The sequence below is a fragment of the Apodemus sylvaticus genome, chromosome 3 (genome assembly GCF_947179515.1).
Source record: "Apodemus sylvaticus chromosome 3, mApoSyl1.1, whole genome shotgun sequence".
In the NCBI taxonomy this organism is placed as follows: Eukaryota; Metazoa; Chordata; class Mammalia; order Rodentia; family Muridae; genus Apodemus; species Apodemus sylvaticus.
This window is the reverse complement of record NC_067474.1, coordinates 135,609,771-135,753,247: the sequence shown is the minus strand read 5'-3', so window position 1 is coordinate 135,753,247 and position 143,477 is coordinate 135,609,771. Positions and strand designations below refer to the sequence as shown.

The window sequence follows — 143,477 nt, the reverse complement described above, 5'->3', positions numbered from 1 at the left end:
ATTTTTTTTACTGTTCCTTTTTTGTTTGTTTTTATTAGATATTTTCTTTATTTCCATTCCGAATGTTATCCCTTTTCTTCATTTCCCCTCTGAAAACCCCCTCTCCCATCCCTTCTCCCCTGCTCACCAACCCGCCCATTCCCACTTCCTTGTCCTGGCATTCCCCTACCCTGGGGCACGGAGCCTCTCCTCTCATTGATGTCCAACAAGACCATCCTCTGCTACACATGCAGAGCCACGGGTCCCTCCATGTGTGTTCTTTGGTTGGTGGTTTAGTCCCTGGGAGCTCTGGGGGTACTTGGTGGTTCATATTGTTGTTCCTCCTATGGCGCTGAAAACCCCTTTAGCTCCTTGGGTCCTTTCTCTAGCTCCTCCATTGGGAACCTTGTGCTCAGTCCAATGGTTGGCTATGAGCCTCCACTTCCGTATTTGTCAGGCTCTGGCAGAGCCTCTTAGGAGACAGCTATATCAGGCTCCTGTCAGCAAGTGCTTGTTGGCATTTACAATAGTGTTTGGGTTTGGAACTGTATATGGGATGGATTCCCAGGTGAGGCAGTCTCTGGATGGCCCTTCCTTCAATCTCTGCTCCACACTTTGTCTCTTTATCTCCTCCCATGGGTATTTTGATCCTACTTCTAAGAAGGACCAAAGTATTCACACTTTGGTCTTCCTTCTTCTTGAGCTTCATGTGGTCTGTGAATTATATCTTGGGTATTCTGAGCTTCTGGGATAATATCCACTTATCAGTGAGTACATACCATGTGTGTTCTTTTGTGCTTGGGTTAACTCACTCAGGATGATATTTTCTAGTTCCACCTATTTGCCTAAGAATTTCATGAATTCATTGCTTTTAATAGCTGAGGAGTATTCCATTGTGTAAATGTACCACAATTTCTGTATCCATTCCTCTGTTGAAGGACATCTGGGCTCTTTCTAACTTCTAGCTATGAACATAGTGGAGGATGTGTCCTTATTACGTGTTGGAGAATCCTCTGGGTATATGCCCAGGGGTAGTATAGCTGGGTCCACAGGTAGTACTATGACCAGTTTTCTGAGGAACCTCCAAACTGATTTCCAGAGTGGTTGTAGCAGCTAACAATCCTACCTGTATCTGTTCTTAGAACACTGTTTCTACCTTGCAGTAATCAGGAAGTGTGAGAACTATCTTCGTTACTATTCATTTAGTGTGAAAAGACAACTATGAGGGGGCTGAAGAAACAGGTCAGTGTTTAAGAGCACTGGTTGGCTGTTCACACTCTTCTGTCACTCCAGTCCTACAGATATGACACTCTTCTAGCCTCCTTGGGTGCTGCAAGCAAATGATGCACTGACACACACCCAGGCAAAACACTCACACACATTTACAACAAAAACCAGAAACATGCAGGAGGGAAGGATTTACATTGGTTTCTGGATGAAGCCTGTAAAGTCAGTCCATCACAGGAGTTGACAAGGCAGTGTGTTGGCCCTGAAGTGGGGGTGGGCGTGTGGAGAGTGGGTTGGCAATTGGTTGTTATATAGTTTTGATTAGGAAACAGCTTGACAGAAACTGGTTGAATGCAACACAACCCCCACAACCTCCAAAACATGACCACCAGCTGAGGACCAAGTATCCCAACCAACACGTGAGCCTATAGGGAACTTTTAATCCTCAAAACATAATTTCTCCTGGGTCCAAGAGATGCCTCAGATGCCACCCAAGCCTGGTATCCAAGTGAGACCCCCCCATAGCCTATGTAAAGTTAGGAGGAGAGAGCCAACTCTACAAGGCCTTCCTCTGCTCAACATATGTGCTGTAGCATGAGGACCCACCTATCATACACACAAATACATTTAATTCAGAAGAGAATTTCTCCTAAGTGCATTCTTTTTAAAAATTATTCAAGATCCTTTGCACTTTCTATTTCTATAAACATCCTCCTGGGGTTTCTTCCTTCCTTCCTTCCTTTCTCTTTCCTTAAGCAGTCTTTAATGAAAATCCTGTATGCAATGCCTCTACTTCTGCATCTTCTCCATCATTTCTTCCCTGTATTTGCCCTTCTCCTGTCCTACTTGTCAGGACTTGGCTTTCCTCTCCAGGATCTTTTTTCGGTCCATGTCCAGTGTTAGCCTGTTGACGCCCACCTTGCTGGGTGGATGCCCACATGCACAGTGTGCCATTAGCCTTCTGATGCTGGACTTGTTCAACATACATGACCTATTTCTTCCTGCACACTTAGGCCACTTTGCCATCTGCTGGCCTTTGTAGTGTCCTCGAACAACTTGAACTTCAGCATCCTTTCAAACGGGCCGGACGTTATACCTGTCTCAGCTCTTTGGGAAGAGGGGAAGACAAGATCTTCCTCCGAATGTAGGACAGTACACTGAAATACCGTCTGAGATTCTTATTTTGGTCAGAAGTCTTGAAGGGATTGGATTTCATTCTGGTGGCTGCAATCTCCCTCCTGGGATTTCTATCCAAAGTACACCAGATCTAGAGACCAAATTCTTTGAGGACAATTGACTTCATTTAAAAAAAAAAGATTTCATTTTGGGGACTGGAGAGATGGCTCAGTGGTTAAAAGCACTTGTTGCTTTTGCAAAGGACCTGGGTTCAATTCCCATCACCCACATACTGGCTCACAACCACCTGTGCTCCAGTTTCAAGGGATCCAGCAGGCATACACAGTGCGCACAAATGACACACATGCCAACAAAACATTCATATATACAAAGTAAATAAATAATTTTTTAAAAGATTCATTTATTTTTATTTTATGTATGGGTGTTTTACCTGCATGTCATTTATGTGCACCATGTGTGTACAATGAGCACAGAGGTCATAGAGGTTATTTGATCCCCTAGGACTGGAGTTACAGATGGTTATGAGCCACCACATGCATGCTGGGAATCAAACTCAAGACCTCTGGTAGAGCAGTAAGTGTTCTTAAGTGCTGAGTCATCTCTCCCTATGTTTTTAAACTCTATTATAAACACTTTGTGACTGTTGTATATGCGTTGTGTGTGTGGGGGCACACAAATGTGCCCTGGTGCATGTAGGGAAGTCAGAGGACTCTTCTTCCACTTTTCCTAGTGTGCTGATTAGGTTCTCATTAGCTTGACACAAACCAGTCCCCCGGGAGGAGGGAACCTCAGCTGAGGAACTGAGTATCTTTTATTGTCTTAATTGACTAGGGTTGCTGGTACAACGTGTACTAGAAGTAGTTGGGGACAGACATTCTTTTATTTCTATTCCTGAACTTAGGGAGAGGCATCTAGTTTATGTATCATGTCTTCTAGTGTGGTAGGTTTGTTTTGCTTTGGTTTTTGTCTTCATTACTGTATTAGTGCTATGAGGGACAGCATTGTCACAGCAACCCATAAAGTAGGTGTGGCTGGAGCAGCTGCTGAGAGCTCCCAGCTGAGAGACACACAGAGATCAAGAGACAGAAGAAACGAAAGTGAGACAGACAGACATACAAGACAGAGGCAGATAGGTGCATATCAGGTGTCTTCCTTTAAATTGTTTTTGAAATATTCTTAAATCGGGTGGTGGTGGTGCACGCCTGTAATCCCAGCACTCTGGGAGGCAGAGGCAGGTGGATTTCTGAGTTCGAGGCCAGCCTGGTCTACAGAGTGGGCTTTTGAAAACTCAATGCTGTGGGCAGTGGTAGTGCACGCCTTTAATCCCAGCACTTGGGAGGCAGAGGCAGGCAGATTTCTGAGTTGGAGGCCAGACTCATGTGTTTGAATGCTTGGCCCATAGAGGGTGGCACTGTTATAAGGTGTGGCCCTGATGGAGGAAGTGTGTCACTGTTAGGGCTTCAAGATCCTTTATTCTCAAGCTATGTCCAGTGTAGCTCACCATTTCCTTGGCCACCTGTGGATCAAGATGTAGAACTCTCAGCTCCCCCAGCACATGTCTGCCTGCACGCTGCCATGATGATAATGGACTAAAGTTGTGAAACTGTAAGCCAACCTCAATGAAATGTTTTCCTTTAGAAGAGTTGCCATGGTCATGGTGTCTCTTTACAGCAATAAAACCCTAAGACAGTCTTTAACACTTCACATTTTTACAAATGTATTCCATGAGTTTAAGGACATTCCTTTGTTCCTAATTTTGAGATTTAAAAATATATATATATCATAAATGAGCTTTGAATTGTTGAATTATTTGTGTGTGTACATGCATATGTAGGCATACTTATGCATGTGTCTGAGTGCACACATGGAGCCCAGAGCTGCATATCAGGTGTCTTCCTTTAAATTGTATTCTTAAGCCGGGCAGTGGTGGCGCACGCCTGTAATCCCAGCACTCTGGGAGGCAGAGGCAGGCAGATTTCTGAGTTCAAGGCCAGCCTGGTCTACAGAGTAAGCTCCAGGACAGCCAGGGCTACACAGAGAAATCCTGTCTCAAAAAAAAAAAAAAAAAAAAAAACCAAAATCCAAAAAAAAAAAAAAAAGAAAAAGAAAAAAGAAAAAAGAAAAAAAATATTAAATTTTATGGGAATGAGTGTTTTGCCTGCATGTTTTATTGTATACTACATGCAAGCAGTGACCACAGAGGCCAGAAGAGGGTGTTAAATAAACCCCTGAAACTGGAGTTGCAGATGGCTGTGAATGGTGGGTGCTGGGAATCAAACCCCTATCCTTTGGAAGAACAGCCTGTGCTCTTAGTCAGGGACTCATCTCTCAATCTCCAGTCACTATATAATTTGGAGATGGGTATCTCAGTGAATCTGGAGCTTACCAATTTGACTAGGCTGACTGGCCAGAGACCCCCGGGGTTCCCGTCTCCTTCCACCAGCTGTGAGGTTACAGTCATACACCACCACACAAAGCTTTATCCGTGGGCGCTGAGGCTTGCAACTGAGCCATCTCTGCAGCCCCAAATTCTCTTTATGTCCCTACTGAAATTATACAGTGTTTTCTTACTTACCCAGATGTAGTGGTTTCAATAGGCTTGGCCCCCCCCATAGACCCACATATTTAAATGCTTAGCCCACAGGGAGTGGCACTATTAGGAAGTGTGGCCTTGTTAGAGGCAGTGTGTCACTGTGGGGATGGCTTTGAGGTTTCCTATGCTTAACCTCCACCCAGTGCAGAATTAGAGTCTCCTTCTGCTGTCTGCAGGTCAAGATGTAGAACTTTCAGCTCCTTCTTCAGCACCAAGTCTGAACACTGCCATGCTTCCCGCCGTGATGAAAACGGACTAAACCTCTCAAACTGTAAGCCAGCCCCAATGAAAGTTTTCCTGTATAAGAGTTGCTGTGGTCATGGTGCCTCTTCACAGCAACAGAAGCCCTAACACACCAGCTGTTCTTCGTTCCTTTGTCTTTTTTTTTCCCCTTCCTTCTGGCTCCTGAACTTTAGTAATGGACCCTGTCTCTACTGGACATTTTTATTAACTGGTTGTTGAATGTTTTACTATTTTCTAACTAGTGTTTATGCATCTTTAATAACAGTCTACCTCCAATGACATCCTACAAGTATAATACTCAAAGCCTGCACAGTGCATTCCACTTTCTTATCCTATTCCTTGTTCTTCTAAATCACAAGTTTTCTGCTCCATAAATGGTATCAGCTTTTTTTTTTCATGTTGAGGATCAAACTCAGGGACTGGCATGCATAGGACACAAGCCTTCCAACCACATCTGTAGCTACACACACAGCCCCTTTAAATGAACGTTATTTCCTTCTTGAGACAGAGTCTCACTATATATCCCCGTAAGACCTAGATTTTCTATGTAAAACAGGCTGACCTCAAACTCAAAGAGATTTACCTGCTTCTGCTTCTCCAATGCTGGGGTTACATGCATGTGCCACTACATCCAGAAAATATATAGTTTAAAATTTTAAGTGTATATGTGTGCCTGTCTATATGTATACTGTGTATATGGGCTGGTGAAGGCCAGAAGAGGGCATCAGAACTCCTGGAATTGGAATTAAAAGCCGTTGTGAGCTGCCCAGTATGCGAGCGGAGAACTGAATGTTGGTCCCCTGGAAGAGCACTAAGTACTCCCAACCAATGAACCGTCATCTCTCAAGCCCCGCTTTACCTTTTTGATGTATGAAGATTATCAAATTTAAAAAGTCTTCTTCTGCTTGCTAGGTTTTTCTTTTAAATTACAAGTAGGATAAAACCTTATGTCTTTTCTGCATTAGGATAAATACATTTTCTTCTTTAATCAATTAATGTAGTAAATTGCAAAGATGAATTTTTGTAATAATAATAAAACATCTTGCGTGCCGTGATAAACACTGCTTAATTATGTCTTATTACGTTTTAGTAATTGTGGGAATTCATAGTTTGTATTTAGAATTTTCTCATCTTTTGGAGGCAGGGGAGGGCCTCTGATCACGCAGAGGCCCCTGATTACTGCAAGCCCCAGCTCCAGAGCTTGACTGCTGCTCACTGTTTCTGTAAGGGTGCCTGGACTTGGCCTTTGCCTTGCCCCTCCTGTCCCCTCTAGTTGGGTGTGCCTTGTAGAGTCTGTGGACCTAAAAAGCAAGAGTCCCTGGGGGAACCACACTAGAAAGCCAACAGGCCAGTGTGATTCCATCATGGCTCAGGAATGCTGCTGTGGCAACCAAGCTCCCCAGGCAGGGTCAGGGTCAGGGTCAGGGTCAGGGTCAGGGTCAGGGGGCTGGCATTGTCAGTGTTCATACCTCTTTCCCACCTCTCAAGCAACCCAGCCAGCATCTCCCTTCCCTTTTTAATTACTCAGAACTCTTCTCTTGGAATGAAGACCATCCTCAGAAAGCCATACATAAGACCAATTTCAAATGGACTTTATTTTTTTTTTCTGCCCAAATACTGTACATGCAGAAGCCATGTGAAGAATTTTCTCCTTGGGGGATGGGCAAGGACATCACATGAGGCAGCCAGTATTCCCTCCCAGCTGTCCACCTGCCACCCAGGAGCCGCGGGTTGGAAAGATGCTGCGGAGAGCGCAAATAGAAAAGGCTAATTGCTTCTTATCTACACAGTGTGCTTGTCAGTCCCTAACGGGCACCCCCCCCCCATCTCTCTCACTTTCTTTGCAGGATGCATTTGGAAATTCTAAAAAAGGGGTTCCTGCCTTCTGTGAGTTCGCATTGCTTTAGGAGCTGCTAGAAGTCTCAGGTCTGCTTTCCCTGAGGAAGCAGCCACTTTGCCTTCTGAGAGAAAGTTTGGGAGAAGAAATTTGGGAAGAAGTGGTTTTATAAAGCCAAATACTTAGAAGGACATTCCCTCTCTCATCCCATCAGAGAGAATTCCTTTAGAAGGCTCGAGTGTCCACTCTTCCTGGATGTCATCTGGAAGCAGAATGACGGATGCCCCAGCCTGTCTGCTGGTGGGGACCTGGACCTACTCAGGAGCCAGCCTAGGTGGTGACATTACGGCACCTTGGAAACTGTCCACCGTAGACAACCCTTGGTTATTTCTTGCCAAGATCAGAGAGAGTGGTAGAAGGAGGGCAAACCACAAAGAGGTGAAGCCACATCTGGGCTTTTCAGGAGCAGCATCTGGGCATGGGCCAAATGAACACCGGCTCCCAGCATGGGGGCCCAGGGGATGAAACTGGCCCCTCACCACCTCACAATTCCAAGCCATACACTTAGAAAGCCTGGAGAACCATGGAACAACCAGCGAGTGCTCTGGTTTTCACAGGTGAGGACACTGAGGCCCAGTAAGATAGCTCATACACGGTCACAGTTTCTGGCAAAAAGAAAAAAAAATAAGAAAAAAAATAGTACAGAACAGCCATCCCTGTCCAGGTCATTGGCTAATGGGGCAGATGCTCAGTTGTCCCTAGAATTCTCAGGCCCAGGGACCCTTCCTGGCATCTATATAGACTTCCTTGCAGGTCCAAGGCCCTGTCCTTACTGGCGAGTGTCCAGCCAGAGCTGGTTTCTCCAAAGCAGCAACACAGGCTTTTCAAGGAGCACTTGCTAGGACAGACAGGGAGGAGATAAGGTCTCTGGCCTCTACGGCTTCTCTTATAGGCACAGCCATGCTGGGCCCACAGAAGCCCATGCTCAGGGTTGGGGGAGGGGAGTTGCTTTGCTACATGGAAAGATTAAGCCCTTTGTCAGAGAACAAGGCCCCTCCCTTGGGCACGCCACCATCTGAGCTGTGTTCGGTCTAGCTGCACCGACAGAGCTGCCCACGGAGGCCCAGTCGCTCTCTTTGGCATTGCTGATGTTGCTCCGAGATGCTCAGGCACTCTCCAAATGACCCTTTCCCAGCCAGGCCAGGCTGACAGGATGGGGCTCCCCTGCTCTCTGATGGTGGTTGATCTCCCGAGCCTCTTCTGAACTCTTCTGACCGGGGCTAGAAGCAGACTGGAGGGAGAAGGCAGGGACGGAGTCTGGATCTCCACCTCCTCTCTGACCCTCCATCAGAAGACGACGAAGGAGAGGGGGTGTGTCCAAAAGAACGTCTGTATGTGTCAGAACATTAGAGACAACAACTGAGGGGTGGGAGAGAGAGGGGGTGGCAGGAGAGCAGGCCTCTTCTTGTCCACTGCCCCGTGGCCCCTACAGAAATGCTGCTGGACAAGCTTCAGGCCACAACATGAAGTACCACATCTCCCCACCCAGTGGAGAGCAACCTCGGGCAAAGGAAGCGACTTCGTAACAGTTTGCACAGTGCTGGAAGCAATCGGAGAAACACAGAAGAGCAGCCCTGCGAGGGCCAAGGACGATGGAGAACGTGAGGTATCAGGAGCTCTGGGTATGCCAGGGTTCCTGGGAACACAGTTGAGGATTGTGCTACATTTCATTTTCAAAGAAATGCCCTGGGAGGGCTCAGGTGTCTTTAAAACAAAAACAAAAACAAAAACAAAAACAAAAACAAAAACAAAAACAAAAACAGAGACTTCTGGTCTCTCCCAGGCTGGCAGTAAAGGACGAGCTGGCATGCTTCCCTGGTTGGGGGTTGAGGCCCTGGGAGAGTTATCTTGACCCCAGTGGTCCAGGCACCGAGTCCCGTGGGCAGAACCATCCAGGCACCACCATCCCTGCCTCTGGAGCCTCCCTCAGCCCTGCCTCCACCCCAGAGCATGCTGCCATTGCCCGGGACCTGCTGAAGAGGTGATGTTCAGAGGCAGGATGAGAGCGCCTTTGGAGCAGGTCCTTCCCCAAAGGATCAAATGTCCCTGTCAAACCAAGACTTGGCCCATTTCCTAGAGAACGCTTCCTGTCAGAGTCCCATCTCTGCTTTCCTTGTAGGAAGGGGATCTGTTAAAAAGTGGGACAGGCTGGACAGGGCAGAAATGCAGAGACATGCTCTGAGTCATTTATCACTGCCCCTGCCCACAGCCCAGCATCAGTGCAGGGCCACTCTGTCCCAGTCACGTCACCGATGGATCTAGCCTGCTTAGAGGAGATGGGATGACCAAATCCCACTCCTGCAACCACTGACACCTGGATCAAGGGGTTATGTGAGGTGGCCTGTTGGTAAGGGAACTCACAAGGACCCAGTTATTTCCTGACCCAATGTCCTTTCCTCAAAGGGCAGATCACTCCCATCCCAGGCAAGAGTCACACTTGGGCACACCTGCTTCTGGGATGGCATCCCAATGGAGCCCCGAATCCAGTGTGCTGAGAAACAGAGCTTTAAACCCAGCCTCCCTGTCACGGGTACACACTAGCCTTACACAACCCACATGGCTGAGCAATCTCTAGAAGAGATTACTCAGTGTTAAAGAGTGAATTCCCCAAAATCAACTGGGGAGGGGATTATCTTCCAGGGAGGTGGACAGCCAAGTCCCCATCTCTTAGGTAGTTTACAGCCTCAGACTGTAGGCAGGTCAGCATGAGGTCCCAGCATATCAGTCCCTCCTCTGGCTAGAGCATCCCTGTGCTGACCCTTCTAAGAGGCTGGGGACACTCTCTGCTGCCACAGCTCCCACTTCTGGGAGTGACTCAACGCCACGTCCACAAAGGTCTGTGTTGTCAGTGGCTCACTGACACTCTTCCACTCCAAAAGGTTTTCACACCTTCCAGTGACTGCTTTAAAGGCGCACACACCTCAAGTAAGACAAAAACAGCCTTTTGCAAGCGAGTTTCCTCCTTGCCCCCCAACCCATTAAGGCTTGGAAGCCAAGAGCACTTTGCCCCATATCTAGCGATACAGGAGGTGCATATACACTCCCCAGCCAGAAAGGCTGGCAAGGGAACTGGCCCCCAGCGCCCCTGCCTGCACAGACACATCCTCAGTCTGCTCAGTATTCTCCTCCTCACCCCAGTTTACATGAGGGGCTTCTTCACTGCCTTCCTTTGAAAGTGAGTGCAGGACTCTTGACCACAGGGAGGCCCTTTAGGCTGGGACAGCTTTGTGCACCCTAGTTTTTGTACAAATGGGATTCACACACAGGCCAAGGTTTCTTCAGCCCTCCCTGCCTAGGCACTTATGCTAGAGGCATGGGCTAGGAGAGAGGCACAAAGAGTCTTTCCCATCCCCTACCTGCCTCCTTCCTCCTACTATACATGGACTAGGTCTGTTTTGCCATCTCCCAGGCAGCCTCCAATTCTACCCTATAGCTAAGGAGGGGAGGAACAGATGCAGCATTCTAGAGCCAGCCTTTAGTAAGCACAACAGCCATCTTGGGATGCGGCCCAGGCACTAGTCCCTCCGACCGGGTTTTCAGTGGGTGGGAGGAGCCCCAGCCAGACAAGGGAAGGGGTAATAAAGCAGAGGCAGCTGGGATGCCTAGTACAGGCCACTGCCTAGAGCAGGGGCCCACTCCTGAAAGTCAGGGAGGTGGAGGGGTGAGTATTGCTGGCACAGAGCTGGTGACTGAGGCACCCTGGAGTACAGAGCCAGGCTGCCCACAGAGCTAGGGAGCTGGAATCCTGGTGTGTCAGAACTCCAGATAGGGTCTGGTGTCTAAGGATGAGCAAAGAAAGCAGAACCCTGAAAGAACAGCTTCATGCAGTGAATTCCAGGCCAGACAGGTTTCCTGACAGTAGCTCAAAACAAATGAACCTTAGCCCTCTTTCCTCCATTAGCAAGTAGCCCCACCCACGGCACCTCTGACCAAGCAGTTCCTTCAGGAATGACCTCAAAGGGGACAGGGCTACCCTTGATGCCTGAGAAGGCCAGCTACTCCTGGGTCCACTGGGAGCTCCTTTGGCATTTTAGAACACTCCAGGGGAAGAGAGACCCCAGTACATCCTCTAGTGTGTCTGGCCAGCTCCTCCCCAGACACCCTCTATCCTGGGGCCCCGGCTAGGGCACGGAGTGAGCATGCTACATGCTGTGGAGTGCATTCAATGGGGTGACCACCAGCATGGCCGTGGTAGGGAGGAGAGATGTAGATTCCTAGACGGAACCAGGTGTGGTCAGCTGCAATGGATGCTACATTCCTCAAAAGAGCAGCAATGCTGGGAGAGGCAAAGAAAAAGACAGGACAGAAAAGCAAGTGGAGACCATAAGACAACAAGGCAGGGACTAAGTGAGGCCCACCAGTGGCCACGTCCCCTACTTCCACCCCTGGAGACTCCATGGGCCAAGGGTCCGTACGATGCTCCTTTGGGTTCTTTCCAGCGAGATACAGAGATGTGGACTTAATAGTCCATATGATCACTAGGACTGATTGTACACAGACAAACGGACAGATATGTGGACACACACACACACAGACGCACGGACACACACTACAGTCTCCACTGCCAGCTGGGACAAGCCCAGTGGCCAACAAGCATGCAGCAGGGTAGGGGATCCAGAAGGACATGGAGAGTATGTACAGGGGGTGGGGGATGGGGCCAGCAGGTTCCCATTCCCCAAGAGCCCCTGGCCTCTTGTCCTCATCGAGGTCCTTAGGAGCACGAGGGGCTGGTGGCACTCTCCAAAGAGGACTGAGACAGGCGCCTGGTGAGGGATCCGAGTGTGGAGTCGGCCACAGAGGATGTGGGGAAGAGTTTGTACCAGCCAGTGACTGCGGCGCTCAGGTCCAGCTCGTCCAGCATGATCTGGGCCATTCCCATGAAGCACTTGTGGTCCATACGGCCGTAGTCTCCCCAGACGATCACCTGGCAGCAGCGGGAGGAAGAGGGAGGCACTGAACCTCCAGGACTGGGCAGTGGGCCCAGGAACCTATCAGCTTCACCAGGGCACAGATGGGAGAGTCAGAATGAAAAATGATGTGGGCATGTACTTTCTGAGTGCCTGGGACATGGCAGGCTATAGCATATGGGGGCCATGCATTGTCTGAACTGTTGTAATAAGTCTCTTTTTCTCCTGCAGCCCAGAAGATCTAATTAACCAATACAATGCCCCACAGTGATCTCGGATTAAATCCTGGATGGATCTGGTTCCACTCCTCTCAACACCCCGGTAGCAGCTCGCTGCACGAGCCCAGGGCCTGGGTCACACTGCAGCCCTGCTGTGGGCCTTAATAAGCCCCTGGCCTGGCCCTGACTGTCTCCATCTGGAACTCAAGGAGGAAGCAATTACGTCAATGATTTTTCAAATTTGTTTTTAAAAACAGGCATCTGATATTGGGCTTCTGCCCCAGAATCCTAGAGTTCTGCACTTTTTTGGTTTGTAACACCATGGGCCCTTACAACAGAACTGTCACAACTCAAGAGGAGCAACTAGCTCCTCTGAGTGGGGCTAGCTGGATGACTGGGAACATCGAGATGGATTCCTGAGGGGGATTATGGGATTCCAGGCTCTTCCTTTGCTTCCCAAGTGCCCTGAAGTGAGCAGATTCCTCCACAGCCCTAACTGACAGTGGACCTGAGTCTCCAAAGCTCAGCCAGAATAACCTTTTCTCTTTCTCAGGTGTCTGTTACAAATGAAAGACAAGCTGGTCATCAGACAAGGCCGGCCAACAGCAGGCCCACTCTCGGTTTTAACTTAGTGAATGGCTGCCCATATGCAAACTCTAAAAATTTTTTTAAATTTGTGCGTGCATACATACACCTGAGTGAAGGTGTCCCCACCCCAGAGGCCAGAGGCACCTCTCCTCCTGGAGCTAGAGTTGGAGGCAGTTGTGAGGCACCCAACATGGATAATAGATGCAGTCTTCTACAAGGGTAGCATATGTTCTTAACCTCCAAGTCATCTCTTCTCCACACACACAGGAATTTGAACTCAGGACCAAGCAAAAAACAACATGTAGGCCTACATGAGCTCAGGTTCATCTACAGAAGGGATGAGGCAACCCTTCCCCCGCATCAGGAAGACCCACCAACAGTGTGTCACGTCAAGGAGCTGGGCTGAGTCACCTGAACGTGGACTCATCTAGTCCCCCAACTGAACAGTCATTTCATCCTTCCGAGACCCTGCCTGCTTATCTGCAAACTGGGGAAGCCATACCTCCCTCCTTAGGAACCTTTCTGAGGAAGACAGGAATCATTCTAGAAAGTACTGAGCCACACCCAGCCCCCAGGGAGGTAGAGAGCACTGGTGGGAAGGTGGATGCAGCCTGGTTTCCTGCCCCGCTCTGAGAAGTGGAGAGCTATTTTGTCATGCTCAGAACCCTATGAACTGGTGGGGGACAAAAGCATGCTGTGAAAAATAAAATAGAGGGGAAAAAGAAAAGGGAGAGAGGAAGTGGGAGAGAAGGAGGGAAAGGGGCTGGCCAGATGCTCAGGAGGGCTTGCCACAGAAGCCGCAGGACCTGGTTCAATCCCTGGAATCCACATCAAGGTGAAAGGAGAGAACGGACTGCACGGTAAATATGTAACCCCCACACGTGTGTACCCCCCCCCCAACGATAAAGAGCATATACATTAATGCACCTGGTCCAATGCTTGACCAGAACTCGAGAGTCTGCCCTGTAAACACTGACCTGCAGAACCTTGCCTTGGGGCCCCTCATCAAAGAGCAGTGCTTGCTGGAACAAGGGATCGCAAGTCTTCTTGGCCAGCTTGGTCTTTTTCTTGGCTACACAAGCCCCGTTCTCCAGCAGGTAAGCCTTGATATAGGTGGCTGAAAATGAAGGAGTGTGGTTGGGAGAGGCGCCGTAGCCTACCCAGTCTCCACCCTGGTGGTCCTGGCAGGGAGTGGGTGGAGCTGCCCAGTGAACCCGGCAGACAAAGAGACGGCCAGACATTGTGTCTCCCTGGCCCGCTCCTGACCCATCTTGCTCTCCAGCCTTCCACTGCTTTAGGTTACTGGTGAGGACTGCCTCGTACGCCATCCCTGCCTCAGCCTTCCTTCCTCAGGTCTCTCAGCTGCTGGGCCTCACCTGGGAGGGATTTGGAGCCTGGTTTGGGCGTCAGGCCCCGAGCTTCAATCACCTCTACCTCTAGCTGGCCGCTCCGGTCCACCATGGCAATGTGCACGTCTCCTGCAAGGAAAAGAAGTGGACGGTCAGGTGAGGTCAGACGGGGCTGGCCGGCAGGACGCAGCAGAAAACATCAATCTGCAGGGGATGCTGTGGTGTTCCCGGGAAGAGAATACCGTAGAGCAAACTGCACGTGTTGAAACGGTTCTCAGGAGGGCACTTCAAAGGGACTGAGGAACGCTGTGATAGTCTGTGGGGAAACGACCTTCAAGAGCACATGCTTGAGTTCTAACTAATGGCTGCCAAACTCTCCCCTGTGCACAGTAGACAAGGGGCTTCTGCTTCTCTACACGGGACAGGCAAGTCTGGGGGACGGGGCATATGAGGCAGCCCCCAGCCAGTCTCTTCAGTGTAAGGCAGACAGCACATCTTTGACCCTGGGCAATGCGAGCTGGGCAGGCCTACACCCCCTGCATGATGAGAGCTCACAACTCACTCCATAAGAAGGAAAGGCCTCCGTCATGCTGACCTCGACTGTGCTCACCGGGGCTGAGCAGAGTTCAGATTATACAGCAGTGTTTGGAACTCCCTTCAGGGAGGTGTTGGATTATAAACCTGATCTGAGTCCCCCTCCCTTCAATTCAATGGGTGGGACTTTGAGTTTCATCAACCGTCATGTTATTATTGTACTTGCATACTTTTGGGGGCAGGAATTCACCACAGTCAGAAATGTGTCCTTCTCACCTGACCTTGGCAAGAAGACCAAAGGGTTCTTTCTCATGCCTAACCAGGAATGTAAACTTGTTTTTCCTGGTCCTCGACACAAGGGGGCACCACACACAAAGTATTCTAGGTTCTAATGGGTTCATTATATGGAAGTGGCTGCCACTTCTCACAGTATAGGGAAGGGCCTGAGATATTGAGCAAAAGCTTGGAATTAAGCAAGTCTGATCCCCAGGGCTGGAAGGGAGTTGAGCCTGACTCCCTGAGAGCCCTCTGGACCCCTCTTTCAAGGAGGAAAGGAGAGGGCTGGAGAGATGGCTCAGCGGTTAAGAGCACTGACTGCTCTTCTGAAGGTTCTGAGTTCAAATCCCAGCAACCACATGGTGGCTCATAACCATCCATAATGAGATCTGACTCCCTCTTCTGGGGTGTCTGAGTATAGCTACAGTGTACTTACATATAATAAATAAATAAATAAATAAATAAATAAATAAATAAATAAATAAATCTTAAAAAAAAAAAAAGGAGGAAAGGAGAGCACCACAGAGAAGCCTGGCATAGAACCCTAGCTCCGAGGGTCAAAGGGCAAGGACCATCAGGATGGGGCTGAGTAGAGACATCTGGATCAGGTAAAGCTCAGGTCAGACTAATGGGAAAGCCTGCCTGGCCAGGACCCGAAAGCACAAGGATGGGGGAAGCTTTGAAAGCTGCTAGAGGACCCAGTGTGGGCTTTGAGCACTTCCTAGCTGCCAGGAAGAGATGAGAAAATTACTAAAGGTCCCTAGGTGCCAGGCGCTGACAGGAGGAACCAGTCCAATTAGCCATGGTTCCTAAGGAGCGCATTAAAATGCTTTACAGAAATTATCTAGCAGGAGTGCGGCAAGAAGGGTGGTGGATTGCAGAACTGAAGCAGGAATTACTGATTCCATCTTCCAGATGAGGAAATGTAGGGAAATCAACATGGGCCAACACTGTGACACTGTTCACACAGCAGGAGTGGGTGACTGCACTAAGGGAGGGGACAGTCTGGAAAAGCTGCTTCTAGAAAAGGTAGCGGTCCTTCCTGGCACCTGAGGAAGAGGAAGACACCTACTGCTGCTTCTGCTGCGGCTGCTGCCTCAGCTCTACCATACACTGGGCCCCTCCCTGCCCCCACGAACCTGCCTTTCTTCAGCAAGACTTACCCATGGGAGGTGTGGCCAGTGTCTGACGCCCCACAATCTGGGCTGGTCCCAGGCCATCCAGAAAGTCACTGAACTGGCTTTCAGCTCCAAGCCGTGTGGGGAAAATAAACCTGCAGAGGGACACAGGGCATGTGAGGTCGCAGGTGGGCTGGGCTGGGGTGGGGCAGATGCAGAGGCCTTCCACCTAGGGTCTGTTTCTCCTCTCTACAGTGCAACTATACTATTCTAAGTGGGAGTGAACATTTGTCATTTCTGCACATTGAAGAAAAAAAATACTTCAGGCTATGCATTTCAGACAGTCCCACTGTGTACTGGCTGACCTAGAATTCACTGTGAAGCCCAGGCTGGCCTCAGCCTCATGACTATCCTCCTGCCTTATCCTCTCAAGTGCTTAGGTGACAAGTAGGTATCACAACGTCTGGCTTGGAAAAAGATACTTTGGTATCATTAAAGATGATGATGAAGATATTTAAGGCATTTGAATCCTTAAGCCTCAGTTTTGTTTGTTGAGACAAGTTCTTGTGCACCCCTCAGCCTCAGATGTAGCCAAGAACGATCTTGACTTCCCAGTTGCCTTCCTGCTGACCTCGGGGATTATAGGCATGTACCGCTATGTTCAGCTTAGGTAGTGCTAGGGACAGACCCCATCTGCATGCGTGCAAGACGGACATGCCACACCAACTGAGCTGCAGCCCAGCCCAAGCCCCAGAGCTCTGAAGTGAGCCTTAGAAGGCAGGGCTTGCTGGATGCACGCGTCCTCACGAAAGCAATGCTAGTGCCAAGGATGAGAGACTCTGGAATGAGTTCCAAGAACTGAGGTTTGTTTTGTTTTTTAAACCAGAAACTTAAAATCCAAGTCAATAAGGTGAGATGGTGTTCAAAACGGGAGTGGAGACCAAAATAACCCAATGACAGGGCTGAGGTGAATGGCAGGTGATTGTGGGTGGTCTAAGACTGGAGAGGAGGGGCCGGAAATAGTAACAAGAAAAACTGACAGTGATTGGAAGCTGGCCAGCTGCCTGCAGTGCACTGAGTGGCCAGCGCCTCCTAGCATTAATCCTTACAACCGGTCCAAGATGGAAGAGTCTGGCCTTGTCCACAACAGAGATGACAGCGCTTACTCTGTCTGGGGAAGGACTGGGGCAGCTGGCACAGGGAAAAGTTCTGGACACTTGAGATAACAAATAGCCAGAGATTTTTGCTTCTATTCTGTTGCTGCTGTCACTGCCTCCTCAGGCCTTGGGGTTCTGGGTATGGCCAACAGGACAGCCTCCTTAGGGGCCACAGTGAACTAGAACATGCCACGAAAGGATCTTCAGAAAAGAATGCCCATTGGACAGTTTGGAGTGGAGGCTCCACTGGTCACTGATAGGCAGGGAACATTAGGATTATGGAGGGCTGGAGAGATGGTTTAGCGGTTAAGAGCTCTTCTGAAGGTCCTGAGTTCAATTCCCAGCAACCACATGGTGGCTCACAACTATCCATAATGAAATCTAATGCTCTCTTCTGGAGTTCTGAAGACAGCTACAGTGTACTTACATATAATAAATAAATCTTTAAAAAAAAAAAAGGATTGTGGGACAGAACCTGTATTTCTCCTACAAGGCTTATCTTCCACCCCTGGGAAGAGGCTTCAAGGCATTCATTAGCCATGATCAACAACAGCCAGTGTCACTCTTTTTGTGGACGGGGGTAGGTACACATGGACTGTGTGTGTGTGTGCGCGCGCGTGCACACACGCGACATAGGTCATCACTGGGTGTCTTTCTCACTTTCCACTTTAGTTTTTTAGATAGACTCTCCCACTGAACCTCGAGTTTGTAGATTTGGAGAGACTGGCTATTAGCAGGTCCCAGGAATCCTTGTCTCTGTCTCCCAATAGTGGGGTTATAAGCATGTGAACAATTATATTCGGCCTTTTTACATGGGTTCTGGGGACCCACACTCAGCTTGTACAGAAAACACTTTACTGACTGAACCACCTCTCCGACCCTCCCATTTTTGGTCTTTGTCCTCCCCTCTCTACCCACTCTTTTTTTTTTTTTTTTTTTTTTTTATTCACACAATGTCTTTCATAGCCCAGGCTGTTTTGGAACTCACTATGTAGTTAAGTCTCTGACCTTACACTCTTGGTCCTGCCTCTACCTCTCAAGTGCTGGGTTTACATGTGTGTACCACCATGCCCAGTCTTTGTGTTACATTCTCATGACAGTGAGACCTCAGAAGAAATGAAGAGATGTAGACTCAGAATCTCAGAACTGAGGTGGTGCTGGTGCACTGTATCCTGGTGGTAGGAGTATACAGTGTGACTGAATAAAGGCTACGGAGTCAAATGGCCATAAACAATGACTTGGGCACCACTTAAGAACTATGACTGTGGTAAAGAGCCGCTGCCATTCGGGGACCTGTTTCTTCTCTTGTACATGGAGACACGGGTGTGCTACACACTCACTAAGGGCGAGGAGTGCAAGTGTTAAACGATCATATCATAGCACATGGCTTCCAAGAGGGAGCCACTAGCCTGGGGTGTCCATCTCACTCTGTACAAGGTCTGACGTACAAATACTAATGGCTGCTTATTTGCAGTGAGAAGGTACGGTTGGCCATCTGTCTCCAAAGGTTCTGCATCTGTGATTCAATAACCACAGACTGAGACTATGGAGGAAAACGTTGTCTGTGCTGCGCACATACAGATTGTTTTTTCTTATTCCTTAAACAGTACAGTCTAGGCTTGGAATTGCGGTGGACACCTATAATTCCAGTCAATGCTCAGGGTGCAGAGGCAAGAGGATTCTGAATTCTGAATTCAAGACCAGCCTGACCTATATAGTGAAGCCTGTCTAACGAGCATCTCTATTGCATTTAAGCTGACACTGAGGATTACAAGTGATCTAGGGAGGATCTAGTATATACTGGAGGATGTGTACAGGTTGTATGCAAACATATCAGTGTATTTAAAGGATTCAAGAAGCTGTGGGTTTTGGATCTGTGGGAGGTCTTGGAGCCAATCCCACAGGGATGCCAAAGGCTGTGTACAGTAGAGAGAGACAATAACTGCATATTAAATAAGCCACAGGATCCTGAGACTGAAAATTATAGGGGCCTGATGAAACAGAAAATCTACAAAGTCCAATTTAGAACAGATCTGTGGAGTGTCTGTCTAAGCAGTGGCTTTCAAATGCTTACTGCAACTCACATGCAAAAAAACAAACAAAAAAACAACAAAACAAAACCAAAAACCAACCAAACAAAAGCCAAGACTGCTAAGACCCCAGGCCATCTCGGACCTACCTGCACCCTGGATAAAGAACTCAGGTTCTCCAGGTGAGCCACCCTGGCTACACAGGCTACACCTGCAGTATCTATTTCTTTCTCTAGTGCTGCTTTTGACCCACTACAGTAATTTTACTTCTTGCCTATGAGTCACAAGGTATGATGTGACAGTCTTTAAAACATGGATCTAGTCCAATTTTTCCCTAATCTCCAGGCAAGGTGATTTATAAAGATTTCACACAAGTAAGCCATGAAAATGGGTTTAGGCTTAGAAGGAATTTAGGGTCACAGTTTCCTTTCTGTCCATTTCCTCTGGATCAGGGTGTAGGGTGGGGGATGGGAAGCAGGAGCCCCAAGTTCCTTGAAATAAAAAAACAAAAAATGTGCCCCAGGGCCTCTGAGGAGACCTGGAACCCAGGGACCTGATATCTAGGAGGGGACAGGGAATCTGGGTGGGGAGGGATGCAGATGTTTCGGCTGGAAAGCAGGTCTGCAGGTGCACGCACGTGCCCTCGGAGCTGGTGCTGTTGGTGCTCCCGTCGGTAGACTCCCGGCTGCCCTGGCGGGTTACACGGCTTCGCATCTCCACAGCAATGCCAGTCTCTGTGCTCCGTCGAACGTTGCTGCGAAGCTTCTTAGTGGCCCCTTCTGGGGTCCCCATCCCAAGGAGAGAGAGAGGAAAAGTCAAAACATTGCCCAGGCTTCTCAAGAGTGCTACCAAAGAGATCCTCTGAACAGAGGTGAGGGGGGTCTGACAAGGCTGGGACACCACTGAGCTGACCCCAAAGCTGCACGGGGACATGCTGTGTGCCCCAAAAGAAATTCAATTGGAAATAAAGAGTCCTGTAGTCTTGGGGCCTTCACCATCCACTAGGCTCCGCCCCTCTACCTTCCTATTCTGTTTTATCCTAAATACCAAAACATAAGAGCTGCTTCTTCCTCTCACTTCTGGGAAGCTTGTCTGTTCCAGGATTTCCAGATTTACTTTCCCTCTTCTAGATATCGTACCAGACCCCAAACCCCTCTCTGCTGCTCCACTAGAAGTCTGGCCATTTGAAACTTGTCTTCTCAAGGTAAGTCTGAAGTGGGGAGCATCACGAATGTCAGGTCAGAGTGGCGTAGCTAGCTTGACCAGGACTGATGTTGGGTTGAGAAGGTCCATAGAAACCTAGAAACCCCCACACCCTGACTCGGTAGCTTCTATTCAGGGGCCCCAGCCCCCTCCTCAGCCTGGCAGGAAACACAGGGCACTTTTCCTCTCTGAGTAGCACACCAGCCTGCCTGGGTTTCCATGGCAACCTCCTTAGTATTGCAGTGTGGTCCCTCTAGACAGCTTTCCTCCTGGGCGGGGGTGGGGTTGGGGTTGGGGGAAGACAGGCTGGGGTTTTGCAGGGACTCCCCTGCTAAAGCTTGATTGCTGAGCAACTTGATGGGGAGGGAAGTGGTCTCAGATAGGGAGGGACGGACCGGAGGGGCCATCTGCTGCCACCAGTTACAGGCCCAAGAACTGTTAGTGCAGTGGTCAGCCAGAGTGCCTAGGGCAGAGCAGCAGTGCCCGGAAGGCAGCCAATGGTGGGCTGTGGAGGGACTGTTCATGTCCTCAGCTTAGGAAAGGGAGGCCTCCATTTCTCCCACTTTGCCCCATTTACCCTTCAGGAAGTCCCCACTGAATGGGAGAAGGCCGAGGGGGCAGATGCTAGCAGACAGGATAGTGAAAGCGAGGCAAAGAGAACAGGGGCCGTGTGCGGAGGAATATGGCTTCTAAACTCAGTGCAGCCTACCTACTCTAGATCGCTAGAATAGTCAACACATCCAGAAATTATTGTCCACACATGTGTAAATACATACACACACACTGACACACCCAGTCATTTTATCTGACATATTTCTGTTACACACGCATAAGACAGACACACAGGAGTGCTGACTATCATATATGTGAATATAACAACCTCATGTGTCTGTATACAGGCCCCCAGGTCTTGCATGGACACAGTGTGCACGTCAGCAGGTTGTATATATGTAATCTTTAATATCTAGACCCAAGTCCATCTACTCACCACACACAACCATGTCCACTTAACCATGCCACGGGACCTACCATGGGACTCTCTCTGTCCCTGACTCCTAAGTGCTGAATCCCCTCTAACTCGGAAAACAGATGGCTGTGGGGGCTGAAAGTCACCCTGCCTCCCCCTCACATCCTCACCCCCTCAACACACGCTCTTTCGGAGCCTGGGAAAGCGCTGACCCATTTGGAAGTGAAATTACCTTCTTAGATAAGACTTGCTTAACCCAGTGTGAGCAGCCACGGGCGGGGGACTCCTGAAGGGTCCGAGCTAAGAACTTCTCTAGGCCCCTCCTTCACTTCATTAATGAGGAGTCTGGGCTCTGATGCCAAAGAGCTGGGGCTAGCCGGGAGGGAGGCCCTCAGCCTGCCCGCCTGCTGACACGCCACCCCCTCTCCTTTCCCAAGGCTTCCTCTCTTGGAAGTATGACTCAGCAGAGATTAAACTCCTGCTTCTGCAGTTCGAGGGGGAAAGGTCTTGCAAACTCGGAGAGAAATCCTCCCACTGGCTCTGGTCCTGTTCAGCCTAGGGCCCTGCTGAACCAGGGAGTTAACTGTGGTGCTTCCCTCTAGAAACCAGGACCAAATGGTTGCAATAATTCAGTGTTCCCTGGTGAAAGCTTCCAGGAGCCATTCTCTCTGTGCCATCACGTACAAAAAGGCAGTAGCCAGCCGCAGCCAGCTGTGGTCTGCAGTTATACTCTGGCATCTTCCAGAAGTCCCAAGTCCCCCAACTCAGACAGCTCAGGAAGGAAGGGCTCTGTCCTTGGTACTGGTCATTTAGAAGGAGGTTGCTTCAGCCCAGCATGACCCAGTGTGGGTCTAGGATCCCAAAACTCCTCACCCTTCATTGCTCTCACAATTCTGAGAACTGACAGAGAGGGCATTGTTAGCTCCACTTTTCTTAAGAGGAAACAGCCCTGACTGAAAAGTGACTTTACAGCAGTTCCACCGAGAGCTGTGGAGCCAGAACTAGCCCTCTAAAGCCCAGGGTGAGATTTCAGAGGTCTGCATTAGAAAAGCAGAGTGGTCGACTAAAAGAGGGCAGACAGGCAGGACCTGAGAGGCTGGTGCTACAGGCTAGACATGACACGACATGAACTTGGGCAAAGGGACAAAGAGGATCAGACAGGGCTACAGCCAGCATAGGCTACTCACGAACTGGGAGGGTGGGGTTCTTGTAAGAGAGGATCCAGAGCCCCAAAGGCTAGGCCTAGGCAAAGATCTCCTCCTAACTCCTCACAGCCGAGTTCAATGGGGAATCAAGCCATTCTATTTGGGGCAACAGGGGTGCCCTTCTGGGATCTTTGCCTAGAGCATCAATCCCTGGGTCACTACCCATGGTGGGGTGACCATGTGCTTGTCTGACTCTCCCACCCAGGAGGGTGTTCTGAGCTGAGGCGCTGGCATACTCAAAGCCTGTATATGCATTCGTGCATGTGCATGAATGTGTGTACACACACACACGGGGGGAGAGAGAGAGAGAGAGAGAGAGAGAGAGAGAGAGAGAGAGAGAGAGAGAGAGAGAGAGAGAGAATAAAAATAAACCTTTAAAGTATCAACACTTTGCTGAGTGTCTCCCACGTGCCAGTCACAAGAGGCTGTGTACCTTGCACATCTATCTTCCTCCCTGGTTCAGCAGGGCCCTAGGCTGAACAGGAGTGAAACTAGTGGGAGAATTTCTCTCTGAGTTTGCAAGATCTTTCCCCCTCGGACTGAATAGCTCCATAAAGCATATATTAACGTCTTCAACAAACAGCAGGCTCAGAGAGGTGAAACAGCTTGCCTGAACTGTCCATCTAGTAAATGATGGGGTGTGGCCACAAAGGCCAGCCTGAGGTCATTCCCCAGGGAAGTGCCTTCTCCTCAGGCTCTGGAAGTCTCATAGATAAGTAAGTCCATCAGACTGGATGACCCCAAGGGCCCTTCCTGCTACGACACTCAGTGATTAGATGATACACAGGGGCCTGCACTTGGAAGCGCAGCTGGCCAATTCCCCTGGCCCCAGACCCTGAGCCCTCAGCTGTGCCCTTACATACCACAAAGACAAGGTATCCAGAGGCTCTGTCATCATTGTCTCTCCCTAAGACAGAAGGTCTTCCTGGCATCTGCTCTCACCCCAGCCTGCGGCTGTCTGAAGCCACAGCAGAGCTCTGCAATGACTCCCAGTGACTCACGCCAGCCCCTCCTTGGCCTTAGAGACTGTCTCTCCCAATCATTTTGCATATGAGACATTTTTGAGCCTGAAGCTAGATTCCTGTGCTTACACCACCAGACACAGACCTCTGGGATCTAATACCTCCATCATCTTCTCATTTTAATCCTCAGCTTAGTTTCATCCCAGCCCCCCATGTTCCAGTCCAGCTCCCTACCTCCCTGCTCCCTATTCTCAAGCCCATACTGCCCAGCCAAAGGCACAAATAACTCCTATACCCCTTCTTATCCAGCCTTTCCCTGAGCAGAAACCACAAGAGATCCTGAGCACTGGAAAAGACCATCCCCTGTGTTCCTGAAGATGGCTTGTAAAAATCTATTTTAAGGCCTGGAAAAGCACCCCCAAATACCAGCCCCAATGGAGCCTCTTGGTGAGCACCCTCCCTGGATGCTCCAACATTCTCCCCTTCCCCACCCCCGTCCAGCTGCCTACTTGAAGGGTTTTGGGGGAAGTTGTTACTCTGAGCAAAATAAACTGGAAGAGATTTAACACAAAGCCAGCTGGTATCTGGACCGGAGCCACAAACTGAGGGGTCTGGGTTGAGAGAGCTGGCTCCTCTGGGATGTGGGGACCACATGTGGCTGTGTGAGACAAGGTGGGTGTCCCCAAGTCTGAACACAACTGGAATTCTACAGCCAGCCGTCTGAGAATGTATGCCGTGTATATGAGGATGTGTCAGCTAAGGCATGTGCGGCTTTGTGAGGCACAGGTACATACATCCAAGTGTCTGTTCAGACAACCATTTTAGAGTTTACTGTGACCATGGACAGTGTAATGAAAGCAACCGGTCCATGCTTTCCTGGCCGTGACAGAGGCGTGCCTGAGCAAAGGAACACTTTGGGTATGTCACTGCACGAGCCATGTACTTGTCTCTGTCTCATGTGACTTTGCAACACCTATGCATGACTATGCAACTGGATTTGTGGGGCTATTTGTCCTTAGGGGACTGAGAAATGACAAATAGGTTCATGAGGCTGTGCGTCTATAGACGCATGGGGCCCCTTAGCACGGATGCTTCCTATAAATGTACATGTTGGTGCGTGGAGGCGACAGCATGTAAAGATCAGGAGCCGGGAAGGACAACTGGGGCTGACTCCAGACTCCACCACCGTGCGCCGTGCAGTCTGGAGTACCTGCCTTTTCCTCTCTGAGCTGTTACTGCCTGCTAGAGAGAACCACAGCAGATCACACCCCGGCCCATCAGCACCCGCAGAGTGTGCACCTCCTCTTAGTCTCTGGAGACTCAACAACAGTACATCATCCCCCGCCCCGTTTCCCCCATTTCTTTGTGCCCACACCCCTCACCAGGCTGGGGGAGCTGTAGTGTGCTTTTGCTCCACTGGGTCAAGCCAACGATAGCCACCATCTTGGCACCCAGGCTGCTGCGCCGTTTCTTGGCTGTGGTGGTCCCGGCCCCACCTCCGGCTTGCTGGGATCCACAGATCTCACCGCTGATGCTGGAGCTCCTTACTACATTCCTGGAGGCCCCAGCCGAGGCTGGACCAGGCTCCCCGTTAAACATGGTCCCCAGGATGACAGGGCTTCAGGCAATTCTGAAGGTGGGTGAGAGAAAAAGGGATTCCACATCAGACCCCTGTGACTCTCCTGCAACCCCACTGCCTCCTAGCTGTGGGAGTCTGGGTCATTAGTTGGCCGCTCTGAGGTGGTAAGGATGAAATGAATGAATCTCCAATTGACTCAATGAGGGCAGAATCACTTGTCTAGTGTATGAGGCCTGGGATGTGACACCCTGCCCGCAGCATTGCCACAGTCAAAACCAAGGCCAGCAACCTGGCTTTGTGCGTACAGTGCTTGCAGAACTCAGTTCTGCCCCTGGAACTTACATGGTCCTAGGGAATCTCAACTTCCAAATGCTGACCTTTAATCTTCCTACACTAACTATGCCACAGGCACACTACCACCCACTTTGAAGAAACGTGTAATTTAGGGCTGGAGAGATGGCTCAGCGGTTAAGAGCACTGACTGCTCTTCCAAAGGCCCTAAGTTCAATTCCCAGCAACCACATGGTGGCTCACAACCATCTGTAATGGGATCCTATGCCCTTTTCTAGTGTGTCTGAAGACAGCAACAGTGTACTCATATGCATAAAATAAACAAATCTTTAAAAAAAGTTTCAGTAAATCCCTCTGCAAAATAATAATAACAATAATAATAATAATATTAAAGCCCTTCTACTCCTCAGGGTAGCCGTAAGGAGTATCTGCAAAATGCAGAGAACAGTGCCATGGCAGGTTGCTCTCCTAACAAGTGACAAGGACGAGAACAAGGACAAAAGTTTATGCAGTCTGAGGAACAGCTTCTCCTTCCGAAAGGTGCTGGCCCAAAAAAGTCTAAAGTGGAGTCAAAAATCACAGTTCCCTATACCACAGAGAGGCCTGGCTGTCAGCATTTACCCCAGCTCCGTTTTGTGCTCTTAAAATACACTTTTACATTTCGCACCGTAAATACAATTTTAAGCCCTGGTATTTTTCATCTCACATCATCTCGTAAGCATTTCCCAATGTCATTAACACTTTGTATAAATGTTTCAATGGCACCGTAATCGTCCCTTGTACAGACGGCACATAATTGACTTAAATATTTCAATGCTGTTTCCTCTTGAATCTGATCCAAATGTCTCTTTCCTCTCTTTTAAATAAAGACTGAAGCCAGGCGTGGTGCTTCACGCCTGTGACTCCGGCGCTGGAGAGGAGGAGGCAGGAGAATCGGGTCATCTGACTCACTACATGAGACCTCGACTCAAGCAAAACAAGCAAAGGCTGAGATGAATGTCTTTCTACGCAGGCTCTGCTGATTGCCTTGGGAATGGACTGACTGGCGGTGATGGATTGTGAACACCCAACCCTCTCCCTGCTGGCAGACAATGGTTTGGGCCAAGTGCTACCCTGCCTGTTGCTTCGGAGACAGAGACTGATTAGTTTAAGGCCTCTGCTTTCTCCTCAGCAAGTCATTTGTTCGGGAGTAGACATCTGACCATTGCTAAAACAATTTACCTTAGGATTGGTAGAGCCCTGCCTCCTCCCAACCTATACCCCTCCCACCTCAGCACAGCCGTGGGCAGAAGCCTGTGCTGCTGAGGACCACAGCACACAGCATATTAGGTCATACCTGGAGCCTGCTGTTCTCTGGTACTCAGCTCAGAAAGAATGTGTTTTCTCTTGTTTAAGCCAGTTTGATCAGTGTTCTCCATTATATCCAAAAGCATTCTGCCTGATATTAGGGCTTTAAAAAAAATTCTTGGACTATATTGCCAAATCCCTTTCCAAAGTATAAAAATTTACTGTCCTCATTAACTGCATTCAACAAATGTTTAATTTCCTAAAATTCCAAGGCCAAGGCTGAGTGCCAGGGATACAGCACTGAGCCAGGCCCACTTGGTCCTGCCCTCCTAAGACCTCCAGTCCAGGAGGAGAGACAGACAGTAAATAACTAATTATACCATTAAATATTTAATGCTGGTTACGATAAGAGCCAGGGAAGAGAGGACAGAGGACTCTGAGAACACTATGGGGGAGGGGTGGCAGGCGTCATGGCTCTGGCTCACACAGAGGTGGGGTCTCTTTGTGTTTGTGTGAGGAAGCCAGAGACTGGCATCCAGTCTCAGCCTCAGTCCTTCTCTACCTTATTTTGTAACACAGGGTCTCTTACTGTACGTGCGTGGGGTTCAGTAATTTGGCTAGACCATCTGGGGAGCTGAACTCAGGCCCTCATATTTGCATAGCAAGTCCTTTACCTACTTAACCATCTATCCAGCCCTAGAAGTGGGGTCTCCAGCTACCACTGGCTCTGTGACGTGGCTGTTAAGTCCAAGGCCACATTAGCTGGCTGTGCTCAGGCACAGTAAGAAAGCCACCTCTTTGTTCTTGAACCATCTCACTTCTATCTTGGCATCCAGTCTTCCTGGGCTGGCTGTGCATCCCAGGGGTCAGGACATTTTGAGAGACTCTGAATTTTCAAAAGGATGTAGAAGAAGAAGGGAAGTGACGCTGGAATGGGGAGGGGGCTCCTGGCTGCTGAAGAAGACTGTCCCCACACCACTGTGACAGTACTGATCCTTCTGTCACATGGCTCCTGCCAGCCCAGCCAGTGAATTATGGCTGAAGATAAGCAGTGAGCCAAGGCCTCCTTCTGCCATCTTTGGGGCTGTGGTGAGTGCTTTCCTCGGTGGTGCTACAGTCTGGGGTTGTATTTCTCTAACCCCCAGCAGCCTTAGAGCTAATGGAAAGTCTCTGTGGCCTGTGGTGATCTCTTCTGTTTAGTTTCCAGTTCTTGTGCCAGTCTGCATGGGTTTGGGGGTATCTGTACAGTCTTCTGGTGGAAGATGGGACAGGGCTTATCTGATGCTGTGACTCTGCCACAGCTTGAGTCTAATTTGCCACTGTAGTTGCTTTGTGAGATGCCATGTTATCTCTTCATGGCAGATGAGAGCGACCAGTTCAGAGAAGCAGAACAGCTTGCCCCACTCTGCTAGGAAGTAGCATGGCTTGGATTAGAACCTGGGTCTCCTGCATTTATAAAGAGGCCTACCTGCCCAGCAGCCCCCGCCCCTCCATCCAGACCTCATCCAAAGGCCAAGGCTCCACCCTGAGTCTCCCGGTTCTTTAAGAAAACTGCAAGGAAAGTATCTACGATGAGAAAGTCCAAGGTCTCCAAGCTGAGTGGTTAAGGGGCAGAAATCCTAGATTATATGTAGAAAAGCAGACACTTCCCTGGTGAGCCTCCAGGACACTTGACGGGTGAGAAGGGACAGAATTCCAGACCGCGCCAACCTGGGAGCTCATGTTTCCTCGTGAATAATAAATGGACTGACAAGCAGACTGACATCCAGGGCTCTACCATAAGGAGCCATGTTCTCGTCTTCGAGCATCTATCTGAAATACGGATGACTACTTAGGTGACTCTATATTGACCCTGACCTCAAGAAGGCAGGAAGAGTCAGACACAAAGTGCTAGGCCTGAGGTCATGGCACAAGTCTTACTACAGAAACCTGGGAGGGCTGGGCATCAGGATGTGGGTCAGAGGCAGCAGATTCCTCTTATACTCTTTCCTGGGTCCTGGTTTCTTCATCTTTGTGTTAAATGGAGGGTGTTCTGGGACAGTCCTGTTGTCGAGGACACTGAGTGAGAGACTGTGCTGCAGGGACGGGGCAGAACTGGGACTTGTGGGGCTGAGAAAGGAACTCAGCTGGAAGAGTGTTTGTCTAGCTGGCACTACTGTAACTCAGCACTTGAGTTGTAGAGACAAGAGGATCAGAAGTTCAAGATCATCAGTAGTTCCATGAGTTCGGACCCAGCCTGGGCTATGTCAGACTCTGCTCACAACAAGCAGCCGTGGGGGAAGATGACAGCAGTAACATGTCTCCAAGTCCCCTCTGCAGAGAGAGAAGCCAGAGACACGGGGGCCAATCACACACAGAGAAAGGTAGTCTTTGCACTGCAACCCCCTGAGTGGTCAAATCACAAGGATTTGGAAGGGAAGGCAGCAGAGCCAGGGTATAAGAGGCCCTAATAGAACCCAGAACATAGCATGTTGCATACTGATGGACACAATGATCGCGCCAAATGAACTACATCCTTTCTATGAAGGTCACAGCTAGCGTTTCCCGGCTTGTGCAGTCAGGCTCTTTCCCTGCCCAGTTCATGACACCTCAAGGTCGTGATCCTCTTGTGGGCTCCTTGAATTGCAGAGACCTCACTTGGCAGTGTTCTGCGCTGATACCCACCCACTACACAGCAGCAGAGGAGCTGGTTCCAATGGGAGATACCTGGGAGGGGCTTAGCGCTTCCGTTTCTGCCCTGGCACCTGAACCTCTACCTGGAATCTCGCTACCCTGGGGACTCCACAGTTCCTGGAGCCGCTCTCAAAGCCCCCTGCAGCCTTGATGATGTGGCTAACAAGCCAAGCAGTTTTCCTTGGCAATCAATGAAGCTCCCAAAAGCTGGAGATGAGCTTACCACTTACTTTCAGAACATGGAGGCTAGGGACCCCAACCCAGGGCGCCTGTACCATCATGCAGGAAAGGACCACAAGCAACTGAGGCTCATCCATCCTCCCCATTATCTGCCTACAGCAGATATCAGGAGTTCACCTTGTTCCCAGAGGCCTGACAGACCTCAGAAGGCCCTCAATGCTCAGGAGAGCAGCCTTGGAGCCCACAGTGGCGTGCCCTCAGTACTCCACCCTTTCAACATCAGGGAGGGAGAACGAAGCCTGGAATCTGGAATGGAAAAGGGATACAACCAAGGCCGTCCTCCAACCCTTCTTCCAAAGTCCAGATTCCCATCACCTGTCAGGAGCTCCCTCCCTCCCTCTCGCTCTCCCTCCTTCCCTCCTTTCCTCCCTCCCTCCCTCTCACATGGAAGGAAAGGAAAACTCACCAAGCTGCAGAGTCTGAGTGTGGTGCTCCCATCACAAGGGGCTGTGCTCTCTTAACAGCCCAGCCCCCCTCCGCCCCCCAGGGAATCAGCACGAAGCCTCAATTCTGCTGAGACACCAATTTTCAGAAAAGGAGGTAAAGGCAATCAGGCAGGCTTCCAGGGGGAAGAAATGTGATGACAGGGTCTGCAAGGAAACAGAATTGGGCACAAAAAAGACAGCAAGTTGAGGCCTCTGTCCCTGGGGAATTAATTCTAGCAGCAGCAGGAAGGGAAATGCAGACGCTGAAGACAGCCATGGGACACTGAGCAAACCCTTCCAACTTTCAGATTGTATTTCCTCTTCTTGTTTTGCTTTTTGTTTGTCTGTTTTGTTTTCAAGGCCTCGAACTCTGCTCCATCTGCCTTAGAGACATGGTCTCAAGCAGCCCAGGTGGCTTCCAGCTCAGTATAGTTGAGGACAGTCTTGAACTCCTGACCTTCCTGCCTCCACACCCTGAGTGTGGGATAGCAGGCAGGTGCCACCACACATTCTCTAACACAGGAAGGACCGGTGCGGGCCAGAGTGCTCAGGAGCCCAGCCCCCCCCCCCAGTCTGCTCTCCGTATATCCCCTGCACCTGTTTGTCCCTTAGACCAGTGGTCCTCAGCCTTCCAAGGCGGCAGCCCTGTAACACAGCTCCTCATGCTGCAGTGACACCACCCAGCCATAAAATTATTGTTGCTACTTCATAACTGTAACGTTGCTACTGTTATGGATCGTAATGTAAATATCTGTGTTTTTTGATGACCTTAGGCGACCCCTGTGAAAGGGCCCAGATCCTCAGCCTGAGAACGACTGCCCCAGCCAGCAGTCAAGGTGGAGGGCACCCCTAATGCTGAGAAAGCTGCCCAGAGTCCCAAGCCCTTCATGTCTTCTAGAAGAATCTGCTGGCTACCTGGACCCACCCAGCTTTTCCAGCGGACTCTGGGTCAGCTGGGCCAACAGGAGCTGATGGAAAAGGACAAAACAAACAAAAAACCAAAAAGCATGTGCTCAGGAGCGAGGCAGTGACAGCCACTCACAAGCAGGGTTAGAGCGTTTGTCTCCAGCCCCCAGCACACGGCTCCTCTTCCCTAGAGTGGGATGACCACGTGCGCTCTGCTCTAGGAGCGTTAGATAAAAGGTTACAAAACAAGATTGGTGTGTGTGTGTGTGTGCGCGTGCGTGTGCAGCCCAGCTGGGCAGTTACCTGCTTGCCGTGAAGGATGGTGCCCGGAACATGGTGAACGTGTTTCCAGAGTTAGTTCCCGCCCCCATGTGCAGCCTGTTTAGAGAGAGGCCCAGGGCGAACCCCACAACCACCTCTCTAGGTGTGTGAGTTTCATACGCACCTCTCAGTTGTGGGGGCAGGTGGCTATGTCGGGATCTATCTAGAGCCTGTGCTCCATGCTAGGTCTGCTGCCTAAGAACCCTGCCTCACACCCTGGTGGAGGGCCTGACTCCAGCCCCTCTGTCCTCTATGTAGGGAGCGGTGGGAGGGTGACAGGGTTGGTGTGTGGTGGGCTAGACAGGCGAGTCCAGAAAGCACAGGCTGCCAGGCTGGGGAGCACACCCCACCCAACCTCCTAATGTGGGCACCTCTGTATTTCCAGACAACACCCCCCCAACACACATACATACAAAGAAGGTGGGGGAGACAGGGAAAGAGATAGGGAGGGAGATAGACAGGAAGGGAGAGAAGGAGAGAGGAAGGAAGAGAGGGAGAGAGAGAGGACACACAATTTCAAATGTGATACATCATACAGACCCACAGAGCTGCTACCCACGTTTTACAGACAGAAACACACGTGTTCACCAAGGCACTCACCCACACAAAGACACACAGAAGCAGACACACAGCTATTCAGAGTCCATGTACACACCTCACATAGTCACAAGCAGTGTCTCCTCCCCTTGGCTCTGCCCAGTCAGAGGAGCAACAGCAAAGGCCCTGGCTTCCAATGGGAGGCAGGAAGGCGAGCGTGTGATAGCCCAAGCCTGGCTCCCTAGGCTGAAGCCCAGACACCAGCTTGGAGCAGGCTCTGCGTGAGCGTGAACACACACACACACACACACACACACACACACACACACACACACACACACACTCACACACACGCATTCCAACCCCCAACCCATTCTCCTGGCCCCATCTCTGCTAGACTGGACAAAGAAGCTCATCGGGGAGGTTTGTGGTAAAGAGATGGGAAGGCTGGCAGGGAGCAGCTGCTGTCACCATGGCTACCAGCTGACCCACTTCTCCTCCACCCAGACTGGCCCACCCAGCCCAGGCAATGCAGTTACAGGCAGCTTTGGGTAAGGTTGGGGCCCCCTCCCATCACACGCAGAAAAGGAACAGCTCTCTGAGGGTGTGATACAGGATGAGTGAGACCCATAGGCCTTTCTATGATGGGAGGCACCAGGCTCCAGACAGTCCCTGAAAGCAGAGCACTGAAAATACCTTCCTGAGAGATCTGTGTTTCCCCCAGCATCTGGGTCTCCTCAGCACCACCCAAGCCAGGGACACATTCTCAGTCACAGCCCTCACAGTAAGGCAGGGGGGAGTGACCACATGCCTGCCTCTGTCCCGGGGCTCAGTGTCCTCGCAGGTCCAGCAGACTTTGGCCAGAGGAGTAGGCATATGGAAAGCAAGGGCCACTGCCTGCTTCCTTCCAGGCTTAGAGCTAACATGTGCCTTCTCCCAGCCAGGGCACTCCAAAGGGCATGGCTCTGTGGACCCCTCAGAACCACAACTTGGAGTAACTCAGGCCTCCAGGATGGTCAGTCACAGAAAGACATGGTTTTCACACAGTGAATCACACCCCTTTGCTTGACCCCAGTCACCCCATATCCCTGCTCTGACTTCAGTCCCTGACTCCACCCCCCCCCATAGGTCCCACTACATCCTGGCTTCTTGTGCTATCCTGTATTAGGACCATACTAACTTCGTTTCATTCTTCACAAGTGCCACTGTGTTCCTCTGTTTACCTGGGACACTCTTCTACATCTTTCCCCTACCATCATGTTCCAAGAACTGCATGCTTGTCTGCCCCTCTGCTCTTACCTACCTGATTCTGACTCCTCCCTCAGTTCCCTCCTGAACGTCATCATTCCTAGAAATCTTCCAGGGCAAAGTCAGTCCCCTCTTGCTGCTCCCAAACTCTGTCCAGTCCTTGAATGTAATGGGTTAAAGTCCTGAGGCCCTGAACCTTGCGTGTAGCCTGGACTGAAAATGTGATCTTTGCAGATGTGATTAAAGTTAGTCTGAAAGGCGGTGGGGTGGGGTTGTCCCTACTCCAGCTTGTATGCCCTGCGGGGAGACAGCACTGAACAGAGCCAAAGGAAGAACATATATAAGTCCAGGCTGGAGTCAACAAGCCAAGGACTGCCAGTAGCCACCAGGAATCGACCTGCCAGACACCTTGATTTCTAATTCCCAACCTCCAGAGCTGTGGGAGAACAGATCCAGGTTGCTCTGAGCTGTCTTATTTGTGCTATTTTGTCTCAGCAGCACTGGGAAGTGAATGTACTGCAGTCTGTAACTTGTTCAGAGCTTGTCTTCTATACCCAGCCTCAGGCTTTGAGCTGCTTAAAAACAGGAACTGTGTTCTTCACCCTAAATCCCCAGTACCTGGCATGGGTCTGGCAACATAGCGGGGCTCTGTAAATATTTATTCAAAGAATGAATGGCAACCAAAAGTACTAAATGAATGCGGATGGTGAGAGGAGCCATGAGTCAGTCTTATTTTCTTCATGTGACATATTGTGTTTTCTAAAGCTACTACTTTAGAAACTGCATTAATGTTATAATAAAGGAAAAAAACAATAAATATTTTCCTTTCCAAAACATATGCTAAAATAACAGACATTTCCACCCATGTGTGTTCTGAGACGGGGACGAGTTCTGCTCCATGCTTGGTGACTGCTTTCTATTGATTAATCGATTCCTCCTTGGGTTGCCAGAGTACTTTCTGCAGAGTTACAGAGCTGGAGCTCAGGGGCCTGGGAGGGTGGAGACTCCAGGTAGGAAGGCTGTGCAGTCTTCTTAGCCATCTCCACTGTCCACTCCTCCACCACGGACTGTGGAACCTAGCCAACATGGCAGCCATCAGCTGATGGTGCTAAACTTGGCATCTGAGATTATCCTCCCATATCCTGGCACTAGGCCAAGCACCAATACAGACAGTATAATCAATGATCACACCAACCAGTGCTTCTCAGACTCAGACGTGGACACAAATCACCTGGGGATCGTGCTGAAATGCAATTCCGGCTCTAGGGCTCACAGGTGGAGCCTGGAATTCTGTATTTTTCACCAGCTTGCTACTGGCCTCTGGACCATGGTCTCAGGACTCATGGACCTGAGATGCCAAGGGAAAACAAGAAAACAAGAAAAAAAGCAAAAGAAAGAGCACTGTAGAACGGGGAGAACCAGAGACAGCATCAGGAAGAAGTATGGAGTAGAGCACAGCAGAGCAGAAGACGGGAGGAATGGGAAGACAGAGGCCACTGTACAGGAAACCGGTGGGAACCACTGGGAAAGGCCACAGAGCAGGCACGTTCAGAGGCCCAAAAGCAGAGCATAGCAGAGGAGAAGGTAAATGCAACGAGGAAGAGGGGCCAGGAATGAGTGCTTACAAGCAGTCAACGAGGGGCCTGACTGCGGAGCTAAGAAGCAAGTCTTTTAATCCCGTAGGAGTGAAATCTAACAAGATTTAAGCACCATGCTTTCCAGAGATCAATCTGGCACTGCGTGAAGAATCAGAAACAAGCCGATCGAGGGAACAGCTGCTCCTACAGGCTGGAAGGACTGCACTGCTGCCCTGCACGGGGGAAGAGGGAAGGGTAGGCAGGAGTGGGGACGGGGTGCGGGAGACACTAGAGGGAGTAAAGGGACACATTTTGGAAAAGGGAGTAAATGGGTCCACGAGGTGGAGACATACGGCACTATCTGCAGAGCCCGAGGTCCCTGAGGACAAAACTGGCCAAACGGGAAAATGGGTCACAAGGAGCCTAAGCCAGCTCTGCAGTCTATGGGTCCAGGAGACTACTGGGCAGGAAGCAGCTCCACTGAGCTCAGGGGACCTACGTGAGTGGGCAGGAACGGGTGTGCTCCCGGAGAGGAAGGGGGGTCAGAAATGGAGTGGGGTGCTCAGAAGAGAGTATAGGAGAGGACAGGGTGAGAGGTGTGACCACAGTGAAAGGTGTGAGGCGATCCACAGAGGGACAATGGGTGCGGTGGCTCAGGCCTGCAGTTCCCACATGTGGGGGCCTGAAGTGTAGGGAATCCCAGGAGTTCAGGGTAGTCTGTGCTGCAGAGTGAGTCCTCGTCTCTCTTTTGCTGTTGTTTGGTTGGTTTTTATTTTTTTATTTTTGTTTTGAGACAGGATTTCTCTGTGTATCCCTGGCTGTCCTGGAACTTGATTTGTGTACCAGGCTGGCCTAGAACTCAGAGATCTGACTGCCTCTGCCTCCAGAATGCTGGGATTAAAGGCATTTTTAAAAAAGGTAAATTCAGAGATGATGCCTTGAGAATTCAGACGGACAATCCCATACCACCTCACTGTAGAAACCACAGAGAGGTCTGCCTCAGAAGCAGAAGCAGCCAAAGGGGACACGAACTGATGAACTGACTGGATGGATAGGATCCTGCTATACAGACAAGGCTGGCCTTGCAACCTTTTGACCCAAACCTCTAGGATTACAGTTGGGTACCACCATATCCGACAGGAAAGGTAGACTTTGAATTGACAGGGAAGGGTCTGATACCCTGGGGAAGGCCTGGGCCACAATAGGATCCCAGGGGCCATGGGGTTCCCAAACACTTGGTCCATCTCAGCCCAGCACTGAAGGGACAATTTCTGTACCTCCAGGCACATGTAATATATGCCTACACGGCCACAGAACTCCCAGACAGACAGAGGTTCAGGGGAACAGGTGTTTGGCTCAGTCTCCAGCAGGTAAGCACATCATTTATTGCTCACCAGGACCCCTGTGAGAATAGACAGGGCTGCTACTAACAGTCTATACACATATAGATATGTGTAAACTAGGACTAACCCAGGGCAAACATCCTGAAAGAAACCTGTCTCAGTAAGACACTCACCTGCTCCCCATGCTTCCCCTTCCTAGATGGGGTGAAAAAACCCACAGGGTGTCCTGGCAGAGATGAGTAAACTCATCGGGAGGCTGAGGGCTGCTAATGGTGTTAGGCTCAAAGCCTTTCACTCACTCCTTAGCTAGCTCGGGCTTGAGCAGAGGCTCAGCAGGGCAGCATCAGCAGCACCAAGGACAGCGGCCAGCACTCACTCCTGCCTGCCCCTCCCCTGGTCAGGGCTGCCTTCCAAGCTGATCAATATTTCATGGAGGGAAGGGGCTCCAGTTACCAGCCCTGCACGGAGCCGGAAGGCGCCGCCGCTGTGCCCACTGCCCACCCTGGGGACCGTCCTCTTATATCCAGCATAGCTTCAGCTGACCTGGTCACAGCAGAAACAGCCTCTCTTCCTTCACCCCCAGGTCTCTTCCAGGCCTGTGAAACAAACACCTTCACCCAGAGCACACACTGTTCAAAGGAGGCCACACACACAAACATTAAGTACAACCACACCCAGCATGCAAGCTACCGGAACAGGGCACTCAGGCATGAAGCACAAGCATTCACGGAGCACAAACATGTGCACAGACACATGTTACTGTGAATCACTGACACACATTACACACATCAGAGATGCAGTGACCACAGTCCTATACACACATTGCACCCATTAGATCTGCACGTGCGCATACACACACACACACACACACACACACACACACACACACACGCACGCACACGCACGCACACACAAACTCAAATTACTCATAAAAACTCCCTTAGAGAAACTGAGACATATCACATGAGGGTCAGTGAACTGCAGACACACATATGTGCAAGAATGCACTCATAGACACACACACACACACACACACACAATGTCTTGATAGTGACCCCTCTCACCATGGATATACAGCACACACCCACACTCTGCCCAGGTTCCCACTTTCCTGGTACCCAGGCAGGTACACAAGCTGTGACTGTGATCAGGCAGGACACAGACAGACCCCTCTCTTGTCCTCCTTCCTTTCTGCAGTCTCTGCTCTGGACTTGAGCCCTGTGGAGAAACCTAGTTTTTGAGTTGTTTTTGGTCGCTGCAGTCCAGCCCTCAGAGACAAACAGGCACGAAGAGGCATGTAGAAGGAGGAGCCGGGAAATGGGGACCCTAGGGCTCCAAGCTCTGGGACACGAAGCTCTGAGGACTGCTTCCCTTGCCTGCAGCTCCCTCGCTGCAGCCCGGGGCCCCAGACTCCCAGGCAGCTCCGAAGTCAGTGCTGTGTATGGAGGCAGGAGGACCGTGATATAAGAGCCCATCCTACCACACTATCCCAAGTCCTGGTCTGGAGTGAGAGTCTCTCCTAACCCCATCCAGACATCTAAACACCAACAGGCCCTTTCAAACGGGGACCACACATAAATTCTCCTGTCTTCAGTAGATCATTGCAAGGGTCTCAAAGCATAACCACCTCTCCAAAACAAACAAACTACAACTCAAAACAAAACCAAGGAACGGCCCAAGCCAGGGCTGGTGAGAAAGCATGAGGGAGAAGTGGGTTTGATCCCCGGCACCACCAAAAAGGAAGGAAGGGAGGAGAGGGAAAAGTCAGAGGAGGGGGAGAAGGAAGAGGAGGAAGAGGAGGAGCGCCTGAGCAAGAGTACGCAGAGGAGAGGCGAGCAGAACGACGCAGCAGGAGAAACCTTCAATATCTGTAGGCAGATGGGAGGGACAACTTCCAAGATTCCGTAGGCAAAAGGTCCACATCTCTGATTCCCTGCCCCCACCACAGATCTGCATTCTCCACACATTAGTGTACCACAATGATGATTTTTGCCAAACCCCGGTCTCCTGTCCATTATTTTCTTTAAATTGACACTTTCAACTTAAATGAATTATTTTAAACAGAAATTCTGTTGCTACTATAAACAGAAAAGTCAATATCACCTTTAATAAATAGGAAGAGACTAGAAACATAAGCAAAGCAAAACAACAGTGTTCTGGGCTGGCGAGACGGCTGGGCAGGTAAAAGTCCCCTGCCTCCAAACCTGAGGGCTGAAGTTCAGTTTCTGGGACCCCCGTGGTGGAAGGAGGAGAACTGACTCCCACAGTTGTCCTCAGATCTCCACTCACACACGGTGGCATGTGTCCACCCACCCACTCACCCACTCACCCACTCACCCACTCAAAAGAAATGAATGTAATTGTACAAACCTGGCAGCTCACACTGTAACCCCAGCACCAGAGAGGTGGGGGCACTATGACACCAGAAGTTTGAGGCCGGCCTGGGTTTCCTATAAATGCCAGGTCAGCCTAGGAGCGTGAGATCGGCTCAGAAAATCAGACCAAATAAGCAAAGCTCTGCTACTACAGTTCAGCTACGTGGAGTCTCCAACCATAGCGCTCAACCCTGTCTGAGATCTCTCTGCCGAGAGAAAGTCGGGAGGGATTGGAGAGTTTTGAGAGACATTCACAACTATACAAACTCATTCTCCTTGGGGGTGACCCTGGGCATGTTAGAGTTGAGATAAAACTAATGTTCTCACCAAGGAAGCTGAGATTATACCACAGCAGATCTGGGAGTCCCTGCACACCATCTTGGGTCCCACTGAGAGTGGCACACTACTGAATGGGAGCCCACCCACCTTGCCTTCCTCCCAAAGGAGCTGAGCACAGCAGACAGCTGGCACCCTGTTGCTGCCACCCATTCTGGAATAACCATTTTATATGAATCGCTCCCCTTGGGGCTGACGAGATAGCTCAGCAGGTAAAGGTCCCTACCGCCAAGCCTGATGACCTGAGTTGGATCCTTAAGACTCACACAGTGGAAGGAGAGAGAATGTCTACACGTTGTCCTTTGACCTCCTCATGTATGTTATGGTGTACACCTGTGTACACATACACACAAATGAATAAATATCAATTTTTAAAAAAGAAGTTGCTCAGGGCTATTTTTTCCTATTTACAATTTCTCACAGCAGGAATTTTAATCTGCATTTTTATGATGAGAAGAGGCCCAGACAGGTTAAGAGACCTGCCCACAGTCATACAGCTTCACGAGTAGGAGCTTTGATTCCCACACAGATGACATCACCCTCACTCTGGGTGATCCTGGGTTGGGCAGTGGGGACGGCAGACGGATGGTTACCGGCATATGCGTATAGGGCCTCCCAACCCCAAAGAGCAAACAGGCAGCAGAGGAAGCAGCCAAGAGTAGGAGTTTTGCCCTGGAGTTATACAGAGGAACATCGCTACGTCATCAACACGACCTGTCCAAACTTCAGCTTCCCTGTCTTCAAAATGGACCAAATAACAGCACAGCTGTATCTTTAAGGCATAACGGAACCAGGAACGGATGGTGCCTGGTATAGAGGAAGTGTCAGGTGGTTTATTACTAAGAAAGCAAGAAGAACAGAATCAACACAGGTCAAGAACAACTAGCAGGTGAGACGGGAGTGAGATGGTTCTTCATGAGGAAAGGAAATTGTTATTATTATCACTGTTATTATATATAATGTATATAACAGTAATTATATCATCATCATCATCACTATTATTATTTTAGACAGGGTTTCTCTGTGTAGCCCCATTTGCCCTGGAACTCACTCTCTAGACCAGGCTGGCTTCAAGCTCAGAGATCTGCCACCTTCTTCTGCCTCCTGAATGCTGGGATTAAAGGTGTATGCCCCCACTGGTGAGTTCAGTCTTAAAGGAGGAGCATGATTTGAGAGGGAAGATAATTCTGGTTGGTGTGGTGGTTCAATACCTGTTGTCCTATCACTTGGAAGGCTGAAACAGGAGGAATGTGAATTTGAAGCCAACTTGGGCTAAAAGGTGAGATGGTGTCTCAAAAGTTCAAATACTAAGGCTGTAGCTTGGTAGATGAGGACTTGTTCAGTGTGTATGAGGCCCTGGAATTAATCCCTAGCACTGGAGGGAGACTGGGATGAAATGCAATTCTGAGTGCCCAGGCCTTGCCCCGCCCCATTCCAGAGTAGAGAAATCCATCATCCCACACCTTGTGTCTGTGCTTGGGCCCTGAACCACATGTGACAAGTTCGTCAGTGCCTGCCCTAGCTACCATTACCCTGGAATGAGTTTCCTCTAAGTCACATTCCAGGCCCCCTCTCGCTAGGTGCTGTCTGCATAGAAGGCTGGCACTCTGCCCACCTGCCTGCCCCACCTTAACACATAGCAGACATCTTCCAAAGCACTTGCCTGGCTAACAGTGACCCCCGCCCCCAACACACACACACACACACTGGAAGAAGGTTCTGACTTTGCCATCCCTCCTAGCAGATTAAAGGTGAGTGATTCAGAGTAGTAACTAACTCCCTCAGAGCCAATCAGATCTTCTCCTGGGAATTTGAACTTAGATCTGCCAAGCCCTAGGTGCTAATTCTAAGTATGGCCAGAATCCAGGGTCACAATACCAGAATCCAGTCAGGGAACAGATAGGCAAAGGCAGCCAGCAGCATGCAGAGAATGAAGATTCAAATTCTCCTGGCCTTCCAGGTCCCGCCTCCCTAGACTTGTGATATCTGTTCCTCCATCCATCACACCCCCCCTACCCCATACCCCACCTCCTGTAACAAATCTTTATTATTGAAGTTGGTTTGCCTGCCTTTTCCTAATTAAGACAGAAGAGAAGCTACTGGAGATATAAGGATGAGCACCCTAAAAACACGCACTGTACCCGAGCTTCAGGCTTATCAGAAGGAGACACTTAGGTGGTCTTGACACTGATGGGGAGGGGGCAGGGTGGGCTAGCCACACTGGATGGGCGAACAATTCTGCACTGGGGGGAGGGGTGGCGGGTGAGCTGTCATAAGCAGAGAGAACAGCATGTGTAGGTACACAGAGGCACAAAACAGACTGGCCTGCTGGAGAAACAGCCAGCTGTTCAAAGCACGCTACGGAAGCAGGAGAGGTGGGGATGGACAGGGAGTCGGGTACAGATCATAAAGAGCTTTGAATACCATGCTAAGAAGCTGAGGCTTTTTCCTGTCGGCTATGGAGAGCTATTGAAGTATTTTAAGTAGCAGGGGGTGACAGGGTCAGTTCTATGTTTTGGAACGATCACTCTGGGGATGTGTGGAGAAAAGATTGAAAAAGGAAGGCCTGGTGGTAGAGAGGCCATTGAGGACGCTGCAGGATGAGGCACTTGCTCTTTGGTACATGCACCAGCCAACTCACTGCGTACCTACTATGTACCAGGGCTGGGTAACACAGGGCTGGGTAACACAGGTTCCAGACCCACTGAATGCTCAGGCGAACAAAGAGGACGAGGAACAAGTATAGGGTGCCACGTGTCATAAAGAAGTACAAGATCCTGGGTCTGAGGCTTAGTCTCTAAGTGCTCATTGTGCAAGCATGAAGACCTGAGTTCGAATCCCAGCACCCATGTAAAAATCCAGGTAAGGCTCTGTGGGGTGTGTGTGTGTGTGTTCAGGATTAGAGGGCAGAAATGGGAGGATCTTGCTGGCCAGACAAGACCATGAGCTTTCAGTTCACTGAGAGATCATATCATGGATATGTGTACTTGCACACTCATGAACATAAACCATACCACACACAGAGAGACATGCACACACAGGAGGAGAAAGAGAAGAAGGAGGAGGAGGCGGCGGTCCTATGGACATGGAGCATCTAGCTTTTAGACTTCTCTGTTGTGGTAACACTTGGGAAGAGTCAGCAGGGCCCCAGGATGGGGTGTGTACCTGGGACAGTGTGTGTGAACCTCCTCCAGTGGAGGTTAAGAAAGAATGGGAGAAGATGATGTAAAAAGGGAGGTAAGAAACAGACTACCCAGGCAGGGCCCTGGAGACTGCGTCAGTAAATCTGGATTTTATTCTAAGAAGTCCTGGAAGTCTTAAGCAGGGAAATGACACAGTCAAACATTTATCTTTAGAAGATCGTGCTGGCTCCATCCACCAAACGACAGCAAGTGGGGCAGTCACGAGAGTGTAAGGAATCCAGGTAGGAGGCTGTCATCGGTGTCTAGGTGACAGATAGTGGTGTTCAGAAGGAGGTATGGTCAGGAAGAGGGGCTGCAGCCCTGACCTGAGAGAGGACCGCTGGAGAGCCAGGCTTGTTAGGCTTGGCTGTGGGCTGTGGGGGCGAAGGCAGGGAGGTGTCCAGGAGAATTTCCAGCATCCAGCTTGAGCAAGTGGGTGGGTGATGGTGACGGTGATAGAGACAAGCCAGGGACCCTGGAAGCAGAGCAGGTGCAGGTGGGTGGAGCTGGGGACCTGGGTTCCATCCTAAGGTGGTGTCTAGGGAGCAGTGAGATCAGGTAGTGAACTCGGAAGGGATGACCAAATTCAGAAGAGTAAGTGAGATGACCTGGGGAAGGCAGGCAAGGGGGCAGGGTGGTGAAAGAGGGACCAGTGTAACTCAGGTGCCATGGCAACAGCAGGACTTGGGGCAGAGAGGCCAGCGATTCCGGGCTGGCGCGGTCAGAATCATGAAGCCAAAAGCTTTCAGACCCCAGAGGCATTTGGCCTTGAAGCTCCCTCTCCCAGCCAAGGAGCATGCCCTGGGCTTAGATAATGTCCAGATGAAAGTGTTCCCTTCCTCCGTATCCCTTTATCCCTCTGGGCAAAGCCACGTTCTCCCTTCCAAGCATGACAGTGCATATCTATAATTCTAGCACCTGAGGAACTGAGACAGGAGAATTGCCCCCAAGTTGAAAGTAGCGGCCAAGCAAGCCAGGACTACCCAGTAAGATCCTATGAAATGAATGAATGAATGAATGAATGCCAAGTTCTTTCAGGCTCAGCTCAGACAGCCCCTTACCTAGGTGGAAACTTCCCAGCCCAGACCTGCTGTCTTGCTACTAGATAGATACCCTGTCTATGAATCTCAGATCTTCCTCTTGGTAAACTGTGAGGCTGTGGTCAAAGAACCTTAGTTCCCTCGTCTACACCATGGAGAGGATCATTATTTTTTTCCTCACTAGTGAAAATAGGTGTATACAGTACTTACAGAGGGACCATAAGGTAAACACCATGTAAGCCTTACTGGCATTAATATCCTTCTGCATTCGGACCACCTCCCATCTATGATGTCCTCTATTCAGGAGCTATGTTCAACTCTGCGTCCTCTCTGGATTGTGAGCTAGGTAATATGAAAAACCTAGTGCTGGATGAGAGCTCAGGTCCCTTGTTCAAAACCACTCTTTCCAAACAGTGGCAGCAGAAAATTAAAAAGAATGAGGTCCTACTAAGCACAGGATTCCTGCCACGCTATCCCTCGTGTGAGGCCTTACAATTTCCAATGAGACTTTCACTTCCCTCTTCCCGTTGTATAGTTGATGACCTTAAGGTTTAGCTGCAGTCTTGCTCTGCTCATGAACTGCTGAGTTAGGATTCAAACACAGAGCAGACAGTTTTCAAAGCTCTACACCTTGCCCTCTGACTCCCTGGAGGCTGGGAAAACCTGGCCCCAAGGGCTGAGCTTCAGGTCAACAAGGCTGAGATGTGGCTTAGCCCACAGAGAGGGATCTGGAGAGACTAGAACCGGTTCCCTCCTGGGAAGAGCCACATAAACAAGGGCTCCCTGGGCACCATCTCTGCTGCTACTCAAGGGAAGAGCTAAGGGAGGGCAAAAGGTCACTCACAAGGAGGCTCACTTGAGCCCATAGGTTGCAAAACACACTCTCTCTGGAAGTCTGACCCTGTCTCCAATCCTTAAAACCCTTTAGGGGTTGCCACTGGCTTCAGGATAACCCTCACACCTCTCTTATCCTGCTAACCCGGGGTTGTGGAGCTTGGCTCTCTCCAAACCTGCCACACACCCCTCCGCTATACCACCAGGCTCTGCCCACACCACAGGAGCTGGAAACACTGTTGCCTCTCGCTCTCATCCTTGCTTCTTTGCCTCCCTTACTTGGCATTCTCCATGATCAGCTAAGAGGTCAGCCTCTCTGGACGCCCTTCTAGAACATTCTCAAAGTAGGGGAGCACCCTACAGTAATGGGGTCTATGATCCCTTGCTTTCAACACATGTCACCTATGTAATCACCTACTCTAGACCATGACTCTGCTAGAGAGTGTGTTCCACAGAGCAAGGAGCTGCCCAAGGAGTCGCTAGAGCTTTGCTGCACCCGTGGTACTGGGTGGACTGATGTGTCATCTGACAAAAGAGGCAAGAGTGTTCACTCCTCCTCTGCCTTCCCTTTCTTGTTTCTCGTGCAGTGACCTTGAGAGGTATCCTGGGTTGTTTTGTTTTGTGTTTCAGACAAGGTCTCATGTAGCCCAGGCTAGCCTTCAACTTGTTATATAGCTCAGTTTAGCCCACTTGCCATCAGCTGGGATTAGAGGGCCACCAGACTCAAGCTTTTTATTCAGCTATCTTTTAAGTGTGCGGAGTCCAAACTTGCAAGGGATGAGAATCATCAGAGAGGGCTCCACCTGCCCAAGACTGGCTGCATATTCTGACATCACACTTAATCCTGGGGCACCTTCTAGGTAGCCGGGCCAGTTAGGATGCAAAGCAGACCTGGTTGAGTTGCAGTTTTTGAAACAAGGTCTCATTCTGTAGCCCTGTCTGGCCTGAACCTTGCTATGTAAACTAATCCTGCAACAACAACCCCACTGCCTCTGCCTTCCCAACCACACGGCATACAGGCATGCACTACCAAGCACAGCGATAATTCTTACTTTCCAAAGCCAGCTGAGGAGTTGAGCTGGAAATCTGTAGTGGTCACAAGTGGAAGACATGAACCTTACTCTGTCCGATGCCCAAGTCCCTTGTCTTCTCTCTGCCACTGACCCCACACCCTTGTGACTCACCACTCAAAACCAATCCATCTCACCCACAGAGCTCCTATCTGGTAACAGACATCTCTATGCACACAGCCCCATCATGAAAAGAGGCCGGTGGCCAAGTCATCCGTACCCACTGTGAGAGAAACACCCCCAGATCAGGCAAACACAAGTGGTGGAGGCACCCCATTATTGGCAGAATATTGCTGTAGGAGAATACTCTGCACCCCAAGTCAGCAGACTGCTAGCAGCAAGAGTCATTGCCATAGTCAGCAAAAGGCTGTGTGAGAGCCACATCCCTACACACCCTGCACACCCTGCGCCTGGGCTCCTGACAAGAGTGGGGGACACAGAAAAGCCTTCCAAAGTAGGGCTCCTAAGGTCAGAGAGCCCTGGGGTGGCTAGTGCCTGGGGGTAAAAGGCTTCAGCTGGGGAGTGGGGCAGACTCAGGTGAGAGTTCTCACATGGCACTAATGAAATCAACCACCAGCCTCCCTCCCCCTCCCCTGAGACCCTCCAGGCTCCAGCTGATGCAATGCCCAGGCCTGATAATTGTTTTCTTCACTCCTTAAAGGGCCAGCTACTACTCTAGCTATGGACAGATATCATCCAGACCCCCCCCATAGCCCCGCCCCCAACCCCAGACTCTGAAACTGCTCAGGGTGAGAAGACAGAGAGATAGAGAGACAGCAGCTTCAAGCCCAGGCTCCGAAGAGTAAAATCCAATCAATGTCCAGCAACTAGGAGTGGCAAGGAGGGAGAGAGAATAGTTAAGATGGCAACACCTATACGGATTACATCCCCTGGAGGAAGGGACTAAGGTCCCTGCTGAGTCCTCAGCTCCTGGCCCCAGCATGCCTGCCCCAGCAAATGCTGGGCACAGAGTTGCTTATAGTTCCGCAGTTACCCACTGAGCTCACGAGGGCTAAGGGATAAGCTGCTCAAACCTACCACCGTATTTATTCCTTCTAAACCGTAGGACTGTTTTGCTGAAAGAGGCTCAGAGAAAGCAAGGGATTCCTTTCACGTCACATAGCCAGAAAGTAGCAGAGCCAGGGTTCGAAGACAAGTTTAATCAGCTCTGGGGCTTTACCCCTTGTAAACAGCCAGTGGCTGCAGAACCTACAGAAGTCCCCGACTACCTGGTTTAAACACAACCTGCATGGACCCCTCCCCAGCAGCCCCCTGCCCAGAGAGTGTTCCATTGGGCCACCCTCTTCACTTTCCTATAGGGACAGTTGGCAGCTGCACGATTGTGAGTATGGACTAATTGGTGGCTGGCAGCAACTGTGGAGATGGATTGTCAATCCCTTGGTGAAAGACCCTCTTTCCACCATTCAGGTCCCAAAGCCCAGAGAGAAGTCATCACCAGCAGAGAACAGGGCAATAGGAAAAGCAGCTGCCTTCCTTCTCTCTCATAGAGATCACCCTTAGAGACAGGGTTGGACACAGCAATTCCCCCAGGCCCAAGCCCTGAAGGTCCCTGATGGCAGTGCCACCTAGGGCGCCTTGTTACTCGGCTTAGCTACGACATTTCCCACCTTAGCCAGGAACCACAAGAGCTATGGACCGACCATTCATTAGCTTCTGAGACACTAGGAGGGGAAACCCACTCCCTGAGGTTGGGTCGTACAGGGGTAATGGGGGCCTGGGATCCAGGCAGCCAGGAAGCCAGCCAAGGGGCCCTGTTCTCCCAAAGGAACAAGATGCCAGAATAGCCCATGAAGGGTCTTGCCAAGCTTTCCTGAAGCCCTGTGTGACCCATCGTGCCCCTGACCACTTTTTCCTAGCTTCCCAGAAGCCCCCTTTTCCCACCCTGAGGCTGCGTGAGCACCACCTCTCCTTTTTACTAAGAAGGGGAGTGTTTCTCTGGGTACAATGGTGTCACGTTGGAAGGAAAAAGTGGCCGCTTCCCAACCAGGGTAGAGGCAGGAGGGAGAAAGGCAGGCTACCTTTCCAGGAGGGATTTTAAGCACTTTGCAAAAATGCCAGCCGAAGCAATGCTGTTGAAGATCAGGGCCCCAGGTGAGCCCTGAGCGTCAGCAAAGTACTCCAGATTCTGGGGTTCCTACCCCATTTTCCAGGTTTCCCCAGGCTCAGCCCCCGCCCCACAGTCATCCCAGGATGTGCGCATCGCGGAGCCCCCCGCCCCCCAGATATGGAATACATCCCTACGTAGCGCTCGGCGCTGGCCGGAACCCCCCTTCCCGGAGTGGTCCCCTGACCGCAGCCCCCTCCCCACGCCCACTCGCAGGCGCGCAAGGCCTGCTGACTTACCCCGAGGTGGGGCCGGGGTCCACGCCTGGAGCGGGGTTCCGCTGGCGGAGTGGCGCCGCAAGGCAAGGCAGGTGCTGCCCCGGGACCCCGCCCCGCGGACCCGGCGGTAGGCGCGGCCCGGCCCCAAGCGGGCGCGGACTCCGAAAGGGTAGGGACGCGGGGCGGGGAGGGGCAGCGACAGAGACTCACGGGGGCATCGCCCGCCACCGGGCCGGACAGCTCTGCTCCGCCCGCCTGCGCTGCTGGCTCCGCAGTCGCCACACAGTTCTCAGTCGCCGCCGGGTGCAAAGCTCGAGCCACGGCTGGCGGGAGGAAGCGGGCCCTGCCAGGGGCGGGGCCTGGGGCTGATGGGAGGGATTAGTGGATGGGGCGGGGCCAGGTGGGCGGGGCCTGATGGTGGGCGGGGCCTCTGGAATCTGGATCGTCTAGGTGTACCCTTGAAGAGTAGGCCTGGAAGAAGTGAAGCTCTAAGAAATGGGTTGGGGGCCGCTCAAGCCCCTAAGATGCTCCGCTGGTCTCCTGCCTGTCCACTCCTCCACGCAATCTGTTCTTTCTCACCCTTGTGTTTGGGGGCACCTCCCAGGTGCCTCCATCTATTCTGAACAAGATCCAGGAATGTCAGATGGTGACAGTAAGGCTAAACAACTTACACAAAGTCCATTTTAAACATGAAAAACAGGAGGAAGCTTTCAGAAGAAAAATGACTTGCTCAGGTGCCTGCTATAAATGACTTGAGAGAGAGAGAGAGAGAGAGAGAGAGAAAGAGAGAGAAGCAGCAGTTCCGAAAGAGCACTGCTTTTGAAGATCAGACTTCAGTTCCCAGCACCCAAGTCAGACAACAGTGACTTCAGCTCCAAGGAATCTGATGCCCTCTTCTGGCTCCTGCAGGCTCCAGCACATGTGTGCACATACACAGACACATACAAAATAAAAATAAGTCCTTTTTGTTTTTTGTTTGTTGCTTTTTTAAGGAATGTCCAATGTACCTTTCGGACTTTGGGCAAGGGACTGGAGTATCAGGCCTGTGAGCTGTGTTAGCTCCTTCCCCACCTGTGGCAGTGCCTTTCAATTTGGGATGGTTTTGTCCTGATTTTTCACAGTATCTTGAGTTACTTGTAGTGTCTACAATCATGAGAAGTTTCCAGTAAGAAAAAAACGTGTAACTGTACTGGTCAGTCCTGATATCAAAGAGTCTTCAGGCCCAGTGTCAATAGGACTGCAACTGAGAATCCTGTATTAGTCATGGCTTTCTAGAGGAACAGAATTTGGAGAAGGAACAGACACATATACACACATACACACACACACACTCACACACACACACTCACACATAAGCATGCGCACACATATGGGAGGGGGATTTATTAAAATGGTTTACAGGCTGTGGTCTGGCTTGTCCAACAATGGCTGTCCATTGGGAAAGTCCAAGAATTCAGTAGATATTTACTCCTCAAGGCTAGATGCCTCAGTTGGTCTTTAATATATGCTGGAATGCCAAAGAAGTGGGTTCAAATGTCAGGGAAGGGATGGGGTTGCTAGTGAGGGTGAGGGCACACACCCAAAGAGAGCAAGCTTCCTTTGCTGCCATCAACAGTCGATCTTCCAACCTCAAATGATCTAGATTAAAAGTGGCTCTTCCCACTTCAAATGATTTAAAGGGGGAAATCCTACGTTGGCACAACACTGGGGTTTTAGTTAATTCCTGGTGTAGTCAAGTTGACAGCCTAGAAGAACCATTATACAGGGCTTGGCATTTGCCTGAATGAACTTCAAGTGGATGTGCCAATTTAAGACCCAGACGTTTAGGGTGCTAGAGAGATACTTTAGTGGTCAAGAGCACTAGATGCTCTTCTAGAGGTCCTGAGTTCAATTCCCACCAACCACATGGTGGCTCATAACCATCTATAAATGAGATCTGATGCCTTCTTCTGACACGCAGGTGTACATGCAGCTCGAGCACTCATACATTAAATGAACAAACAAACCAACCAACCTTTAAAAAATCAAAGAAAATGTAAAAAGACTTGGCAGCCTAAGACTTGAGGACTCCTCTCCTATGGTCCTGCCGTGGTCCAACTTTGCTAGGTTTAAGTGAGCTTGGGCTTGGTCAGCTCTGCTTTCAGGCTGGAAGGATTGTTCGTTTGTTTTTCTGTGTGGTCCTGGCTATCCTGGAAGGAACTCTGTAGACTAGACTGGCCTTAGACTCAAGAGATCTGCTCACCTTTTTTCTCAACTGTTGGGATTAAAGGTGTGCACCACCAGGCCTGGCTACTGCTGGAAGGTTCTTAACTTTACAAAAATTAAATGAGGAGTGGGAAGGTGGAAAGAACCAGGGAAATGACTCAGATTAAAAGGCTTCCCTCTCCGGGCAGTGGTGGCACACGCCTGTAATCCCAGCACTCTGGGAGGCAGAGGCAGGCGGATTTGGATTTCTGAGTTCGAGGCCAGCCTGGTCTACAGAGTGAGTTCCAGGACAGCCAGGGCTACACAGAGAAACCATGTCTGGGGGGGTGGGGCGAGGAGAAGGCTTCCCTCATCCCATTCTCCACATGGTAAACTGAGGCCCAGCGATGTGGAAAGCTGGGTCCTTCAGGTTGTCAACTGAGATGTATGATTTTATTTGTTTATTAATGATAATGTTCTTACCGTCTAATCTAGACCTAGAGCTAGAGCCTGTGTGCTGGGCAGGAGCAGGCAGGAGAATTAGATTAAAGTGGGCACTGTGAGGGTGGAGATATTATCATCTGGAACAGCAACGATGGAGGTGAAGGATGGAGAAGGCAGAGCTGTAAGGGTTAGAATGCCTGAGGGGAGTCTCTCTCCCCTGCTGCCTCTCTCCTCCACACAGCAACCTGTAAGTCAGGCACTGCCTTTGGCATCTCAGTCTCTTTACCTGCTGTTGAAAACCTTGGCCTTCCTTTCTGAAGAAATATACAAATGTACATTTGTGTGTAAGTTCAGGTCCCTCAAAACTGTGTGTATGCTTCCAGAAGACTGAGATGAGTTGGCTCTTAAGTGCAAATACAAGAATTGAGCATGCAGAATTTTAAAGTTAAAATCAAATTATATTGAAAAAAACTTATTATAAAGTCCATGCTGATAACACAATATGGTATCGAAATAGGACCAGACGGACCGGTGAAACAAAACGGAATACGGAAATAGACTCACTGATGATTGTAGTCACACAGAAATTAAGTATTTCATCAACCTCTAGATGAGAGAAACTTGAGGTCTCCAAACACCAAGTAATGCTACGGGGGTGGAGATGCTAATTGCCCAGGCTTAGCAGACATTGTACACAGGTGCTGAGCTAGCACACTGTCCTACAGAAACAAATACAATTAGTGTGTGTTAACACAATGTTTTTAATGTTTAATGGAGAGGGAGATGCTAACTACCCTAATCTGATCATTGCACACTGTTTACATTCACTGAATTATGACTCTCTACCCCATGCATTTGTACAATAACTAAATGAAAGAAACAGGCTCAGCCACACTGGGGCATTCAGGGAAGATGAAGATGGTGCTTCAGATAAATCAGGGGATGGAGGGGACTGGGCATGTTGGGTCATGCCTGTAATCTCAGCACTTGGAAAGCTGAGAGGGAAGGGTCAGGAGTCACGGGGTAGCCTGAGCTACACAGCAGGACCTGTCTCAAGAAAGCAAAGATGGAGACATAGAAAAAATAGGCCATTCATCAAATGGAGAAAAAGAAAGCCATGCCTTACACAAGTAGGGAAATAAACTCCAGGTAGAACACATTTAAATAATTGTAGCATATGACTCACCACATGGACAAGTATTTTGATCATTGGGAGACCGAAACCTTTTTGTAAGCTGAGAAGCCATAACAGAAAACACTGAGACATTCGATTTTCTTGTCTACCAGAGAAATGACCATAATATCACATTTGAAAGACAAGTCATAAACTGGAGGGAATAAATGCCTCCCCTCTGCCCCTCTGGCCACCGTCTCCTCTCCCAAGCCCAGGGGGAGTACACAAGGAGGGCCTGTGAGAGTCCAGACCGAGCACATTGCAGAGACTCTTCCTAAGGCATCCCGGCCAGTGCCCACCTGTTCTAGGACCGGGAAGCCCCGGAAACCCCAACTCTGCCATCTGGGTCCTCAGCAGGTGACAAGGCTGAGCCAGAGTCTGCCCGCAGGCTGCTCACTACTTCCCTCACGTGGCCATTCTGGAAACTGCAATTTCAGTTTCAAACTCCTTCAAGTAAGTTTGTCTGCCTGTATCTGTCTTTTCTTTCTTGAGAAAGGGTCTCATTATGTAGTCCTGGATGTCATGGAACTCATTTCGTAGACCAAGCTGGTAACGAACTCACAGAGGTCTGCCTACTTCTGACTCCTGTGTGCTGGAGAAAAAAAAGTGTAAGCCACCAAGCAAGCTCAGCCTGAGAAGCTTTATTTTTTTAATGTATTTATTTTATGTATATATGAGTACACTGTAGCCATCTTCAGACACACCGGAAGAGGGCATTAAATCCAATTACAGGTGGTTGTGAGTCACCATGTGGTTTCTGGGAATTGAACTCATGACCATCAGAAGAGCAGTCAGTGCTTTTAACCGCTGAGCCATCTCTCCAGCCCCACAGCTTTTCTTTCTTTCTTTCTTTCTTTCTTTCTTTCTTTCTTTCTTTCTTTCTTTCTTTCTTTCTTTCTTTCTTTCTTTCTTTCTTCCTTCCTTCCTTCCTTCCTTCCTTCTTTCTTCCTTCCTTCCTTCCTTTCTTTCTCTCTCTCTCTCTTTCTTTCCTTTTTTTTCTTTATGGTTTTTCGAGATGGGGTTTCTCTGTGTAGCCCTGGCTGTCCTGGAACTCACTCTGTAGACCAGGCTGGCCTCAAACTCAGAAATCTGCCTGCCTCTGCCTCCCAAAGGCTGGGATTAAAGGTGTGTGCCACCATCGCCTGGCCCCAAAGCTTTTTCTTAAAATAAGTTTTTTCCCCTTAAGAGAGTGAACTTCCACATGGTTGCTAAGTTAGTTTATTTGTTCAAGTGAGCGAGTGTGTGTGTGTGTGTGCTATTCATGCTTAAAGTGTTTGGAAGTCAAAGGATAACTTTCAGGAATCAATTCTCTCTCCACTGTGGGTTCATAGAATCCTACTGGAGACCTTTCTCAAAACAAAACAAAAAACAAAGGGGAGAAGAGAGGAGAGAGAGAGAGAGAGAGAGAGAGAGAGAGAGAGAGAGAGAGAGAGAGAGAGGAGCAGTGGTTAAGAGCATTTGTTGATCTTGCAGAGGACCCGGCTTTGATTCCCAGTACCCTCGTGGCACCACATGACTGTTATTCCGTCTCCAAGAGATGGCAGCCTCTTCTGGGGTCACCTTTGCAGGAACCAGGCAGGTATGTGGTACACATACGTAATGCAGGCAAAACATTAATACAGAAAAATAAATTTTAAAAATTAACAAAAATTCAAAAAAGAAACAAAACTACGATCCATGGGAGGGGTGTGTGGGGGTGGGGGGGCGGGGTGTGTGGGGATGGGGGTGGGGGGTAGGGGGGTAGGAGGGTGGGGGGGACCCCTGGGGGATGTCTGCTGTTCTTTCACAGAGCAGCTATTAAGAACCAGGCGCTCCTGGGCATGGAAGACCCAGCTTGGCTCTCCTGAAATTCACAGCCTGGGATAGATGTGGGGAAGAGATAGGAAAAACAAAGGGAGATTACAAACTCATAACTTAGGCACCCTAAAGCAGGCCCGGAAGCCAGGCAGAGAAACACTCCTCTATGCATCCTCCAGCCTCACACTCTTTTCTAGGGCGAACATGAGCTATACCTCCGAAGCCTTGCTGTGTGTCTTGGAGCACACTTCCCCTGCCCGTATTGGGAGCTCAGCTCACCAAGTGGCTCCGCTGACTACAGTGTTCCCCTGTCCCACCTTGTGGCCTGCAGAGCATGTGCTCTGTCTGACTCAGCCCAGATGTCCCCTTCCCCAGAAGAACCCTGCTCTCTTGTCCTCCCTGGCCAAGATGGTTCTCAGTGTGTGCTTCAGGGTGCAGACTGCAAAGCGCAGTGTGAACAGAGCAGCCTTTGGCATCGGAGCCCCACTGCGCTGTTTATTTTCTGGGAACGGTTCTGAGTCTGTTTCCTACAGCATGTGTGAAATGTGCAGCGGGCTTCATAGGGGAGTTGTAAAGATGAATGAGCAAACGTATATAAGCAACAGTGATCGAGACCCAGCGCTGGGTAAGTGCTGTTTATGCTTCGGGCTCTTTTCTGCTGTCATCTTCTCTATGCCCTCAGTTCCCAAGGGCCCAAAAGAGGACAGGGACGAGGAGGAAGCTGTCCATGATGGCACTGAGCACGTGTTAAGACCTGGATGCTGCGTAAATCAGGGAAAGAAATGGTGACTCCATGGGGAAAGTTCCAGGCAGCAGCTCTGCCTTGGGCCTCCAATCATAATCCCAGCAATGGTGTAGTTTCTGTGTGACTCTCGTCCACTCTGGGGATAGCCACCCTCTTCAGCATCATCTTTTGTACCCCAAGAGTCCATTCCAGGACCAAAAGCAGAGCTCCCGGAGAGGCTGGGGAGGGGGGATGCCAGCAGGAGTATGTCACCAACTGCCCGCAAGTGACTCTTTGTCTCACTCACTCTACTTCCATCTCTGGAAGGGATATGAGAGTGAGACCAAAGGATCAGAAAGAGCAGGCAGGAGGAGTCTGCCACCTTAGCCCTCCCAGCCTCTAGACCAGAGCAGGTGGGGCCAGCACCTGAGGCAAGGGGGTACCATTTGCAATATGAACTGCTGACATCGGATGGCCCTGAACAGGCCAACTAGAGTGTCTCTAGGATCAAAGAACAGGAGGAAGTTTCCAGAGGCAGAGGAAATTGAAGTAGAGAGGCCAGAGACAAATGGGTCTTGGGCACTTGAGCCACCTGCAAGCTAAGGTAAGAGGCATAAGTATAGTGTGGAAGCAGGAAGATCATAGGTTCCAGCCCAGTCTGGGCAACATGGCATCCTACCAGGAGCCACAACGAACATTCCATTGAACTGGAAGCTCGGACTTTGGGCTTCTAATGCCCTTAAGCCAACAGGCTAAGAAAGGAAGGGTTAGGAGGGGTGATAGATCTAGATTACCATGGGGAAACTGGATTGCCTCTCCACAATGGAGGTAAGCAGGATTATGTCTGGAGTGTAGGAGATCCTTTAGGGCGTCTCTTAGTACTACCATGTCCTGTGATTAAAGTCAGTGGGAAACTACAACAGTCTACTCCAAGCAGGATGACAAAGGACACAGGCCCATCAGGAATGAAGGTATGGGTCAATCCTCCAGGAAAAGAGCCAAGACCTGCTGAGGTGCTTGCAGAGGGTAGAGGAAGCACAGGATGGGCCGTAGAGGAAAGTAGTTATAAATACCAGCTAAGGCCAAGTAACCAGTTGCAGAAATGAGGATTATAAAGTAATATGAACGTTTCTGTTTTATTTCATTAAAAACACATTTGCCTTTCTTCTAATTTCTTTAACATCAATTGGTATTTAAGTTGAGATACTAAAAGAATGTTCTCAAGGGACATTGCCACATTTTAAATTTACAAATGCATTTGTGATTATACAAGGAATATTATATCATGTTAGGCACATTCATGACCTTGTTATTGTTTCATGTGGGCATGGGATATTATTCGTGTCAAGTGGACAAGGGGTGGATTGTAGTGGCCATTCCTAGTTGTCAACTTGACTATATCTGGAATGAGCTACAATCCAGAATTGGAAGGCTCACCTGTGATCTTGAGACTAGAAGATACAAGTTTCTGACCTGGATCTTGGCATGGAAATCTTGAAACATAGTGGCTATAAATCCCAGGTGACTAAGGCAAGGAAATCTCTAAGTTCAAGGTCATCTGGGACAAAGCAAGTCCCAAATCCAGGTGTGGTAGCACATGCCTTTAATTGGGGCCACACCTTCTACTGGAGACCTACATAAGGACATTGGAAGAGGGAAGATTCTCTCTCCTTTGCCTGCTTGCCTTGTGGGACTGAGCAACTGCTAGATCCTTGGACTTCCATTCACAACTGCTGCTGACCATTGTTGGGGAGTTGGACTACCACAAATTCCCTTACTATATAAAGATTACCCACAAATTCTGTGACTCTGGAGAACCCTGACTAATACAATCTTAAATTTTTAAAAAGAGGAAAAAGAGGAGGATTAAAATAAAAATGAAGCTGGGTGGTGGTGTTGCACGCCTGTAATCCCAGCACTCTGAGAGGTAGAGGCAGGCGGATTTTTGAGTTCGAGGCCAGCCTGGTCTACAGAGTGATTTCCAGGACAGCCAGGGCTGCACAGAGAAACCCTGTCTCGAAAAAACCAAATCCAAAAAACAAACAAAAAAAATCAAAATGAAAGCAGAATCCTGACTGACTTTAGGTAGAGGATGAGGGGGGAATGTTGTCCAGAAATGGAGCTGGAGAGGGAAATGAGACAAGAAGAGAACAGGATCGGAACAGAGTTAGACCTGCAGTCTTCATTAGGGTTTTACTTCTGTGAACAGACACCATGACCAAGGCAACTCTTACAAAGGGCAACATTTAATTGGGGCTGGCTTACAGATTCAGAGGTTCAGTCCATTGTCATCAAGGTAGAGACATGGCAGCATCCAGGCAGCCATGGTGCAGGAGGAGCTGAGAGTTTTGTTTTGTTTTTTTTTAATTTTCGAGACAGGGTTTCTCTGTGTAGCCCTGACTGTCCTGGAACTCACTCTGTAGACCAGGCTGGCTTCGAACTCAGAAATCCACCTGCTTCTGCCTCCCAAGTGCTGGGATTAAAGGCATGCGCCACCACTGCCCGGCTAGAGCTAAGAGGTCCACATCTTCATCTGAAGGCTTCTAGCAGAATACTGACTTCCAGTCAGCTAGGATGAGGGTCTTACAGCCCATACTCACAGTGACACATCTACTTCAACAAAGCCACACCTACTCCAAAAGGGCAATACCTTCTTATAGTGCCACTCCCTGGGCTGAGCTTATATACAAGCCGTCACACCTGCCTCCTGTCAATCAGCTCCACGTCTTGTGAGATACTCCTTGTACATGAGCCCTGTTGATTAGGTTCCTGTATCCTGTAGCTCAATAAGCCTGCTTCCACTGTCTGTCCCTCCTTGGAACTTGGTTGCCTGAACTATCTAAACAGTCCTTTACAGATCTTTGTGGAAAGGCAACAGGGTTTGTTGCTGGCAAATGAGATGGTGATTGGGGAGCCCTGACATCCCAGCTCCCAAAATAGCTTGGTGGCTGGTTAGCGGATCCAGCGCACACCTGGCTTTGAACCTGAGCCCCATTGCTACAATCTGCCTCCCCCTTCCATCATGGCCTTTGTTGGATTACAAAGGAGAGGAAGAGCTCTGAGACTTTCTTGGCAGCATCTTCTGGCTGCTAACCGCCCTGCCTGCCCCCTTAACACCTCCCTGGACCACTTTAGCCTCTCTGACAACTTCAGTGACAGATTTGTTCCAAAGAAAGCACCACCCCAGTTTAAGACAACATCTTCTTTGGTGTTGAGGTTTCCTGCCTCCCAGCTGCTTGGCTCTCGGCATGTGCCTGCCTTCCTCTTTGGCGTGGAACCGTGCTGTTGGTGACAGGGCCGTGCTTCTCTATGGTGCTTTTCAGAGTCTTTTCACGGGCTCCATCTTGTTCGCTGCTCACAGAGACACAGGGAAGAGCAAGAGTAGAAGATGCCACTTACCATCCCCCACCTCTCCTCTCCACTCAGAACTATATTATGGGCTTTAGAGAGTATCTTATGTAGACCAGGATGCCCTTGAATTTTATAAGCAGCTAAGGGTATCACTTTAGAGTTCTTGATTCTTCTGCTTCCATCTCTCAAGGGTTGTGGTTATAGGTGCATGACACTATGCCGGCAAAACAGTTCACTTAAAATATTTTTTGATATCTTTTTGCCATGTGTCCTAGGCTGGCCTCCAGCTTATTATCCTCCTGCCTCATGCTCCGGAGTAGCGGGATTACAGGCGTGCAATGCCATGCTTGACTGTTTAAAATACATATATTGGATTTTCAAGACAGGATTTCTCTGGCTGTCCTGTAACTCACTCTGTAGACTAGGCTGGCCTCCGTCTGTCCCTGCCTCCAGAGTTCTAGGATTAAAAGCTTGTGCCACCCCTGCCTGGCTTAAAAATAAATTTTAATTATCCCTATGCTACTTTTAGAACAGGCATGGTGCCGGGCGGTGGTGACTCACGCCTTTAATCCCAGCACTTGGAAGGCAGAGGCAGGCAGATTTCTGAGTTCGAGGCCAGCCTGGTCTACAGAGTGAGTTCCAGGACAGCCGGAGCTACACCGAGAAACCCTGTCTCAAAAAACAAACAAACAAAAAAAACAAAAACAAAAACAAACAAACAAACAAACAAAAAGAACAGGCATGGTGGCACACTTCTTCAATCCTGACACTTGGGAAGCAGAGATAAGCAGATCTTTGTGAGTCCTAGGCCAACCCAGTCTACACAGCGAGTTCTAGTATAGCCGGAACTACAGAGTAAAACCCTGCCTCAAATAAGCAAACAACAAACTAATGAAAACACTGAAACTCAGTTTCCTTTTTTGTTTTTGGTTTTGGTTTTTTGGATTTAGTTTTTTAGAGACAGGGTTTCTCTGTATAGCCCTGGCTGTCCTGGAACTCACTCTGTAGACCAGGCTGGTCTCGAATTTAGAAATCCTCCTGCCTCTGCCTCCCAGAGTGCTGGGATTACAGGTGTGCGCCACCACCGCCTGGCCGAAACTGAGTTTCTTAATGACTTGCCTCAGCAAGTTAATGGCTCAGTAGCATCTAGATGGTTCCCAGGCAAGAATCACACTTAAAGGTAGTTGTCTTCTCAGGATTTGCCTGACCCCAGCTTGTAAACTGGCGCTGCCACAGCGAGGTACTGCTATGAGAAGTAGCACTCCTGAGGTGCTGATCAGGGTTTGCAGGAGGCATTTGCGATAACCTGCTCCAGAGACTTGACTACCCCACAATGGCTTGGGTAGCACCAAGAGGTTTGTGACCGTTCCTCTGGTGTTGGCAAGGACAACTTCAAATGCTTCAGAAACACTTCCTGTTTTGATTGCTGAGAAGAGGGTGGAAGGTAATGCAGAATTTAGAGAGCACCGATGTGCCCCTCTGTTGGCACCACTAAAAAATAAAAATGAATAAATAAGAAGCAGAGGCAACAGACTTTCACTCCCCTCTCTCCTTAAACTCTACTTTGTGACAAAGACACACTTTCCTGTCTCCTCTGTTTGGGGCTCCCTGTCAGTTGTGTCCAGGGGTCCATCTGGTACGTTTGGAGCCCACTGAAGCTGCCACAGCAGAGTCAAATTATCTCATGAGCTCTCTGTGAGACCGTCCTGGGGTGGAGGTGCAGCTCAGTTGACAGAGTGCTTAGCCGGTGTGTACAAGGCCCTGCTTTGATCTCCACACAGGAAGAAATCTAGCGTGGAGAGACGCATGCCTATAACCCCAGCAGCACTCGGGAGTGGAGGCAGGAGGATCAAGGTCGTTCTTGGGCATATATCAAATCGGAGACCTGCCTAGACTTACAAGAGACCCTGTCTCAAACAAGACGAAAGGAAATGACAGTTCTATCAGTGCAGGAGAGGCGAGGACTCCGAGGGAGCGGCCATGCCCCAGTGCTTGCTGGGGTCTGCTCTCTCTTCTTCCTGGTGCCCTGGCTGATTGCTCCCTGCACCTCTCTGGCAGTTTTACTCAGTTCCAGAACAGCGAGGCCTCACTGCTGAGGAGCCGGCTACTTCTGTCAGCCTTTTCTGAGAACCAAGACAAAACTGTGTCAGTTGGGGTAAAGACAAGGTACCAGAGCAGTGTTTAAATTAGTTAAACTCAAACAAGGAATTTGGCTCAGCAAAATGTTTAGAGAGATTCTAGAAGACCTGGAGGAGGGAAAAGAGTAAGGCGGGACAGACTGAGTAGCAGCAGGAAACTCCTACCGTCCCAAGGCCTAGAGCACTGGTTCTCAACCTCTGGGATTCGACCCCTCTGGGGTTTACATACCAGATATTCACACTGTGATTCATAAAAGTAGCGAAACTGAAGTTATGAAGTAGCAATGAAAATAATTTTATGGTCTGGATCACCACAACATGAGGAACTGTATTAAAGGGTCTCAGCGTTAGGAAGGTTGTCTGCTCTAGGGGATCAGATGAAACGGTATAATGATCTGTGCTTCTAGAACAGGTTGGGTTTTTTTTTTGTTGTTGTTTGTTTGTTTGTTTGTTGCAAGGATGTCACAAACACTACCAGTGATCTCTGGGGCTTCCAGGAACAAACGCACTGGCAAACGTCCACACCACTGACTGTGACAGTGGTCCGCCTCCAACCTTTCCAGAGACTCTGAGGTCTCCACCCTTAAGTGCTAGCTGCTGCCAGAAGCTCCAGCAGGTGCAGAGAGAATAACAGCTTTGCTTTTCCGACTGCCAGGCTGCCAGCCCCTCTCCGGGCACAGAAGTGCCCGCTGGAACTTCCTATTGGTCAACACGACAGGAATCCAGGTGGCAGGAAGAAATCTGGGAGTTGTGTTTTGTTGGGGGTGTGAGGGGCATGTGTGTGTACAGCATCCTTCAGTAAAAGCAGTGTGGGAAGGCTTGTGTGAAGCTGAGAGCAAACAGAGGAATGACTACAAGCACAAATACTATTGAAACGTTCAACTCATTTTGGTACCATTCATAGAGTCTAGAATGTATTGGAAGTGGGGGGTGATGCTGTGAATCAAACCTAGGACTTTGTACATGCTAAATAAGTGTTCTACCTCTGAGCTATACCATTGCTATGTATTATGTATTAGATGATATCTATCTATCTATCTAGCTAGCCATCTCCTTTGTGTTGTTGTTTTGTTGTTTGAAATAGGATCTTAAGTAGCCCAGGCTGGAATTCTCTCCACTGCCGAAGTTATAGGTGTGGCTCACACATGGTTAACCCATCCACTTCTCTCTTCTACCAGCCCCTCAAGTCCTTTAGAGGACCTACGTATTATTAGGAGGCTTGTTCAATCTGGTAGCGCAGGCTTGAACCAATTAGGGCACTCGATACTTCTGGCTGCAATGATTGGCCAGGTGGGCATGTAAACCTAGATGGTCCAATCAGAGTCTGGCAGAAAGACTCTCTTCCTTGCTACTTATAAATGGAAACATGCAACATTTAGAACTGTTGACAGGTGTCTTGAGCCAGAATAGGAAGTGGAAACTAGGAAGGAAGAGTTCCCTGAGGACTTGATGATGACAATGATGGTGGTGGTGGTGGTGGTGATGCTGCTGCTGCTGCTGCTGCTGATGGGGGTGGTGATGGTGATGGTGATGATGGGGGTGGTGGTGATGATGGGGGTGGTGGTGATGATGGGGGTGGTGGTGATGCTGATGGTGGTGATGGTGATGCTGATGCTGATGGGGGTGGTGATGATGGGGGTGGTGGTGATGCGGTGATGCTGATACTGATGGTGGTGGTGATGGGGGTGGTGGTGATGGGGGTGGTGGTGATGGGGGTAGTGATGGGGGTGGTGGTGATGGGGGTGGTGGTGGTGATGGGGGTGGTGGTGATGGGGGTGGTGGTGGTGGTGATAATGGTGATGGTGGTGGTGGGCTCATATGTAACTCACTGTAGCCACCAGAGGGAATTCCAGCAGAGTGGACCAGGCTCATGTATCATACAGTGTTTTATCAGTTGTAAAAACATGAGCAAGCAGGGTGGAGAGCAATTGTTAAGTGGATAAGAGCGTTGGCTGCTCTTCCAGAGGTTCTGAGTTCAACTACCAGCAAACACATGGTGGCTGACACGGTGGCTCACAACCATCTATAATGAGGTCTGGTGCCCTCTTCTGGTGTGCAGGCATACATGCAGGCAGAACATTGTATACATGACAAATAAATAAACCTAAACACACACACACACACACACACACACACACACACACACACACACACGCAAGAGCCACTAATAAGCCTTTTGGAGACTGTGAAAACAGAAAGTTCCAGGAGCCTGCATTTCCCACAGTAACATTCTAGATGAGGACTTTGAAATATTCTTCACTGTATCTTCAACAAGAAATAAGTTCTATGCACTTGGCTGAGACTCAGATCAATGCTCGACCCTCAGCAGATAAGCTTCTTGCGGTATCCAGGGGCTAACACAGAGAGCCACACCTGGACAGTGTGCAGAGCCCGGCGCTCAGCACTAAACCGGATGCCTTCACCAAGCCCCGCCCCTCACGGCTTGAGGAACTACAAGAAAGAGGGGGCCGAAGGATTGTCAGAGCCAGAGGCAGGGGATGTCTTCCAGAAAAATGTCTGTGTATCAGTCCTAATACATGAAGGAATACACAAAGACTATGACAACATGTACAACACCTGAACAAGTTCAAACCAAACAAAATCACATGGAAAAGAGGAAGTGGATTCAAGCCCCAACCCTAGCCGAGATGTAATTTGCAATTGATATCTGTGAGGAAAGGGGAAATCAGTTTTCTCCCATGGAATGTTGCTGGTTTTCAACCACACTCCAGTGGAGGTCCTATGCCCAGGAGTAGCTGGTTAACACGAATAGATCAGCATGGGTTTTGTGCACCTTTTGCTTTGTTTTGTTGTTGTTTTGTTTTTTGTTTTTTTTTTTTTGTTTGTTTTGATTTGGTTTTTGAGACAGGGTTTCTCTGTATAGCCCTGACTGTCCTGGAACTCACTCTGTAGACCAGGCTGGCCTCGAACTCAGAAATCCACCTGCCTCTGCCTCTGCCTCCCAGAGTGCTGGGATTACAGGCGTGTGGAAGGAGTTGGGAGAGGGGAAAGAATTTGATCAAAATATATTGTATTAAAATGTTTAATTGTGCGGGGCAGTGGTGGCGCATGCCTTTAATCCCAGCACTTATGAGGCAGAGGCAGGCGGATTTCTGAGTCTGAGGCCAGCCTGGTCTACAGAGTGAGTTCCAGGAGAGCTAAGGTTACACAGAGAAACACTGTCTCAAAAAACAAAAACAAAACAAAAAGATGCTTAATTGAAAACAAATAAATAGAGGCTGGAACATGACTTAGTGGTTGACAGCACTGACCATTCTTCCAGAGGACCTGGGTTCAAGTCCCCACAGCCACATAGCAGCTCACAACTGTCTGTAAATTCCTGCTCCAGGGGATTCTATATCCTCATTCATGCATCCATTGTAGGTAAAACACCAATACACATAAAACAAAAATAAATAATAAATCATTAAATAAATAAACCTTACATTGTAACCAGTGCACATGTTGATATATACAGGGCTAAAGCAAATTTTACTTTTCACAGTACTTAATCTTGCTTTGTGCAGTTTACTCCATCTCCCTGTCCTCTATGCTACCCCATTCCATATTTTAAAACAAAAGTTTGCTCAACCATCTCAATGATTTCACGATCTCTTAATGTCTTGTGACCTGCAATTGGAACCATTTCCTATACTTTGCCAACATCAATTGCTGCAAATTTTAACTTCCCCCTCCCCCTTAATCTTTTTTGGGCAGTCTTGCTGATACAGCCTTGGCTGGTCTAGAACTTGTTATGTAGCCCAAAGTGTCCTCAGTTCTATGGCAATCTCTCCATCTCTGTCTTTCGAGTGCCGGGATTAGAAGCATTCGCCACCATACCCAGCTAAAACCTTGATTTTAGGCCTTGTAACTGTCACCAACTGTCTTGCTTCTCACATTCTCCATTGTCACAACTTCACTGCTGTGTCCCAGCTCCTGTCAGAGATGAGCCAGGGCTACATAGTGAGACCCTGTCACAAATAAACAAACAAATACAAACACTTCTATTTTTAATTGTGTATATGTATGTCAGTTTGGGGTGTGTATATGAGAGTTCAGGTGCCTAAGGGTCCAGAAGAGGGTGTCAGATCGCCTAGAGCTGGAATTACAGGTGTTAGTGAACCTCCTGACACGGGTGCTGGGAACGGAGCGCAGATCTTCTGCAGGAAGTGTTCTTAAGCACCGAGCCGCCTCTGCAGCCCTGCGGCCTTTCTCTTACACGGCCGTTACCTCTTGTCTGCCAGAATATTTCGTTTGCTCACCTGCTCTAGACCTTCTCAAAAGCAGAAATAAATTTTTTTAAAAAAGGCTCTTTTAACATTTGATTTCTACTGCTTTCTTGAGTCTGAGATGTGGATGAATGAGACAGGAAGCAGGGATGCAGTAGATCGGAGGGAGAGATACACTCAGGACCGGCCTCGAGGAATCCGGCAAAAGGGGAGCAGTGGGCACAGAAGAAAGAAGGCAGAAATCCAGATTCCTGTGAATGAGTAGAAAGCAGGAATGGAGTTTGATCCCAGCATAGCCTTCCTTCAGCTTTCCTTTTGAGACTTCCTGCTCTATAGCTCCCCAAAGATGATGTCTGGAGTCAGGTAAGCTTCTCTCATATCTGAGCCAAAGGACTTGGGGATAAATTTCATCTCTCCTTTATATCCACCCACTTAGCCAAATAAAACCCATCCTGCTTGGAATAGTGGTACAAACCTATAATCACAGCATTTGGGAAGTAGATCCAGGAGGATCGGAATTCAAGGCCAGCCTCAGCTACCTAGTGAGTTCGAGGCTAGCCTAGACTGAATGAGGTTCTATCTTAAGCAGAAAAACCAAGCAACAAAATCATCTCGTCAAGTTGGTTTAAAGATTAAACGACACCAGCACGTGCTAACTCTCTTTCTTAGTTCTGTACTGCCATTAACTACTGTCATCATTAGTCCTCCACCAATATTAGTTACCATAGTGATTACTTGTTGATCGAATTATCTGGGACAGGCACCACTCTGAGGACCTCCTACATAAAGGATTTTCAAGCTATGTATTTCTAAGTACCCCCTCTAATAACTTAACATTAAGTATTTGAGTATGTACCATGTAACAGGTGTTGATTAGGTTTTTTTTTTTACCTTGAACAGATGCTAATCACCCACTATGATGTCATATATTTACAATATCTGGCATTCCCAGGTGCTCTTAGCCCGCTCTCGAAGGACTCATGATCTGTTTGACACAGCGAGAGCTATGTGACAACTTTGGGCTATCACATCTCTCCCTATACATTCTTGTTCCAGGCTACCCCCACTTTGGTTCTAGACCTTTCAACTGACATTCTGCCTCTCTTTTTCAGTGTTCACCTTTGAACTCTCCCACCCCTCCCCCACCCCATGAGACCAACAAGATCAGGAGAGAATTTTCACATTCCCGATCTCACCCTGCATAGGCTTCCAAACTGAGGTTAGCACATGTCCAGAAGATATTTTAATACCTGGTGTGGATTTTACACCATCATTTGTGGGGGAGGGATTGGTTTGGGGGTTTCTGAAATTAGATTTTAGAATATAACCCAGGGTAGCCCCTAGTTTGTGATTATCTTGCCTCAGCCCCCATCCTCCTTTTTTAAAAGATTTATTTATTTGATTCATGTATGTTAGTACACTGTCACTGTTTTCAGGCACACCGGAAGAGGGCATCAGATCCCATTACAGATAATTGTGATCCACCATGTGGTTGCTGGGAATTGAACTCAGGTCCTCTGGAAGAGCAGTCAGTGCTCTTAACCACTGAGCCATCTCTCAGTCCTTGGCTCAGGCTCTTGAGTGCTGAGGTTACAGGTGTGAATTGCTACTCCAAGCTCCCGACACATCCTACACTTTTCATGCTTTGTTTTGCTTTTGTTTTGCTTTGCGGCTGGTCTTTCATTCACAGAGCTCTGCCTGCTTCTGCCTCCTGAGTGCTGGGATAAAGTGTTGGGAACCAGAGCTTGGCTCAACACCCCCAGCTGAGCTTTTTGCACGGGTTTCTTAAGAGCAAAACATCCTGTGGCTTAGCTTGATTCCTGCCTTCCTGACTGGTGTGGAAGTCCGTAGACTTCTCAGGTGCCTGACTTATGACTATAATCGATTTTTCCTGTTCCCTTCCCTGGCCTCTAGTATATATATTGCTGGTCTCTCAGTAAAGCTTTGGCATTTTCCTTGCAGAATGACCCGTGTCTGTGTGTTTTGTTAATCCCCCAGGCCTACGCCTGATACTCAGTACCGTGGCAGCACGGGCGCTGTCAGTAAAGGCCTGTGCCATCACACCAGGCCTTCTTGTCTTCATTCACTCCCCTTTACTGTTCTATTGCTGTGAAAAGGCACTGTGACCAAAGCAACTTGTTTGTTTGTTTGCTTGGTTGGTTTTGTTTTTTTGAGACAGGGTTTCTCTGTGTAGCCCTGGCTGTCCTGGAACTCACTCTGTAGACCAGGCTGGCCTCAAACTCAGAAATCTGCCTGCCTCTGCCTCCCAAGTGCTGGGATTAAAGGTGTGCGCCACCACCGCCGCCCGGCTCCAAAGCAACTTTTAAAGCAAGCATTCAACTAGCTTCTTACTTATAGTTCCGAAGGACTAGTCATTCTGATGGGGAGCGTGGCAGCAGACAAGCAGCAGGGCAGACTTGGTGCTCGAGCTGTAGCTGAGAACTCATAAGATCTGTGAGTTACAGGCAGAGATAAAGAAGGCCTGGTGTAGGGCTTTTTAAACCTCAAAGCCTACCCCTAGTGACACACCTCATCCAACATGGCCACACCTTATTTATTTATTTCCAAACAGGGTTTCTCTGTGTATCCCTGGCTGTCCTGGAACTCACTCTGTAGACCAGGCTGGCCTCAAACTCATATAGATCTGCCTGCTTCTGCCTCCCAAGTGCTGGGACTAAAGGTGTGAGTCACCATACTTGGTTAAGGCTTCACCTCTTAATCCCTCCCAAACAGTTCTACTAACTGGGGACCAAGCATTTAAGTGTCACAGCCTATGGGGCCCATCCTATTTGAAACAATCATACTGCCAAACCTAATGGACTAGTGACCCTGCTAGGCTCCTCCATCCTATCTCTCCTTGTGGTACAGCATGCCATTGGTTAACTGTCCTTGGATCTTTCAGTTCTCTGGCTCAGGGAGGTAAGTGAAGCTGGGATTCGAACCCAGATCAGACTGATTCCAAATCACGTTCTATAACCAATACTCCACTATTCTTTCCAATGTAGGTCAAAAGGCTACCTGAGTACTCTCTACTGTGTAATCATCTACCATATGTACCTAAGATTTTTTCAGGGTCTTGCACATGCTAGGTAAGTTCTCTATCATGTAACTCAGGTTGCACTTAAATTTTTTGATCCTCCTGCATTCACCTCTAGCATGCTGGGATTAGAGGTGTATGCTGGGATTACAGGTACATAGGTTCAGTCCATTATCATCTAGGCAGGAACATGGCAGCATCCAGGCAGGCATAATGCAGGAGGAGCTAAGTGTTTTACATTTTCATTTGAAGGCTGCTAGCAGAATACTCACTTCCAGGCAACTAGGACTAGGGTATTAAAGTTCACACCCACAGTGACACACCTACTCCAACAAGATCATACCTCCTAATAGTGCCACTCCCTGGCCTAAGTGTATACAAATCATCCCCCCCCCCCAGTGTGTGTGTGTGTGTGTGTGTGTGTGTGTGTATAGCTGGATTTTCCCTGTCCAATTAATTTATTATTAATACAACAAGAAACCTGTGATTGGACAGGGAAAAGGGAGGCGGAGCTAAGAGTTGCAGAGACAGGGAACAACACAGGAGAAGGAGAGGGGAAGAAAGGAAGATGGAGCCAGAACCAAATCCGAAAGGAAGATGGAAGGAGAAGAAGATACAGATTCCACGTGGCTTTAAATAGCCACAGGTAGCTATAAATATCATAAAGGATAGAATAATTAGGATAAGTTGTCTAATCTAGGTGGGCAGCTTGTATCATTATCAATTGGCTCAGATATTATTGTGTGGGAATCTTGTGAATTGAGTATTTATTGATATATAAATCTGACAAATTAATTATAAGTTTCTAGTGTTTTGATTTTATCAGGTGTCTGGGAATTGTGACAGCTAACCTCAAGGCAGGCGGTCATTGCATGGGGTTGGCATGGCAGCGACCTGCCAAGGGAACTCAGGAGCAGTTTCTAGACTTTTGGACTTCCCATCCATAACTGCCCATTGTTGGGTTAATTGGACTACAAACTGTAAGTCATTACAATAAATCCCCTTAATATATAAAAGCATTCCATAGCTTCTGTGACTCCAGAGCACTCTGACTAATACAGGGGGCTTCTCATCTCAACTGCCTCGGTTGACTTGGGAAGACCCACTAGGAGTGTGGGAGGCCCCTTCAAGGAGCAGCCCAGATTTAAAGGCACATTGCAGAAGAAGGAAAGTTGTCTCTTGCTTTCAGGGACTTCCCTCTTGCCTGTTCAGCTTGTCCTTTAGCTGCTGTGTTGATTTATCCTGTTGTTGCCGACGCTTCCTGATATCACAACCAACATTTCCAGGCCTCTATCATTGACTAACAGCCAGTGGCTCTCCAGGAGCCTTCTGGGTTTCTGGCACCAGATCGGGACTGCTTGGGCGCCCACTGAACAGTTCCTGGGCTGTCAGCTTGTGCAGTAAGACAGCTACTGTGGGGATTCTCCAAGAATGAGGCACCCAGCATTAAAGACCGAACAGCTGCTGGGCTCTCAGCCTCTCAGGAGTGAGACGACTGTTACTACTTAAGCAGACGGGAATATAAGAAATTATATTCATCTTATTGGTTTTGTTCTTCTAAAGAACCCTGGCTAATACACTCTGCAAACATAAGGACCAGAGTTCAGATCCTCACACCCAGATAAATTCTGGAGGTGGGGGTATGTCAGCCTACCTCCAACTCTAACTCCTGGAAGGCAGAGAGGGCATCCTTGGAACAATCCAACTGGCCTTACTAGCCACATCAGTGACTTCTGGGTCTAATTGAGGGACCGTACCTCCATGAATAATAGGGAGAGTGAACAAAGAACTTGCTTAACATCAGCCTTGGGCCTCCATGTGTACATGTACATACATGCATACACAATGTACACACAGGTATACACAGCCACATATACACATGCACCCACACACGAGACACCCTAACCTAACCCTAACCCTAACCTAACCTTAACCCTCTGTGTGTGTCTCTCTCTGTCTGTCTGTCTCTGTCTCTGTCTCTGTCTCTCTCTAAAACTCCAACAGTTTATCACCTTTATCCCTCTGTCTTCCTCTCAGATCAAAAGCAGTGTGCCATGTAAGGAAGTGGTTTCAGAAATCCGTCTGGCCTCTCTGGAGTGCTTAGAACCTTAAGGAATTTACTATGGTCCCAGATCTGATCTTTAACTTTTCAGACGCAGAAGCCTGATTTTTACGATGATTAGAGAGTGGAACAAAGTATTGGGGAGTTTTGATGGCCACACACTCACGTATAAATTGTTATTTATAGAAATCAGAGTTGGATTCATTTATCAAGAAAAATGCAAGGTATTTTGGTTTGAGTGACACACACCTGCAGTCCTAGCTACTCAGGAGACTCAGGTGGAGGGCGGCTTGAGCCCAGGCATTTGAACCAGCCTCTAGACATTGCTGAGCCAACATACAATCCCATCAGAAAAGAGTGTGTAAGACTGGGGGCTGGAGAGATGGCTCAGTGGTTAAGAGCACTGACTGCTCTTCCAAAGGTCTTGAGTTCAAATCCCAGCAACCACATGGTGGCTCACAACCATCATGTAATGAGATCCAATGCCCTCTTCTGGTGTGTCTGAAAACAGCTACAGTGTACTTACTGTAAGATCTAAGATTTATAATAGATAAATAAATCTAAAAAATAAATAAATAAAGAGTGTGTAAGACTTTCTTGGTTGTCAACTTGACTGCATCTGGAATTAACTAAGACTCTAGTGAGTTAGTATACCTGTGAGTGATTTTTTCTTTTTTTTTTTGATTGAATCATTTGAGGTGGGAAGATCTACCCTACATCCAGATGTTTTTTTTTTTTTTGGATTTTTTTTTGTTTTTTTTTTGTTTTTTGTTTTTTTTTTTTGAGACAGGGTTTCTCTGTATAACCCTGGCTGTCCTGGAACTCACTCTGTAGACCAGGCTGGCCTCGAACTCAGAAATCCGCCTGCCTCTGCCTCCCAAGTGCTGGGATTACAGGCGTGAGCCACCACCGCCCTGCTATCCAGATGTTTTGGGGTGGGAAGATCTACCTTAAACCTAGGCCACACCTTCTGGTGGCAGTTTATATAAAGGAAGCTTTTGCTCTTAGCCCAGTTGTTTTCACTCTTGCCCGACTTTTTTGGGATTCAGACATATACTGAAGATCAGCTGAGATGTCCAGTCTGCGGACCACTGGAGATAGCCATAACTGGACCACAGCCTGTAAGTCAATATATATATATTTACACACACACATATACCTGTAGAAAACCCTGACTAATACAATTAATACAACATGCTAACCATGTCCACATCCCCTTTCTTTCTCTATTAATCAGGGGTAAGACTTTATTCTTTGGAGCAATTGACTTAACATGGTATAAACACAAAGAGAAATGTTTGTGGTTTATGTAGTTGGAAAGTTTAGAGCTTAGTGGCCGGGACTGGAGGACAGTCTAGTCCTCTGTCTTCCCTTACCACTTTGTTCCATATGATTCTTTCTCAGGTTTGGTTTCTGCTTTCAATTCATTATGTGGGGGAAAGACATGGCAGCAGGATGAGGCGGCCAGGGGCCAGAAGAAAGGAGTTGGCTAGTCACATTGTTGCATGCTGATCTTTAAGTTTTAAAAAATGTGTTCATGCATGCTGCTTGTGTGAATGTATGCAACATGTATGCAGGTCCCCACAGAACTCAGAAGATGGTATCAGATCTTCTGGAGCTGGAGTTGGAGTTGCGTATGAGTCAGCTGAAAAGGGTGCTGAGAACTGGACTCAGGTCCTCTGGAAGAGCAGCCAGTGCTCTTAACCACTGAGCCATCTCTCCAGCCCCTGAATGCTGAACTTAAGAGACTTTTTTTTTAAGCAGAGGCTTTGAGAGCTAGTCTCATCTCTCACATAGGTAACATCAGGTGCAACATTCCTAGTGTTTAACTTTCAGTGTCCAATGCTAATGTTTTCCTTTGGGACCCAACTCGTTTTTGGGACGCCATTGTTGGCCAAGCCCTTTGGTCCAAAGAATCTCTCCAAACAGGGTATAAATCACGTGACAAAACCAGTCCAGCTTTCTTTTTCTTCTTCTTCTCCTTCTCCTCCTCCTCCTCCTCCTTCTTCTTCTTCCTTTCTTTCTTCTCTTCTTCTTTTCTTCCTCCTTCTTCTTTTTTCTTTCTTCTCTTCTTCTTCCTCCTTCTTCTTTTCTTCTTTCTTCTCTTCTTCTTTTCTTCCTTCTTCTTCTTCTTCTTCTTCTTCTTCTTCTTCTTCTTCTTCTTCTTCTTCATGTATTTATTTCATATATGTGAGTACACTGTTGCTCTCTTCAGACACACCAAAAGAGGGCATTTTTAAAAAAGATTTATCTATGTATATGAGTACACTGTAGCTGTTCACAGACACACAGAAGAGATCCCATTACAGATGGTTACGAGCCACCACGGGGTTTCTTTCTCTATGTCAACTTCCCACCCTTTAAATGCTAGCAGAGGATTATCTTGACCAACATTTTGTTCTGTTTGTTTGTGTGTGTGTGTGTTTATGTGTGTGTGTGTGTTTGTGTATTTTTGAGGGGTATGCATGAGACTTAGCACACATGTAGAATGTGGAATTCAGAAAACAGCTGCTGGAGGCTGGTCTCTCCTTCTACCACACGAGTCCCAGTCACCGATTTCAAGTTATCTGGCTCGGAGGCAAGTGTCTTTACTGGCTGAACCATTTAGTTAACTTGGTTTTTGAACCTTTTCTCACCCTGACACAAGAGTTTCTCTCTGCCGTGTCTTGAAATTCTTGATGTAGAGATTCTGACTATTCTGGAACTCACAATGTAGATCATGCTAGCCTTGAACTCAGAAATCCACCTGCCTCTGTTGCTGAGTGCTGGGATAAAGACATGTGCTACCACTGCTGCCCAGCTATTTTGAATTTCTTTTCTTTTTCTTTTTTTTTTTTTTTTTGGTTTTTTTGGATTTGGTTTTTTTGAGACAGGGTTTCTCTGTATAGCCCTGGCTGTCCTGGAACTCACTCTGTAGACCAGGCTGGCCTCGAACTCAGAAATCCGCCTGCCTCTGCCTCCCAGAGTACTGGGATTATAGGCGTGTGCCACCACCGCCCGGCTATTTTGAATTTCTAATTTTTCTACTTTCATCTCCTGAGTCTCGGGATTAATGGCACGTACCACCACACCAGGTCTTATACCATGGTGGAGTCTGAACCCAGGGCTCCCATACCAGGCAAACATGCTACCAACTGAACTGCATCCTCAGGCCAGGCCTGCCTTCTTTTCTTTCTGGCGCAGGAGCTCCATACCAGAGCCTTAAGCATTTTAATTATTCACTTTATCCCTCATTGACATCCACATCTCAGTCAAAAGAAAACAATTTCTTTTTTCTTTTTTTTTTTTTTTCTTTTGTTTTTTTTCCGAGACAGGGTTTCTCTGTGTAGCCCTGGCTGTCCTGGAACTCACTCTGTAGACCAGGCTGGCCTCGAACTCAGAGATCCGCCTGCCTCTGCCTCCCAAGTGCTGGGATTAAAGGCGTGTGCCACCACCGCCCGGCTAAAATACAATTTCTTATTTGTGCGCTGGGCATGGTAGTTTATGTCTGTAATCCCAGGAGGCTAAGCAAGGAAAATTTAACTGAGCTTAAAGTCAGTGTGGACTACATAATGAACACGGAACCACCAGTTATAGCCAGACCCCGTGAAATACACTTTCCCACCTCCGACCCCCTAAATGGCTGGCTTCCGTATTCAGCCTCCAGAGCGCTGCGATTAGAGGCATGTTTCACCACACCTAGCCATACACATTGTGTTAATGTATTTGCATAGCATGCATTCGCTATAGAAGGCAACATCTGGATGTCTTCAATGGAAACTTCACCCGATTTTTTGACACAGTTTCCCTGTGTAGTCCTGGAACTTGATTCGCAGACAAGGCTGGCCTTGAACTCAGAGACCTCTTGCTTCTGTCTCCCAGGTGCTGGAATTTCTGTTCTCCCATGCCCGGCTGCAACCTATTTTTATAGACAGGGCTTTTCACTGAACCAGGAGCTTGCTGGTTTAGCTAGGCTAGCAGGTTTCTTTTCAAGCCTTTCAATTATGTGAGACTACTGTGCTAGTGGCTTATGGAGTGCTGGGGAATCTAACCCAGGTCTTAATGCTTGTAGGAATAAGCACTTTACTGAGCCACCTCCCAACTCTGTCTTTAATCTTTTATGCCAATTTTAACGTTTGAAAATGTCACCTTTTTGGTTGTTTTTAATTTATATTTATTCATTTATTGGTGTGTGTGTGTGTGTGTATATGAGAGAGAGAGACAGAGAGATTTTAGCATGCCGGCGGCGAAGTCTTTCTTTCCCTACCATACATTTCCTTTAAAAACAAAACACGGAAAACTATTTCCTAAAATTCAGAAGCAAGCGCATCAAAGCTGAGAACTTCAAGGATAGAACGTCCTCTCGGAGGTCACCAGGAAACGCCCCCCAAGCCCCTGGAAAGGGGCGTGGCCACAAAAGTCTTAGCTCTCACTATTTCGTTTTGCCGGGCAGGCTGCCCTACTCAATTCTCGCGAGACTTCAGGCACCTCAGCTGCTGCGCACTTCGCGTTGCTGGGAGTCAAGGCGCGGAGTGGGGGGAGGGGCAGGGGAGACGGTACAAACGGCGCGGCCGCCATCTTGTTTGCGCCCCCGCTCCGCACGCGCTCCGTTTTTCGTGACGCACGCTTCCCCCTCCCCTCCGCCGCGCCCGGGCCTCTGCACTGCCCGACGGCGCAGCAGCGCGGGGGCGGCATCTTTCTTCGCTGGACGCTGGAGTGGAGGCCTGTGAGTGTATGGAAGCTTGGGCGAAGAGGGTGGAGAGAGAGGGGACGGCCGGCAGTGAGGGCGGTGCTTCCCGCCTCTGGCGGAGATCTCACTTCCCTCTGCGGCCGCCGCTGCACTTCGGTCGGCCCTGCCGCCGCCATGTTATGTGTTCGCCGGGCCCGCCGCTGTCGTCGCGGCTACGCTCGCGGGGTCCGTGCGCCTGGGCCCGCGGGCTTTCTCCCATTGGCGGAAGGCGACTGCGGGGGGGCTCGCTCGTGATTGGTCGGCGGCGGGGAGGCCGCGGACCTGGCACCTTATTGGTCACGCCGGCTCCGGCCTAGGGGGTGATGAAGGAATTGGCGGCTGTCGGGATGCTAGCTGCTCAGACTCAGGCGGCGGGGAGATGATCCCTCTAATGCCAGCGTGGCGGGGAGACTCCGGGACGAAGCCGGAGGCCCTTAGGAGAAAGAGTAGCCTGGCGTGTGGCATGCAAGGGGGGGGGCACTACTAATTCTAGAGACACAGTCCTCTACAAGATGGTTTGTAGTCCACTGCAAAGCCCCTGGTTTGTAAATAAGGAGCAGGAGTTACGGAAGAAGTGTCTTCGAGATCTAGGGAAAATTGATCCAGCTTGAGAATGACCCTGAGTAGTACGAGTGCATGGTATGGAAGAAGTGGGAGTGAGGGCCAGAAGGACAGAATCGGATTAGGGAGTCTGCTGTAGAATTCGGGTTTTGAAACCCGGAGGATTAGTGTGGAACTCCCAACTCCATTCTCAGTTCTGGAATGGAGTGTGAGAAACAGGTAAACAGAGGGTTCCCATTGGACAGGTGTGTCAACTTTCAGAAGCTGCAGGCCAGAGTTTACATTAAGTAGAATCAGAAGGTCAACTGTAGAATGTATTTGCTTAATTGGGAAGTTGGGGGTTACAGGATCTGGGATCATGTTAGTTTTGAGATGTTACATAGGAAATTTTCCTGGTCTAAGAAGAGTATAGGATCAGAGCTTTGCCCTTGCTAGACAAACATTTTGCCAGCTGAGCTACACTCCACCCTCATCCCTAAAACTGATCTCTCTTAACTTTGAGTTCAGAGGGCTGGTGAGGCAAACTCAGGAACAATAGACTTCCTACCTTGTTTTGCGTGCTTCCCTGGGTGTATAAATACATTTTACGTGTCGCACAGATTATGGCAGTGCCGTTCTCATTCTCCGAGGGAACAAGAGTTTAGTAATTTGCAGGATACTCCAGGTGTGCGTCCCTGGTGTGGGACCAGCCGGTGGAGGCCGGTTGCTTGAGCCCAGGAATTTGAGGTCAGCCTGCAAGATATAGTGAGACTCTAAAAGCAAAACAAAACCATGAGGAACTTAGTTAAGTTTACAGCTAGTAAGTGACAGCCCAGATTCAGACACAGGTCTGCAATTCTTAATCCCTACACTGCTTTTAGAGTTCCCTACTTCATATCCTTCCTCCTCCTCCTCTTCCTCTGTCTTCCTTCCTCTTCCCTCTTTGCTCTCCCATCCTCTTCCTTTATCTTTTTTCTTTTGAGGCAAGTTCTCATATAGTCCAGGCTACTCTTGCTTTTAATGTAGCTGGTAATGACCTTTAACTCTTGATTCTTCTAGTTCCACATCCTTACTCATGAGATTTCCCAGAGAGTCCCACCATGCTGGGATCTTGGAGATCTTAATTCTTTTTTATTTTGAAATTTTTATTACATTTTAATTTATTGTATATTTGTGAGTGTGTGAGCTGTAGTATGTTGGAGGTCAAGATAGCTTGTAGGTGTATGTTCATTCCCTCCTATCATGTGAAATCCATGGGACAAATTCCAGACCTCAGGCTTTGTGGCATTGTGGCAAGAGTTCTTACCAGGTGAGCTACCTTGCCAACCTGGAGCTTATTTTGATTTTATTTTCCTTTTTGAGATGGTGGTCTCACTATGTAGATCAGGCGGGCCTGGAATTTATAGACAGCCACCTCCTTCCTCAGGAACGGTGAAATTAAAGAAGTCACCATGACCAACTGGAGCCCTTATTTGTTTATTTATTATTTAGGTTTGTGTGTGTGTGTGTGTGAGAGAGAGAGAGAGAGAGAGAGAGGTGGAGAGGAGGTTTCTCTGTGCAGCTCTGACTGTCCTGGAACTCCCTCTGTAGACCAGACTTGCCTTGAACTCTGAGTTCTGGGATTAAAGGCCAGTGCCATCACTGCCCTGCTGGAACCCCTGTATTTAAACTCTGTATTACCTTGATGCCACAGACTGTTGTGGGAAAAGGAAAACCCTGGCATCTTCAGCTGTTTTTAGGCATATTCTTTGTGCTGAGGTTCTAAAGAGAGAACCTTGTTGAAGTCACTTAGCTTTGCAAAGCCAAGCCATGTCTATCCTTGGTCACTGGGTAGATCATCATTCTACTGGACAGCATTTCCTTACCTATCAAAGCATTGACTTAGTGGTAGAGATGACCCTTTAAAGGCAGGCTCTTGGGCTGGGAATTAGCTTTGTTGGTAGACTATGAGCCTAGCATGTACTAAGCCCTGGGTTTGACCACTGACATCTAATAAAATGAACCCAGTGATGAATACTTGTAATCCCAGCACCTAGGACATAGAGAAGGAAGACTCAGGAGGTTGAAGCTAGCTAGCCTGGATATATGAGACTCTTGTCTCTAAGTTATTTAGAATGAAATAAAAACAAAGGCAGAGTCTTCCTATGAAGCTCAGGCTAGTATCTAACTTGGGATTCTCTTGTCCCAGGCTCCTGAATATTGAGTCTACAGGGTATGTGCTGACTTTTCTTTAACCTCTTTGGTACAATGCTCAGAATCACGTGTCAGGAAAGTACACTAAGCACATGATTCCAGTGATGACTTTAATAATAAGTTCAGGTTTGCCTAATTCATTGGAAGGAGAATGGCAGAGGACATACTTAGGGTCACAAATGACCTTGAATTTTATTCTAGCCTCAGATATTACAACTTAAGAATATTTCTTAGCTAGCAAGTTGTTCTATTCTAGTCTACTTATTTCAGAGGAAACTGGTTGTGAGTTATCTGGTGTTTTACAGTCCCTCTTTCATTTACTCAGTTTCTCATGCATGAACTGTGACAAGTTAGGAAGGTTAATAATGTACAGTTCATTTTACTATTTTTCCCTGCAGAGACTCAAAGCTCCCAACATCGTTTAAGTGGATCATTTACAGGAGGAAATGGATTATGCTTTGACCACAAAATGCCTCTGGGAAGGGCCAGTAAAGCAGCTGATTTTAAAGTTGAACCTGGGGAGAAATTTGTGTCTCTGCAGTTTCTGTGGTCTCTACTGTGTATGCTGGAGTAGAGTCTTGTCTGAGTTTTCTTTTCTTTGTAAAGTAATTACAAGAAATGAGTATAATAGAGTATGAGATGATAACATTGTGGACCTTAATAAATGAGAGAACTCATTATTTTCTTTTTGGAACTGCATAAAATGTGCCATTCTAACTGACATCCAGTTAGAGCTTCCTCAACAAGGAGGTCTTTTATAGTTCTCTCCTTGTTCTGTACAGCAGGATTCCACATGGGGGAGCAACCACTTGATAGAAAAGAGAAATCTAAATCATTTGTGGTTTAGAGGCTGATTTTCCACAGGCCAGTGTGAGGTCAGTCTTACACTTCTAAATGCTCAAAGTGGCTGGGTAATTTGTTTCAGAGACGAGTTCTCTAATGATATCCTCTGCTAACTCCAGTTTGCATTGAAGTAAAGATGGAGGGGAAATAAAAAGATTTTCTTTCTTTCCTTTCTTTTTTTTTTTTTTTTTTTTTTTTTTTTTTTGGTTTTTTGGATTTTGTTTTTTTTTCCGAGACAAGGTTTCTCTGTATAGCCCTGGCTGTCTTGGAACTCATTCTGTAGACCAGGCTGGCCTCGAACTCAGAAATCTGCCTGCCTCTGCCTCCCAGAGTGCTGGGATTACTGGTGTGAGCCACCCCCCCACCCCCACCCCCACCACCACCCCCACCAATTTAAGTTTTTTTAATGTAGAAAATTTAAGTTGAAGTTGAATTTTTTTTTTTAAAGTAAGTGGGAAATAACATTGTGTGTGTGGGAAATCTGACTGCTTACAAAACCTTTCGTCAGATTGCAAGATTTGTGGTACCATTGCCACCTTTCATGTTTCTCAGTAGTGACCTTCCCTGATGGGTGGGGTGGTCTCATTTATAGGTACTTGGACCCATCTCCAGAATGGGCTCATGCGCCCAAGGCTTCAGAGAAGTTTGTTTGTTTTTTGTTTTTTGGATTTTTTTTTTTTCCGAGACAGGGTTTCTCTATACAGCCCTGGCTGTCCTGGAACTCACTCTGTAGACCAGGCTGGCCTCGAACTTAGAAATCCGTCTGCCTCTGCCTCCCAGAGTGCTGGGATTATAGGCGTGCGCCACCACCCCTCAGCTTTAGAGAATTTTCTAATGGAAAAGCTTCAGATGTAGCTTAGAGAGGTGAACTACAGTCTACCTTTTCTGCGTTTGAATGGTTCTAGAATTGGTTTAAACTAAAGGTTTGGTTTTTCAATGTCTAAGGTACACGAAGGGTCTAGAGAGGTGGCTCAGCAGTTAAGAACACTGACTGCTCTTCCAGAAGTCTTGAGTTCATTTCCCAGCAGTCTCATGGTAGCTCACAACCATCTGTAATGGGATCTGATGCATCTGAAGACAGCTTCAGTGTACTCATATAAATAACAAATCTTAAAGGTACATAAAGGTGTCCTATTTGTAAATTACACTGTCCATTTAAAGTCAATATATAAGGATTGCTCTGAGTATGAACTATAAATAGTGATCTTGAACAGTGTTTCAATAAAGTAAAAAATAAAATTTCTCAAGAAATGATAACTACTATATATAGTGTTTTATATCATGACACTGGTGGAAAGCTGTGAGTTTCTGAAGCTGTTCATGGTACCTGATGGCGCGCCAGTCTCTAGACTCAAGCTATACGTTGTCCAGTGAGCTGTATGAAGTGCGATTCTTTGCCAATGTTGTGTCCATTTTAAAAGACCGAGGGTTAATGAGGTATATACCATCTTCACAGTTGATTATCTTTGTCACTTTTATCTGTCTTAAGAATTGCTACTCTTTTTTTTTTTTTTTTTGGGTTTTTTTTAGAGACCAGGTTTCTCTGTATAGCTCTGGCTGTCCTGGAACTCACTCTGTAAACCAGGCTGGCCTCGAACTCAAAAATCCACTTGCCTCTGCCTCCTAAGTGTTGGGATTAAAGGCGTGTGCCACCACCTCCCAGCAGATGTCTGTGAACTTTGATTCTGGGCTTGGTCCCATATCTTTTTTGTTTGTTTGTTTGTTTGTTTTCAAGACAGGGTTTCTCTGTGTAGCCCTGGCTGTCCTGGAACTCACTCTGTACACCAGGCTGGCCTCGAATTCAGAAATCCTCCTGCCTCTGCCGCCTGAGTGCTGCCGAGTGCTGGGATTATAGACTTGTGCCACCACTGCCTAAATTACTACTCTTCTTGAGGGCTTAGTACCACAGAACTTGTTCATTATGAAACAGCACAGTGTAATAAGCAGAGTGTGCTCGGTTGGCAGTAATCTAGAAGGCAGAATAACTTGTTTTTGGTGATATTTTAACATCATTTTCGGTAATACTAAATTTAAAAAGGAAAACATACGTTAAACTTTGTTTAGTTATTTACTTATTTATTCAAGGCAGGGTCTCTCTAGATAATTACATGTCTTGGAACTCAGTATGTAGATGAGGCTGGCTTGAACTCACAGTGATCCCCTTGCCTCTGATGGGACTAAAGGAATGTACTACCATGCCTAGTTAGTGCATTGGACTCTTTACTATTTTAGAATGCTAGCTGAATAAGGTTGCCTGGAGTCTTTCCTCAAAAGTGAGGTACTGACTAGTGACCAAGTGTAATGTAGTTCTTTATTTTACAATTGTTAGGCCTTTGTACATGTGTGTTTGTGAGAACTAGTAAAGATTTTGTGTTAGGATCCTTGTGTAGTGGAGTTGAGGTTGTCCTTCTAGGGTAGTCTGTGAATGAAACATAAATACTCTGTGCAGCACATCTGGGTCCTTCTTTGGGAAGGAGTTTCCTGAGAATGACATATGTCTCAAAAGTGACATGGATTCCTAGAGGTTAATATGTCAAAGGCTTTCCAGTCTAATCAAAAATAAGTTATAATTAATAACGGCTTGTTTTTTGAGCTTGTATGGGGGCACATTATTGTTATTCTATATGTGTCATTAACTACTGAGTCCCAGGCACCATCACAATGACTCACTGGGTGAAAGTGTTTGTCTTGCAAACCTAATGACCTAACTTTGATCTTTAGAACCTGTGGTAGAAAGAGAGAACCTACTTCTAGACATTGTCCTCTGACCTCCACAGCCCACACATGGAGTAGTAATAAAATAACATTACAAACACTGAGTCTTACTATTTTTCAAAGAATCTTAATAGTTCCCTTCTGACTCCTCCCTCACTTCTTACTCTTTACCCTTTTTTCACAGGCTCCCCTCTTCCCCTTTATTTTAAACGGGCTATTTTGGCCTCACTGTCCTGGAACTCTGTAGACCAATCTGGCATAGAACTAACAAATCCTCCTGCCTCAGCCTACTGAATGCTGGGATTAAAGATATGCATCACCATGCCTGACCCCCTCCTTTATTTTGAGGAAGGATCTAGTACATAGTACACTATGTAACCCAGGCTGATCTCAGCCTTCTGAGGGATGAGGTCACACATCACTATCACTATGCTCAGTTTCCTATTTGTATTTTTAATTCTGCTGCCATACCAAGGGCTCTTATTCTTAAGATCTTAGCTGCCCTAAGAAATCTCCTCTAACCAGACTGACTTTTAAATGGGCCCATGGTGAGGTCCTCTGCTTATATCCTCCTGTAGTAGTATGTGCATGTTCTTGTGACTCTAAACATGTCATGTTCCCTGGGTTGAATTTCTTATAATAGACTTTAACCCCATTGAGGACAGACATTTTGTCTTATATGGGATTCAGGGCCTGTGCCTGTAACTATTTTTTGAACAAACTTCCTTCCTATTCTTCTAACCTTGTAAGATGTTACACTACTGGAGACCTGCTGCAGTAGACCTTTAACAAGCTTGAGGTCATCAGCTACACAGTCATGATAAAGAGGAATTGGAGTCTAAATCTGTCTAGGTGCAAAGCCTAGGCTTTTTTGTGTGCTATTCCACATGGCTGCTCTTTTTCTTGTCTTTACATATCCTTGTCAAGTGTTGAGACAGTCTGTGACTAATAACACCATTCATAGCTTTCCAGGCAGCTTATCCCCATGTTTGGATAGCTGAGAGCTGAAGTAAGTTCCTCTAAAAGAATTTTTATCAATTCATTCACTCCCTCTTCTCTCTTTCTCTCTCCCTCCCTTACCCTCCCCCCCCCCAAAAAAAGAATTTTTATCTATTTGTCTCATTTTATGCCTTGGAGTCTCTACCTGCTCTGTCTAATTTTGGAGGAGTCTCACTGTGTTTCCCTGACTAGCTTGGTACTGACTATGTAGTCTAGGCTGGTCTTGAAGACTGTATTTTTTAGCCAAGTAATTTAGAATTTATCATCTATCTAAAGTCCTTCTTTTTCCTTTCATTCATTCATTCATTTTCTAAGTACCAGTGCTACTTTAATTTGATCATAGTCATTACTCTACCTGTTCTGGGCTGCCTTTGGGGAGTATCTTAAAAACTAATGGTTAGGGTAGTTTGCTGTTGCTGTTGAAATTGAACCTAGGATCCTATGTGTGCTAGGCAGGTAAGTGCTCTGCCACTAAGCCACTAGCTGTGTCCTCACTACCTCTTACATTTTAAAATGGTATCTCACTAAGTTGTCTAGTCTGGTCTTGGCTTTACCTACCAGCCTCCTGCCTTAGTCTGTCGCTGGGATACAGACTTGCACTGCCACATTTGGCTACTTCTGTCTTCTGAAAATATGTTGACACTTTAAAAAAACAAAATCTTGAGGTAGGTTTGATTTGGGAAGTAGCTGATAGTTGTTCAGAATTAAGCCAGGGGGAAAATGTGGGTCAGAAGCTGTAATCTAGTGAATAGCTTCTGGTTTTCTTTCATTTGCTTATAACTTTTGAAACTGGGTTTCTCTATGTAACCCTAGCCATCCTGACTGTCACTGTGTAGACCAAACTGGCCTTGAATTTAGAGAAATCTGCCTGCCTCTGGCTCTTAAAGACTGGGAGTAAAGGTGTGTACCACCATACCCAGCGTGGTTTGTTTATAATTTTTTAAAGGTTTGAAACAAACATAAAGATGCAAAGATTTGGCATTAAAATAGTCTGACTTTTGTGTCTTAAAAAATAGAGCTTACAGTGCTGTAGACCATTTTTGTTAGAGCTGATAATGTTTGCCCCTTTAGATGGGTTATTCACTCTGCAGTGTTCCTCAGTTCTTACTATCTCCTTTACTTACACTGTGACTAGAGTCAAGATTAGTTTATGTCTTTTCAGGGGGCAGGAAGGACTTGATTTTTTTGGAGACAGGATCTTGTTGTGTAGCTCTGGTCTGGTGCACTGTGTGCAGGCAGGGTGTCCTTCCTCCTGCTTCCGCCTCCAGAGTCCAGAGTAGAATTGCAAATGTGCTCCTGATTTATATAGTCATGCTGAGCATTGGGAATAGATGTAAGAAAGACATAGTTGCTGCCTTGAGGAATCTCCTGTGGTAATAAAGATGTTTTGAAAAATTATAGTATGTATAAAGTCCTATAGTATAAAGTGTATGCTTAGGTTTTTATTGAGAACCTACCATATTCCAGATTTGCTTAGTTCTCTCGTTTATCTCAGTACTCCTGTGAATTAATACTATTTTATCACTTTCAACAAGAAATGATCTCAGGAGTGGTTAAGTAATGTGGCTAATATCAAACAGCCAATAAGGAGGTAGCTAGCTTCTCATCAGAAATCAGTGTTGTGGCCAAGAATGAGCTCTCAGCCTTCTGTGAGAGCACTGAAGCTTGAATTGTGTAACCTGAGTTACTGGTTTTCTCTCAGTGATGAGAGTGCTTTTTAGGGTGAGTTGATGCAATTGTGTGGCATAGAGGGCTGCCAAGATGCAGGGCCAGGGAAGAATTGAAGTTAGAGCCCCAGATATCCCATGAGGCACTTAGTCTACAGTAATATCAGCTAGGGAGGAGAAAGCTATAGTAAGTGAATGGGTCAGGTTGCCAAATGCAAATTTAAGGATAATTTGTGTTTTCTTCCTACTGTGGTTTGAATTCTACTGTGGTGACTGCTGATGAGAAATAGGAGTTGAAATGTTTTTCCTGTACACTGCCAAAGACTAATAAAAACTATGCCCAAGACCTTCACAGAGTAGCAAGGGACTTGATTGGTTTAATCTGGTACATCAAAAGCAGAGTTGAAGGGCAGACTTTTGGAACAATAAGCAGACCTCGGCTGTGACTGGTGGTGAAAGGCTTGGATTTCCGGCCTAAAAACCAGGGATTTTTAGTTCCAGCTGGGAGTCCTCTTACACAGCTCTTTACAGCTGAGGAATTGCCTGCTGCAGTACTACAGGACATAGAAGAGAAATTACTGCGAAGTATGTATAGGGCTTTAACACAAGGCTTGTTTGGTTCTGCATGATGTATTCTCTGTGAAAAGCAGAAGTGTGGATGGCATTCCACACTTGGTAATTTTTTTTTAATTCTTATTCAAGCACAGCATAGTGTACTATGTATATTAATTTAGTCCCTACAGTGTACGACCTGTATTATAGATGAGCAAACTATGGCTCAAACTTAGTCTTTGTCATATAATTAAAAACTAGATAGTAGGGCCTGGAATATATAGACAACCCTGTGGTTATCCCTGGTGACCTTAAACATCCCAGAATGTTTTCCAGAAACAACAGTGAGCCAAGTAAAACTGTTAATCTCTCTGGAGATCAGTCCTGCTGCTTATTTAACAAAGTAAACAACAAAAACAAAAAGCAGGCGTCTTTCTGTGTAGATCACATTGGAATTCTGAGTTCTTTTGCACCATCCTCCCTGCTGGTTACATGGGATTACAGGTGTGTGCTCCCATACCTGGTTCAGAGTTTTGATGTCATAGAAGGCCCTCCCCCATTACACTTTTAGTAAATCGGAGTGGAGCATTATGATAGGGTTCTTTTGAAATGCTGAGGTCTCTGTCACCAACTACATACATTTACCCCCAAATCATCCTATTTTGATTTTTTGGTGTTTTAAAATAAAATGAATTGCCTTGGTAGTAATCTGTGCTTTTAAAATTACTACGAAAAGGTACCTTTAGAAATCATGAAGACTGTTGTATGGGCATAGCTTCACTTTGATATTATTAAGAAGGCTGAGTTTTTCTTTGATTAACTCACCCTGGTTTTATTCTTTTATTAATGATCAATAAGAACCTGAAAGTAGATGGTTACAACTTTCCAAGCTTGTGCACATTGCTTTTCTGGTTTACTGCCATAGGTTACTGTAGCAATATCTTACAGACACCGTTCACGGCCAATCAGAAGCAGTGAAATTACCTTCCATTTTTTTTTAAATGGAAATCCATAGCCAATAGAAAATCCTTTAGGTCGGAAATGTAGCGACCCTTTCTTTCGGTTTTTTTTTTTTTTTTAAGAACAATTCTAATTTGCCCTCCCCTGTTTTAGAAGCGCATGAGACCATATGTGTCTGCTGTGGACATTTGCTAAATATTTCCAATCCTCAAGTTCTTGGGTTTGAAGTGAAGAATCTGACCCCTGTTCTGCTTCTCAAGGTAACTTTAAAACAGGAAGTGTACAAAGGAGGTAACTGATGACGTGAACAGCCAATCATGGCTTTGTATTCTTAGCTGATAAAGCAGCTCAGCCAATGGGACTGCTTTGGAGGCAAGGTTTGGTGTCAAATAGCAGGCTAGATTGAATGCCTTTGACTGTTAAAGTGGAAGGAGGCTGCAGGGCTTCATTGGAGCCTCAGAGTTTTTCACTGAGGCAGGGGTCAGCTGAAAGACAAAGAAAAATGGCGAATAGTTTGCTGGGGGGGTGGGAGGACAGCTGTTCGGGTTTTCACTGGAATGAACATTCCAGACTCAGGTTTCTGCATCTTCTGCTGCCTTTTGTCCTCCGTTCTTTTTGGGGGGGAGGGATAGGAGTGACTTAAATTCTCCCTGTCCGAGGAGATATAAATAACTCCATGTAAAATTAATGCAGTTCTCGGTAAGTTTAATTCTTTGTTTTGTGTTGAGATGATGGAGACTATTTAGCTTCAGAGAGTGTAGACAAGTTGCACTGTTTCAGAAAATGGCCACTTTACATTCCGTGCATACCTTCTTGGTGCACCTAGATTACCTTGCTCTGTTTAGCTTTTGCATGTCCTTCAACTAATTTTCTAGCTTACTATCAACAAGACAGATGCACGAAGGGCTAATCAATTTTCACGGGCATACAAAAGCAAAGCACTTTGTCTTTGCATTGGGTAAACTTAACTGTTTTCCAAATAATTTTCCTTTGTTCAAGTGCACTGAAGCTTTTCTATAGAATAAGATGAGTTTTAAGAGGTTTTTTTTTTATTTCCATGCACTTTGTTGACATGTATGTTTTAAAAATAGAAGCACATTATTGTTGTTTCAATTGCTTGAAAATATGATTAGCAACTGATGTAGGTTCTAATGGGGGAAGGCCCACATGCCAGTGTGAAAATTCTCTTGTAACTTTCTTGATCTACTTATCTGTCTCTAGATTTTATTAAGAATCAATTAAGTCTTCATTGTTAATTTTAGTTTAATATGCTGATTAGTTTAGAGTCCAGTTAATATTGGAAGTGAGGAGGTTATCATGTTTTTGTCAGCTGTTGATTTGGTTCTTTAAAATGATTTAAGCAAATGCCTTTGTTTCCAGTATGAAGTATATAATGGGCTTACCTGCAGTTTGCGACTAGAAAAGTGTATAGGTAGCCTTTTGCCCTTGGTATTTACCCCCTTATTTAAGGAAGTGAAGCTTATGTAGATTGCTAATCAGTAACAAGTCAGTTCTTGTGAGTAGTGAAATCATCAGTCCTATGTATGAAGATCTGTAATATGCCTGATTTTTAAAAAGCAATTCATTGTTTTTCTCTTTATTTGGAAATACTGGATGAAGGTCATTGGAACATTCCTGCTGCAGCTCAGTGTAGAGCAGTGAGGCAGCAGCAGTCCCTGGGCAGGGAGAGGAGCAGGCCTGGCTGAGGAGAACTTGGAAGGTGTTGGTCTGCCTTTGCTTGCTTCCTCTTGAGGGAAGGGTTTTCCTGAGAGGATCCATTGGGGGTTTAAGTTTAGATATGTGCAGCTGGAGTGGGGTAACAGCCCTAGTTCCTGGATGCAGGCCTCTGCCGCTGCTCTGAAAAGTGACCTTGAGGAGTTGAAAGATTGAAGGACAAAGTTTGTTTATGCAGATTGGAACTGAAAAGCTCTCTTAAGATGAAAGACTGCTTCTGGGTGTTCTAGTCCAGTGATTACTAGGAATCTGTTATAGTTCAGATCTGGAGTTTTTAAAGGAGTGATAGGCTGGCATTCATTCTCTTCTTCCCCTGCCCTTCCTTTCTGACCCCCAACACCAGGAAAAATGTTCTAAATCTTTCTGATATGATAATTGAGTAAATTATCTAACAGATTTAGAATTCTTGCAAGCCATTCTGTCACCCTTGTAATCTAAAGGGTTCTTAGTGGAGAAAATGGTATTTCAGGAGTTCAAGTAGTTGTATTTGTGAAACTCCTTTTGGAGGGCTGGAATGCTGATGGTAAGAAAATATTAATTTGGGGGAATTTTAAGTCATAAGAGAAAGGATAATGGGCTAAATATTATATTTTAAATGATATTTATTTTGTATAGGCTGTTGGTATATATTAGCTGTTTCAAGTTATATGTATGATTTTAAAAAAATACAGGTTTTCAGCGACTTGGCTCTGAGAGAGGTCTGAAACAGGGATAAAAATGAAGGTGGAGAAAAAGGGAGGCTGAGGTAGAACTCTATATAATCTAGAACTTTGGGGAGCTAGTTACTTAGGGCATGTAGCCAAGTTTTCTTTCTTTTTGAGGTCAACCATTACCTGGGAAAACAGGCACACCATGTGTGCAAATGCCTGAAGCAGCTACGGTGTTTTCTGTATGTTGAATGTTGAATGACATTTGTGGACCCCTCATTTGATACTTTCTTGAAAGACATATTTTCTAGACAAAAGAGGAAAACTTTATATGATAAAGAGCAAAAAACCTTATGGAATTAACTATAACTCATACTGGAAGTGGCAGGAGAGGTGAGGGCCAGGGAAACTTGGATAGAACCTAACACCTGGACCTTTTTAGCTTGTCCTCTCTGGTGACAGACTGTAGTTTGAGGTAGTAGAATATAGATTATTCAAAGCTGAGAGTCTGTTCAAATCAGCTTTGAGTATGGGCAAGTCACCTGTTCAAAGTCATCATAAAATATTAAATCATAAAAATATAGGAAATAACAGGCTGTTAGCTGTGTAACTTAGTTGGTAAGGTTGCTAGCATGCAGGAAACCTAAGATTTGATTCCTATCCCTTCATAAACCAGGCATGGTGACAACCCATACCTATAATCCCAATACTTTGGAAGGAGGAAACAGGAGGATCAGAAGTGAAAGGTCATTCAATACCAGCCTGGGCAATAACTCAAAAAAGAGACCCAGAAATAGCCATTTGGTGGGTGGGATGGTATATGTGTGTTAACTGTGTACACATGCCTTCATGTGTGGGGGACAAAGCTTGACACTGGGTGATTTCCTTTATCATCACTGTTTTTCTTTTGAAACAGAATTTCTATGTTAACTTGGAGCTTACTAATTGGCTACACTGACTGGCCAGTGAACCCTAGTATCTAACTATGCCACCTTGTTATTGGATTACAAACAAGTACAAACAAGCCTATACCACTATGCCTGACTTTTTTTGTTTTGTTTTGTTTTGTTTTGTTTTTCTGAGACAGGGTTTCTCTGTATAGCCCTGCCTGTCCTGGAACTCACTCTGTAGACCAGGCTGGCCTCGAACTCAGAAATCCACTTGCCTCTGCCTCCCAGAGTGCTGGGATTACAGGCGTGTGCCACCACTGCCCGGCTACTATGCCTGACTTTTGACATGGATGCTGGGTATCTAAACTCGGGTCTTTAGGCTTGTACAAACTTTCTCACTGAGCCATTTCTCCAGCCCCTCTTTTCTTCCTCATTTCATAAAAAGATTTTTACATTTCTGTGTGTGTGTGTGTGTGTGTGTGTGTGTGTGTGTGTGTGGTGGTTTTGGTAGTGGTGGTAGTGAGGTCATGATCATGCTATGCTGTATACGTAGAGGTTATAGGACAATTTCAGTAGTGGGTTTTCTCCTTTCACTGTGTGGGATCTGGGGGCTTAGATTGAAAGGCTTAGAGGCCTTACCTGCTGAGCTCCCCTCTCCCCAATATATATAGTCCAGGCAGGTCTTGGGTACTCTTGTCAAGGACGACCTTGAATTCTTGACCTTTCTCTACCTTCTGTGTGTTGAGATTCTTGGTGTATACCATTTGGCCTCAGAGCTATGGATAGAAACTAGGGCCTGGTGCCCGCCAGGCAAGTGCTCTACCTGAGCTACATCCTGCACCAGTATTTAGAGATGAGTCTTGAATGAGGTTCTGTATATTGAAAATTCTCTATGCGTTATGAATTGCCGCATAAATATTGTCTGATGCTGATGCAGGCTAATTAAGGGACTTAGGTGTTTAGGGAGATAGGTGTGACATCAAAGAAAATGCTGGTATTGCAATATATTTATAAAATAATGTTAGATTACCTCACCTGCATATTCTCATTTGTGTTTTCAGGGTCCTATTTTTAATTTATTTATTATTTTGTAGATGTGTGTAAGTGTGGGCATGCATAAGAAATGGCATATGTGTGGAAGACAGAGGATAACTTTTAGGAATCAGTTTTCTACTTCTACTATGAATTTCAAAGATTAAACTCAGGTCTCAACAAGTACCTGCTGAGCTATCTCACCAGCTTGATCCTGTCTATTTTAATTAATTAATCAGTTAATTACATGTATATTAAACAACTAATTAATTAATTAAATGTATATGCATACACTGTAGCTGTACAGATGGTTGTGAGCCTTCCTGTTGTTGCTGGGGGTTGAATTTTAGGACCTCGGCTCGATCCTGTCAACCCCATTCACTCCAGTCAACCCTACTTGCTCCAGCCCAAAGATTTATTTATTATTATATGTAAGTACATTGTAGCTGTCTTCAGACACACCAGAAGAGGGTGTCAGATCTCATCACAGATCGTTGTGAGCCACCATGTGGTTTCTGGGATTTGAACTCAGGATCTTTGGAAGAGGAGTCAGTGCTCTTATTCACTGAGCCATCTCACTAGCCAGAACCTGTCTATTTAATACATGTATTGAGATTATTGAACCATCATCAAGATTCTAATGAAGGAAATTTAACCTCTATGGCAAAAGTTAAGAGTCTCAGTCAGAGGATTCAGGAGGTCATCATCCTCTGTTAAATAGGGAGTTGAGGGCTAGCCTGAGATATATGAGGCCTGTCTCAAAAACAAAACAAACATCAAATTAAGGACCTCAGATAGGATGCAGTAGTAGTAGTAGTGCGTGCGTGCGTGCGTGCGTGCTGCGTGCATGCATGCATATGTGTGTATACACATGTGGAGTTCAGAGGATGACTTATATATATGGAGTTCAGGATTAAATTTAGGTTGTCAGACTTGCCTGGCAAATGCTTTTACCCACTGAGTCATCTCCTGGCCTTCCCCCTCCCCCCCCTTTTTTTTTTTCAAAAATGGAATGCTGCTTTAAAAAATGTCATTAAACTTAGGAGCTTCTCAGAGTAAAGACTGGGAATGGGAAGTCTCTTCTGATTGGATACTGAGGTGTGTGTGCATTTTATTTTAATGTGGGTAAGTTCTTGTTGCTGATTGCTTAGCAGTTTTTTTTTTTAATTTGTGTGCCAAATATTTATAAAGTACACTGGAGCCTTTTTTTATTATTATTATTATTATTTGTTTGATTTGAGGTCGTGGTCTTTCTGTCTTATTATTTGAGAGCTTGAGAAGTAGTTACACCTTGTAGAATAGTAGGAGAGCAAGTAAATATTGGCCGAAGACTTTAAAAAGAAAAATAGGGCTCATTAAAATCTAAGCATGAACATAACATTTGACGCAGTTGATATTGTGTGTTGCTTCTGTAGTGTAAGTGATAGACCATCATGGAGGCATCTTTCACACCTATTATACATGTTTAGTGTTACCTATTTTTAGGATTGTGCGCCCCCTCCCAGTTAATATTTTGTGATTTTTTTTTTTTTAAATTTCCTGTCCTATTAAGTTACTTCCTCTCAGACATGGTCAATCTGAGGTATTGATGTTGGCCTATTTTATTTTATTTAATTGTGCTTTGAAAAACTTAAATCAGATAGTAAGATTCAGCAAAGCTAACATTAATTTAGCTGAGTAATACCCCAGTTCCTGGACAGTGCTTGAAAACAACAGTCTTGGTGACTGGGCTTTTAATTCCTAAAACTAAGTTGGACCACCTTTTCAGTCAAGAAGCTGTGTATTCAGGTTGTAGAGATGGCTCATTGGTTAAGAACACTTGCAGCTCTAGAGGACTGGTTCAGTTTCCAGCAACTACATGGTGGCTCACCACCACCTGTGTCTCCAAAACAGGCCTCTTGTTCTTTTTTCTTTTGACCTCTTCAGACACTTGCCATGCATGTGGTACATATACATAAATGCAGACAAAATATGCATACACAGGAAATACAAATAATTCTGAAAAAGGGTAGAAACAACAGAAAAAACCCAAATTGTATATTTTTTGGAAGGGCTTCAGGAATCTTAAAAGCATTATTGCTGCTCCTTTTTTGTTTGTTTTGTTTTGTTTTGTTTGTTTCTGTTTTTCTTTTTGCAGCACTAGCTATTAAATCCAGAGCCTTATAAAGGTTAGGCAAGCCCTCTACTACTGGGTTATATTCCTTATCTCCTGAAAGTCATCGTTGAAGCAGATTGAGGTTGTCTTTGTGAATCAGATTATTTTAGCCCAAATTTATCCCCAGAGTTTGGTTAATGCTAAATTAGGCTGAAAGAATAATTTAGGCAAGCACTCTAGCACATCTGCAGCACCCCTAGAGTCATGGGATCTAGTCTAGTTTTTCTTGGAACAATTGAGGCCAGAGAGAGTTGGGGCTCTATTAAGATTTCAAGTTATTAGTGACTGGCCTGTGTTAAAATCAGAGCTTTTAGTTCCACTCAGTTCATTGCATGCTTGTTTTAACTCCTCTGGGTAGTTTTATTTTTCGTGTTTCTTTTGGTACACCTGTATGGGACACAGAACAGAGAAGTAGGCCATGCAGTAGGTTCAGTAGTGTACACGTAGATCTGTTGGTTCAGATGTTTGCTGTGGCAGCAGACCTAGTCCCTTTGGGGGTTGAAAATCTCTTGCCTCAGCCAGTTGCTTGTTCTGAAAACTGAGAATCAGCTAGGAAGCTAATAGTGCCCACCTGGCTGAGGTGTCCCAGAGAGCTGGGTGACTTACACAGTACAAGGAAGTAGAATAAGGTACCCAAGCATAACACCTGCATGCCACCTCTTGCTTTCTATTCTTACTTGTTATTAATACACTTCAAGGGTAAGCTGTTCTCATGTATGTTTGGGCCTAGTTCTTCAAATGAGTCCTTAAGGTGACATTTTAATGACAAAGATTTTTAACATTTGACAAGACTAAAGTCAAATCCTTGTCTGTGTATGCTTAAAGTAATACTTTATGTCGACTTCCCCCACCTCAGCAAAATGGCATTATTGTGTGTGCTCATGGGTAGCTGTGAGTTTTTGTTCTTTGTTTATTTTTGGTAGCCTGTTTTCTTGAAGTTTTTTTTAACCACTATCATATTTAAATGAAAAATTGGTTTATTGAAAAAGTGAGGGATTGAATCATATGACTTATAAAATATTAAGTCCTGAAATATACTCTGATTGAAATTGATTATAGACATAGCCAAGTAGTCTGCATTATGCAAAACTTTCCTTTTCCTTGTCATCTGTTGCTAACAACAACAGCTGGTAGTAAGGCCAGCTCTGTAGAGCTTGGTCAATTGCTACTGTTTACTACACCCATCTCCTGGCTTTCCATTCAGTAACTGACCCACAGTTACCCAAAGTACCCAAAGTTAAGTATTGTTAAGAGGGCAGCTGATTTACTTTTGTTGTTGTTGTTACTGAAAGTACTATCATTTGGCTCCCACTTCCATGGTGTTAATTATATAGAAAACTAAATGGGAGACTGTATGACTAGAAATATTTGCATAAAACTAGGTTTTCCTTTCATGCTATATAATTCTTACCTCTGAGATCTTGATGGCTTTACACATTCTTTCTTAATAGTTCATTAGTTCTACATATTTTTTGTGTGAAAACTTAAAATGCACAAGTAAAATTTTACTCCAGATCTAACAGTATGGTAGGGAGACTTACAGTGGACACCAAATATTAGAAACTGATGTGTAAAGTGCAAGGAAAGGACACAGAATTCAAAGGGTGTGTCACGGGTTGGAAGATAGCTCAGTTGGTGCAGTACCTGCCTAGCATTCAGAAAGCTTACTCCAAGTGTAGCATGACTGTCGCCCTAGCATGGTAGGAGGAGGTGGGGTAGATACTAGAGGGTCTTTCACTTAAGATCATTTTCAGCTATATAGAGCAGTCAAAGCTAGCCTAAGCTTAAAAAAAAAAAAATCAAGAGGGGAGACCTCAGTTTAGGAAGGCAGACAATTAAACTGGCTCTATCAGACTTCAGGAGATAGGAACAAGACTGAGGCATTAAGAACAGGTCATGATTCACAGTGCAACTTTTGCACTGAGGAGAGCAGTAAATAGGTCACTGCTCAGAGTATAAAGCAATGAGTAAATGACAGGCAGAAGTAGTAACAGAAATGTCTAGGGAGGTTGGGACCAGGTGTTGGAAAGGCCTTGACATTGAGAATGATTTCTGCTTGACATTAGTGATTGTAGAAGATGTAGGTAGTAGATTGGTGCGGCTTTATCAGAAATGCACTTTCACTAAATTTGTTGTACATCCTCTTTAAAAAGGAGATGGAGCTAGAAATTTTGTCTTTTTATTGTAACTTGATTTTTTTTTTGAACATAAACTTTGTAGATGACAATGTCACTTGTCACCATGTCAAATGGTTGAACATGTCTGCTAGAAACTTGTGAAAAAGTTTAGAGTAGTTGGTAATATAAGTAACTTAGAACTATATTTCACAGTGATGGCTAAATGGGTACTAGCTATTGTCATTGTAACCATCATTTTTGTTATTGCATGGAGGTTATGGAGGCCTGAATAAAATGGTGACAGTGTGACGAAAGGTCAGGTGAGGACATTACTGTTGAATACTGTCATTACTTAGCAGTTCATGGCACCTGAGGGACAGTCTGAATGACTAACACATAGGAACTTAAAGGGAATGGAGCAGGTTTGAAGAAAAGATAAATTTGAATTTGGATATGGGGAATTTCTAATTGGAAATGTCCAGTGGGTAGATTGTACAATTAGGACTGGACGTTGGGGAAATATCAGAATTGGTAGTATATTTGGATATTCTCATTGTTTTCTCTCTTCTTCTTCTGTGACAATGCTAAGAATTAACTCTGTGGCCTTACGCCTAGTAGTAGGCAAGTGTACCACCATTAAGCTAAATCCCTAGTCAATAATAATTTGTGTTTAAACTCAGTATTTATAGCTAATTATCTGTCTGGGTGACAGATAAGAGAATCAAGGGAGAGAATGGTTAGAAATTACCAAGCTTCATATCAGAGATAGAAGCATGCAAAAGTGTTGGACCATGCCTTTAATTTTACCACTCAGGAGCCAGAGGCAGTAGAATCTCTGAATTTGAGGCCAGCCTGGTGTAAATAGAAAATTTGAGGCCAGCCAGGGCTACATAGTGAGAACTTGTCTCAAACAAGCAAACAAATAAAACAGCCAGGCTAGCATCATTTTAAGCTCATAGGTATATATGCAAGAAGCTAGTACTGACTTTTCTTTGTGTCTTGACCTGCAAGAGAAACAGCTCTAAAGCCCAGAGCTCTTCACTTTTTCTAAAGATGTGCAGATACTCTCTTGGTCTTACTGGGTAGTTTCTTGAGATGTACATGTACAGAAATGTACATCTCCATCTAGTGCAAAGATTAGATTCCTGGGTTGCATTGGATTTAGTGTTACTGATATTAATTTTGATGAGTCTGAAGTGTGAAGCCAATGAAAAGTACACGTGTAGGAATTTGGCAGTACTTGTTTAGCAAATAATTTACATCCCAAAAGAACCTCAACCCACATGTTGAGCACCACTGATCTATAGGATCTAGCAGAATTTTCACTATAAACTACCTGTATTTAGTTTCTAGGTTAAATATGTTGTAATTATCTTCAATTGAAAAGAAAGACAGTAAGGGATTTGTCACTAGAGAATTAATGGTAAATTTCCAGCTGTCTTACTTGGTTATTTTTATCCTGAATTCTTGTGAATTTTTTTTCCTGGTAATTAACTGGCCAGATGCCTATGCAGCTATTCTCAGTGATAGCTAAGCTTAACAGTGTGCAGTATTTATATGAATCAGTGATTTAGTATTCTTATTAGGTACTCACTAATGGAGGTAGGCCAGAGAATGATCTCCATTTTGAGGATGAGGAAGCAGGGGGCAGGGCCTGATGAAATGAGCCCAGTGCTCTACACTGTACTTCCTTATTGTATAGGAAAACAAGTGTTTTATGGGACCCAGTCTCCCCTTTCTGGTGAGAACTCTCCAAGACAGAGGCTTGCTTTTATGGGGGGGGGGGTAGGCTGGAGGGGATGGCTTATGCTCATATGTTACTACTTGGGGAGTTGAGGCAGGAGTTTTTTTATAGAGTGAGGACCCCGCCCCCATATCCCCAGTCTTAAAAAAAGGGGGCAGGGTTGGGGGGCAAAAAGCCAGGTAGTTGTTTGCACATGCCTTTAATCCCTAATTCTGCACTGGAGATCTCTGAATTCAAGGCTAGCCAGGGCTACACAGAGAAATCCTCCCTTGAAAAAACAAAACAACTAGAAAATCCAGCCAAAGAGGCACAAGAAAATTTAACAGTTCTCAGTCTTATATTATGTAAATGATCACTTAAGGAACAAATGCATAGTAAGATTTAATAACTTTGAAAGCTTTTATTGAAAAAAGGCTTTAGCTACTTTTCAGAACAAATTACAGGTAGATACTTTGGGCAGTAATACATATTGGGGAAGTTGCCTTCTGTGACTCCTAAGTTCACTACAGTCATACAAATAGATGCTTTCCAAAATAGATAATTTGGTTAGATCAGGGTTAGCATTTCTGCCACAATTTGTAGTATGTATTGCTTTCTTCACTTAAACCCAGAGATCAGTATTTTTAGATGAGAAATGACTGAACAGTCTGTTTTAGCTATGATTTAGCTAGTCTGTCCTAGCTATGATTTATAATTCTAGATTCACCCTTAGTGAAGTAATTAGAACAAAGGGAATCTGTGCAGCTATTGAAACATCTATAATGGAGTACTGATTAAGGCTGTTGGGTATTATAGTTTACCAAGCCCCAGAAAGTGAGTTTTGTCTACAAGGTCTTTCAATTTTCACTATTGGCTGGTAACTCATTGGTCTAATCTTAGTCTTTGAAGGATTCTGCAGCTTACCAAAGTTGGAAACTTTAAACTTAAAATAACCAGTTTCCACCTTGAAAAGCATATAGCAGTCTGGTAGCTTTGCATTATAGATCTCTAATTTTCAAAAATGATTAGAAACAATAAAATAAAGATAGATGTGTGTTCCAGCATGAGAAAATCCATAAATTCTTAAGTTTTATTTATCAATTAAAGGAAAAATTTTATTTTTATTATTTATTTTTATTTCTCTGTATGTGTGTGCTTGTGCACACAGTGGCCTGGAGAGGGCAACAAATCCCTTGTAGCTGGAGTTCAGGAAGTGAGCCTCCTGATGGGGATGCTGAGACCTAAGCTCCAGTTCCTCTGCCAGAGCAGCAAACCCTCAACACACTGAGATATCTTCCTTTGTTGTTGTTTTGAGACAGGGTCTTGCTGTGTAGTCTTGGCTTGCCTATACTTGCCCACTTAACTGGGCTGACCTTGAACTCAAAAATTCACCTATCTCCTGAGTCTTGGAATTAAAGGCATGCACCAATCTTAACAAAAGAGAACTTGAATGAAGAAGCACAGGATCGTCCAGGCAGGAGAATGGCTGCAGGTTTGAGGCCATCCTAGGAAGCTGGGTGTGGTGACATTTGCCTGTAATCCCACTGCTGGAAAGGTGGAGACAGGTGGGTTGCATCCTATCTAAATGAGTCCTGGACTCCAGGTCAGTGAAAAATGCTCTCAGAAGATAAGGGTCTAAAGAGATGCTTTAGCAATAAAGAACACTGACTATTCATCGAGACGACCTGTGTTCAATTCCCAGAACCTACATGTGATAGCTCACAACTGTCAGTTAAAGGAGGTCTAATGCCCCCTTCTGTCCTCCGAGGGTACCAGGAATGCAAGTAGTACACAGATATACATACAGGCAAAACACCAATACACATTTTTTTTTAAGTGAAAATATGCTAGTGAAGCCTGGAGATACAACTTAGGGTGTTTGCTTGGCATATATTGAGCCTTGGGTTTGATTCCTAGTAACTCATAAACTGGGTCTGATACAGAATGTGGAAGCAAGACATTAAATTCAAGGGATGGTATAACAGCTCAAGTCCAGTTTTATACACAAGAGTACAGGACATCGGTTCAAAGTCTAGTTCTGACATCGACTTACCACATGGCCCTGGCCTAGTCTAGTCTCTCAGTCTACCTAGATTAATCTGTCAGATAGGAGGATTTGTACCTGTGCTCAGTTTCTTATGTTTGTAGTGAGGACAAAGCAAGTGAATGAAGCTACTTCAAAAGGATAAAGGATATGACTGTAGAAATGCCTCAGTCAGTCATGGCTTTTTGTTTGATTGCACAAGCATAAGTATGGATTCCCAGTACACATGTAAAACGCTAGGCGTGGCTTTGTGTACCTGTAACCCCAGGAATTAGAAGGCTTAGGCAGGGTAATCTATGAGGCTTGTTATAGACAACCATTCCAACAAAAACAGATCTTAAAAACTAGAGATTAAGGAAGACACCCAATGTCAACTTTTGGCCTTCATTTGTATTAGTACACCCACGCACATACTTACATACAAAAGTGTAAAAGATATACAGTTGTTGGAGATTAATGTAGCCATTTATTGTTTTACATAGAAGTGGGGGGTTTGGGTCTTGGTTGTCTTGGAGAATCAGTTTCTCCACTCTTAATAATCAGTGTAATAAACCCTGTATTGAGACTCTTGTAAAACCTTCTGAGGAGGTCTGGACAGATGGTTCAGTGGTTAAAGAACTGGCTGCTCCTCCAGAGCACACAGGCTCAAGTCCTAGCACCCACATGGTATCTTACAGCTCTCTGTGACTCCAACTCCAGAGGGACAGGTGCTCTGCAGACACTGCAGACAGTGGTGCACACACACACACACACACACACACACACACACGAAGATATACATAAAATCAAACAGCAATTTACTAGCACTGTCTTTTGTTTTCCAGGAAAGCCTTAGGATTAGCTATTGGGACTGCATTTCTAAAGAACAGTTCCTCTCCATCTCTACCCTTTTCTTCTTCCCTATTACTATTTTTTTTATTCTTCTCTTTGATTATTGTACAGAGGTTTCTATACTGATGAGTACAAGTACTTAAGAAGGATTCTCCCCATAGACAGATTTCAAAAATCTGAGGCAAGGAGTCTTGAGATCTTAGAGTAGTTCTTGAGGATCCTGTGTTTGGTCACTGGGGCCATGGTCCTTCAACTATACATAATGCATGTTTGTTTTGAGTGTGTGTCAGAAACAGATGGTTATGTAAGAACCAGGAGTTCTTAGGAAAGTAGGAGTGTAGACATTTGAGGCCTAAAAGAGTATATGCTAAAATAATAATAAACCACATTAATAAGTCTGAAAATGCCATGTATAGAAGTAGACTCAGTTGTGCACTAAGGATATTTTGAGAGGAAGAAAAATATTGTTTGAGACTAATTAGTAAATGTGTTAAATGTCTTTATAGTAGGAAAGGAAAGTTTTTTTATTTATGGTAGACTCCAAATCCTTAAACAGTAGTTTTAGTCTGAAATGGCCTCCAGAAATCCTGCTATGTGTGCCCAGGAGCTTAAATAAAGATGGATTGAGGTGGATCTTTCTCTACTTTTTCCTTTTCTTTTATTAACATTAAAAAACAAAAACCTTTTATGGTTGTTTGCTTCAGTGTCTAGTCACTTGTCTAAGAGGAGGGCATCTGGATCCTCTGGAACTGACGTTACAAACAGTTGTGAGTTGCTCCATAGGTCTTGGGCATTGAATGTAGGTCCTGAAAGAGCAGTCACTGTTACTAACCACTGAACCATCTCCTTCCTCCACCCCCTCTCACCACCCTCAGATAAAGCTCATTCTGTGACTTTGGGTCACCTGAAACTCTTTATGTAGACCAGGTTAACCTCAAACTCGGAAAATTGCCTGCCTGCCTGCCTGCCTGCCTTGGTTCCTAAGTGCTAGAGTTACAGGTGCTCCCATTCAGAGCTTACTTACTTCAGAGTTCAAAACAGAATTTTTTTTTTTTTTTTTTTTTTTTGTGATAGGGATAAGTGGAGTATGATAGTGTGGTAGCTGTCCTAGACTCCACATTCTGATTACTTCTACAAGATGAAATAGCCTTATGCTCCCACTTTATTCAAGTCTAAAGTGTCAAAAGAGGTGCATTCTAAAGAGTTACATGTTTCTGGATTCATTTAGAGGGAAAATCTGCATCTGTACTGATTACTGGACATTCCCAGTTTTTAAAATTTGAAACATTACTAGTCACTTCCAGCTTTAATTGTTTGCTTTTTTTCAAATTAGAACATTTTTGTTTTAATTTGAGTAGTTTAAAAGGCTCCGAACTATTTGCTATTCATAAGAGAGATAAGAGGTCTCTTTAATTTTAATTAATATCTCCCTGCATATGAAACAGGGCTTTTTAAAGAAAAAAAGTGAAGCAAGTAAACAGAAAGAAGGTGTGATTCCTGCCGGAGTTGTTGGAATGGAGACATGGTGCTGTTCTGAGACTGCTGGGGCTGGGAGTGGGTGTCTATTGCTGAGCAAACCGTAGTGGCTCTAAGAAGTTGTGATTTGCCCAAGATCATAAACATACAGGAATTGTTATTGAGGACCTCCAGGTCTAATGTATTTTAACTTGTATTTTACTGCCCCCCACAGTTCACAGCTGAATACTCACAGTTGCTGATGTGTCAAGAAATTTGGAAAGGGAAAGGACGACAGAAAAGGGACAGCAAGCCAAAGAGAGCCGGTGTGGAATGGTTTATGTATGTCTCAGCACTCAGGAGGCTGGAGTGGGAGGACTACTTGAGACCATGAGTTGGATCCTTCCCAGGCCAGTGTAGTGAGAACCTATGGAGAAAGGAGACAGAAATGAAAGCTACAGGGACTCTGGGAGCAAATGACTGTTTGCTCTAAGGATTTAAGTCAGTAATCCCATGCTAAAACTGTCTTTGAATATTTTGAAAATACATACACCTGAAAACAGCAGAGGGAGAGGGAGGTGGGGAGAGAGAGAAGAATGACTTAACAAGCTATGTACTAAAGAACAGAGTCTTGGAGTTCTTACCTTCTAACTCTCCCATTCGCTGTGTTGGGAACTTAAGTAATTTAATGTGCCTAGTTGTATAAAATTAGAATGATACCGATAAGTTTATCACTGAGCTAAGTGAAGATGTACTAAAAGTAATGTTTGTGGCAGGTAATTTGTAAACTCCAAATCTCCAAAGTTGTCATCTTTGAAATACTATTCGGAATGACACTTCTTCATTCTGGATACAGAAATCTTGCCAGAAATTTGGCAAAGTTTATTTGTAAATTTCAGATGGCCTAGGAAGCATGACACAACCCAGCTGCATAGGCCTTATTCTTTCTCCAGCTAATGTCAGGATTTCCTTCAGTATTAGGGCCTGAAAAACTAGTTGCTCTACATTCTTTTGCAAGAATGCATTTATTCTCTTTTGGCTGGAGAGTCAAAGACAATACATTTATTACTTCTATGGGGCAGAGGAAGCAGGCCCAGCCTACTTCTAATGAAGGCTGAACAGGTTAGGAGTCATGGAAGCCACAGAGGAACTGTGTGCTACAGAAAAGCTTCATCCTGTGTTTTTCGATAGAAAGTAGAGGATGAATAGAGCATATGACATTGCTCGTTAAGGAGCCACATACTTTAGGATTTGCAGACCTTGTGGTTTCTATTGAAAGCCATAGACAACTTAAGCAAATGAGAATTGCATCTTCAAGGAAATTTCATTTATAAAACCAGACCACACATTGTATTTGTTTTGGGGGTAGTAGTTGTTAGGGTCATGCTTTAGCATTCTTCATTCAATATTTGGTTATTTTACATCATCCTACAAACTGCTCGTGGTAGTGCTTTTTTACTGTCATACATTTGTACAACAAATCCTCAGCTGACCTTGAGTAGTCAGTTGGGTCAAGTAAGGCTCCATTTTTGTAGTAGTGTCTATGTGGTAGACCAGCATACTAACAAGTCTGTGTCTCTCTCAGCTTCCTAGATTTTCACATTATATTATGTGTATGAGTGTTTGTCTGCATGTATGCATGTGCATGATGGACTCCTAGAACTGAAGTTATACATAGCTGTGAATTGCCATGTGTTTGCTAGAAGTTGACCCCAGGCTCTCTGCTAGAACAGGTGCTCTTAACCTCTGAGCCATTTCTCCAGCCTTCACAAACTGGTCTCTTAATTTGTAGAACAGTGTATTTTTTTCCTTCTGAAGTTGTCAGTTTGTGATTATAATGGAAACTGAAGGCTTGAAATGATTTTTAGCCAAGGTGCTTATGATAATGGCATATCCTAAGGTCCATCTTTATAAAAGTGAGAAGCAAATTATTGTTAAAATTGTTTAGAAATTCTGAGTTTTCAATTAAATTTTTCCTTGGAATTTAGATGGTTATCTGATGTAGCATGCACAAAGTAGCTTCAGTTCCACTTCCTTTCTGCCTCATCTGCTTATTCAGATTAGCATTAATTTATCTTCATTGCTCAGTTACTGTTTTAAATGTAACACTTGAGGAATTTTGATTGGTTTACATAAATTGGTCACTGAATACTTAAGCAAAACTTGAACTAAAAGTGTTTTTAACAGTGATAGGAAGGTCAAAAAATAAAAAGGTGTGAAGGGCTCAGTGGTAGAGCACTTGCCTAGCTAGTATGCACAGGCTTGGGTTCCAGCCCCAGTACTTGGATTAGGGGTTGAACCCAGATGTAATCTTAGTACTTAGGAAACTGATGCAGATGAGAGTTGAGGCAAACAGTGAACTCTATGTGATTGTTTGGAGGCCAGCCCCACAGTAACATAACATCCAAAGCTCCACAGTGCTGTAAGAACAATGACCAAAAAGGAGTGGGGATAGGGGCTTTTTCTTACTTTTTTTTTTTTTAAACTTGGCTAACTGATTGATTTGTGTGTATGTGTGTATCAGAGGATAACTTGTGGATATTGGTACTCCTTCCAATATGAGCCCAGGGGATGGAACTTAGGTTGTCAGGCTTGGTAACACATTACTTTATCTACTGTGCTTGTCTACCCAAGATAGGTGTTTTGAATAGAGGAAAATACTCCTTGGTTTATGTTAAGTTGGAGGCACTGGAATGGTTGAAGATAATAGCCCAAAAGACCTATGCAGGCAGGATTGGAGACATCAATAGGTAATGATATGGGACTATGGAGATGGTTCATGCTTAAGAGAACTTGTTACTCTTTCAGAGGACTTGATTCCTAGTTCTGTTTCTAGCACTTGCATGGGAGATCACAGCAGCATCTAACTCCAGTTCCAAAGGATCAGCACTCTTTCTTCTGGCCTCTGAGAGCACTGCACATATAGAGCACACAGGTGTGTGTGTGTGTGTTATTACCAACACATATGGTTGCTTTTCACAGTAAAGGTCTAAGATTTGTTTACATTTAATAGGGAGAGCATTGTTTTGTTTTTTTTTTATTTTTAAAAAACAGGTTTGGTCAGCCTTTTAGCAGTAAACAACATTGATCAAGTGGCCTTTTTTTGTTCTTGTTTTTAATAGGTTTTCACAGTATGGCACAGGTTACTTTCAAGATCTCTGAAATTCTTAATCTTTTGGCCTCTGCCTTGAATGTGGAGAGAGTATGTTTTCCTGTGTTGGGTTTCTGTTTTCCTCTAACAGTTTTGTTGTGGGTAGGCTTTGTTTGTTTGTTTGTTTGTTTGTTTGTTTATTAAGACAGGGCCTAATGTAGTCCAGGCTGCCATTCATTATGTAGCCGAGGTTGACCTTAAACTCTTGCCTCCACCCTCCTAAGCAGTGTGGAGAATGAAGTACATGGCAAGAAATAGTTAAAAACCTAAAGGTACAGTTTTAGAAGACTCTATCAAATAGTGCAATAAAGACTAGGAAGTTTTTGGTTTAATTTTATTTTAAGGTTGTTATGTTTTTTGTTTCTTATTTGTTTGTTATTTTGTTTTCTTTTATTTTGTTTTTGAGACTAGGTTTATCTTTGTAGCTCTGGCTGTCCTGGAACACACTATATAGACTAGGTTGGTCTCAGATTCAGAGGCCCACCCACCTCTGTCTCTTATGCTAGGATTAAAGGTGCATGATATCACGCCTGGCTAAAACTTATTTAAAATTACATTTTTTGTGTTTGTGTATGTGTGGGGGTACTCATATGCCATGGCACATGTGTGGAAGTCAAGGAGTTGATTTTGCTATTTGGGTTCCAGTGACCTTGAGATTGCTAGGCGCATAGCAAGTTCCTCAATTTGTTGAACAGTCTTGCCACTCAAGCCTTAAGTCTCTTTGTATCTTTCCTTACTTACTGGAATTCATTATAACCTCCAGTTTGGAGTGATTCTCCTACTGACATCATCTTGAGTGCTGGATTACAGGTGTGCAGCACAACACTTATTTTTCTTACTTTGATTTTTGTAACAGGGTCTTGTTCTGTAGCCAGGTAGTCTGGCTTTATTTCTCATATTATGAGGCTGGTTTTGGTATATCCCATACCATATCTAGTTATCACTAATGGTGATTTGATGAAAATGGCTCCAGTCAAAATCAAGACCATGACTAATAACAAGAGAACCATCCTCTCTGTGCTGTACTACTGAGCTATATCTTGGGCTTCCAAGAGAGTCATCAGGTGGCACATTCTGCTTTAGAGATCTTTCACAAACTGCATACATACATAGTTCCTTTTTCTTCAAGAATGACAAAGTAACAGGTGTCATTTGCCAATAAATACCTATTGTTAATGATCCAATTGAATCTTATTGTTTCCTGCTTTGGTGTTTGTTTTTTGTTGCATTTTTAGATTGAATATAAGAGTACTGTAAGGAGCTGTGAGAGATGACTCCGCTGTTAAGAGCACTGACTGTTCTTCCAGAGGTCCTGAGCTCAATTCCCAGCAATCACATGGTATCTGTAATGGGCATCTGATGCCCCCTTCTGGTGTGTCTGAAGACAGCAACAGTGTACCCACATACATGATGAAATAATAAATCTTTTTTTTTTTAAAGAGTACTGTGAACCTAGACCTCATGAATATTAGAGAAGTCCTCTACAATTAACCTACACCTTTCATAGCCTCAACAGAGCCTTGAACTTTCTCCATAGCCCAGGCAAGACTTGAACTTGTGATCCTTCTGCTGCAGGCCTCCCTCTTGCTGAGACTGCAGGTCTGCATCACTAAGCCCAGTTGTAGTTTCTTACTTTTTTGGTAATGTTTAAGCCAAACAGAGGTGTTTGCCCCTCCTCCTTACCAGAGTCTGTTTTAAGTGCTTTTTGAAAAGAGGCTCTAACTTAAAACGGTTTCTGGTTGTTAAGTACATGCATCCTGTGCTTCCTGCATTCTTAACTGCTTTACAACTACCAAGGCAAAATTCTTGGATGTGTGTGGCTCTTTCTATTATTTCTTTTATATGAAGTTCACCTGAGGTAGTTTATTCTTTTTTAAGAGAGCCTTTGGAGGGAGTTATAGGGGGTTGGTTGAAAGCCACATGGATTTTCCCCCCAAGAGTTTGAAGAGCTTGGCTGGTCTGAAACTCAACAGAGATTTTTCTGCCTCTATCTCCCAAGTGCTGGAGATAAAGGTGTGTGCCACACTACTAAGGCAAGGGATTCAGGAAGGAACCACCTTTACTTGATAAGTCATCTTACCAGCCTGAGAAAAACTCTTCATTCTGAAATTCCTATGTAACCACTTCTATGGTTATTCAGGCAATCCTAGTCCCTTTCAGGTCAAGCTGTTCAGGCTTCCCTTTTTCCTAGAGAGGCAATACTGCTCAGCTACCTTACCGTGTGCTAGTTGCTATAAAGAAACCAGCGATGACTAATACATAGAGCAGACTCAAGGAGATACTACTAGGTTGAAGGTATTCAGAGAAATTTGATTTCAGCATTACGGAAACAATATTTTCATGATGGGTTGAGTCTTTCCTCTTTAGCTTTGAAAAGGAAACCATTTATAAAATCAGTTAATTTAAAATCAGACAAATTAATAGATACTGGGAGTTGAAAATACTTCTAGAAACGACTACTGAGTACTTCAGCTCATTAAACAAGTCTTATTCAAGTACTTAAAAACTAATTAATGAACATGAATAATAAATTCAATATCAATAATGAATTAAATCTGAGAAATTCTATATTGCATTTTTTATAAGAGTGATGTAAGTTAATGTGCTTGGTCTTAAGACAGTTTTATCTTTGTCTGTGTTATATAAATAGCTTTATCCAGTGGTAGGAAATGACTTAACATAGAATGAAAAGAATGCTAAAGCTCCCAATTTTCCCTAACTTCCCACATGGTCTCATTATGTGGCCCAGGTTGACCTAAACTTTCCCATTCTTTGCTTCTACCTCCTAAATGCTGGTATTAGGAATAATTCTTCTAATTTAAATGTGTGTTTCATCACCCAAATGAACCCTGCATGTTTTCCCATGGAGTGTAGAGGTTATAAATGAACTAATTTTGTAGCAAGATCAATTCAGTTGTCATTTATGCTAATTACTAAAGTAATTCAGGTTACTTCTCCCCATCCCCTTTTGAGTATTTAGCCAGCAGAATTAGTTTGTGTTTATAGTTAGGCTGTCTGTGTTACATTAATATTAAATTATACTTCAGTGAATAAACACTGAAAACAAAATTTTTATGAACTGTATTGCTTGAGATACAGTGTAAATTTTAAAAGCTAGTCCATGTACCCTTATAATATAATGTGTGTTTTGAAGGAAACAGTTAAAGCTTACCAAACTTAAAATCTCATAGGTGTCTACTCCAGTGAAAACTAGTCACCAACAGCAGGTAAAGGAAAGATATTACTAATAGCAGTATGGATTCTCCTTAACTGGGTAACAATCTGCACAGTAACAATCACACCTAGCCATGGTTCCCTGCAACAAAACTTAGATTGTTTCTGGGTTTTTGTTTTGTTTTGTTTGTTTTTGTTTGTTTAAGATATGGTCTCACTCAGTAGCCAGGACTGCCCTCTGGACTCCAGATACTCCTTCTCCAGACCCTAAGTGCTGAGATGATATGTATGAGCCACCATCTTTTATTTTAAATATATTATGTTTGTGTGTGGTAGTAAGGAACTTAAGAGTTATGTGAATGCTAGGCAAGTGCTTTGCCTTTTTTTTTTTAATAGCCTAGGCTAGTTTTGAACTCTACCTCAGCCTCCTGAAGGCTATGATTACAGGTGTGTACTGCCACATCTGACTAGAAAAATGTTTTTAAAAATTTGCCTATTTAACAAAAGGTTGATTATCATTCTCTTGCCATGAATATTTCATAGGAAATTATTAATAGAACTAAATTAAAATTCTTTCCGTGAAGCTGGAGATGTAGCTCAGTAAAATGTTTACCTGGTAAACACAAAGCCTGAGTTTGGTTCCCAATATGAATATCACACGATGAGGTGACATATGCTTATAATGTCAGTACTCTGGAAGTAAAGGCAAGGGGATCAGAAATTCAAAGTCATCCTTGGATATATGAAGAGTTCTAGGCTAGCCTGGACAATGTGCAATGGCTGTCTTAAAACATTTTTTTTCCAATGATTTCTGTGTTCTGGGGCCCTGTGGGTGTAAGTGAAGTGCCATGAACTGTGTTGTATGGGATCTCTGTAGGTATTGAGGACTTGAGATTTTTATCTAGTCATTTCCATTTGTGATTCAACACTTCCTTTTAACTCCTTCCAAAAACTCTTAAGATTACATTGCTTCCCAGATACTTAAAGAGTTCCTGTTGATGTATAGAGCTGTTTATAGCCCTCCAGCATCAGAAATTGGCTTCAGCCATTTTTCCCATTACATCATCATCCACTAATGCCATTACACCAGAGTGAAATCTGCTTTGAAGTCTTAACTGTCATGCCTCCCTACACACACTTATTTCTTTAAAAGAAAAATGGGGGTGAGGGGATTAGGTAGGTTGTGTAGTCCCAAACAAACATTTAGCAGTGACTTGAGCAGACTCACAGTTTAAACCTAGATTTACTAGCCATTCCACTCTGCTAGTGGAGAATTGCCTGCCCAACTGTACATACACGAAGCCTAGCAAGCCACATATTTGAAGCCTGGTGTAGGGTCTCATTCCTTTAATCCTAGTATGCTTTTAATTCTAGCAGATCTGAGGCCAACCTAGTCTACATAGTGAATTTCAGGACAGCCAGAGGTACATAGTGAGACCCTCTGGGAGGTAGAATGAAATATCGTGCATTATATATTAGCTCATGTGAAACCTGGCTCTGGTGCTTCTCTTTTAACCCTGCAGAATTAGTTCTAAATAGCTTACATAGCACTTCCCCGTGCCCTGTTATTGGGATATTAGACATTTTCAAGTAATTCCCTGCAATAGGAATTCCTTAGATAATCAAAGGTTCCTTGTCCTTAAGTTAAAAGCTTGCCAGGTAAGTGTTTTAACTAGTTTTAAAAATGCTTTGCAGTATTATTTACAGTTCTGGCTACTGGGGGAATGTTTTCATTTCCCTTACTACATTACAAAGTAGTTGGAAAAATGTAGGTTCTGATCTTCCTTTCTTTGTTATGAGTTTAATCCACGACTTCTTTCACCTATCTTTTTTTCTTTTGCCCTCAACATTTATTTGTGCTACAGCACACATGTGAAAGTCAAAGGACAACCTGAGGAAGCAGTTCCTTCCTTTTACTGGATACCCATTGAACCATCTCACACACACACACCCTTTAAAAAAAAAAGAAAAGAAAGAAAAGAAAGAAGAAAACCAAACAAAATTTCATGTAGTGCAGGCTGGCAAGCTGGCAAGGTATTTAGCCAAAGCTGACTTTGAACTCCTCATTCTGCTTGCACCTCAGACATAGTAGGATTATGGCTTCAACTATCTTTAAAGCTTCTAATTGTTGTGCACTGTTTGGTATTGTACCAATGTAAAGCAGGGGTTATGAAACTATTAGGGAGTGCTCAGTTTCACACTACCCACTTAATTACCAGTTGTACCTTTAGCACTTTCAGTGTTATTTAAGATAGATTTATTGGCAATAAGAAGGAGTAATAACATCAGAAACTCAGAGAAATAGAGTCTTATTGTCTAACAAATAAAAATAAATGTGACTATTACTGTTATTTTCTAAAACTCTTAGCTTTCTGTTCTGTTTATCATCAATCCCCTACATAAATGCTATAGGCTGTGGCATGGAGTATGAGCAGCTATGGATAACTTAAGAGAGCTTTGAAGAGAATGATGCTGAAAATTATGGATTAGACTGGACCATTGGTGCTTTTCCATTCTGTGGGGACATTCCCATGGGAAGTTAACCTCTGGTTCACATTACTCCTTCCTCTGCCTCCTTCTCTGTGTAGCCCTGGCTGTCCTGGAACTCACTCAGTAGACCAGGCTGGCCTCAAACTCACAAAGATCCACCTACCTCTGCCTCCCTGCTGGGATTAAAGGTGTGCATGGCCACTGCCTGGCTCAATACTTGATTTTCTAAATTGGAACTTTTTGATAGTCTGTGAGGTAATCTAGGAAAATTTTGCTTTAAATGTCTTATGTGAAGATGTAATAATCTATGCCAGAAAACCTATCAGCACAGCATAGACCTTAACACTGAAACAATTAAACCAGTGAAAACATCTGTAGAAAGATAAATAACTAACCTGGACAGGAAGTATGACTTTATATTTCTAATGTGCTTGTGTCTATGTGTGTTTTTAGTTGTGAAAATGTCCACAGAAGGAGGGTTTGGCGGTACCAGCAGCAGTGATGCCCAGCAAAGCCTCCAGTCCTTCTGGCCCAGAGTCATGGAAGAAATCCGAAACTTAACAGTGGTAAGGAAGAGCAATGAGCCTCAAAAACAGATCAGTAGAAACAAGACATGAACACTTTTGTTTTCAAGCATATTCACAAAGGCATAGTGTATATCTGACCTGTATGTTAGGAAATAAAAATAGAATTTAACTTGTAGGAAGCAGTACGAAGGTGTGTTTGTGACTACGTGGCTGTCTGTTCAGATGTTCTGCTTGGAGGCAGGCTCATGTGAAACTGCTCTTTTAGCATACAGAGAGAAGCAGAGGTTGTACCTTCCTAGAGTAGTCTCAGCCTGTTTTCTTTAGTTAGAGCCTAGTTTATTAGCTGTACCAAATTTCTATAATTTTGGTGAACACTATTGGACAGCTTATTCAGCTGGAGAGCTGCTGTGAGCCAGCACTTACAGTACTAGGTACACTTAGTTAAAACATATACTTAGATTAGGGTTTCTCAGTAGCCGCATTATGAGATGTTTGTTCTAAGGGTCTATCCTCCTATGTTTTTTAGGTTGTTTAGCAACATCCTGCCCTTTGTTCACTAACTGCCAATAGCAATTTTTTAGTAACTATTATCAAAAAAAAACCCCAAAACAAAAACAAACCTCATAGACTAGCAGGTGTCCCTTTGAGCTAAAATCTTCTATTGATAACTGTGAACATAGAGAAATCAGATATAACCACACTTTTAAGGAGCTTGCCATCTTCTAATTGCAACTAAAGTAATATTAGTCAATAACTATTCACTCGGTACTTATGGACACAGTCACAGTGGTGAGTCCTGAAGCAATAAAAGGGAATGCACTGTGGGAGGCCTGGAGACAGTGTAGTGCCTGCTTTTCTCTGGTTGAGCTAGAGAAGGCTTTAAATGACAGTATATAGGGCTGCTGAGGTGCTTCAGCTGCTAAAGTGCTTGCTACCAACCTGATAACTTGAACTTTGATAAAATTTAATAAGAAACAAAAAGAACAACATGTTTATTTTTATTGTGTCTTGAAAAATGAGTGACCATTAGCCACATGGATGGGTTGGGGAAATAGTTCTATGCTAGGTAGCAAAAAGAGCATGGGCAAAGACCTGGAGTTGTAGAGGAAAGGACCTGTGTTTAGAGGAAAAACAAGAAGGTTTATATAGTAAAGATTGGGGTAGGAATGCAGTATGTGGTCCAGAGGTAGCAGTAGGAGAAAGGTATGATAAAACAGAAATATTTTCAGAAGACACTGTCACGTTTTTTATGGAGAACATTCATTTTGGTGTCGTAGCCAGTATGGAAGGAACTCCCTGTGTCTTGTGCCGTTGTTGCCTTGGAGGCATCAGCATTCTGTAGATCAAATGCTGGATTTTTTTCCTGACATGGAGCTAATGTCTTAGGTTCAGTACCTTTATACTCTGGTAAACAAGATTGATTTGTTTTTTTTTTTCACCAAATTCTTATTTTTCACCCATTTTGTCCTGTACTGTGTTCTGTGGCTCTAGTAATAACACTCAACAGACTAGATCATTGACCTCCTGGAAAATGTGTTCTCACAAGACAAACTGCAAATAAGTAACAAATTAACTTGGTACTGTGATAAATACCCATTGAGTATTTATCAGGTATTAACATAGGGGTAATTAATGTTCTGAGTGTACCACTGGGTGGTCTTTGTTCACATAAGGGTGGTTTTGGATTATTGAGCTTGGCTGGACCTTTTTTGAGTGGCCTGTGCTCACAATGGATTTCCAGAAGTTTCTTTTCAGTATTTTATCTATGCTGTTTCTGATAGAGTAAACAGAGGGGATAAAAATGGAATTTATAAAGTCGGAAGTCTAGGGTATTTTGCACAGATTGTTGGAAGATAATCTTTAATTTTAATAGTCAGAATTCTCTGACACACACACACATATGGTTTATTAGATTGGTTTACAGGATGCAATCCAGGTAGTCCAACAATGAGTGTTGTCTTAACACTAGAGAAGCCATGAATCTGGCAGTTGTGCAGTTAGACCCAGTAATGGTGCTGAAGGCCTGGAGGGCTGCTGAGCTTCAGTCTTTCTTGGAATCATGAAGAAGTTGGTTCTCATATCAACAGAGGACATGTTGTAGCTAGATGAACTAGCCATTAACAGTGAGGCAAACAGACAAAAGGCAAAGGTTCTTTCTTCCATGTACTTTTGTGTAGGCTGCTACGAGAAAGTGCCACCCAAATTTAGGGGTGGGTCTTCCTGCTTCAAATAATCTGATCAAGAAAATCTTTCACAGTATCCCAGCAGTTTGTATTTTAGTCGATAACAGATTCAGTAAAGTTGACAGCCAAGATTAACCATCACATATATAATCTAATGGTTATGTTTATTTGAATTTATGTACTTTATTAGATTTAAATCAGGCTGGTGCAACATGAGTACCCTTCTGGTTCAAGTTTTGTAGGTGAAGAGAAAGAAATGGAAGAAGGAAGTTGTCTTTACTTGTTTTTCCATTAACTTAACTAAAGTTGTCTCCTCATGTACCTTGATTCCTTAGATCTCTACTGGCTGTAACATCTGCTTAGGAGAATGGCTGACATATGAATAACCGCATAATGAATGATTGAATGAGTTCAACTTCTCCCTTCAGACTTAGTACAGAGCCATGTTAGTTCCAGGTTTCCACAAGAGAGTGAGGTTGGGTGCTTGTTTCCTTTCTAAGAGTGAGACCTGTGGTTAGTTCTCAGGCCTGCAGCACATGAAGATCTCTGTTTCTCTCACTATACCTCTGCCTGTGCAGCATGTCAGCACTTATTTTGTATCTTTCCAGAACGCAGTGGTGCTTAATATTAGACTTTTGAAGGAAGGGAGTTGAGACAAGATGTTGTTATACAGCCCTGATCAGTTTAGATTTGCACTGTGTAGACCAGGCTGGCCTTGAATTTGCAGCAATTCTTCTGTCTCCGCTTCCCAAGGCCTGGAATTCCAGAAGTATATCACCACACCAAATTGATAGCAGACTTTCCCAGATGTGTCAGTCCCTTTTAAGTAGATACTTTAAAATGTTGAGCAGATTTAAAAAACCCTATTATGCATAAGTTATCCAAGTATAAGTAGAATAAGAATATTTGTAAAAGTGTGTGTTTAAATTGAAATTCTGATTGTTCCAAAGTAAGTAACCAAGGTATATTTCATGATGTATTGAACATACTTGTCCTTAGTCATTACTTAATTCACATTAACATAGCAATTTATCTTTCATCACAATTTAACCTCCCTGTTCTGAACTCTAAAGGGCTCTGTAATTGTCCGTAAATCCAAGTGTTCAGATGGGGATGAAGTTAGTTACAAATTCTAGCGGATATTCATGCCCCTCAGTGATTACAGAAAACATTATATATCCCTGTTCACCAAGGCTCTAGGAACAGTCAATAACAGATTTTTCATACTCTTTTAAGTGGGGATCTCATTGAGAATCCAGATTTCCCTCTACCGTCTGTCCCTCTCACTTCTGTGGGGTGAGGGTGGGGTCCTTTCAGCCTTCCAAACATTAGAATTACAAGCATTTAGCACCATGTAAAGTCATAGTAGACATCTTGTCATTGAATTTTATAATCATCAGGACCTCTTTAAGAGTGAAGAAGAGAAAGCAAATTTAGAGTAGATTGGACAAATGGTGAGGATCCTGATTCTTGAGAAATTTGATCTTCCCCTGACTTACTCTCTATGTCTGCTTCAAACTTTAGATAGCTATAATTTAGTAATTAAGTCATTTAAATTTCCATCTTTTCATGCTGAACACTTCTAGGTTGGACAAAGACATTTCTAACATGATAGCCAAGTCATATTAACCAAGTCCTAACCAGGCAAGGACTAATGGATATTTCTAACATGACAGTCAAATCATGTAAATAAGCAAGAACATGGAAGACTGACAGACTGTTAAAAGACAGGCCCTGGGGACTGAAGAGATGGCTCAGTGTTTAAGAGCACTGGCTGCTCTTCCTGAGGACATGGACTCAGCTCTCAGCATCCACATAGCAGCTCACAGCCATATAACTTCAGTCTTAGGGGATGCAACCCTCTTCTGGTCTCTGGGGAATGGCAATTACATAGTCCATAGATATACATGCAGGCAAAGTACTCATACACATAAAATGAATAAAGATTAATAAATCTTTAAAATAAATAGGTCTTGGGTCAGGCATGGTAGCTTCATTTATTCCCATCACTAGGGAAGTAAAGGCAGGTGTGTCTCTGTGAGTACAAAGTCAGCCTGGTCTACATAGTAGTTCCAGACCAAACAGAACTACACAATGAGACCCTCTTCTTCTTCTTTTTTTTTTTAAGATTTATTTATTATTTCTATATTAAGTACACTGTAGTTGTCTTCAGACATACCAGAAGAGGATGCCAGATCTCATTACGGATGGTTGTAAACCACCATGTGGTTGCTGGGGTTTGAACTCAGGACCTTCAGAACTGCAGTCAGTGCTCTTAACCACCGAGCCATCCCTCCAGCAACCCTCTTCAACAACAACCCATACAGACCAAATGCTATAAGCTCATCCTGTACATCTGTGCTTTGCAGACTTAATAGAGTGACTTTTAACCCTCATTCTTAATGATAGTTATGAAGGGAGTTTAAAAACAAAAACCAAACAACAACAACAAAAAACCCCTTGATGTCAGGATTCTACTTCTGAGTTCTATTTTGTCAGTCTGCAGCAGAGCACAGGCAACTTGATTTTCAAAAGCTTCCCCTAGACAATTCCAAAATGAAGCCAACTATTAGAATTATTATTTTCAGAAGGATGAGAATCTTGACTTTCTGGAGTGACCCAGTGGGCTTAGTAAAAGAGATTTCTGTTACTTAAGCCTCGGGATTCTGTAGTGTAGCTTGGAACCTACTACTAACTTTTCTTTGGCTTTCAACTTGAGTAATTTCAGGTCTCATGAAACTTGGCACTGTAATACAGCAGTAATTTAAATGTCGTCTCAGATTATAGTCAGAAGCATGACAGTGTTCAGAGATAGTCTTCTGCAGTTTACTCATCCAGTTCCTAAAAAACAGGAAGAGTTTGGGTTAGTCCTTCCTCTTGAGTCAACTGGGAGAGGAGTCAATGCTGTTCACTCTCACTGTGCTGCCCGGTGACATAAAACCAGTGTGGGGCTTCAGTAAGCTAGTAGCGGAGAGACCTCCTTTTCTGCAAACTTACCTTGGGCTCTTATATGTATCTAGAAAGCTAGGATGGAAGTATAGAAAACCAGGCTGTTTTCAGGAACAGTTAACCACATGCCTGACAAAACTCCCTGTTATGATCTATTTTTTCACACAATGCATCTTTAAAGAAAAATGGCATTCCTTTCTGCAGCAGCCCTCAGTTTCCAATAACTCCCCAGTTAGAGTTGGATCTGCATGAGTCCCTCTTGTCCATGATGAAATGTTGACTGGCTTGATCTTTTTACTTTTAAATACTTATTTATTTAATAAACATTCATACACTATAGCTGTTTTCAGACACACCAGAAGAGGGCATCAGATTCCATTACAGGTGGTTGTGAGCCACCATTTGGTTACTGGGAATTGAACTCGGGGCCTTTGGAAGAACAGTCAGTGCTCTTAATCTCTGAGCCATCTCTCTAGCCTGACTGGCTTGATCTTACAAGTAACCATGGGTGCTGTGAGTTCTTGAGTCCTTCAGCTCTTACATTCTTCTTAACCCTTTTACTACAATTTCCCCGAGTCTTTGAAGGATCAATAAAATGTCCCATTGAGGGAGAGATACTCAAAAGTCAATTATTTTCAGCACTTGACAAGTAAAAAGAGCTTCTATGACCAAGGTTGAAAGCAGAATTAATATATGTGGATAAATGTAAAATATTTAGAAGGTAGTTTTATATTTACATTTAGAAAAAACTGGGATTACAGACTGCTACGGAGGACTAGAAAGGCTTTTAGATTTGGGAGGGAGCAAGGGAGGGAGGGAGGGAAAGAAAGAGAGAGAGAGAGAGAGAGAGAGAGAGAGAGAGAGAGAGATATCAACTCTGGGCTTTGGAAAAATTCTGTGGAGATGACTTTAAATGACAAATGGCAGTACATTTGCAAGAGAGTTAACTCTTACGATCATGGGCTCTATGTATCCAGGGAATTGAAAGTTACATCCCTTTCCTCTGGTATTTTTGGGTAGTATTGTCTTGTGTGATGTGCTATACCAGTAAGAAGGCAAAGGATAGATTGCAGTGGTTAAACATTTAAAAAAAATGCCTCCAGTCCAACTCCCCCTCTCTCCTGCTCTCCTTTGCTCTCAGGTCACACCTCACCTCTCACACTGCATGCAGGTGGGAGTGCTGCGCTTTTCTCTCTCTGAGAATACAAGTCTGTATCACTTGTACATAATTTCTATCTCACCTTTCCTATGGAACTTTTCCCAACTCTTTTCCTCTAGACCCAATTTGACAGCTATTATTTCCTTCTTTGTGTCCCTGTGGGACTTTGTGCTCTCTAGTGTAAGAGAGAGTCTGTGTAATGTTTTTGAGATGACTATCTTTGGCAAACTACAAGTTTCTCAACAATAGGGGTAGGATTGTGCATTCACATAGTTAGAGGTGTCATAAGTTAGGTTGGGGTGTAGGAATGAGTTAAATGAAAGAGGAGCAGAAATAAGGTTAAAAATAGTGTCTCCTGTCTCCCAGTAAAATTGTAATAAACTAGACATCTCCATCTCTACCACTCCCAAGGTTAGTTATAGTAGAGGCTTCATGGGGAATGGTATCAAATTTGGAAAAGAGAAAGATAAAAAGGTGATGTTTGAATTTGTAGAGCTGAGTATCTCCAAGTATCTTGAGTATTTTGTTGGTCTATGTAGAGACATTTGGGGTTTTTGGTTCTTGGGGGGGGTTTGGGGGGTTTTTGTTTGTTTGTTTTTGTTTTTAAGTTTCTGCCTTGAAGGTGTTCCTTTATGCTGCCAGTTCCTGTTCTTTTTGTTTGGTTCAGTGTTTTGGTTTGTTTGTTTGTTTGCTTGAGACAGGGTCTCTCTGTATAGTCCTGGCTGTTCTGCAACTGCAGCTCACTCTGTAGACCAGGCTGACCTCAAACTCAAGTAGATCCACCTACCTCTGCCTCCTGAGTGCTGGGATTAAGGCCATGCACCACCATACCCTGTTTTCTTTGCTTTCTTTTAGATATGTTATCCTAATTTTTTTCTTCTATAAAGCCTCCCCTTATCCCCTAGGCATGGGATTCTGGGAAGCCTGGTGATATTTTTCTAGACCGCCTTCTTTGACACATACTTAGACTTTTCTGTTTGTTTCAGAAAAGAAAATTTACTTGTGCTTGTTAATTGTTATCAAGTCTCAAATAATAGTTCCTCTTTCCATATCGTGATAATATGGATACCCAGGTGATCATATTGGGTTTAGAGAGCCATGTCTTCTCTTCAAGGTTAATTTTTATTTCTAGAATTATATCCACTCTTGAACATGTTTACCAGTAGTTTCAAAAGACAGCAAGAGAGGGTGAGGCTTAAATTGCACATAAATTGAGTGATGACACTCAAAAAAAGTATTTTATTACATCTTAGCCAGTATAGTGTATTTTCTCTCTCCCGTTTCTGTTTAAGGAAAAAGTAGCAGTCGTGGTTCTAGAAGACAGCTGGTGAATTTACCTTCATCTTTAGGTTCCCCACAGAATAGAGAACTGGCAGGAGGGCACTCTGCAGCAATGGCAGAATTTGAGGCCAGTAATGAGATTTTGTCTCAGAGAAACACAAAAGAACTATCAGGACAGGGAATACGGAGATTTTATTTTAATCTGCTCGTTCTACATTAGTAACTTGATTACAGAAAAGGAAAGCAGAGGGGATACTTGAGATGAACTTCTTCTAAGCAGAGGCAAAGAACCTGTTAGTGGCTGGCTTTCCTTTATGAGGGCAGTCTGAAAGTTTGGAGCTCTGCAAGGGCTAAGGAAGAATTTTGTTTAGAGCTTGTATTTTGTTTATATGTCCCTCGTTCCCTGCTATATTTCCTGAGCTGGGATCTATACTGGTCTGCCTGCCACTGCCTGTACTTAGCCGCTTTGTCAGCCTCTCCACACTCATGTGCCTCTTATTGCTCAATTTCAGAAAGATTTCCGAGTACAGGAACTCCCACTGGCTCGTATTAAGAAGATTATGAAACTGGATGAAGATGTGAAGGTGAATTTGCATTATTTTTATATTAGGTTCATATTAGAGCTAAAAGTATGAGTACTGATCATTCCTCTAGAGCTCAAGGTTTAACAGCAAAAAAAAAAAAAAATTATGATATGTTACTTATGTTTTTATTTGGCTTTTATCTAAATTGAAGTGACCATAAATGGAACAGTTTTAGTTATTGAATAATGTTTCTTTGAAAATTGGGTTATCATGGGATTTTTTTCCCTCCCAGATACCTAGTGTTTGCTTTGAGATCAGTGTAAACATTTGCATACATTAGTTCAATAAAACATTGCTCTCCTCTCAGCACTTACTATAATCTCAAACCTTCTGAGCTGTAAGACATTTCTAAGGATGATACTGCACTGCCTTAGTTACTTTTCTGTTGTTGCGATAGGACATTGTGAGTAAGGCAGTTTATAACAGGGTTTATTTGGGCTTATAGTTTCAGAGGATTAGAATCCATGTTCACTATGTCAGGAAGCTTGCAATAGGCAGGCAGATATGGTGCAAGCAGTTGCTAGGAGCTCACTGTTTGTTTGTTTCTCTGTTTCTCTGCCCCTTCCAAAACAAAAGTTTCTCTGTATAGCCCTAACTTTAATTTGTCTTAGAACTGTAAACTAGGCTACCTTGAACTCAGCTATCCACCTCCCTCTGTCTCCTGAGTACTGGAATTAAAGGTACTCACCACAACCTCCTTGCTGGAACTCACGTCTTTTTCATTAATTAATTTATTTATTCACTTGACATCTTGATCGCAGCCTCCTCTTCCTGTTCCCCCCTTGCAGCCCCTCCACCATATTTTCCCCCTCCTCCTCTGAGAAGGGTGAGGCCCTCGCTGGGTATTCACCCTGCTCTGGCACATCAAGTCATTGCAGGACTAGGTGCATCCTTTCCTAAGAGGGCCAGTGAAGGGAATGGGATCCACAGCAGGCAGAAGATTGAGGGGCAGCCCTCACTTCAGTTGTTCGGGGGTGGAGTTTACATCTTAAGTCGCAAGCACTAGGCTGAGAGACTGAAACCTTAAAGCCTGCCCCCAGTGACGTACCTCCTGGATTAGGCCACACTTCTAATCCTTCCCAAAGAGTTCCAACTGGGGACCACATATTTAAATATCTGAGTCCTATGGAGGCCATTCTCACTCCAAACTACCACATGTACCTTTTTGATATTTTGATCATTTTAAAAACAAACAAACCATGAGTAAATTGTACTTGTGAAAGTATTAATTCCTGGCCATTTTCCCCCCTAGGAGTTTACCTCTGATTATGATTCTTAGGGAAGAATAGCTCTGTCTCTTTGCCTTTCAAAATGTGTAACATCTTTGAATTTTCAAGGAAAATTAAGTTCTTATAGCACTTTCCTTTTATTATCTTCTGTGCATTTGTTTGTTTGTTTGTTTGTTTGTTTGTTTTGTTGAGACAGGTGTCACCTCATTATATAGCCCAGGTTTGGCTATAACTCTTGGTTATCCTATCTCTGCCTCCTGAGTGCTGGGATTATAGATATGTGCCACCTTGTCTACACACTACACAGCTCTAGAAGTATGCACAAAGGTGAGTTGACCACCTATGTTGTGAACCAGGATCCTTGTGCTTATATATCTTTAACTCTGTCCACAGCTGCTCTTTACAGCTTTGGTTGTAGTCAGACATTTTAAGATAGCTTAGTACATGTCAGGCACTCTGCTGGATACACAGAGTACTTACTTCCCTTAGTAACACCAAAAGTTTGTTTTATTTTTAAGTTTAAAAAACTAAAGCCAGAATAGTGAGAAATACAAGATTTGATCCCAATCCATTGGTGCCCAGGCTTTTGTCGTCTTTTCTCAAATATTTTTTGGGGATTCAGATCTAAACTCTGCTACTCGCTGGCTCTATAGCTCTGGCTACACCACTTTACTTTCTTAAATTCTACTTTTTTTTTCCGAAAGGCTGTATCCCAGCATTTGGGAGGTGGAGGCAAGAAAACCAAGGGTCTAAGGAGGATGGTCAAAGACATTGACCAAGGCCAAAAGTAAACACCATGCCTTGACCTGGCAGTGATAGGTACTGTGTCTTACTCCTACTTGGGGATTATTGTACTCTGGACTCTCCACAGGCTACCACCTTATTTTTTATATCTTGTCTATGGTTTGCTTCAAGCCAGAGGCTGACTGGCTTGAATGCTTTATTGGTGGTTAACAGTACAGTCCTACAATCTCTTACAGATGATCAGTGCAGAAGCCCCTGTGCTGTTTGCTAAGGCAGCCCAGATTTTTATCACTGAGCTGACTCTTCGAGCTTGGATCCACACAGAGGATAACAAGCGTCGTACTCTTCAGGTAATGCAGACTCACATTGGTAAAACTAGGGCAAGCAACTTTTCCTCTCCCAAGCTTTGGACCAATGGACCTCTGCCAAGCTGATATGTAATTGTGATCTTCCTCTGTCGGAACACAGGTATACTTTGTAGACATAATGGTGGTATTTCCTTTCCAAGATTATTAGTTTTCAGCTCTCACAAGGTTTCACAGCTTAGTGATGGAGCACACTCTTTACTTGGTGCACCTACATAGAGGCAAAGTTCAGGTCATCCAGTGTCTGCCTGTTTCTAGATGTAACTTCTGTTGGAAGCTGAGAGCTGTCAGGAAAAGACAATCTCAAAAAGAATTCAAGGTCTCACTCTCTGCATAGATATTTATTTTTTGTTCCTTGTCTGCCTTCCTTGAAATTATTTCCTTTTGTTCTCTTTTTATTTAACTCTTTTATTGTGTGTGTGTGTGTGTGTGTGTGTTTGTTTGTGTAATTGATTGATTGACTGACTGACTGATTGATTGATTGATTTGATTGATTGATTGATTCAGGGCCTTACCATGTAACTCTGGCAAGCTTAGAACTCATTATGTAGACCAGGCTGATCTTGATCTCAGAAATCCACCTGTCTTTATTTTAAGTGAGTCAGTATTTATATTGAGTCAATATTTATATTGTCTGTAGAACCCTTGATGATACTAGTTCTCAAAATTCTTTTTTGATCCCTTTTTTGGATACACAGGGGTAGCCTGTGTATCCCTTAGAGCAGCAGTTCTCAACCTGTGGGTCTCATTAGATTTTACATTACAATTCATAACAGTAGCAAAATCACGGTTACAAACTAGCAGTGAAATAATTTTCTGGTTGGGGCATTAAAGTGTTGCAGCATTAAACACTATCCTAGAAGAAAAAGGATTTTCAGATACAAAAAGTAGGGGGGGATTGTGATAGAAAGACACAAAGTACTGAAAGTATTTTTAATAAAGCCAATGAGTTCTTCATTTTCGTTTACCTACAAAAGTGGAAATGTATATGCCTCCTCATTTCTAATGGACAATGTTTACTGAACACCTAAAATGTGACAGGAACTGTTATATGCCTTGTACATCAGCAATGTACAAAACAGACACAAATCATGCTTGTGGAGTCTGCAGCTAGTACACATGGACATTGAGTAGAAGTTAAGATTTGTATCTGGGCATGGTAGTATAGTCTATGCTCAGTAGACAGTAGCAGGATGACCTTGGGGAGTCCGAGGCCTGTTTGGTTGATACAGTAAAATCAGAGGTACATAAACTAAGACCTCATCTCAAAAACTAAGCTAAAAAGGATCGGCAGGGAGATGTCTTAGTAGGTAAAGTGGTTGTCATGTAAGCAGGAGAATCTGTGTTCATCTCTGCAGAACCCATGTAAAAAGTTGAACAGTATGCTTCTGTGACAGGAAAGAGACAGGTGGGTCTCCGGAGCTTATTTTCAACCAGTTTAGCCAAATCATTGAGTCCCAGGTTCTGTGAAAGACACAAAAAAGAAAAAAAAAAATAAGATGGAGAGAGATTTATATGCTTTACTGTTTATTTGCTTTTGGGACAGGGTCTCTGTGTAGTACAGACTGCCCTGACCCACTTATTTAAAAATATTGTATGCATGTGTGCACGTATACTATGAAGACCAGAGAAGGCATTGAATCTTCTGGTGCTGGAATTATAAGTGGATACTGGGAACCAGTCTTTGATCCTCTGAAAGAACAGAATACTCTTTTAACCACTGAAATACTTCTCCAACTCTAGGCCTGAAATTTTTGATTTTCCTGAGTGCCAGGATTATAGGTATGAGCCCCTATGTCCAGCCACTGTAGAAAAATGTTAAAGTTTTAAAAGTTGTGCATAGTGTCTGCATACTGTCTCTCACTCTCCTGTTGTATATGTATGTATGAATGATACATGCATGTGGATGGTTTATAGTCTTGTAAAAGCTACTGTCTAAGTCAGTTCAGATTAGAAAGTAAAATGGAAAAGTACTTGAATAGCCTTCTTAAAAGGTGATGGCAGGGCCTGCCAAAATGGCTTAGCTAAGTGAAGTATATTAGACACACCACACCACACACACACACACACACACACACACACACACACACACACACACACTTGACAAACCTGAGTTCAATCCATGGTGGAAGATGAGGACAAAGCTGCTGGTCTCTACACCCATACCATAGCATGCTCAATCTTACTGTATAATTTTAAAGGCAATGGCCATTAAGCCTATGTGCAGCATCACTAGTCATCTGTGAGTAACAGCTTAAAACCACAGGGAGTGCTGCTCTAGTCAACCAGAATAACTTAAAATCAAAGAGAGACAATTCCAAGTATTGGTATATAGAAGGTATCTAAAAATGACTGCTGGTTAGAATGTTGGGTAGTGTAATTACTCGTGAAAACCTACTTGACAATTTGCAAGAGTTAAACACATACTCTTAACTTGGCCATTCTACTCCTAGGTTTGCATCCAGAAGAAATGCAACATTCTTACATAAGAGTATTTATAACAACCTTTTTTGTAATATCTCAAAACTGGAAACAGCTCAGCAACCCATCAGAAATACATAAACAAATTCTGTTATATCATGAAATGAATCCAAATAATACAACAAAACTCAAAACTATTAAAGATCCTAGAGAAAACTGTCTAGTGTATATTAAAGCACCACCTCCAGTGATAATGATCAGTGCTGCCTCATCTGTAGGACTTAGTGTTAAATGTCTGTATTTCGCTGAAATGAGTAGTAACTCAGTAAAATATTAAGGAAGGCACAATAAAGTGGGAGTGATGACGCACACCTTTAATCCCAGTATTCCTGAGACAGAGCGCATGGATCTCTGAGTTTTGAGCCAGTTTGGTCTACAGAGTGAGTTCCACGACAACCAGGACTACACAGAGGAACTCTGTCTGGGGCGGGGGTGGGGTGGGGGAAACCATCAAACAAACTAACATTTTTTTTTTTTAAAGGAAAAGGCACCGTAAGATGGGTATGGTGGTGTATTCTTGTATTCCTAACACTTGGGAAGTGAAAGCAGGTTCTAGAGTGCAAGGCATTCTTAGTATAGTCTGTCTGTCTGTCTATTTATCTGGCTGTCTGTCTATCAATCTATCTACACACACACATACACATCTCAAATTCAAGGCTAACATGGGCTATAAGAAGGGTAAAAAAGATCAATTAAAAAATATATACACATACACACAAAAGTCTTGGGAAAATGTTTGCCTTTGTGTGTGTTGGAGGTACTTACTTTTATTTTTTTCCTTCATTTCATTGTTAAGGAGCTGTTTAGTTGGCATGAATAGGTGTCATCATCAAGGAGGCTCTACTGTTGTGTTCATCTTAAATAAGTTCTGGCAGGCTTTAAGATATTCCTTGCTTAGGTTAGGAGGGTTTATTATCAAGTTGGTAGTTGGCAAGAAGGATGGATTGGAGGTTTGCATTTTAGTGGCTTGGGGCCATGACAGATACTAGGGAAGGAAAAAACAGAAAATTTCCATCCCTCCTTTTGGCCTGATGCGTCTTCTTTGCTTAAGATGTGGCATCTAGAGGTTGCTAAGGATTTTTGTGAGTTTGTTTGCTTTTCCTTGTTATGTTATTGTCAAGGATTTTAAACATAAAGTTTGTAATGAGTACCTGTATTTTTTCTTCCCAAAATCTGCTGTTAAAGTTTTACTTTAGCACATCTGAGGATAACCAGGGCTATACAGAGAAATCCTGACTTGAAAAACAAATTTATCATACCTCTCGCTTTAGCCATGAAGTGGTCTATTTTTAAATACATTTCAAAATTTACTTTCCTGTATATACTTAGGTATTTCACTACTTGATCTTAACCTTAAAACTTTCAATAAAGTACACAAATCATATGGGAGAAAAAGGTATTGATTTTTATTATTCAAAGGAAGGGGAATATTAGACTTGAAGAGAAAGTTCACCTGTGTCATTCTTGTTAGCTGACTACGGTGTTCACTACCTTCCTAGAGTAAATTCAGACTTGAGGATTCAGGCTCAAATTCAGATTTAAACTATTCATTAAGCAACACAATTTTGATTTATAAACTAAAAACCATAGGTAACATAAAAATCAAATAATTGGATTATAAGTGTCTGTAAAAAAAAAAAAAAAAACAGTGCTTTAGGGTCTTTAAAAGGTCATACAAGTGAATTATGGGCTGACCTTGTGGACCACAAAATGCCAGTTGCGACTGCTGGCTTTGTCCTGAATTAGCCAGAGGATGGTGGTTTTACAACTTTATGGAGGCCTTGAAACCAGAACAAGCAGAAATAGTGGTGAGTAGAGCTCAGATGTCGTGTCCTAGAGCACGGGATATGTGTATCTCTTTCATTGATTTCTGTCCAGCAAGTCTGATATAAATTGGGCTGTTCTTATTTTTAGCTCTGGACAAACCTAGAGATTTTTAGTACAGCCTAAAAGTCATCTCCTTGGACTGGGGAATAGCTCCATGGTAGAATACCTGCCTAACTTGTGTAAGACCCTAGGTTTAATTCCAGATACTAGGACTGGGGGGTAGGGTCATGCCGTTTTACTTGAAGGATAACAGCCAAAAGAACTAGATTCTTCCTTGGCCAGGTTTTAACTCTGTTTTTCTTTCTTACAGAGGAATGATATTGCTATGGCAATTACAAAATTTGATCAGTTCGACTTTCTCATCGATATTGTCCCAAGAGATGAACTGAAACCTCCAAAGCGTCAGGTGAGCAGGGAGGACTTGCTCAGCTGCCACCTTCAGGGCCAGGGCAAAATGTTGTCCGGGGCTCCTCCCACCCACCCAAAGCATTTCTTGTTTGTGGTTCTCTTCTGTAGTCCAGATCATCCTCAGCATCTCCTCCTACTCATTTATGGGTACTTTTAACTCAGTGCCTCGGGGTGGTTTAACTTTGCAGTGAGAACAAAGTTAAAGACTAGTCATGGAGAGTGGGTGAAGCTAGTTCAGGATTTCTTCATCTAAAATAAAACTTTTTCAGCCAGTTAGATTTCAGATTCTAAGAAACAGCCTCTCTGTCCATAGTGATCAGATTGGAGCCAGTGGCTTTTATTCTTTTACTCTGTGCTGTGTGTCTGTAGTGTGCTGATTCGACCCATCAGCCACTGAGTCAGAACCTGTGATGCCATGACGCCAGGAATCAATTAAAGTTCCCCAGATGCTTTGGTGTCCAATGAAGTTTTAGAACCACCATTTACATATTCTTTTTAATTACAAGAACTGACTGTCTGTCCCTCTTCTGCCTGTTCATCTCCAAAGATCACACCATTTGTTTTGTTCAGCACTTGGGTGCATATAACTTAATTGTGATTTTGACCCCAGTCCTATAGAGTTCATTGTTTCAGGCACACAGTCTGCACGATTCACTAGGTTTAGTGTAATATGCCCTCAGAAGTAAAGCCATACCATGTCCTGCTTGTTTTATTTTTGTTCATAAGATTTAAGTGTTTTTAACAAATTATTTTGTAGTACACTGTTTGGAGTCATTTAATGACAACAGTTTCCCCATGTTGACCTATACTAATAACCAGTCAGAAAACTGTTGGAGAAGTGGGCATCCTAATTGACATTTATTCTGACCCTGCATGATGGGTTTTGGGTTAGCAAGCTCTGGGTCACCTCCTTATGGGAGCAGGTTGTGCCTCACTGAAGCTCTTTATTTTTCTGGGCAGTCTTTGCTACTGTAAACATCCTTGACTGGAAGCTGTAAGGTGTTGAGAGGAGCTTTCAGTCGGATGTTTACAGCGGCAGGCTGCCACAGTCGTCCCCGGCTGCGCTCATCGGCTTTGAGACATTGCAGGTTTGTGCCCATGAACTTGTCTCCTTTTCTTGAGGTACTTCCTTTCTCTCTGAGAAGTCACAAGAACTCAGGCTGCCTCTCTTCCTTTGGAGTTGATAATACCATGAGCCTGTTTTTCTTATTGGATTTTTGTTCCCATGTGGCCACCAGGAGCCTCCTTTGAGGACAAGGTGGTAAGATCTGTGATGCAGTCAGGCATTTCTCTTATTGTACTGAGTGTTCACTATGGGCTGCCTGCTGAATAGACTGACTAAAGAGAAAGTTATTATCCTATTCCAGTGGTTCTTAATCTTCCTAATGCTGCACCTTTTAATACAGTTCCTCATGTTGTAATAACCTCCCAACAATAATTTTTTTCATTGCTACTTCATAACTGTAATTTGCTACTCTTATGAATTTTAATGCAAATATCTGTTTTTCAATAGTCTTAGGTGATCCATGTAAAAGGATCTTTCCACCCCACAAAGGGGCCACAACCCACAGGTTGAGAGCCTCTGACGTATACCTTCCTCCAAAGTTGTGTGTTCTTCTGGGTCTGTCATGGTGTTAGACTTGCTAGTGGTCTACCCCATCTCCCTTTTTTGTTCTTTGGTCTGGTTTGGATTTTTGAGATGGGGTCTCACTGTGTAGACTGGCTAGACTGTGTAGATCAGGCTGTTCTGGAACTCTGAGAGATGAGATCTACCTGCTTCTGCCTCCTGAGTGCTGGGATTCAAGGCATGGACCACTCTATACTGGTCCATCTCCCTTTGAAGAGGATGCAGCAGGAATGCTCCTTCAGCTGCCTGGTTTTAGCTCTTTGTAGGTGTTTGAGCTATTGATTGGCATCCTATTCACAACAGCTGCTGCCTGCCATTTAAAAGGTTGAGATTGCTGAAAGCTGGCCTGAAATTCTAAGATAGCATTTTTTAATTCTCTGTAGACATGAAGTTTTCCCAAGCTCCAAATTGGCTGGCACCTACTAAAGTCCTTTAAAAGTGCCTACTCTCCAAAACACACCCTCTGAAGGAGGCAGCGCTGCACTCTGCTACTAAAGCAAATGTATTTTCCCTGGTCTTGAGCTGGCTGCTCATTGGTGTAGTGATGCTGTTTGTCCACTGTCACTGTTTTCCAGTCTCACATTGGAGAAGCCACTGTTAGCGTGGAGCAGGTACCTCTCTGTGCTGACCCAGTCAGTCAGGGGTTTTTCTAGGGCTCGGTGCTGATCCACCTGGAAAGGGAGACACTGAATTATGAGGCTACGGTCCTGACTTCTCAGAGGTGATTTGGAATCTCCTTCTCTCTTTTTTGCCATGGAAGTAAGTAGACTGTTTGCAAGTAGAAGGTAGTTGAGGGTTGACTTCTCCCCCACTAAGCTATGAGTTGAAAGTTCCTGCTCATTGAAATGTCATTATCTTTTCACCCATTTCTTTAAATCAAGCATCATCATTTCCTGCTAGCTTGACCTCCATTTACAGAATGAGTCTTCATAAAGCAGAAGAACCTTATTTGTGCCTCCTTTCATCACCGCAATTTGAAAACAGCCATGCTTGTCCTGACAACAGTGTTTTAGAAACTGTCTAATCCATTATTGCCTGAGAAGATGCAGTAGGAAGCATAGGAGAGGCTACCAGCCTGCTTCAGAGCTTTTGCTAAAGCATTATTTTGGGTTCTGGCAGAAATTTTTAAAGAATTTGCTTTTTATCTTGGAAAAACAAAACAAAAACTTCGTTTAGTATTGTAATTATGGACACCTAGAGCTTGTCACAGGTCAAAGGCAGGAAGTGACTGTGTCCCCCGCAGCCTCCCCAGCTGCTCTGTGCTCTCAGTTCTTAGTTCTTAATGCTCTAACAAGCAAGGGTGTTTCTGCGCTAGGGCCAGCTTTCCCTCCCCTCCCCTCCCCTCCCATCCCCTCCCTGCCTTCTCTCCTCTCTCCTCCCCACCCCCCCTCAATACTTATTACATGTAAGTACACTGTAGCTGGTTTCAGACACCCCAGAAAAGGGCATCAGATCCCATTATGGATGGTTGTGAGCCACCATGTTTGCTGGGATTTGAACTCAGGACCTCTAGAAGAGCAGTCAGTGCTCTTAACCGCTGAGCCTTCTCTCCAGCCCCCAGCCTTCCTATTTCTAAAATAGGAAGGGGAGACCTCAGTGAGGGGGAAAATAGACACTGAACTTATTTCCACAGCTTTGGAAAGAGCAGTTAACCTCAGTTTTGTGGTCTAAAGGAATATTGGTATGTACCCCTGCCAAGACATGGTTGCCAGATGGCATTTGCTTAAAATGGAAAAGAAACCAAAGTTGAAATGGACCTGGCTTTGACTGGAAGTTGAGAAAATAAAAGTTCTCCTTTTTTTTTTTTTTTTTTTTTGCCTCTGCATGATCATGTTGAGGATGGAAACTGGGTTTAAAGCATAGACTGTCTAACCCTGAAGGTCAGCTTATGCTTAAAGACTGGCTGGATAACCAGAGCGTAAGGAGCAGTTTTGTGGTCTGGGTTGATGTTGATGACCATTAGGGAGCCTTGTTATGTAGAGATTCAGACATCTTAGAGGCTAGTTATCCATGATCCCAGTTACAGGATCAACAGGCAAACAAGCAGCATGCTACTACAAGAACAACTTTTCCCACACTCGATCACAGGATCTGAGGCATTCTTTTGTAGTTATTGGTTATAACTGTTCAGTTTAGAAGAATTCGTGCTGCAGCCAGTATGCATTCAGAAAAGTACTTCTCTGTTTCCAGCTTTCTGTTTGTCTGATAAGTAGACTCATCAGTCAGGCAGTACCTCTATGGAACTGCCAGGGGCAGTAGCGAGCAGGCAAGCAAGAGGCAGCAGTACTTACGTCTGAGCAGAACTGACAGCTTGTCATGAAGTGCAAAATCTTGCAATAAGTGTCCATGACAGTGTAATGGAAGCATGCTTTAGAGGCATTGAGCAGGTGAGAAGGTCTCAGTACCTTGAGGAAGTATCTTGTTTCTAAAACCTCACAAGCATAGCTCTGAATAAGGAAGCGAATAAAATTAGCTAATACTTTTACTCAGCCCATGTAGTGGAATATTTTTGTTGTCCTGGACAGGGATACCATGTGTCACAGGTCACTCGGGATGAGATGCTGATCTCTAGGTGGTCTGAGGCCCACCAACCCCTGGGCTGTAACCATGTTGTAGTGTGTGTAAACATCCTACACTCTCAGCTGTGAGCTCAAGGTGGCTGGGAGAGGGTTGTTTACTCCTTCTGCCATGGAAAACGTCAGCTGAAGAACAATCTCTTCATCCAACAGATCGGACAGAATGCTGCTTCCCTAGTCAGCCTAAGCAGCGCCCCAGCGGAGAGCTATCGTCAGGTCCCTTGGGTTGCATTTCTGTGGCTAAGTACAACTAGACTAGGGTGGTTTGCTGGGGTAGACACATCAGTGACCAACATAGAGCTTCCAGTGTGTTGTGAAAAGCTGGCTCTGGAATTCTAGTCTAGGAAAAGCTGTTTCATCTCTCCCTGATAGGAATGAGGGGTGCTGTTTTCTATGGGACTTGGGGATAGTAAGTTTAGGTAGCATCTTCCATTGCTGGCAGGTAGCACTGTTCTTCCATCACAGGCTTTGACAGAATCTACTGACAAGCTCTGCTGGTGCGTGGTTGTTGCTTACGGTAATTATTTGCCTGTTTGCAACTCATCACACAGTGGATGATTACTCTGGACGTCAGAAAATTGGCTGTATGTTCTGTGAAGCTTATAGAAAAAAACTGTTATTTTTAGTTTGATTTAGCACAACTGGTCTCTCCAAATTCCACTTTTCCTTTGACTGCAAATGTGGAGAGCTCAGCATTCGCCAGGCAACTGCACATAGCCTGTTTCAGGGAAGAGTGGAAATTCACTGTGCCGGTTGCTGAGTCTGTTTTTTCCCCTTACCTGCTTCTCCTTCTACCCCACAGGAGGAGGTACGCCAGTCTGTGACTCCTGCGGAGCCTGTCCAGTACTATTTCACGCTGGCTCAGCAGCCCACTGCTGTCCAGGTCCAGGGACAGCAACAAGGCCAGCAGACCACCAGTTCTACGACCACCATCCAACCTGGCCAGATCATCATTGCGCAGCCTCAGCAGGGTCAGGTCTGTGAGTGACAGGGGATACCCCCCTAGCAACGCAGTGTCTCTTAGGTTTGGGTGGGGAAAGTGTGACCAGTACAGAGAGAGGCCATCATCTTTACAGAGTGCTGCATTTGATGTCTGGAAACCCCCCACATTGAGTCACAGAGTCAAAGTATCTCCCTAATCTCTCTGGACCCTGTTTTCCTCTTAGGTCAGATAAGGAAAGTGCAGTGGACAAGATGTTCTCCAGGATCCCTATGAGCTCAGACATATTAGAAGGAAAAAAATTTCTCTAATGCACCCATGGACAGTAGTGGGATGTCTGTAAAAGATCTTTTCAGTGGATTTCATACCTGCTACTTGTCTATACCAGGACTGGAATTTGTACCTTAAAGGGGAGAACAGTACTATTGCTAGCTTGCATACCTCTCCTTTCTGGTACTTCTCTGTCCTACTGTATTTGTGTCAGGTGACCTTCTCCTTTGACAATAGTAATCAGAGGATTTTTTTTTCTCCCCATAGTACTGTTGAGAGCAGTACCATCCGTTGGGAGTCATGAGAGGCTGCAGAGGACTCAGTACTGTGAGCTCTGAATCCCAATTCTGTCAGTCATTACTTTATTTATTCATCAAACAGTGAGCATCCTCTGTGAGTAAAGTCTTATGCTAGGTATTGGGGACATAAGCATGGATAAAACAATCCTGATTTTCAAGGAATTCACAGTAGTTTTAGTTGGGGATACAAATACTTTTAAAGGTTATAGCATCACATGGGATGAGTAAAGAAAGTTAAGTCAGCCTTAGAATTATATACAAAGTGTTACCAAAAGAGTATCTAGCAAAGATGTGAGGAATTGGAAGGGAAAGTGGTTGGAGGTTCCTGAAAAGAATAATGTGGCTTTTAGAGGGATCGCTGGAAGTGTTAATATATTGGGAAAGCATTAGGTATTGCTACTCGAAGCCCCAGCATAGCCAACAGTTTAGAAATGTGAAAAAGCTGGGCATGGTGGCATATGTGCCTAATCCCAGCATACTGGAGATGGGGATGGGAGAATCAGAAGTTTGAGACGAGACTCAGCTCTATGAAATTCTGTTTCAAAACAAGTAAAGCAAGCAAGCAGACAGACAGAAACATGAGAAGTGGCCAAGGAAATGGTGTGAGGATCTAATTAGTATGAGAGGTATCTAGGCGAGTCTAGAAGCATATCCTGGAAAGTCTTGTATATTCTAGTGAAGAACTAAATTTGCCAAAAGAAAAGTGTTAGAGTGGGATGGATTTAAAAAAAAATTTTTTTTTTTTTTTTTACTTTAGGGTTTATTTCTTGTTTATTTACTCGCAAAATAGAAATATATTGAGTACTTTCTTTCTGACAGACACTACTAGGCAGGCAAGGTTCAAAACTGATTATGGCCCAGTCCTTGCCTCAGGATTCACTGCACCCTGAAGCCCCAGGGACAGTCTTTGGCTCATGTTTGTGCCTCTGCAGTGAGAAAACTTGAGCTATCAAGGGCTGGCCCTGATTGGCTGATTATCCCAAGATGTCCATGGCTGCCGTGCTTACATGTGTAGTAAATCACTATTTGATTTACCCATGGACTGTCCATGGGTGATTTGGCAGTTGCCATGCTAATACAAGGGCTCATTTTCTTGAAACAATTTAGAAATACCTTGGAAATACTCTCAAAAATTAAGTTGATGGAGTACAATGATGGGCTCGCAGTGTGCTTGGTTTTGGTCAGCAAAGATTTCATCTGTCTTCCTTGCCTGCTAGGCTTGGAGATGAGAAAGCTTGTGAAGTTGGTGAGGCTGTTTATTGCTGTCCTACTGGTTTAGGGTAGCCAGGGGCTAGGTCACACCTCCCTAGACTTACAGTGAGTAGTGAAGGCTGTTTCATTTAAGTACAAGTATCTTTTCTAAGATAGGATATACATTATAATAAAAGTTGGAAGGAACTGTGCTGAAGTGAATCTGTGTTTTCTGGTTTTAGTTGGGAACTCCCTTCTGGAGGTCAGAAATAGGTCTTCATGCTAGGCAGGTAGAAGAGATATTTGCTGTTGTCCTAGACCACCAAGGAGAGTTTTTTCTGAGAATGCTGTCTCTCTTCTTCCAGTTTTCAGGAATTTCCCCTTACCTAGTAATCTCTTAAATATCTTCTCTAGTTCCTATGACCTCCCCTTCCCCCTTATAATTTTAGTTACCAAGTTACTACATCTGGGGCACCTGCACAGTCAAGAATTGACATCAGAACAGCAACATCATTTGAAGTCCATGATTCTTTGAGACTCTTCGTTATCATCTGGTTGACAGGGTTGTTAGCTCCCACCAGGAAAGATCATGTCTGACATGGATGAGAATACAGGTGTAGGTACTCCACCTCTTTCCCATTAATTACTCCTACTGTTAGACAGGTGAGATGCACTGTCTTCATTTCTCTGTAAAAGTCATATCAAAGAAGCTGAGCAGTGGTGCTGCATACCTTTAATCCCAGCACTTGGGAGGCAGAGGCAGGTGGATCTCTGTTATGAATTTGAGACCAGCCTGCTGCAGAGTGAGTTCCAGGATAGTGAAAACTACACAGAGGAAACCCTGTCTCTCAAAACCTTTTTTAAAAAGTCATATTAAGCTGGGCAGTGGTGGTGCACGCCTTTAATCCCAGCACTTGGGAGACAGAGGCAGGTGGATTTCTGAATTCGAGGCCAGCCTGGTCTACAGAGTGAGTTCCAGGACAGCCAGGGCTACACAGAGAAACCCTGTCTCAAAAAAAAAAGAAAAAAAAAAAGAAAAGAAAAAAAAAAGAAAGAAAGAAAGAAAGAAAAGAAAAGAAAAAAAAAGTCATATTAAGGGCTAAGGTCTTGAGATTCAGAGTCTGCTTTGTAGTGATAAAGCTGCTAAGTGCAAGTCATGGATGTAAGGCAGAAATTCCTTAAGCCTGGGCTCCTCATTCCTGACCGTTGAAGCTGTGCTATGCTGGGTGCTATTGAATAAGGCTAGGCTTTCCTGAATTGTCAGCGTCTGATGTTTTCACTCTCTCCTGTGGGGAGCTGTGCTATAGTCCATAGCAACTGTCTGGCTAAGCTGAGCAAGGCTCACTCTGCTGCTTGAGTGGATGAGAGCCTACATGTGCTAGGCCTAGCCTTAGAGATGGCATGTGTGCTTTGTTTACCTTTCAGGGCGTTTCTTGCCTATAGTGTAGTCTAGGACCCTAAATATAATGCATTCGTGTCGGCTTCACTTCATGTTTCATTGTGCCCTCTAGATTCACCCTCTCCTAATTTCACATGGGTCTGTTTCTGTCAGTTGTCATGATTGCTTTGATTTTTTTCCCCTCTGTTTTACATGCACTTTGCCATCACAGAAGGACTGTGGAGTTGCAGCATTTGAAGCCCCGCTGGTTAAGCTTAGATAAGGCAGATATTCTGCACTGTGAACCTAAAACTTGGTTTGGCTTTCTTGTTTCTATTTCAGACTTCACTCTAGCTGTGTTGTACACCCATTAGGCTGCATGTTAAGAGGGTGACAAATTTAGGCAGGAATGCAGTGTGTGTGTTCCCAGTTTACTTCTGCAGGCTCCTGGCCAGAGCTCACACAGCTTTCTCTTGGCTCCTCCTTCTAGACCACACCCGTAACCATGCAGGTTGGAGAAGGTCAGCAGGTGCAGATTGTGCAGGCCCAACCTCAGGGTCAGACCCAGCAGGCCCAGAGTGGCACTGGACAGACCATGCAGGTGATGCAGCAGATCATTACCAACACAGGAGAAATCCAACAGATCCCGGTAAGCCTGTCCTCACTGACCCCAACTGAATGGATTTTTTCACCTCATGGTGTTGGTCTTCTCACTACACACCCAGCTTCATTCTATGTTTCCTTTCTGTTCTGCTTCACCAGGTTCTGACTTACCTCTGCTGCACCTCTTCTCTGTTCCCCTCCTACACCTACTCAGGGAAATCATACTAGCTATAGCTCTTGCCTCCTCCTCCTCTTCCTCCTCCTCCTCCTCCTCTTCCTCCTCCTCCTCCTCCTACTACTACTACATTATTTACTTGTTTGTGCATGAGTAGGTATGCTTTTTTGTATGTGTAGAAATCAGGACAACATTATGTAATGAGATTTTCCAAGGTGCTTTCATCTATACAAGTGGTTTAATATCAGCTAAAAGCTTCAGTATATATTTGTCAGGGAATTTGAGTATCACAACTTCTTCAACCACATGGGTCTTGGGGACTGAACTCAGGTCATCAGGCTTGGAAGCAAGTGACATTTCACCACCCCCAGACCTATCTTTTGATTAGCAGAAAATAAGAGGAGGTATGTAGAGATGGCCATAAATAACACTTGTTGCATATTGTTAAGTTGGTTCCCAGAGGAGCCTGTAGCAAAGTATATTTTTGGCCTCCATTTAACTTATCCATTCCTTTACTAAAAAAAGCCCCCTGTTCTTTTAGTTATCACAACAACTCTAGGCATGTAAGAAGCAACAAGTGATCAAAATGAGAAGGAGTAGAGCAGTCCTTCATGAAATGTAGACTGATAGGAATCCACTTGAACTTGCTTTGCCACTTCTCTGGAACAAAGCCAGCCACTCTTTGTCTCATACCCCAAAAGTACCAATGGTTCCAGGTATTTGGGTTCTACATTTCATCACTTTTTCAGCTACCAGTTCTAAGACCTTCCTTTTAAATGGTTCTCTTTTTTTATGTGTTGTTTATTTGTTTTCAAGACAGAGTTTCTCTGTATAGCTCTGGCTATTCTGGAACTCTCTGTAGACCAGGCTGGCCTTGAACTTAGATCCACCTGCCTCTGCTTCCTGGGAGCTGGGATTAAAGGCATGTGCCACCATAGTCTGGTTTATATGTGTTTTGTGTGGGCCAAAATAAGGTCATTTAAGAGTTCCCCCATCTCAGAGTGTAATTTTATCCTCTGAGAAACAAAGTATTGGTCAGAAGATGTATTAACAAAATTCAGTGCTTCATCTTCACTGCTCTCAAGATAGCGTCTCAAAAGCTGGCATTTCCAGACTCTGGAGGCTGCTCAGCAGTGTCTGTAATAATGGTGACCTAGAACACAGAGCCTTTAATTCCCTCATAAAAGCTAGAGAAGAGGCTTGTTTGTTGAGGAGCTTGGGCAGCAGAGCCATGAGGAGCAGTAGACCCACTTGTCTTGAAGGACTGAGGCCCAGGGTCAAGCCTGAGCAAAGCTGCTCACCTGTGTCTGAGCGGAGCTCCGTGGAGCCCTAGGAGCTGTCGTATGCGTCTCCTCTGGCTAGAAAGTCAGCCACCTATGACTGTTAGGAACCTTGCCTAAACTTGGGATAAGACTTCAGCTTTTCGCCCTAGGATTCTTTCCTGGCCTTCTAGATTCCCAAACAACTTTCAACCATAGAAATGAAAATTGCAGTACAGATTTGGTAAGAAATTTGGGCACAACTTGCCAGCAGCTCCTGTTGGCTCTGGAATAAAGTAATGCAGGTCACAATACACTTGCTGTATGTATTTCCATTGAACCAGATATTTAACAGATTTAAGTTCTGTGTCTCTATCATGCCTCAAGCAAATAGCTTTGAAGTTGTTCACCAAGAATATAAGTTATGGGGCTGGAGAGATGGCTCAGTAGTTAAGAGCTCTAACTACTCTTTCAGAGGTCCTGAGTTCAATTCCCAGCAAGCACTTGGTGGCTCAACAACCATCTGTCATGGAATCCGATGCCCTCTTCTGGTGTGTCTGAAGGCAGCACATACATAAAATAAGTAAATCTTTAAAACAAAAGAAAAAAGAAAAAGAAGAATATGAGTTATGGGGTGGGGTACAGCACTGTCAGTAGAGTGCTTGGCTAGCATGCACAGAGCCCTTGGTTTGATCCCTACTCCTGTATAAACTGCATGCTTGTAATCCCAGCACTTGGGAGATAGAGACAGGAGAATCAGAACTTCAAGGTCAGTCTTGTCTAGGTAGTGATTTCAGAGCCAGCCAGATGGATGGATGGATGGATTGATGGACGGATGGATGGACAGACAGACGGACGGATGGACATGTGTATATCTGTGTGGGTACATGTATGTGTATATATGTGTTGTGTTTTTAAAGAGCTTCCATTTTTCTTGATGGTTCAAATCCTTTGAAGCCAGCATTTCAGAGAAGCATTTGATATAGCACTGCATGCAGGGCGCAGCTTTATCCTGTCAGCATTTTCCTCGTAGAAGTAAGGTTCCTGGGATGAAGTTAGCTTTTGAAAGCCAGGAAGAAGCTTGTGCCAGTACAACGGTATGATGCTGTGTGCCTGAGGAAATTCTTCCTTGCAATATAAGCAAGCTGAATAGCCAGGAAGGTGCTTTCTGATCCCTAGATACAGACAGACCAAATTTAGCATGTATTCTCAAGAATCTCCAACCTCTGGAATGTGTGTGGGCATACACAACCACTCCTCCCCCCCCTATACCCTTTATCTCTGCTGACCCACAGATCTCAGTAACTGTCTCATTCTTCCCTCTACCTGAGCTCCAAGTGACAGCACATTCATGGCAGAGTGAATTCTAGGAGCCTAAGTTAAGGCTTTCAGCACGCAGCTAAGTGCAGGCTGCTGTATTACTGGTTATTTGAGGTCCCATCGTAAGCATGAAGAACTCCAAGGACAGTCTTGTAGCTTTGCTTTCCCATGGTGGGGTTTTCTGTGAAAGTTTTACTGACTTTACTTTCACTGGGGAGAATTTGGCCAGAAGCTAGTGCTGAATATCAAGGATCTTCAAAGTCTCCAGACCCCCCCCCCCCCAAAGTTCCTCATTGGTTCTAAATCTTGGGGACAGAGACAGTAAAGCCGGCCAGGCTTCTCCTCCCAGATGTGCTGAACAGCTTGACTTGACATCCATCTGTTTCGGGGCCTGACAAACCTTGGAACTGTTCAAAGCAGATGGTGACGGTGCGGGAGGGCTGCACTTAAAGCTCGGTCTGAAGTGTCAGGCAGTCTCTGGAAAGCCTGAGATAAGCACTGATCAAATAGCCAACTGCCCGCAGAGGATGGGTCTGCACCCAGATTAGGACATGCTCTTTACTGGGTGGGGGTGGGGTTGCTGTTGTTTTTTGGCCTGTGTTTAAAGGACTTTTTTTTTTTCAGGGTAGCCTTCTATTGAGAGACTTGCAGAGCATGTTCAATCCCTAAATCTGGTCATGGGAAGTGTGTGTGAGAGAGACTGTGCTCATCCCTGTGCTCTCTGTTTCTGCCCCACCCTAGGTGCAGCTGAATGCCGGCCAGCTGCAGTATATCCGCTTAGCCCAGCCTGTATCAGGCACCCAAGTTGTGCAGGGACAGATCCAGACACTTGCTACCAACGCCCAACAGGTATGTACACAGGAGACACAGGCTTGAGTGGGAGACAAGCATCAGCTGGCCAGCTTCCTGTAAGAACTCACTCTCATCACCCTGGCCTTCAGCAAGAACCATTTATCCCAAACCTTTATCTCTGCCCCTTATCCAGGAGTAGATGGAATTGACTGGAAAATGGGATTCACAATGAGTTTCTTACCATCTTGCTCTTGAGGGACAGAGGAACAGACAGAAGTCTCAAGAAAATCAGGAAGAACCCTGGTGTGTGTACACATCAGGCTGGAGGAAACTATTTGCCAGGCTGTATTCCATCGACAGTTTGTCTGGTGTTCTTGTGCTCTTGGGGAAGTATACTCACTCTACCTCCATGGACAGGCTCAGCCAGAGACACTCCCACCCCTCATGTCCTCCTGCCTTACCATCTTGAAAGCTGAATCATAAGTGCCAAGGGGACTGCTTACTCTAGACCTTGGACCAGAGGGCCATGGTCATCAGTTGTAGATGATGGGGACAGTGGTGAAGGGGATGCATTGTTAATGGATCCTTTCGCCTCAGACCCAAAAAAAGCAGCAATCGTTTAAGAGCTGGACCTGTCTGGCCCAGTTACATTTCTGGTGATGTATCTATTGACAGTGGTGACAGAGCTGAGTTAGAGCAGGTCTCCAAAGATATCATTTGGGAAAATGTGAGGAATGAGCCAAAAGTAAGGCATCTGAGCTCAGGATCACCTCTGGAATCATTAAAGGACCTTTTCTACACCTGCTACTACTTATGGTGCTGGGCTTCCCATAAGTTTCTTGGGTCTCAGTGACACTGATGGACTTACCAAGATTGGTGATGCCCGCGAGCCTGCCTCCCTTTTCCCTACTTCTTTTTTCTTTTCTTTAAAAGCATGTAGGTAGGATTCTTACAATATTCTTGATATTCAAGAAGCCTTTTATGACATGGAAGTGAGAAGGGTTTGTGGTTCCTCAGAGGCTAGTTTGGGCAATAGAAGCCAGAAAGTGGGGAGAATGGGAGATCCAGGAATCTTGTGGGTACTTTGTGGCTACCTAATGTCTCCATGATGTAATTTTACAAGTTGGCATCTAATAGTTGTTTAAGAAATGTTTGTTGAATGCATGCTGGATAAAATGCATGTGATTTAAAGGTAAATTAAACTTTTTTAGCTGCTGTGGATAGCAATCTTGCTGGTCACAAAGCACAGTTGGCCTTAATCTGTGAATATTATTGTTTGTCTTGGACTTGTTCATTTATCCTGAAAGCATTTCTGCAGGACTGACTTTGCACTAGGGGAGTGTATACATTAATCAAAGCTATCTACAGTTCTCAAGCAGCTTACAGACCTACAGAAAGCAAAGGACCTAGAATAAGAAGTAATAATAAGCCCTTCATACCTGCCCCTTTCTTGGTCCTTAGAACCCTTGCTAGGCTTGCAGGAGCTGTTTTGGATCATTTGTGAGGACACGTGAGAGAACAAGCTCTACCTGATAGATTGACTCTGATAATTCCAAAAGCTGGTACAAGGCTGCTGCAGGTTGCATGTTCCACAAACACACATGCACACGCCCTAGCCTTTGCAGTTTGCCCAGCTCTTCCCAGCAGCTGTCACCATATCCTGCAGCTCTGCTTGGTGGTGTAAAGTCCTGTAAAATGTGAAGTGTGGGGAGTAAATGTTTTTGCTGAGCACATCTCTCTCTCTCTCTCTCTCTCTCTCTCTCTCTCTCTCTCTCTCTCTCTCTCTCTCCTCCCTCTCTCCCTCTCTCCTCCTTTCTCTCCCTCTTCCCCCCCTCCCCGCCCCCACCCAGAGGACTGCACACCGAGTGTCGGAAAAAAGTACTTCATGGCTTGCCATGGGGACTGTGAGGGCCAGTCTGCTGCTCACTGGGTGTTTCATGTTGCAGTCAGATAATCTGGGTGACATGGGCTTGGTTTGGGACCAGCCTTCCGAGGATGGAAGGGACCACTCACCACTTTGCCCTTCATTTTGCAATCTGCTTTCACTGGCTGAAAAATAAACTTTTAGGCTTTCTAGTCAAAGCCATAACTATGACTTTAAAGCTGATGCGCCTCATACCTTGCGGGGAGATGGTGGTTCTGATGTCACTGTGTGGGGCCAGATCTTTGCTAACTCTAAGTGGAAGGAGACTGAGAGAGACTCTTGCTCTGCAGGCCTTTGTCAAACACCTATTCAGTGGCAGGCCTCATTCTGAACATTTTGTAAGCCTTGTGTCTTTTGATCTTCATGTGGTGGGCTGATAGACCTGCAGCTAACACGCCTGCTCTCTCTTTGTGCTTCCCTACAGATCACACAGACAGAGGTCCAGCAAGGACAGCAGCAGTTCAGCCAGTTCACAGATGGACAGGTAGGGACCCAGCCTGAGTTGGGGTCCAGGGATGGCAGGCAGTGTGGGTTTGGATGGGTATGGCTTTCTGCCTAGTAGTGAACAAAACATTGTTATACAAATAGTACTCCTTTCCATCTGCAGGCTGTGAGAGCCAGAAACAAACAAACAAACAAAACCTTAAGTGTTATACAGCTCAAATTACCATCTGGAGGTGGGATGTGCCTCTTCCAATTCACTCAGTTATTGTTACAGAGCCAGCACTAAAATGCAGGTTTTCTGGTTTCTTCTCTAGGACTACCTTTTCCTATTCCGGGACACTTAGGTGTGTGGATTAGTTTAAACGAAGAACATCTAACTGCTTGAACACTCTCAGATACCTAAGAAAGGGGTCTTCTCTGCTCACCTGCCTTTCCCTCACAGCATAGTCAGTCTCTGGATCCACTGAAGATGAGATAGGTGATATGTCCAGATTAATGTCTTCTGATGCCCAGAAAGAGAAGAGTTGGCTTCTGGCCCCTCCGATCTCTGCCAGGACTAGTGATAAGCTCTTAGGTCACGGGTCCTCTGGGTGGTTTCTTTCAGGGGCCCCCAAAACCAGGAGACTGGACTGCCCTAATTTGTCTTCTTTGCTCTGACAGGCTTGGTTGTAGTAAATGTTTAACACCAGACCCCCTCCTTGCACAGATGACTTGGAGGAAAGGTTTGAGGATCTTGGTTTGTAAGATGCCAGTACTGTCTATGGTCAAGTGCTTGTAGTTGTCAAAGCAGAAAAGGATGCAGCAAGTTTGAGCTAACTGGAGAGCAGAGAGAAATGAAAGACACAGTAGGTGTACACTAAGCTACCTCACCTGGCAGTCTGGTGCCTCCTGTGCCTACTGCTTGTTGTCTCTCTCCCCTAAAAAGACAGCTATTCCATCTCCCTTCCTTCCCTCTGACACTTTGTAGTGGGTAGTAGTTAAGGTATCTGGGGCCCCGTCCAGTTGGAGGCCTACAGAGCGCTGTCTGCCTCTATCCCAGGAGTGACCTCATTCTCCTCTCTACCCTTTTGCAGCAGCTGTACCAGATCCAGCAAGTCACCATGCCTGCAGGCCAAGACCTCGCCCAGCCCATGTTTATTCAGTCAGCCAACCAGTCCTCTGATGGGCAGACTCCCCAGGTGACTGGAGACTGAGGGCCTGAGCTGGCAAAGACAAGGACACCCAACACAATATTTGCCATAGAGGCCCTAGGCGATGGGGACATACCCTCCCTCACCAGAGGACCCGGGACTTCATTGCCTCCTGCAGGCTAAAATACTGGTGCACTACTTTCCACGCCTGGGGGACTAAGATTCTACAACAGAAAGATGCAATATTTTTTATTTTCTTTTTTCCATTTTTGTCTCCAAGGAATCAATATTTCAATATTTTGGGCTATGTGTCCAGTGCTATGAAACAAGAATATTAAATAACATATTTATGGCCTTTTCTTGAAACATGTGGTTGAAGAAATAATTCTCTTGTGTGTTTCCTGGCTTGGGCACTCACCACCACTGCTAAGGGTGTACAGGATTTCCACTCTGCCAGTTCTACCCTCAGAAAAAAAGAAAGGGTCAGACCCTTTATCCACCAGCATTCTTCTCTGCCCCTTCCTCAGAACCTTCCGAATCCAGAAGATGTAGAAACATTTCTCGCCTGTGGGCCATGAGCTCATTCTCCACAGAGAGCTGGTTTCCTCCCCATCCCTTCTCTCCAAGACCCAGGACAACCAGGATTTTGTGCACTGTTCTGGCCACTGTTTTATTTTTAAATACATTAAAGATTGTGCTCATCTCCGTTGCTGCATGGACTTCAAACTGCATGAAATGCAATAAATCTTGTTTTCGGTACTTGAGAATCTGTGTCTGGGACATTCATGGGGGCTACTCACTCGGGAAAGGCTTGGAAGGGTTGATTTGTCTCAAGGCTGGATGTCAGGACAGGTGGACCATTGTACAAAGCCAAGGGAACTTCCAAACTGAGATTCTTGACTGGCTTACAAATGAATTTCATCAGAACATGTCTCTTGGCTCAGAAAAGCCTCGCCTCACCCAAATGAACCACTTGTATGGCATTGTGGGAACATCTTTCCAGGAGAACACTGGCTTCTGTAGCAAACAAGGAACCCAGGAAACCTCTGCAACCTTCCTCCGCACAGTGGCTTTTGCCACTGCCTGCTGTAGTTCTCATCACCAAAGGCTTGGCTCTGCCATAGAGGGCGGCCCATGGCCCTTTGCCACCCATCATGTTAGGGATCTAGAGGACCTCATGTGCACTGTGGCATGTGCTTGCCCCCACACATAAACACAGTGAATCAATACATGCAGAATGTTTTTGAAAAAGTTTGGTTGGTTGGTTGGTTTTAGGATTTTTGGCCAGAGCCTGTTTCCTGTCCATTGAAGCAAGGGCAGCAGAAAATAGCCAGCCATGAGCAGTCTTTCAGACATCCTTGTCTTTTTACGACCATAGTTGGGCCTGCTGTCACTGTATGATAGCTCTGTGCCAGGAAAAGCAAAGATGGGTTTGCCATAATCTGGTAGACAACCCCTGGGCTTTGGGCTCGAAGGGTAAGGTTGTGCAGGGAAGAGGCTCATACTAGACCCTGCGAGCTGAGGCCTGGTATCCTTGGGATTCCCTTGCCACAGATGGCTCACTGTAAACCTGCCTGGTAGGGTAGGCATTGACATAGCAAAGACTGATGGGTCACACCGCCTCTTAAAATGTAAGTCCTAAGTTCTGGGGCTTACATTATATTCAGGTCTGGCCAAACTGCCCTTTACTCCTTGGGCAAAAGATAGGGAAGACTATTGGCTTTGCTGGTGATCATTTGCTTATTGATACCTCACCTGATATAAAGTAGGATTAGTAAAAAACACCACTGAATGAGAAACTGGGATCATAAAATAAGAGCACATACATGTGAGTCATCAGGACCTACATGATAAACGGCGGTGGTGGTGGGCACGCCTTTAGGCCCAGCACTTGGGAGGCAGAGGCAGGTGGATTTCTGAGTTCGACGCCAGCCTGGTCTACAGAGTGAGTTCCAGGACAGCCAGGGCTACACAGAGAAACCCTGTCTCGAATAAACCAAAAAAAAAAAAAAAAAAAAAAAGACCTACATGATTTTGAAATGATTTGGCTCTGAGCTTCTGGGCCACCAAAGCAAAAAGCTAGGACCAAGTAAAGGATTCATTCATTCATTCATACCTTAAAGAAAAGTAACAATTTTACAAAACTTTTCCTAGTTTTAAAGGTGTTGGATAGAGTTTCCTTACCAGAGAAGCAGAGAAGATTAAGTATCTCACCATTAACTATCAAAAAGTAGGCTTAGCAAAGCTCCCATGTGCTTCTAATTCCCAAATTGGCTTTTCCACCTATCCCACACAAACCCTCCTGTGTGGTGTGTCACACCATTGAATAGGTAGAGGCCTGTTCACAGCAAGAAGCTGTACCCTGTTTTCTGGTGCCCCCTGTCCCACCCTGCTTCCCTTCCACTCATTACCACCTGCTTTAATTTAGACTTCATTCTTTCCTTGTTAAGTATTTGAACTGATTGGTGTGATTGGCCAGCATTTTCGGCACACAGCACGTCCCCTGGGCCCATTCAGATGTATGCAAACCCTTCAGCCCCAAAGAGCCCCTCTCTAATCCCCAGCATGAGCCCCTTGCAGTCATCGGAGCACTCAGCATTTCCAGATGTTCCCACCTTCAGTCTAATTGTGATCTTCACGGTGACCCTTCAGAAGCCAGGCAGACGGAGTACAATCCCTGAGTTACCGGCAGTTTGAGAGGTCCAAATGCAATGACTTGTCTAAGGTCATTCTGAATTAGGGAGCGGGCTTAAATACAAACCTTGGTTTCCCGTTCATCTCCAGACAGATGCTTTATCCAAAGGTGGGAAGGGGTGTGTGAGAGAGGAAAGCTTTACACAGTGTCCCGCGCTGGCTTTCACTCGGCTCCCAGGCCACTGTCCCAAGCCCTGAGTGTAACGGAGTAGTAAATAAAGTTGGTGCAGCTCTCCCATGGCTGGGTAGGAACTGGAGACCCCTGGGGCTGAGCGACAACAATGTGGCCGATGCCTTGCTGCTCAGGTTGGCCAAGGCCACTAGGGGGCAGCATACTGCCCTTACCTGGTCCCTTACCATCTAGTTCCATCCTCTTCTCGATTTGAGAGAGTTCTAAGAACTAAAGGGGGTGTGACAGTTTTCTGCTAAGACCCCAACAAACCCCTTGAAGAGAGGGTCCTTTGTGATAATGGTAGGACAGGAAACTTCCCTCTTTGGAGTAATGTTTGAAGATACATAGTCCACAGTCCTCACCTTTGTTTCTTTGCGTCCTGCTTGCCCCCACTGCCCACTGACTGCACTCAGTGTTCTTGTACTAACCGGTTGGGTTTCTGAACGTGCGGCCATATTTTCAGAATGTGCTGGCCCTAATGCCTGGAAAGCCCTTTCATTTATTGATCTCATATACATCCATCAAAGCCCAATTGAAATGGCTCTCACTGAGAAACTTCTAATTCCTTGGGCAGAGTCAGCGAGGACTCTTTGATGCTCCTACATCAACGTCTTCAGACTATTATTAGAGCTCACATGCACAGCTGTGCAGCAGGGATTTCTTTGGCACCCTGTGCGCATGTCAGATGCTGTTTGGGACATTCTGCATCCAGTTGAGAACAAGCCAGGTGAGGTCCTGCTGCTGTTTACTGAAGCACCTGCACACATTCTCCATCCCTGCTCTTTGAGGTATTTTGTTCAGTTTTGGGTTTCGGCTTTTATATTTTGTTTTTTTTTTCTTTTTATGAGTACTGATGGTCTGCTAGGCAAGGGTCTCTAAGACCTTGTAAGAAATTATTCTGGAGGAAAATAGAGCTAACTGGGGGGGAGGGGCAGAGGGCTTACCTAACATATAAAGCCTTGGGTTTGATCCCAAGCTCATCACAAACTGGGCATAAATAGTACACACCTGTAATTCCAGCACCCAGAAGGTGAAGACAGGGACAGGAAGTCCAAGGTTATTGTCCACATTGCAAGTTTAAAGTCAGTCTGGACTACATGAGACCCTGTCTCAAAAAAAAAAACAAAACAAAACACTTGATCCTATGTTGACTCTCATTTCAACATCATGTTAATAAGTGAGTAGTCTCTCCAGCTTCATAAGGAAGAAACTCAGGTACAAACTCAAACCAGTTTGTGGTGCGCACACCTTTCATCCCAGCACTCGAGAGGCAGAGGCAGATGGATCTCTGAGTTCGAGGGCAGCCTGGTCTAGAGTCCAGGACAGCCAAGACTACAGAGAAACCCTGTCTCGAAGGAAGGAAACAAAGGACATTTCTCAAGGGCACCGGCCGACTGTCAGTCTCATGTAGCCTGGCCTCTGTTGGTCTTGCCCCTTTCCACAGCACCAGCTACCTGTAGTGCTTTCTAAGGTGACATCTGAGATATTGAGAGAAGACCCTGTGGTGGCCAAGTGCCTAGTCACATGAGTAGTTTGGACACAGCCTCTTCAATGCCCCAGAGCCAGGCAAGTGATATCATCCCTAGCTTGGGTATCATACCACTGCCATAGTCCAGAAAGAGGGGACAAGAAGACAAGGCTGGCATTCAAGAGGGGAAAATCTGAGCTGGGTCCCAGCTGGGTCACACTGGGCTGGGTTCCTCTGTCTGGCTAGTGCTAGGGCAAGATCTGAAACAGAGCCCCAGCTGGCCTGCATATCGGAGCCTCCAGCCCCTTCTTGGAGACCTGGCCTTCACTGAGCCCCAAGGCACCTGAGTGCGCTCCCAGCCCCTTCCCCTTGGGCTCTATGCCTTTTTTAACAGGTGATGTCTGTGGGACAGAAGCTTTCTAAGATAATGTATGTCCAAATGTCTTTATTTTGCCCTTTGATTTAAACAACAGTTTGGCAATAGATGGAAATGAAGGTTCACAATTTTTTGCCCTCAGCAC

At 45.3% G+C, this 143,477-nt stretch overlaps 2 protein-coding genes and 1 pseudogene across 6 annotated transcripts; 1 reads left to right on the top strand and 2 right to left on the bottom strand.

Annotated features, from left to right (window-relative positions):
* Window positions 1-1,995: 1,995 nt before the first annotated feature.
* LOC127680085 (60S ribosomal protein L26-like 1) lies at window positions 1,996-2,422 on the bottom strand (annotated as a pseudogene).
* Window positions 2,423-6,746: 4,324 nt separating this feature from the next.
* Rims3 (regulating synaptic membrane exocytosis 3) lies at window positions 6,747-47,530 on the bottom strand. Of its 3 annotated transcripts, XM_052177237.1 has the most exons (8): window positions 47,219-47,530; window positions 30,067-30,250; window positions 24,973-25,220; window positions 19,891-20,032; window positions 16,112-16,221; window positions 14,166-14,267; window positions 13,767-13,906; window positions 6,747-12,000 (listed from the first exon to the last, which is right to left on the bottom strand). In XM_052177237.1, exons 3-8 carry the CDS (start codon window positions 25,187-25,189, stop codon window positions 11,788-11,790), a joined length of 924 nt encoding a protein of 307 aa, XP_052033197.1. In that variant the 5' UTR covers window positions 25,190-25,220; window positions 30,067-30,250; window positions 47,219-47,530; the 3' UTR covers window positions 6,747-11,787. The 3 variants fall into 3 exon arrangements, with proteins under 3 accessions (XP_052033197.1, XP_052033198.1, XP_052033199.1); XM_052177238.1 differs by lacking the exon at window positions 30,067-30,250; XM_052177239.1 differs by lacking the exon at window positions 30,067-30,250 and having other exon boundaries at window positions 47,408-47,530.
* A 25,421-nt stretch (window positions 47,531-72,951) lies between these two features.
* Window positions 72,952-139,389, top strand: Nfyc (nuclear transcription factor Y subunit gamma). 3 transcript variants are annotated; one of them, XM_052177235.1, is made up of 11 exons: window positions 72,953-73,042; window positions 83,668-83,774; window positions 107,411-107,523; window positions 115,569-115,640; window positions 117,850-117,963; window positions 122,597-122,692; window positions 127,700-127,873; window positions 131,466-131,624; window positions 135,074-135,181; window positions 137,473-137,532; window positions 138,566-139,389. In XM_052177235.1, the coding sequence occupies exons 3-11, from the start codon at window positions 107,419-107,421 to the stop codon at window positions 138,683-138,685; spliced, it is 1,008 nt and encodes a 335-aa protein (XP_052033195.1). In that variant the 5' UTR covers window positions 72,953-73,042; window positions 83,668-83,774; window positions 107,411-107,418; the 3' UTR covers window positions 138,686-139,389. The 3 variants fall into 3 exon arrangements, with proteins under 3 accessions (XP_052033192.1, XP_052033196.1, XP_052033195.1); XM_052177232.1 differs by lacking the exon at window positions 83,668-83,774 and having other exon boundaries at window positions 72,952-73,042; XM_052177236.1 differs by lacking the exons at window positions 83,668-83,774; window positions 115,569-115,640; window positions 117,850-117,963 and having other exon boundaries at window positions 72,952-73,042.
* The last annotated feature ends 4,088 nt before the right edge of the window (window positions 139,390-143,477 follow it).

Coding starts and splice junctions, on each gene's coding strand:
- Rims3 (XM_052177237.1), bottom strand. CDS start 25,189: ATGTTTAACGGGGAGCCTGGTCCAGCCTCGGCTGGGGCCTCCAGGAAT. Junction 16,222..19,890: donor AGCACCAGCTCCGAGGGCAC/GTGCGTGCACCT, acceptor GTCCCTCTGCAG/GTTTATTTTCCCCACACGGC. Junction 14,268..16,111: donor ACTGGCCACACCTCCCATGG/GTAAGTCTTGCT, acceptor TTTTCCTTGCAG/GAGACGTGCACATTGCCATG.
- Nfyc (XM_052177232.1), top strand. CDS start 107,419: ATGTCCACAGAAGGAGGGTTTGGCGGTACCAGCAGCAGTGATGCCCAG. Junction 115,641..117,849: donor AACTGGATGAAGATGTGAAG/GTGAATTTGCAT, acceptor AATCTCTTACAG/ATGATCAGTGCAGAAGCCCC. Junction 135,182..137,472: donor TTGCTACCAACGCCCAACAG/GTATGTACACAG, acceptor GCTTCCCTACAG/ATCACACAGACAGAGGTCCA.